This window comes from Haematobia irritans, chromosome 4 (genome assembly GCF_050003625.1).
Source record: "Haematobia irritans isolate KBUSLIRL chromosome 4, ASM5000362v1, whole genome shotgun sequence".
NCBI classification, from domain to species: Eukaryota; Metazoa; Arthropoda; class Insecta; order Diptera; family Muscidae; genus Haematobia; species Haematobia irritans.
In genome coordinates, this window is record NC_134400.1 from 202,857,647 (window position 1) to 203,001,825 (window position 144,179).

The window sequence follows — 144,179 nt, forward strand, 5'->3', positions numbered from 1 at the left end:
GCGTGGTACAACTTCTCAATAGTGACGGCGCTTTTCCGACGAGTTTTTGATATCGTAGTGTGTAAATATAACCATAGCGATAGGCGGTAGGCGAAACATTTTTTCCGCAACGGCAAATAAAGGGTGATTTGTTAAGAGCTTGATAACTTTTTTTTTAAAAAAAACGCATAAAATTTGCAAAATCTCATCGGTTCTTTATTTGAAACGTTAGATTGGTCCATGACATTTACTTTTTGAAGATAATTTCATTTAAATGTTGACCGCGGCTGCGTCTTAGGTGGTCCATTCGGAAAGTCCAATTTTGGGCAACTTTTTCGAGCATTTCGGCCGGAATAGCCCGAATTTCTTCGGAAATGTTGTCTTCCAAAGCTGGAATAGTTGCTGGCTTATTTCTGTAGACTTTAGACTTGACGTAGCCCCACAAAAAATAGTCTAAAGGCGTCAAATCGCATGATCTTGGTGGCCAACTTACCGGTCCATTTCTTGAGATGAATTGTTCTCCGAAGTTTTCCCTCAAAATGGCCATAGAATCGCGAGCTGTGTGGCATGTAGCGCCATCTTGTTGAAACCACATGTCAACCAAGTTCAGTTCTTCCATTTTTGGCAACAAAAAGTTTGTTAGCATCGAACGATAGCGATCGCCATTCACCGTAACGTTGCGTCCAACAGCATCTTTGAAAAAATACGGTCCAATGATTCCACCAGCGTACAAACCACACCAAACAGTGCATTTTTCGGGATGCATGGGCAGTTCTTGAACGGCTTCTGGTTGCTCTTCACTCCAAATGCGGCAATTTTGCTTATTTACGTAGCCATTCAACCAGAAATGAGCCTCATCGCTGAACAAAATTTGTCGATAAAAAAGCGGATTTTCTGCCAACTTTTCTAGGGCCCATTCACTGAAAATTCGACGTTGTGGCTCGTTAGTAAGTCTATTCATGATGAAATGTCAAAGCATACTGAGCATCTTTCTCTTTGACACCATGTCTGAAATCCCACGTGATCTGTCAAATACTAATGCATGAAAATCCTAACCTCAAAAGAATCACCCTTTACAATAAGCTTGACGGCGAATAATTCCCTTTTTTACGTTTCCTAGCCTTTTTGTTGTCAATACAGCACGCTTTGACAATATTAAACAATGAAGTTGAATAAAAACATACAATGGCTTGTTATTTGTTGAGTTATTTCAAGAAAAAATAATCTACACGTGTCCAGGCAACAGATATTCCTAGTGGTGAGTTAAAAAAATTGATAAGCGATGGCAACACTATACCAGTTTTCGCCAAGGAGTTAGAATAAGTTTTAATTTAGCGACACGCCGCTAGCCGTCACGGTATTCCGTCGCGGATTTTGGGCTTCCCATAAGAAATACACGTAAATAAGTGTTCGCCTACCGCCTATCGCTATGGTTATATTTACACACGTATATGATTGTTTTCAACGTACTGGGGATTCTCAGAAGCGCCCCCAAATTCAAAAAATGTTGGCAGGGTAATGACGGCGCTTTTCCGACGAGTTTTTGATGTCGTATATGATTGTTTTCGACGTAGTGGGGATTCTCAGAAGCGCCCCCAAATTCGAAAAATGCTGGTAGGGATATCATAGTCTTGTGAACGACACATTGCAAATCATTGCCTAAGTGCTCTATAAGTGGCAACGTTCCCTTACTCTATGTTTCTTTGTGTTATCACACCATTGTGAATGTTATGTGAAGAAGAAAAAATAAACAATGCTATACATTGCCATATCGCTTAGTTTTTCTCTTGCCAAGCCCCATTTCCTACCGAACTAAAAGTCGTTCGAAATCACATTGTTATTGATAGAAACACTGCGGCTTTGAACTCTAATTAGCAGCAACGACGAGCACAATAAGAAGTCGAATAGTCCAATTTTGTATTTCGGGTGAGAGAGTTGTTGTTTCGGTCCGTTCGCGGTGGGATGCAAGGACTTTGCTTGCTGCATTTGAAGTGTTCGTGTGTGTGTATGCGATAGTTTTCCAAGTGAAAAAAAGAGTAAAAACCTAATTAACAAAAAAAAAAAAAAAAAACAAATTTTATTTAAAGAAAAAATGTAAGCAATACAAAAATCAATGTGCTCCAAATAATGTTACCTTTTTAACACATATTAAGAAAACCAGCATAACTAAAAATCTGCAAAATTTTCAGTAACAAAAAATAAAAAATCCTAACCCCCAGACAAAAGGAGAAAAAAAATACAGCTTTATCTGATCTTAGAATTGATACAGAATCATTCCATATAGATGAGAAAAAATCAGCTGGAAATAACCAAGTGCCTTATAGTTTAAAACATAATCCATTAGACGTTTTATTTTATTACTATATACACAAAAACTTTAATTTTTGTTCCCAATTCCGTGTAGAAAAAGTTTTATGGGTTTGTATGTTGCTGCTTTTCCCGTGTCCATGGATGTATAGTGTTGTTTTTTTTATTCAACATTACACACATCTCACCTCCCACTGCGCACAAATAATGTTCGCGAGAACATACATCCGTTCAGAACGTGTAGCACGACAACGACGACTCTCACTTAATTCACAGTCTCAGCTTACGAGTCTCGAGCTTGATTTCTTTTGTTTATTATTGTCAAGCAGAAGAAGAAATCGAGATAGACGACTTATAAGCAAAGACTATTAATAAAGAAGACATGAGATCAGCTTGCTCTTCCTCTTTTTCTTGAAAAAACAGAGATTAATATCATACATGTTCCATGAGACGTTGCAACTTTTTTTCGGTTTCTCTTTTCATTTTGCATTCGTAACAAAACTTAATTCGCTTATTTTAGCAATTTTTTTAACTCTTAAACGAACAAAAACACTTTATGAAACATTTTATTAATAATTTAGTGCAACCGACACAGAAATTTGCGTGAAATGTTGGAGAAAATAGCTAAATAAAAATTGTCTGCATCAAACCAGTAAGTTCGGAGTGCTTTTCCAACAAGTATGATATTAATCTCTGTTTTCTAGTACTAACACTATCAAAGCCCATTTCATGTCTTCTTTATTAATAGTCTTTGCTTATAAGAAACAGTGTTTATAATGATTTTTTTTTCTTCTTTGGATTTCTTCTCTTCCACAGTGTCTTTTGTGGTGGTTTCTCATAAATGAAGAAAACATAAAAGAACATGGATAAGTGTAGAATGTGTGCATGTATGTTTTATGTTAGTTTATGTTGAATGGGTTCTTTTTATATATAAGGTGAAAGAGGAACTATTGAAGTACACAATAATAATTGTAATAATAATATGAACACTTGACAAAAAGAAGTACCTAGCATGTGTGTGCTTAAGTATTTGTTGATGTGTGTGCTGCTTATGCTTCTTCTTCGTATTCCATACAGAACACAGCCCCAACATCCTCTCAAGTAGGGATTGTCGTACTATACAAAAAATTAGGTGGTGTATCCTGTGTTTTAGTTTAAATATTTTATGGCATCGAATTATTTTTGAATTGTCATAAAAAATTATTTTTTCATTCTTGATTGATTTTAATTCAATAAATAAAGACACATTAATTGGCGACGAGATTAAAAAATATATAATGGAACAAGCGTTTGAACAAATTTTGGAACGTCAGCAAGCTTGGGCACAGTAAATGCTGACACAGCAGCAGGAATTCTTTGCAAGTGTATTGAACCAGCCTATAGCTAGTCCAGCTGTTAGGTCCGAAATTTCATCACTTTGAAGAAGAAGTGACCGAATTTTATTCCTATAAGAGACAACTAGAGGAACGTTTTAAAGCTTATGGAGTTGATGATGACGGTCGCAAAAGATCACCACCGTAGAATGGTGGCGGGGGTATAATAAATTTGTCATTCCGTTTGTAACACATCAAAATATCGATTTCCGACTATATAAAGTATATATATATATTCTTGATCAGGGAGAAATTCTAAGACGATATAACCATGTCCGTCTGTCTGTTGTAATCACGCTACAGTCTTCAATAATGAAGCAATCGTGCTGAAATTTTGCACAAAATCGATTTCCGACTATATAAAGTATATATATATTCTTGATCAGGGAGAAATTCTAAGACGATATAACCATGTCCGTCTGTCTGTTGTAATCACGCTACGGTCTTCAATAATGAAGCAATCGTGCTGAAATTTTGCACAAACTCGTCTTTTGTCTGCAGGCTGGTCAAGTTCGAAGATGGGCTATATCGGTCCATATAAACCGACCTCCCGATATGGGGTCTTGGGCTTATAGCAATCGTAGTTTTTATCCAATTTGCCTGAATTTTGAAATCTAGAAGTATGTTATGACAATTAAGAGGTGTGCCAAAAATTGTGAGTATCGGTCCATATTTTGGTATAGCCCCTATATAGACCGAACTCTCGATTTTACTTCTTGTGCTTATAGAAACCGTAGTTTTTAACCAATTTGCCTAAAATTGGTAATCTGGAGTTATTTTCGAACCATAAATAGGTGTGCCAAAGAATGTGAGTATCGGGTCATGTTTTGGTATAGCCCCCATATAGACCGATCTCCCGATTTTACTTCTTGGGCTTATAGAAACCGCAGTTTTTATTCAATTTACATGAAATTTGAAATCTAAAGGTATTGTTGGACCACAAATACGTGTGCCAAAAATTGTGAGTATCAGTCCATATTTTGGTATAGCCCCCATATCGACCGATCTCCCGATTTTACTTCTTGGGCTTATAGAAATCGTAGTTTTTATCCAATTTGCCTGAAATTTTAAATCTAGAGGTATTTTATGACCATAAAGAGGTGTGCCAAAAATGGTGAGTATAGATCCATGTTTTGGTATAGCCCCCATATAGACCGATCTCCCAATTTTTCTTCTTGGGCTTCTACAATCCGCAGTTTTTATTCAATTTACCTAGAAATCGAAATCTAGAAGTATTTTAGAACCATAAAGAGATGTGCGATAATGGTGAGCATCGGTCCATGTTTTGGTATGGTCCCCATACCTACCGATTTGGGGTCTTGGTCTTATAGAAACCGTAGTTTTTATCCAATTTGCCTGAAATTGGAAATCTAGAGATATTTTTGGGCCATAAAGAGGTGTGCTGAAAACAGTGAGTATAGGTCCATATCTTAGTGTAGCCCCCATAAGAACGATCTCCCGAATTAACTCCTTGAGTTTTTAGAAACCGTAGTTTTTATCCGATTTGCCTGAAATTGTAAATATTCTGGTATTTTAGGCTCACAAAAACGTGTATCGGATTAAGTTTTTATCGGTCCATTTGATATTGCCTCCATATAGACCGATTTCACTTCTTGAGGGTATAGAAGGCGCACTGATCATGAAAATTGCTTGAAACTCAATGTAAAATTTCCACATTTTACTTTTCGGGTGAAAATCTACAGATTTAAGATTTCAAATCAAGACGTTATTTTATAATTTTCTTGCACACTTACAAGAGATGTTAATGATTCCTCTAAAACTCAAACATAAATGGTTCTTATAAATCGAGAATCTGATATAGTCTTCATAGGTAAAATCTTTGAATTTATCTTCAGGAAGTGTAATGGTTGAACTGCTCTGTTTGATCTGTCCTCAAACCACCCTGAAATTTCAAAGGAAACCCTAATATTTGTGGTGGTGGTTATTTAAGATTCGGCCAGGCCGTACTTACTGCTGTATATACTTGTTATTATCTTGAATTGGGGAGACCAACAAGAGAGTTCATTTCAAGAATTGAAAATACAGCTAGTAGAAATAGCAGAACTAGTACATTATGATGGGTATTGTTTTAGCAACTGATGCTTCGTCGTATGGATTGGGTGCTGTAATATCACACAAATTCCCTGATGGACCAGAACGACCGATTGCCTATGCCTCAAAAACCCTATCAGATAGCCAGATAGAAAAAGAAGCTCTATCTATTATCTTTGGTGTTCGAAAATTCCATGGGTATTTATATGGACGGGAATTCATATTAGTGAAAGATAATAAACCGCTGGTCACTATCTTTGGTCCAACGAAAGGAATTTCAACAACCACGGCGAATCGACTACAGAGGTAGGCCGTGATCCTTTCTGGATATAATTATACAATAAAGTATAAAGGAACTATACACCACGGAAATGCTAATGCATTGTCCAGATTACCTTACAAAGAGGATAAAAAATTTGATGAGGCAGTAGAGGGAAATGAGGATCATGTTATAGCAAGTTTAGAAAATTTCCCCGTTAATGCAAAACAAGTCGCAGAGCACTCTAAAAAAGATCCAATATTACGAATAGTTTTAAACTGGGTACTAGATGGGTGGCCCGAAAAAGTGACTGACAAAGACTTCATGCCGTATTTGCATAATCAATATAACCTTACACATCGCGATGGAGTCTTGATTATGCAGACAGACTATAACCGGCCTACGTGAATTTGATCAACCACAGAAGCGGTACACGACTAGTCCTGGTGTGTATGGACCAGTTCGAGGTCTGGTCAAAACTTATGGAAGGGACCGGTCAATTTAACATGGTTTTCCCATTGACGGGGTAAATTTACATTTTAGGACGCGTCTTGGACTCATCCCAAAGGACACGTCCTGGGACAATTTAGCAGGAGCACCTCATACACAGGTCCTCAGTAACCAGTCTCGGATAAACTCTTAGAAATCTGTTTCAATTTGGGCATCCCAATCGAACCCGAAATGAAAAAAAAAAACTTTTGAAATATGTCGAACAATAGGTTATTCTGATAATTCTATTTTTACTAATTGTGAAAATGCTTGATATTAAAATCTTAATGGATCTAAGATTTTATTATTAAGCGAGTGTGGAAATAAATAAATTGCGGCTATTTACAAATTGCTACTAACAGGAGCACAGTTACCAGTTCTGTGATAGGTCCGTCAATGGCAATTTTCACCAATTTCCCATAGGTCGTATAGTTATTCCAAAGCAGTTACGTTCTAGAGATGATGCATGAAGGTCATTGTGGTATTGTTCGCATGAAACAGATAAGTAGACTTTTTTGTTGGTGAATGAATAAAGGTGAATGACTTGAATAAATGAAAATTTAATAATTTGCCTATTTTATACAAAAAAAAAATACATTGCATAATAAGGAATACACGTAAATGTTGTTTGCGTTTTACATTTGCCCTATTTCTTTGATTTTTTCTACCTGTTTATATGAAATTTTTCTAATTTGCTGGCAGCATTCTTAAAATGTACTTTCTGTACATACTCTTGTATATATATATTTTTAATACATCACATTTGCCTTTTATTCGATTCGATTTGGTCCTTTAGTGTATTTTGTCTTCATTTCAATTATCCTTCAAGTAGACTTATTTTGTTATCATCAAACGTTCAAATACGGCATCTCTATTTACATCCTCTCATGAAATAAATTGACATCCCATAGTACGATTATGCTGAGATGCGAAAAGAGATTGCGTATGCGTGAGAGAAAGAGAGAGAGTAAAAAAATGTGTCAAGCAATGATGGAAAGAAAACCAGCATTAAAATAATTCAGATGTTCGCTCCATCATACGAAAACAAACTAAATTTTTGAACTATATTTAACGGTATTCCTCCCCTTTGCTATGGTACAATCCAACTTACACAAAATATTTATTTGAATGCATGTATCAAAGTGTGTGTGGGGGGCTGTATGTGGACGCGTTTGTAAATAAAATACAAATCTCAAGCTAACGGTCAGAATCAGCAATAGTGAGTGAGTGACAAGACAAGCAGCCACCAGCTAGTAGCATTCGGCGACATTCGGTAGTAACGACCAACAGAACATAAAAAAATAGAATAACAACAACAAAATATTGGGAGCTAGCAGCAACACCAAAGAACATATTGTGGTGTTTCGCCACAGCTAATTGGATTTGTGTGTATAACAACAATATACAAAAACAACAACAACAACGAAACGACAATAATATTGTATATATTTATATAGACGCATAGATATGATGTACTTATTTTACACATCTATGTACATCATCATCATCATCAGTGGATTAAACTTTTAACTAAATGATTTGTGTATCTCAAGTGGATGTTTGTGTGTGTGTTTGTATATGAGCGTGTGATATCAATCTGTGCTAATATGAACTTCATTCATATGTCGTTGGTCGCGCTCCCATTTGGTTGTTGGTAAATATGTTTGAATGTATCATATGTATGTATTTATGTATGTACTTTCATCCAAAAAGGGCAAATTGTTCTTTTCATTTTTAGTTGTTATGTTGCGGTAGTGCTTTTTCTTATTTCTCAACTATGCAATGTCATCATTTACACTTCTATAGATAATGTGCTCCAATTCCAAATAAACAGACAATCGCAGCAACACAATTTTCTTCATACCTATTTCTCTACTTACATTTATACATCGTACATACATACATCAGCCGCAGTGGTTAAACCTCTAACCTCAAACTGTGTACAAGTGATTTGTTCTTTTGTATAGGTGGTATGTTTATTGGTGTTTGTTGTTGTTGTGGCTACCTCCTTTCCTTCGTAAAATGGGTAAATTTCTCTTTCTCAATAAATACCTGAGTGTGTTTGTGTGTATGCTGTGTTAATCATGAATGTAATCGAAGGTAAACTGGATATATGTATTTACCACATGTTGAAAATACCCAATCTCACAGCTGCCCACCCCTTAAAAAAACAAGTATTTGCACTTTCATTTCTTCGATTGTAGTACCATGACAAAAAAGGCTGATTTATTATTTTCTCCTTTTTTATAAGAATGATGAATTTACATTAAACTCCGAGATTCAAATTAAAAAAAAACATAGTTTTGCAAATAATTCATTGCATAGAATGTTACCAACGACAGCATGTTTTTTTTGGAGGGGACTGTACAATGTGCAATGTATAGTGCAGTTGATACAAAGTTTTACCAACTTTATAATCTTTGCTTCAAAATTTGGTTTTATTAAATTTAGGACACATAGTTTGGAAATTTGCGTCGCTTTGTTAAAGTCAAATGTCTTTGAACTAAGGTAAATTTTCCTTAAAGGAAAGAAACACATTTCCTAAAATTAGCTGAAATATTGAACCTTTAGATTTAAGACAGAAATGCTTCAAATATAGGCTAAGACTTATTTTGAAGATTTTGCATTTTTTGTTAATTTTTTTTTTTTTTGGAATTAAGAAAACATTTTTTACTATGAAGTAACCGTTATAATTTGAATTTTTAAACTGGCATTTGTTTTTACGTGAATAGCTTAATCAAATAACAGATTGGCTGATAAGTCCCCGGTCTAACAAAGAAAAACACATTTTTTTTTTCAAAATTCGATACAACGATTATAACGACCTTCCAATTTTTTGATACCATTTTGGTAGTACTCCTTCGGGTTTGCCTCAAAATAGGCCTCAGTTTTGGCGATCACCTCTTCGTTGCAGCCAAATTTTTTTCTTGCGAGCATCCTTTTGAGGTCTGGGAATACGGTGAGTGGGGAAGCAATTCGAAGCCCAATTCATGAATTTTTGCCATCGTTCTCAATGACTTGTGGCACGGTGCGTTGTCTTGGTGAAACAACACTTTTTTCTTCTTCATATGGGGCCATTTTGCCGCGATTTCGACCTTCAAACGCTCCATATAATAGTCACTGTTGATGGTTTTTCCCTTCTCAAGATAATCGATAAAAATTATTCCATGCGCATCCCAAAAAACAGAGGCCATTACTTTGCCATCGGACTTTTGAGTCTTTCCACGCTTCGGAGAAGGTTCACCGGTCGCTGTCCACACAGCCGACTGTCGATTAGACTCAGGAGTGTAGTGATGGCGCCATCATCCATTGTCACATATCGACGGAAAAACTCGGGTGTATTACGAGTTAACAGCTACAAACACCGCTCAGAATCATCAACACGTAATTTTTATCGATTATCTTGAGAAGGGAAAAACCATCAACAGTGACTATTATATGGCGTTATTGGAGCGTTTGAAGGTCGAAATCGCCGCAAAACGGCCCCATATGAAGAAGAAAAAAGTGTTGTTCCACCAAGACAACGCACCGTGCCACAAGTCATTGAGAACGATGGCAAAAATTCATGAATTGGGCTTCGAATTGCTTCCCCACCCACCGTATTCTCCAGATCTGGCCCCCAGCGACTTTTTCTTGTTCTCAGACCTCAAAAGGATGCTCGCAGGGAAAAAATTTGGCTGCAATGAAGAGGTGATCACCGAAACTGAGTCATATTTTGAGGCAAAACCGAAGGAGTACTACCAAAATGGTTTCAAAAAATTGGAAGGTCGTTATAATCGTTGTATCGCTCTATGTTGAATAATAAAAACGAATTTTGACGAAAAAATGTGTTTTTCTTTGTTAGACCGGGGACTTATCAGCCAACCTGTTAGTCATGGGCAAAATTCGGACTCATCGTTCCTTTTGTACAAAGGAACTAGTTCCTTCAAATCGTTCCATCGTTCCTTTTCGTTCAGGATTTTTATAATTGTCATCACTGTCATCTACTAAAGGCAGACATGACATTGTTTGTTTACTTTGTGTAACGAAGTTCGTGGTCAATTGAAAGATACAAAAATATGGAAAATTTAGTGAAATTACTTCAAATAGTTTATAGTAAGAAAAAATAATGAAAGGAATGGAAAATTTAAGGAAGTAACTAAACTCAGGAAGCCAAACTCTTTGGATGGATTTTTGGATTTAATAATACTATACTCTGTGCAAAATTATTCATTGCAAGTAATTACAATTTTTTTTGTCGTTTTCGAAGAGCCTGAGATGGAATTAATGATTCTATTAAATAGCAGCATATCAATCAATGATTTAAATACATACGCGCCAAAAATGAATGAATTGGGAAATAGCTCAAACAAAAGTAAAAAAATCAAACTGCGATCCGCGTAACGATGGAGCGTAAATTGAAAATAAAACTAAATGACAAAAGGAACGATGAGAACGAAAGAGATGGAACTAGTGACAGTCGTTCCTTTTAGTGAACCGTTCATTGGAACTAGTTCGTTCCGGAACGACACAAGACTATTGAGTAATGATCAAATTAAAAGTTGGTTATATCGAGTAGAATTTAATTCATTCTGAAATTAAGTTTACTTCCATGCATTTTTGTGATGTGGATAAGTAAACCTGTGAAACTGTAAATTGAGGCTTGTTTCCAAGTCATTAGACTTATGGCGATTTCGATTGGAAAAAAAGGTGCAACATTCTCGAAATTGATTGCCAAAAAAAGGACACTGTCATAGATTTTGGATCCTGTATCCCTCCCAATATTATGAATTAACAATGACTTTGGAATGACACTATTATTTGAGCGAAAATACAATGAGGGAAAAAGTAGTGTAACACCAGGGCAACATATTTTTTGCGAAACGAAACGGCCTTAGATTAAAGCCACCAAACTTTTGCTAGGGATCGAAAACATTGTTATTAAAGTACCCTTATACAACGGCGAAATTTAGAACTTCAATTTCCTTAAATTTTATAAGATTTTTTTTTTTAATTAGAATTATGTCTAACATAGTTTAGTTAAATATTTTTTAATATAGTTTAGTAAAAAATAATTCTAAAATTAATCTTCATTTTCCTTCTTGATGATTTCACATTTTTTTTTTGAGTGTAAGTAAATTGATATTTATGCATAGGGGTCGTATTGTAATTATCCAACAAGACCTTCAAAATGACATTAATAAAAAGATAACATTGAACTAAAAATTGCAACGAATATTCTTTTTGGTGTGCTGTAATCAGTTGGGTGATGTAAGATTATTTTTTTTTTGTTATTTGCATTTCATATTGCTGAGATTTAAATTTTATTGTGCTGTTGCAATTGTTAACAGTTAAACATTTCGATAATTATCGTATGACTTCGCGTGTAAGGGTGACTAGCTTCTATATAGAACTCTATGTAAATAAAGCGCCAAAAATATTGCAGAGCTTTGTCTACAGAGCATCATTCAAGTTCGAGAGATAGCAATGTACAGTGGGCCACAGCACACAACTTCAACTAATGATTATAGCAGTGTTGCCAATTTGGTGCTTTTAGCACCAACTTAGTGCTTTTTGATTTCTAAAAAGATCCAAATTGCCTTTTTGGTGCCTTTTCAAAAAAAGCACCAACTTGGTGCTTTCTGGCATTTTCATTTAGTGCTTTTGGTGCTTTTTTATTTTGAACAGTATTAAGTTTAATTGATACAAAAATGTTGATTAGACTTTCAAGAGCCGAAGAAACTCAAATTTATTGCCAAATATAGAATTTGATTGTTATGAAGTTGGTATTGATTATTTTTTAATTAATATTGTTATTTAGGGTATTCTGTAGGAAAGTCGAACGATGAGTGGCCGAATTTTTGAATTTGGTAAAGATGTCATTAAAAACGTTGTATTAAATTCACAAAAGCACGCAGAATTGGAATAAGCAATAGACTTCTTCCATATATTAATATTTTGAAAGTTGAAAAACATGACTGATCAAAATGAATTGGACGAAAGCATTAAAACTGATCAAAGTGTATACTTAAATAGCGGTTCATAATGGTGAGTACTAAGTTCGAGTTTTGCCGCTGAAGTGAAAACGATATCAGTAAAAACGGTATAAAATTATGCATATTTGCCGCAAATTTTATTATAATGGGGAATAGCCAAAAGCAAATTTTCACAAAGTTTGTATTGCTTAAAATGATCTTAATACCCACCTTAACTTCTTAAAATTCAATTCATAATACATCTTCGGAAGATTTTTTTTTTTTTTTTTTTTTTTTTTTTTTTAGTAGAGCATTTCATTAATTTTCGATTTTGTGGTGGAAGGTGGTATGTTAGAATTTATAATATATTTTTGGTGCTTTTTGGCCTTGGGGAGTTGGCAACACTGGATTATAGTATGTGTATAAAATTTGATAGTTTAAATGAATGACTTTTGGCATCATTGTCAAAGGAATACGAAAATTTTAAACCAAATGTCGATCTAACAATAGCATTGATAAACATTTTTCACCAAGTTTGCGCTAAACCGAAACGAACAAACTTTCCATTTTACTTTTACAATACTTAAATTTTATAAAAAACAAGTAAGGAAAGTCTAAAGTCGGGCGGGGTCGACTATATTATACCCGGCACCACTTTGTAGATCTAAATTTTCGATACCATATCACATCCGTCAAATGTGTTGGGGGCTATATAAAAAAGTTTGTCCCAAATACATACATTTAAATATCACTCGATCTGGACTGAATTTGATAGACTTTTACATTTGATAGACTTTTACAAAATCTATAGACTCAAAATTTAAGTCGGCTAATGCACTAGGGTGGAACACAATGTTAGTGAAAAAAATATGAGAAACATTTAAATCTGAAGCTATTTTAAGGAAACTTCGCAAAAGTTTATTTATGATTTATCGCCCGATATATATGTATTAGAAGTTTAGGAAAATCATTTTTAAAACTTTTCGATTTTACCAGGAAAATGTTGGTATTTTGACCATTTTTGTCGAAATTAGAAAAACATATATATGGGAGCTATATCTAAATCTGAACCGATTTCAACCAAATTTGGCACGCATAGCAACAATGCTAATTCTAATCCCTGTGCAAAATTTCAACTAAATTAGGTTAAAACTCTGGCTTCCGGGACCGTATTAGTCCATATCGAGCGAAAGATATATATGGGAGCTACATCTAAATCTGAACCGATTTCAATAAAATTTAGCACTATTGACTATAGTACTATTTGTTCTTCTTGTGCAAAATTTTAAGCAAATTAGGGTAAAACTCTGGCTTCTGGGGCCATATAAGTCCATATCGGGCGAAATATATATATGGGAGCTATATCTAAATCTGAACCGATTTCTCCGTTCGTCCGTCCGTCTGTTGAAATCACGCTAACTTCCGAACGAAACAAGCTATCGACTTGAAACTTGGCACAAGTAGTTGTTATTGATGTAGGTCGGATGGTATTAAAAATGGGCCATATCGGTCCACTTTTACGTATAGCCCCCATATAAACGGACCCCCAAATTTGGCTTGCGATTGCTCTTAGAGAAGCAGATCCGATCCGGCTGAAATTCGGTACATGGTGTTAGTATATGGTCTCTAACAACCATGCAAGAATTGGTCCATATCGGTCCATAATTATATATAGCCCTCATATAAACCGTTCCCCAGATTTGATCTCCGGAGCCTCTTAGAGGAGCAAAATTCATCCGATCCGGTTGAAATTTGCAACGTGGTGTTAGTATAAGGCCGCTAATAACCATGCCAAAATTGGTCCATATCGGTCTATAGTTATATATAGGCGATCCCCAATCACACAAAAATTGGCCCTTATCGGTTCATAATCATGGTTGCCACTCGAGCCAAAAATAATCTACCAAAATTTTATTTTTATAGAAAACATTGTCAAAGTGTTATTTCTATAAAAATTTTATTTCTATAAAAAATTTTGTAAAAATTTTATTTCTATAGAACATTTTGTCAAAATTTTATTTCTATAGAAAATTTTGTCTAAATTTTATTTCTATAGAAAATTTTGTCAGAATTTTACATCTGTAGAAAATCTTATCCAAATTTTATTTCTATAGAAAATTTTTTCCAAATTTTACTTCTATAGAAAATGTTGTCAAAATTTTATTTTGTCAAAATTTTATTTCTATAGAAACTTTAATCTTAATTATATACGTATTTAATCGGCCTTTTTTAGTTTAATATATACCACGTATGGACTATGTGGTATATATTACGGTGTTAGGAAGTTTTAAGATACCTTGCCATCGGCAAGTGTTACCGCAACCCAAGTAATTCGATTTTGGATGACAGTCTTTAGTAGAAGTTTCTACGCAATCCATGGTGGAGGGTACATAAGCTTCGGCCTGGCCGAACTTACGGCCGTATATACTTGTTATAGTCTAGGAACATTTTTTTTGGCGCAAGTTTGCCATAAATGCTAGTATTACATTTACGAACATAAAAGTCTTATTAATTTTCACCTTATACAGGGTGGTTGGAATGTATTTCAACCAACATCAGATTACTTGCTAAAAATCTCATCTGACAATTGACTGATAATGCTATTGTTTACAAGCTTACAAAAGTATTTTGATATATTGCATTCAGAAATAAAGTTATTCGTGAAGGAATTCTAACGTGATACTGTTTCATATTTGGCTGAAAACCCACAAGTGAATCTCGTTAGAGCCCTGCTGCATTTACATGTAGATAATTCGTTTGTTTCTCGTGACAATGCTCATAACCGTGATAATGGCAGTGTTGCATCCATGGTTGCCACAGTTGTTAGAATTCTACCAAAAATGGTAGATTCTTTACTGTTTGGTAGATTGGTGGAATTCTTAATGTTTTTGTAGATTCTGCAAATTCTTACTCTCCAACCAAGGGTACATCACAAATTTTCTATGGAAATAAAATTTTGACCAAATTTTCTATAGAAATAAAATTGTGACTAAATTTTTCTATTGAAATAAAATTTCTATAAAAATTACTATAGAAATAAAATTTTGCAACAATTTTCTATAGAAATTAAATTTTGACAAAATATTCTATAGAAATAAAATTTTGACAACATTTTCTATAGGAATAAAATTTTGACAACATTTTCTATAGAAATAAAATTTTAACAAAATTTTTGTGTAGAAATAAAATTTTCTACAGAAAGAAAATGTTTACAAAATTTTCTACGGAAATAAAATTTTAATTATACTCGTATTTGTTTAGTTCGGCTTGAGGTCATATGAATAAAAACAAATGTTGTTGTTTTTGTTGAGTTGTATTTTTATTTAAAATTATCCAATATTTCGAAACATCTCCGATGTTCGTCTTCAGGGAAATTTCTTTAAACAAATAACAGAACACATTTCACACATTAATAAACAAAAATATATCAAAATCCAAAAATATTGATAATTACTTTTAGAAGTAAAGAACAATGAACTTATTCGCAAACGAGTAAATTTACAACTAAAGTCTAATTAGATAATTTTATATTTTTGTACAATATTTCTATAAATATGTGCACAATGGTCTGTATCAGTCTTAAAATTCATCCGTCTTTCTGTAGCTACATTTATAATATATAACATCTCCAGTGTAAATCTCCTCTTATAGTTGGTTTCTTGCGTCCTTAAGGTTCGGCGTACGCCCTGTTACAGTGCAATGCAAAATTTTCTATAGAAATAAAATGTTGACAAAATTTTCTATAGAAATAAAATTTCGAAAAAAAAAATTTATAGAAATAAAATGTTGCAATTTTCTATTCAAATAACATTTTGACAAAATTTTCTATAGAAATAAAATATTGCAAAAATTTTCTATAGCAATAAAATTTTGACAAAATTTTCTATAGAAATAAAATGTTGACAATATTTTCTATAGAAATAAAATTTGGACAAAATTTTCTATAGAAATAAAAGTTGGACAAAATTTTCTATGTGAAGCATTTTGTACTAAATTAAATTGGAAAGTTATTTTCAAGACATGGTGACAAATATTTTTAATAAAGGGTGATTCTTTTGAGGTTAGGATTTTCATGCATTAGTATTTGACAGATCACGTGGGATTTCAGACATGGTGTCAAAGAGAAAGATGCTCAGTATGCTTTGACATTTCATCATGAATAGACTTACGATCTGCCACAACGTCGAATTTTCAGTGAATGGGCCCTAGAAAAGTTGGCAGAAAATCCGCTTTTTTATCGACAAATTTTGTTCAGCGATGAGGCTCATTTCTGGTTGAATGGCTACGTAAATAAGCAAAATTGCCGCATTTGGAGTGAAGAGCAACCAGAAGCCGTTCAAGAACTGCCCATGCATTCCGAAAAATGCACTGTTTGGTGTGGTTTGTACGCTGGTGGAATCATTGGACCGTATTTTTTCAAAGATGCTGTTGGACGCAACGTTACGGTGAATGGCGATCGCTATCGTTCGATGCTAACAAACTTTTTGTAGCCAAAAATGGAAGAACTGAACTTGGTTGACATGTGGTTTCAACAAGATGGCGCTACATGCCACACAGCTCGCGATTCTATGGCCATTTTGAGGGAAAACTTCGGAGAACAATTCATCTCAAGAAATGGACCGGTAAGTTGGCCACCAAGATCATGCGATTTGACGCCTTTAGACTATTTTTTGTGGGGCTACGTCAAGTCTAAAGTCTACAGAAATAAGCCAGCAACTATTCCAGCTTTGGAAGACAACATTTCCGAAGAAATTCGGGCTATTCCGGCCGAAATGCTCGAAAAAGTTGCCCAAAATTGGACTTTCCGAATGGACCACCTAAGACGCAGCCGCGGTCAACATTTAAATGAAATTATCTTCAAAAAGTAAATGTCATGGACCAATCTAACGTTTCAAATAAAGAACCGATGAGATTTTGCAAATTTTATGCGTTTTTTTTTTAAAAAAAGTTATCAAGCTCTTAACAAATCACCCTTTATAAAATGTGATTCATCTCATTTCGCACAACTTTAGCTTTAATTCCCTCCATCATAGGAAGAGGGTTATACACTCGAAAAAGGGAACCCTATATTTCATGGAATTATTATATTTTGCGAAAGATTTCTTTTCTATAGAAATAAAATTTCGACAAATTTTCTATAGAAATAAAATTTCGACAAATTTTCTATAGAAATAAAATTTCGACAAAATTTTCTATAGAAATACAATTTTGACAAAATTTTCTATAGAAATAAAATGTTGACAACATTTTCTATAGAAATACAATTTTGACTAAATTTTCTATAGAAATAAAATTTTGACAAAATTTTCTATAGAAATAAAATTTTGACAAAATTTTCTATAGAAATAAAATTTTGACAAAATTATCTATAGAAATAAAATTTTGACAAAATTTTCTATTGAAACAAAATTTTTCAACAATTTTCTATAGAAATAAAATTTTCTCAAAATTTTCTATTGAAACAAAATTTTTCAAAAATTTTCTATAGAAATAAAATTTTGCAAAATTTTCTATAGAAATACAATTTTGACTAAATATAGAAATAAAATTTTGCAAAATTTTCTATTGAAATTTTGCAAAAATTTTCTATAAAAATAAAATTGTCCCAAAATTTTCTATAGAAGTAAAATTTTGCTAAAATTTTTTCAAAAATTTCTATACAAATAAAATTTTGCAAAAACTTTCTATAGAAATAAAATTTTGCAAAAATTTTCTATAGAAATAAAATTTTGACAAAATTTTCTATTGAAATAAATTTTTTCAAAAATGTGCTATAAAATAAAATTTTGCAAAAATTTTCTATAGAAATAAAATTTTGACCAAATTTTCTATAAAAATAAAATGTTCCCAAAATTTTCTATAGAAATAAAATATTGACAAAATTTTCTATAGAAATAAAATTTTGACAAAATTTTCTATAGAAATACAATTTTGACAACATTTTCTATAGAAATAAAATGTTGACAACATTTTCTATAGAAATAGAATTTTGACTAAATTTTCTATAGAAATAAAATTTTGACAAAATTTTCTATAGAAATAAAATTTTGACAAAATTTTCTACAGAAATAAAATTTTGACAACATTTTCTATAGAAATACAATTTTGACAAAATTTTCTATAGAAATAAAATGTTGACAACATTTTCTATAGAAATAGAATTTTGACTAAATTTTCTATAGAAATAAAATTTTGACAAAATTTTCTGTAGAAATTAAATTTTGACAAAATTTTCTATAGAAATAAACTTTTGATAACATTTTCTATAGAAATAAAATTTTGACAAAATTTTCTATAGAAATAAAATTTTGACAAAATTGTCTATAGAAATAAAATTTTTCAAAAATTTTCTATAGAAATAAAATTTTCTCAAAATTTTCTATAGAAATAAAATTTTGGTAAAATTTTCTATAGAAATAAAATGTTGACAACATTTTCTATAGAAATAAAATTTTGACAAAATTTTCTGTAGAAATAAAATTTTGACAAAATTTTCTATAGAAATAAAATTTTGATAACATTTTCTATAGAAATAAATTTTTGACAAAATTTTCTATAGAAATAAAATGTTGACAACATTTTCTATAGAAATACAATTTTAACTAAATTTTCTATAGAAATAAAATTTTGACAAAATTTTCTTTAGAAATTACATTTTGACAAAATTTTCTATAGAAATAAAATTTTGACAAAATTTTCGATAGAAATAAAATTTTGACAAAATTTTCTATAGAAATAAAATTTTGACAAAATTTTCTATAGAATTTTGCTAAAATTTTCTATAGAAATAAAATGTTGCCAACATTTTCTATAGAAATACAATTTTGACTAAATTTTCTATAGAAATAAAATGTTGACAAAATTTTCTATAAAAATAAAATGTTCCCAAAATTTTCTATAAAAATAAAATGTTCCCAAAATTTTCTATAAAAATAAAATGTTCCCAAAATTTTCAATAGAAATAAAATTTTGCAAAAATGTGCTATAAAAAAAAAAAATTCCTATAAAAATAAAATTTTCGCAAAATTTTCTATAGAAATACAATTTTGCAAAAATTTTCTATAGAAATTAAATTTTGACATTTTAGAAAAATATTAACTTTTTTTGTGAGAACTGCAAATTTGTTAAAATTGTATAAGTATTAGCAAATTTTACTACAATCAATTGATTTTTATGAACTAAAGTAATGTTAAGTCTTTGCGAAGCTAATTGAGGAACTTAATTTATTTTAATCCAAAGCAATTAATTTTTATGAATTAAAATAATATTAAACTGGCTGTAGAAATTTTCATTGAATTTTTCTTTGAGGGTATTTCCATTGATGAAATTTAACACGTTTTGTTTTTCTAAAGTCTTGCTCCCACATCACATTGCCAGAAATAACAATGTAATGAATAATTTAAAAATGTGTTAACATTTTTCTAAAATATTCAAATCCCTTCATAATTTTAAATATACATTTCAATTAAATATCACGTTTACTCGTGTTTACATACAAAAACCAGCAAACATTTCACCTTCACTCTCGTATTAAATAGTGTAATTGTGATTGGCTATATAAAATCCATAATTACTCATCTAAATACAAATGATTAAGGTCTATACATTACTGTGGATATTACTTATTAGCAATACTCGTACAACAAAATGCGCTACGACTACACCAAGTATAATTAAATTGGAAAAAAGTGTTAAATTAATTTGCAAGCTTTGTGAAAAAATAACTATAACTGTAGGTCAGAAGGGTACTGATCTCATTTAACAAAAGTTCGATTTTATTTTTGAGAGATTTAATGAATAGAGTTTTGTCGATTTAAAAAAAATCAAATTGTAATAGAAACTTAAAAAACAATAATAATAAATACAACCTTTCTCATCTAAACATTTCAGTATATTCAAAATATAACAATAACAGTCAATTTAACCCAAAAACACTTTTATTTAATAGTTTAAATGTTTATTAGAGTCAAGTGGTGTATGCCAATTCAAAACAAAAAAATTGCAATCTTTTGGTTGTAATGATGATAACCGGTCATATTAAAGTTCAAAATATTCAAGGGCGTTAGCGTTTTTATGCGTTTCTGGGTGTTATAAAGTTTATATCATCCATGAACCACAACTTTAATGTATACAAATATGGATAATAATACACACTCATACAAAAAATGTTAATAATGATTTCTTCTAAGTCGTTTTTAGACTATTGACTATTTTTAGACTATTCTCTTTTGTTGTTAAATGTTAAATTTAAGTGTTGTCGTTAAAGTGTGAATAAAACCAAGTATTTGCACAGTTTTTTTTCTTCTACCTAAATTATTTTTATTTTGCTTTATAGAAAGAATTTTAAAGGAACACTAAAATTTAGTTTGGAAAAAGCGAAATTATTTTAAATGGTTTAAGTTATACAATTATCTAATTATACAATTATTTTTCGAGCTTTATGGACAGATATAGATTAAGGAACATGGTTAATAGAGCCATTGAAAAGAAAACGCCAGATACAAATCTATACACGCCTGGACTGTACATGTTTCGGTTCGGGCGAATGAACCTTTCCACAGCCTTTAGTATAGATCTGGCTGGGAGAGATAACTCAATTTTGGACCCTTTTATGCTAACTCCTTATGGAGAAAACATTTGGGAAATTTCCTCTTACAAATTGAATAATCTTTTCTCCCACTGTACATCATCTTTTCCTATAACTTACAAGTCCCTTAATTTTATTTTTATTTCGTTTTGTTACATAGTAATGCAACAACACGAAATTTATTTTTAGAAAGCTAATTTGTTAGAATTCACCTAAGTGGTGAACAGTCGAACAATGCTTATTGTTTCTACAGTCAACTACAACATGTGACAACTTACAGAAACTGGTTTCCAGGATACAACAACAATTCTAACGCGTACATTAGTCGTGTTTTTCCTAGTTTTACGACGGGCTCATCGTTGCTTATTATATTTCATGTTAGCCTGATACCGAAACAGGCAATTGACGTCCAAATGCATTATATCTAATTATACAATTATGGACAGATATAGATTAAGGTTAACCATGTTCTATTAACCATGTTCCTTAATCTATATCTGTCCATAAAGCTCGAAAAATAATTGTATAATTAGATATAATGCATTTGGACGTCAATTGCCTGTTTCGGTATCAGGCTAACATGAAATGTTATACAATTATGACAAAAAAAATGGTGTTGTAAAGCATTTTGTACTAAATTAAATTGGCAAGTTATTTTCAAGACATTGTGACAAATATTTTTAATATTAAATGTGATTCAGCGCACTTCGCGTAACTTTAGCTTTTATTCCCTCCCTCATAGGAAGAGGGTTATACACTCGAAAATGTGAACCCTATAGTTCATGGAAATATTACATTTTGAGAAAGTTTTCTTTTCTATAGAAATAAAATTTTGACAAAATTTTATTTCTATAGAAATAAAATTTTATTTCTATGGAAATATTATTTCTATGCAAAAATTTTCTGTAGAAATAAAATTTTGCAAACATTTTTTTATACAAATAAAATTTTGACAAAATTTGCTATAGAAATAAAATTTTGCAAAAATTTTCTATAGAAATAAAATTTTGCAAAAATTTTCTATAGAAATAAAATTTTGACAAAATTTTCTATAGAAATAAAATTTTGACAAAATTTTCTATAGAAATAAAAGTTGACAAAATTTTCTATAGAAATAAAATTTGACAAAATTTTCTATAGAAATAAAATTTGACAAAATTTTCTAGACAGATAAAATTTGACAAAATTTTCTAGAGATATAAAATTTTGCAAAAATTTTTGTCTAGAAATAAAATTTTGACAAATTTTTTGTCTAGAAATAAAATTTTGACAAAAATTTTTTTTACAGAAATAAAATTTTGCAAAAATTTTTTATAGAAATAAAATTTTGCAAAAATTTTCTTTAGAAATAAAATTTTGCAAACATTTTCTTTAGAAATAAAATTTTGACAAAACTTTCTATAGAAATAAAATTTTGACAAAATTTTCTATAGAAATAAAATTTGACAAAATTTTCTATAGAAATAAAATTTGACAAAATTTTCTAGACAGATAAAATTTGACAAAATTTTCTAGAGATATAAAATTTTGCAAAAATTTTTGTCTAGAAATAAAATTTTGACAAAATTTTTTTTTATAGAAATAAAATTTTGCAAAAATTTTTTTATAGAAATAAAATTTTGCAAAAATTTTCTTTAGAAATAAAATTTTGCAAACATTTTCTTTAGAAATAAAATTTTGACAAAATTTTCTATAGAAATAAAATTTTGCAAAAATTTTTTTATAGAAATAAAATTTTGACAAAATTTTCTATAGAAATAAAATTTGACAAAATTTTCTATAGAAATAAAATTTGACAAAATTTTCTAGAGAAATAAAATTTGACAAAATTGTTGTCTAGAAATAAAATTTGACAAAATGTTTGTCTAGAAATAAAATTTTGCAAAAATTTTCTATAGAAATAAAATTTTGCAAAAATTTTCTATAGAAATAAAATTTTGACAAAATTTTCTACAGAAATAAAATTTTGACAACATTTTCTACAGAAATAAAATTTTGACAAAATTTTCTATAGAAATAAAATTTTGCAAAAATTTTCTATAGAAATAAAATTTTGCAAAAATTTTCTTTTGAAATAAAATTTTGCAAACATTTTCTATAGAAATAAAATTTTGCAAAAATTTTCTATAGAAATAAAATTTTGCAAAAATTTTCTTTTGAAATAAAATTTTGACAAAATTTTCTATAGAAATAAAATTTGACAAAATTTTCTATAGAAATAAAATTTGACAAAATTTTCTAGAGAAATAAAATTTGACAAAATTGTTGTCTAGAAATAAAATTTGACAAAATGTTTGTCTAGAAATAAAATTTTGCAAAAATTTTCTATAGAAATAAAATTTTGCAAAAATTTTCTATAGAAATAAAATTTTGACAAAATTTTCTACAGAAATAAAATTTTGACAACATTTTCTACAGAAATAAAATTTTGACAAAATTTTCTATAGAAATAAAATTTTGCAAAAATTTTCTATAGAAATAAAATTTTGCAAAAATTTTCTTTTGAAATAAAATTTTGCAAACATTTTCTATAGAAATAAAATTTTGACAAAATTTTCTATAGAAATAAAATTTTGCAAACATTTTTTTATACAAATCACATTTTGACAAAATTTGCTATAGAAACAAAATTTTGCAAAAATTTTCTATAGAAATACAATTTTACAAAAATTTTTCTATAGAAATGAAATTTTGACAAAATTTTCTCTAAAATAAAATTTTGAAAAATATTTTTATAGAACTAAAATTTTAAAAAAAAATTTCTATAGAAATAGAATTTTGAAAAATATTTTTATAGAAATAGAATTTTGAAAAAAAAAATGCTATAGAAATACAATTTTGACAAAATGTACTATAGCAATAAAATGTTGACAAGATTTTCTACAGAAATAAAATTTTGACAAAATATTTTATAGAAATACAATTTTTTTTTGTTTTTTTTTGTTTTGTTATTGTTGGTTTTGTTCTTTAAGCATTGTTGTTGTTTTTTTATTGCAGCTTAAAACCATACATTGACTAAACTACAAATGTAGCTTAACCAACAGAGGAAAATAAATTTGACAAAATTTTCTATAGAAATAAAATGTTGACAAAATTTTCTATAGAAATAAAATTTTGACAAAATTTTCTATATTTGTTGTTTTGATTGTTTGATGGTTTTAAACTGAGGTCAAAAACAACAAAATTACTGAAGAATAAACCAACAAAAACAAAACGAATGAAGTAAGAGGAAGCTCGCTCAAAATAAACCCAGCCAACTGAACCCAAATCGATGATTTGACGGTGGCAAAGGAAAATAGATATGTTTGTACGAATTTATTTCGGCATAAGCCGTCTATCGTGTAAACCCTTTTTCGGAAGGTTCAAGTGTGGTTCACTTTTGGGTTTAGTGAACTGCCTGAATTTATTCTGATAATTGGTTGATAGTTTTGCTGCAAGTAGAGGATGCTGTTGAGAAGTGTGGTAATTCCGAAACGTGCGTCCATCCAACCACCCTGCAGTCTATAGGGCTTTGCCCAAATAAATTTGACAAACATTGTTTTTCTCTGTTGGTTAAGCTACACTTGTAGTGTAGTAAATGCATGGTTTTAAGCTGAAATCAAAAACAAGAAAATTATTGCAGAATAAACCAACAATATCAAAACAAAACGAAATAAAATTTTGACAAACTTTTCTATAGAAATAAAATTTTGTAAAAATTTTCTATAAAAATAAAGTTTTGACAAACTTTTCTATAGAAATAAACTTTTGCAAAAATTTTCTATAGAAATAAAATATTAAAAAAATTGTCTATACAAATACGCTTTTACAAAAATTTTCTATGGAAATAAAAATTTGATTAAATTTGATAAATAAAATGTTGACAACATTTTCTATTGAAATAAAATTTTGGCAAAATGTTCAATAGAAATAAAATTTTGAAAAATGTTCTATAGAAATAAAATTTTCCAAAAATTTTTTTTTTCTATAGAAATAAAATGTTGACAAAATTTTTTATAGAAATAAAATTATGCAATAATTGTCAATAGAAATAAAATTTTTCAAAAATTTCTATAGAAATAAAATTTTTTAAAAGTTTTCTATAAAAATAAAATATTGCCAAAATTTTCTATAGAAATGAAAAAAATTTCTATAGAAATACAATTTTGCAAAAATTTTTTATAGAAATAAAATTTTGCAAAAATTTTCTATAGAAATAAGAATTTGATTAAATTTGATAAATAAAATTTTGACAACATTTTCTATGGAAATAAAATTTTGACAAAATTTGCAATAGAAATAAAATTTTGACAAAATTTTCTATAGAAATAAAATTTTGACAAAATTTTCTATAGAAATAAAAATTTGATTAAATTTGATAAAATTTTGACAAAATCTTCTATAGAAATAAAATTTTGAGTTTTTTCTCAAAAAGTTTATGGAAATAAAATTTTTATAGAAAAAAAAAATTTTTGAAAAATTTTTCTATAGAAATAAAATTGTGAATTTTTTTTCAAAAAGTTTACAGGGACCTTATCACAAGACGGAGGTTAAGTCTTTAATTTAATATTAAAATTCCATTTCAAATGAGGGACAAAAAATGGGAATGTGGATAAAAATTTGTTGATGTATTCTGCATGTTATACCTATAACCTCTTAATTTTTTTTTTGTCAAAAATAACAATCATCATAAACATGTCCAGAATATCCATATATCTCACCATGCCTTGCAATAGAATCTACCATCTATGTAATCTGATGTATATAAAAATTAATTTACATAAGGAAAAAATGGTAACTAAAAGCCATTGACTTAATAATAATAAAGGACATTTAATGTCATTTCATGTCAAGCTAAACTTTTTTTTAAATCCCTATGACATTAATTCATAAAGAACAGCCAACTGGTAGTCGGATGAGAAAAAAATGGTCTTTTATTGCTCGGAGGCTGTTCCATAAAATGCACACTGAACTAACGAACACACTCACGCACATAGGTGTGTCACACAAACATTTAATAATCGGTGGGGGAGTGGGGATGTTGGTGCTATATAAACACACGAATTTCCTGAAAATGTAAAACATGCGCAATGTAGCAAACATTATCAGCCGCTAACCGTCTTCCTGTCATTTGCGTGTTATACACCGCCTAAACTAAACTGAACTAAGAGGAAAAAGGAATATGAAAAAAAATTCCAAACAGCCAAATGTTCACTGACCCTTCTTCATGTACTGTAGATTGGATAGACGAATGGATGCTGCGAAGTGTAGTGAACCCTCTATTGGAGCACATATAAAATGCTTTAATTTTTTTTTTTTTTTTTTTTTTTTTAATAACATTCCAAGGCGGTAGTGATGGCGACGTCAGCAACGTCAATCGTGTTTGCTGTTAATTTTTTTGTTGAAGTAGTTAATGTGACCACTTTATAGAGTGACCTCTTAATGAGTATGCTTTCATGTGCCTAACCATGGTGGATTTTATTTAGTTTGTTAAGGGAAGGTACGATGTTGTGTGTTTCACATAAATCGATAAATTAGAAATTTGTTTTCACAGTGGTCTAAATTGAAATTTTTGAAACAAAAAGGTTTAAAATTGTAAATTTCCTAAATTTCGAGAAAGTCGTTAGCTCAAAAAATCGACTTCTCGATATTTTCAAAAAGTCGAAAGGACGAAAAGCCTACGTTTCGAAATTTGGCTTATCCAAAATTTTGAAAAGTTGAAACTAGAGGTGTGCACGTGACACGCAATAGTCGTGACTCACGAACATGTTCGTGATTCGTGCGTGAGTCGTGAGTCACGCTCATGACAACAGCGTGAGTGTGATTAACAAACCAAAATGTCGTGCGTGAGCATGAGTCACGAAAATAATATCTTCGTGAGTGTGCGTGAGTAAAGAATTACACTGACGAAAATATTCCTGCTCTCCAACATAAAGAATTACACTCACGAAAATATTCCTGCTCTCCAACATAAAACGCTTAAGAGTTAAATTCAATCACAATTTTAGTGACACCTGGGATGTTAAGAGTTTAATAACACTCTCGATTTTAATAGTGCTTATGTTTTCAGACACTTCGGTAAGGCAAATTAATCATAAAATTATTCGTGAGTCACAATATTTTTCGTGAGTCACGATATTTTTCGTGAGTCACGATATTTTTCGTGAGTCACGACGTTTTCGTGCGTGAGTACAAATTTTCTTTTCGTGAGTGTACGTGAGTCCTACCAAAAAATATCGTGCGTGAGTATGATTTTTCAGTCGTGAGTGTGAGTAAACTATTACTCACGTGCACACCTCTAGTTGAAACCACGAAAAATCGACTTTTCCAAATTTTAAATAAGTGAAAAATAAGACGAAAAGCCTACGTTTCGAAATTTGGCTTTTCTAAATTTTGAAAAAGTCGAAAACACGAAAAGTCCACTTTTCCAAATTTTAAATAAGTGGAAAAGCCGACTTTTCCAAAATTAGAAAAAGTTGACTTTTTCAAGCTTTAAAAACAGGATGAAAGTCGAAAATGTAAAAATTAAAAAAAGTCTAAAGTTTAAAAAATTTTAAAAATGTTGAAGATTGGTAAAGTCGACTTTTTCAAATTAAAAAAAATCGAAATTTCAAAAAGTAGACTTTTGTACAATTAAAAAAAATCAAAAAGTATAATTTTTTGATTCTGATATTACAATCCATAATTTTTACTTTTCGGATGTCAAAGAATAAAACTTCAGAAAATTAAAGTTGTTTTCGATTTTTTTTATAAAAAATTTAATCCAATATTCAAAAAAGTTTACGTCGACCCTAATACTACTTCTACCGTACAAGCTTCGTCGGTAAATTTTTTTGAATATGGTTATTAAATTTTATATTCTATTTTTCCTAAATTTTGCTTCATGAAATCTAAATTATATACAAATAAATTTTGCTAAATTGGAAAAAACATTTAGCATTAATTTTCCCATGTAAATATTATCAAAGCTTTTAACACTGATTTTCCATCTTGTTTTTTTCTTGTCGTAATACAAAATGTTAATTTTGACATTGATGAATTCCACCCACATTAGCTTATAATTCCCTGTGCCTGTGTTTTTGTTTTCTTTGGTGTTGTCGTTGTTGTTGCAAAACATAAAAGTTTAATTTCGAAACTTTTTGTTATTTTAGACACAATGGGACTTCTTTCATTTAAGACCATTTCAAGAGAAATTTTTCTGGTTAGGTTGACCCAATATGTGTGTGCAATGTGTGTTTGTGTTTGTTTATGACATGCAAATGTTGAAATGAGTAAAAAAACAACAAAAACAAAAAATGAATAATCATTGCATGCACACCCGCAACGACAAACTCTACAAACCGGCAAAGTAGCAATTGAACTACTATGTTGAAATTATTTATGAGTCAAAAGAGAAAATCCAATATTTATTATTAAAAATAATAAAAAAAATCTATAAATATCGATTGGTGTTGGCATATTGAGAGCAAGTTTATATTTTATTAATTCTATTATAGTGTTGTCCCATATTCATCCAAGAGGATAATAGACTTTTTGTTGAATTAGTCAATATCGATTTTTCGTAATACGAGGGCAGCACCTTATTCTCCTGATTTAGCTACCAGTGACTTTTACTTGTTCGCAAAACTAAAAAAATTCCTTGCTGGCAAGCGTTTTACCTCAAATGAAGATGCAATTACAGTTGTAAACCACTATTTTGAAGACCTTGAGAACTATTTTAATCAAGGGATAGAATTGCTAGAAAAGCGTTGGACTAAGTGTATTGAAGTTTCAGGAGATTAAATTGAAAAGGAAAAATATTTTTTGAAAAACTAACTATTCTCTTTCATTGATAGGCTAAGAAGTTTCCGAACCGCACTCGTATATATTAATAGTAGACTAATCTACATTGTAAATTAAATTAAAATAAAATTAATTTAAGTTTAAATAAATTGAATTGAAATGAAAAACAAGTCTATACGGCCATAAGTTCGGCCAGGTCGAAGCTTATGTACCCTCCACCATGGATTGCGTAGAAACTTCTACTGAAGACTGTCATCTACAATCGAATTACTTGGGTTGCGGTAACACTTGCCGATGACAAGGTATCTTAAAACTTCCTAACACCGTAATATATACCACATAGTCCATATATATATATATATTAAACTAAAAAAGGCCGATTAAATACGTATATAATTAAGTTTAAAGTTTCTATAGATATAGAAATTTTGTCAAACTAAAATTTTGACAACATTTTCTGTAGAAGTAAAATTTGGAAAAAATTTTCTATAGAAATAAAATTTGGTAAAAATTTTCTATAGAAATACAATTTTGAGAAAATTTTCTTTAGAAATAAAATTTTGAGAAAATTTTCTATAGAAATAAAATTTTGACAAAATTTTCTATAGAAATAAAATTTTGACAAAATTTTCTATAGAAATAAAATTTTGGTAGATTATTTTTGGCTCGTGTGGCAACCATGAATATGAACCGATATGGACCTATTTTTGTGTGATTGGGGATCGGCTATATATAACTATAGACCGATATGGACCAATTTTGGCATGGATATTAGCGGCCTTATACTAACACCACGTTGCAAATTTCAACCGGATCGGATGAATTTTGCTCCTCCAAGAGGCTCCGGAGATCAAATCTGGGGAACGGTTTATATGGGGTCTATATATAATTATGGACCGATATGGACCAATTCTAGTGTGTTTGTTAGAGACCACATTCTAACACCATGTTCCAGATTTCAACCGGATCGGATGAATCTTGCTCTTCCAAGAGGCTCCGGAGGACAAATCGATTTATATGGGGGATATATGTAATTATGGACCAATTTTTGCATGGTCATTAGAGAACATATACCAACACCATGTACCAAATTTCACCCGGATCGGATGAAATTTTCGTTTCTTAGAGGCTCCGCAAGCCAAATCGGGGGATCGGTTTATATGGGGGCTATATATAATTATGGACCGATATGGACCAATTTTTGCATGGTCATTAGAGAACATATACCAATACCATGTACCAAATTTCAGCCGGATCGGATGAAATTTGCTTCTCTTAGAGGCTCCGCAAGCCAAATCGGGGGATCGATTTATATGGGGGCTATATATAATTATGGACCGATGTGGACCAATTTTTGCATGGTTGTTAGAGAACATATACTAACACCATGTACCAAATTTCAGCCGGATCGGATGAAATTTGGTTCTCTTAGAGGCTCCGAAAGCCAAATCGGGGGATCGGTTTATATGGGGGCTATATGTAATTATGGACCTATATGAATCAATTTTTGCATGGTTGTTAGAGACCATATACTAACACCATGTACCAAATTTCAGCCGGATCGGATGCTTGCTTCTTTTAGAGCAATCGCAATCCAAATTTGGGGGTCCGTTTATATGGGGGCTATACGTAAAAGTAGACCGATATGGCCCTTTTGCAATACCATCCGACCTACATCAATAACAACTACTTGTGCCAAGCTTCAAGTCGATAGCTTGTTTCATTCGGAAGTTAGCGTGATTTCAACAGACGGACGGACATGCTCAGATCGTCTCAGAATTTCACCACGACCCAGAATATATATACTTTATGGGGTCTTAGAGCAATATTTCTATGTGTTACAAACGGAATGACAAAGTTAATATACCCCCATCCTATGGTGGAGGGTATAATATGGACACTAATGTTAAATTAAATTTAAATTAAATTAATACAAATGCAATTCAATTCAATTACAATTAACCTAGATTGGATAATCATCGGGTGTAGTGTATAATTCCTTTGGTCTACGTAACTTCTTCAAAAAATTTTGTCAAAATTTTATTTCTATCGAAAATTTTGTAAAAATTTTATTTCTATCGAAAATTTTGTCAAAATTTTATTTCTATCGAAAATTTTGTCAAAATTTTATTTCTCTAGAAAATTTTGTCAAAATTTTATTTCTATCGAAAATTTTGTCGAAATTTTATATCTACAGAAAACTTTGTCGAAATTTTATATGTACAGAAAACTTTGTCAAAAATTTATTTCTATAGAAAATTTTGTCAAAATTCTATGTCTATATTTTGAAAAATTACCGATTTGACGAAAATGGACCACAATCAACCAAATTTCAAAATGGCAACCCCGTCCACAACATTATTGCACAGAAGTTCTCTCCAGAACTTATCATAAATGCAAATCTCTCTAAGTTGAAGTGACGTTTTTATTCACAATAGCTTTTTATTGTGATTAATTTGTAGATGAGTATGATAACCATTTCACCACAGTGACTTCCATTAGCACAAGGTCATCAACATTGATCACCGGATACAATGGGAGGTCTCTAATTTTATTAATACATTCGAAACGAGATGCAGGTAAACCAAATCAAAATCTAACCCATATTAAATGTGTGGGTGTAGAAACAAAACAAAGATCTGGCCAAATTCAAATTGGTATTTGAATCAAATTAAATTGATTCAAATACCAATGGCTTGTGGTTATTTCATTCGTTCAACTAAATACTAATTTAGACTATAAACCAATTAAAAGTAATCCATTTAATATTCCTTTTATTGAGGTAGTAATTCAAATATATATACCGTTAAGGGGCTTTACTTGGTTTGAGTTACCTTTAACTATGCTTGTCTAATTGGCCGCAATAACCTGTAGGTTGGTGTGTTGCTCTATCTTGCTCTGGCAAGTGTTGAATTTGTCTGCAGTTAGATCCCTGCAAGCATTTGGGTGATTGTTTTATCGTCTTTCGCTAAAATGTCACTACTTCGGATCGCCTGGAAATTTTGTGGTAGTAAAATCTCAAGCACAAAAAAATAACTATCGCGTGGGGTGTTTCCGTTTCGAAACAAATTCGACTCGAACAGCGATCAAAAATCTAAATATAGACTCCATACATCGACATAGCGAATTTTTCAATAACACCTCTTTGAGAGTATATGTGTGTAAAAAGTAACTATCAACCCACGAGCGTGGGCAGCACAGAGAGAGAGCCTCTGACTTGAAAACGAAAGGTTCCGAGTTCAACGCTTGGAACTTTTTATTTTTTAAAAAATAGTTATTGCTTTTTTGACTTCTTTTAGCCACTGGTTCGATTCCCCGAGAATACCAGCGTGTAGTGGGACATTTGTTCCCGGACGGGGACACTAATTTGATAAGAAGATGATATCGCCTATGAAAGTTTTATCTTCCATGGCGAAATTACTTCGATACACTTTCGATAGAAAATGTTTGCCGGGAGATGATACATATGTTCACCATGAGCTCAGTGCATATGTATGTGCATATGTGTGTGTAAAATGTCTTTTATGTCAATTGATTCAGTTCTCACAATCTTTGTAGACAATGGAAAAAAAACGAAAAGAAAATAATTTTCTAAGAAATTTGCAATCATTTGCGATGTCCACAACTGGAGAATATGGCACACAATGACAATGTCTAAAGAAAAATGTTTATTTAATTAACCGTTACTCTCGTTTCGTGTAGTATCTCTCACCTTAGAAGATACACCCATAACCTACCTACCTACCTATGTTACCATAAAGTGCTTATTTACACAAGTACTCGAGAGAAATAGAGAGCTGACATAAGCAAATAAAGAGCATGGATGCATGCAAGAATGCGTCATTGGAGACTTTTTTGTTTCGTTTTTTTTGCTTTGTTTATTAACAAAAGACGCGGAAATATCGGGTATAGCAGTGGCTCAAAAATTAAAACTTTGTCTGAAAATCAGAGGCATTACAAAAAAAAATAGCTTTTCCCTTAAAAATTTAAATAAGTAAATACACAAAGAAAAAATACAATTAAATTTGGCGAATGCCAAATTCTACACACAAAGAAAAAATGCCTTCCTCCATTATGAAGTTTTATACAAACCAAATTTCCTTTTGTTCAAAGTATTTTCTGTAAAGGCAAATAAACCGGAGTTTATGACAAGCCCTGCAACAATTTTCCCAATTTTTTTCTATTTGCTTTATATTGTTTAGCTTCAAACTGAATCTTCTTTTGTGTAGCTAAAATCTGTAAAAAAAATATATTAAGAAAATTTCCCTCCATCTTTTTATTAAAAATTAGCACACGGAGGACACTTTTTATGCGGCCCACTCTATTTTTTTGCCGAAGTTATGCTTAAAATACTTCGCATTTCATGCTTAAATTTCATTTAGCTTAGAGAATTAATGGAATCATTTTTTTTTAAATTGCTCATAACAACACGGGATTTCTTTCTTCGTTCGCCATCTAATCAATCCCCCTCCCTCCCCCATCTATTCAAAAGTCAATCATATTATGCCTGAACACACCCTAACTAATAATGATTAATTAAAAATTCCGGTTTGTTTTTTTCATTTGGGTGAAGGTTGTGCTAAAAATGTAAAGAATCCTGAAAGGAAACCCAACCCTTAAGGAAAGCTATTGGTCGCTGGTGATTGTCCTTATTTAATTTTTCAATAATAATTTCTATAAAGATAATTAGAATTGAAGAGCCAACTAAAGGAGAACCCTGCAAAGAAATAAAAAAAAAAAAACAAGACTACAATAATTCTCAGCTAACCAAGCAAGGGCTTTGTGGTGAGTAGGTAGGTATCTCCCTCATTCATGTAATTTTTTTATGCAAAGCTAAATGTTTGAATACTTAGTGTTTTGTTGTTGTTGTTGTCGTCGTTGGTGGAATTGCTTTAGTACATGACATATTAATTAACCCTCTCCCACACCCGGAGAGAAACTTTTGTTTTGTTGGCCTCCCATTCATAAATACCGAAAAGACAAGACTATCCCTTTCCATACATGCATACTCATCAATCTCTCCTCCACCCTAGGGCCAGACCATTAGTTTTTATGGTCATACATATATTTAAATGTTGGACAATGCGTAGAGTAGAGTCAATTAAATTTATTGCTAATCTTATTGGGCTTGTTCGTTGTTGTTGTTGGTGATGTTTCGACAACCAGCTGGAATGGAATTTACAATGTTTGTTATTGCATTTTATCTCTATGCTGTTGAACAGCATCTCTCTTTTTTTCTCTTCGAGTTTATTTTAGACATTTGTATCGTAAAGATCTGGCAACACCAAAAATCAATTAACAAGAGAGCAACATGTAAGCAGCTTTCACAGTAGTATAAACGATTATGATTTTTATATATTAATTATTATTAATTTAAAGGGTTGGTTTTAATTTGATTTAATAAAATTAACATACTTTATATTGTGTACAGTTTAAATTAAGTGAATCTAATTTAATAAAATAATAAAAGTAATAAAACAGATAAAATCTTGTTTTTTGGTTAATTATGTTGACTTGTGTTGTGTTAAATTTCTTTTGTTGAAGTTCATTTCCATGAGAACGGAACTGTACTGACCTAATGTCAAGGCAGTTCTTTGATTCACAGAAAAATATCAACAAGATTTGTTTAAATGAAATTCTAATAGAATTTGAAAAATATTGTCGTCTTCGCTTTTGTTGTCGCTTTTTAACGTCCTCCACTATTCCGTTGTCGACGAAAAGCGATGACGACTATAGGAATAATTTAATTAATCACAAAAAATGTTTGAATCAGTTAAATTTTTAACCGAATCAACTAATTTTTTAATTGGCGCCGGTGCTTAAAATGATCAATTCCTTGATTGGAATCTCAATTAAAAATTGGTCCATTGAAATTCGTGATCGGAACTCAAAAATATTTATATTGTTATGTCTATGTTCCCAATGTTTTCTGTTTTTAATTTAGTAACCTGTAATTTGATTTGAAGAAATCAAAATGAACAATTGACTATATAAAAAATATATAACCAATCACGATGATTAATAATAAAGCAGAAAAGACATAATCTGAAATTCTATCAACCGGAAATATATTTTCTTTCGTTTGCCCATACACAAATAATCAAACTTAAATAGCACAAGTGTTTCTAACATTTTCTTAAACAAATAAAATACAATCTCTTTCCCTAACCACTTTAGATAGTAATTAATTGTATTGTATACAGGGTTGCCACTCATTCCAAAAATAATCTACAAAAAGTTAAAGAAAATTTTACCACTAAACTACCAAATGAAACAATCTTATTTTGCAGTTCTTGATTTCATCATATTTTATCCAAATTTTATTCCTATGGAAAATTTTGTCAAAATTTTATTCTTATAGAAAATTTAGTTAAAATTTTATTTTTATAGAAAATTTTGTCAAACTTTTATTTTTATAGACAATTGTGCTAAAATTTTATTTTCTATAGAAAATTTTGTCAAAATTTTATTTCTATAAAAATTTTTCTCATAATTTTATTTCTATAGAAAATTTTGTCAAAATTTTATTGTCTATAGAAAATTTTGTCAAAATTTTATTGTCTATAGAAAATTTTGTCAAAATTTTATTTCTATAGAAATTTTTTTAAAAATTTTATTTCTATAGAAAATTTTGTCAAAATGTTATTTCAATAGAAAATTTTGTCAAAATTTTATTGTCTATAGAAAATTTTGTCAAAATTTTATTGTCTATGTAAAATTTTGTCAAGATTTTATTTCCTATAAAAAATTTTGTCAAAATTGTATTTTCTATAAAAAATTTTGTCAAAATTTTATTTCTATAGAAAATTTTGTCAAAATTTTATTTCTATGGAAAATCTTGCCAAAATTTTATTTCTATGGAAAATCTTGCCAAAATTTTATTACTATGGAAGATTTTGTCCAAATTTTGTTGTCTATAGAAAATTTTGTCAAAATTTTATTTTCTATAGAAAATCTTACCAAAATTTTATTTCTATGGAAGATTTTGTCAAAATTTTATTTCTATAGAAAATTTTGTCACAATTTAATTTTTATAGAAAATTTTGTCAAAATTTAATTTTTATAGAAAATTTTCTCATAATTTTATTGTCTATAGAAAATTTTCTCATAATTTTATTGTCTATAGAAAATTTTGTCAAAATTTTATTGTCTATAGCAAATTTTGTCAAAATTTTATTGTCTATATAAAATTTTGTCAACATTTTATTTGCTATAAAAAAATTTGTCAAAATTTTATTTTCTCTAAAAAATTTTGTCAAAATTTTATTTCTATAGAAAATTTTGTCAAAATTTTATTGTCTATAGAAAATTTTGTCAAAATTTTATTGTCTATGTAAAATTTTGTCAAGATTTTATTTTCTATAAAAAATTTTGTCAAAATTTTATTTTCTATATAAAATTTTGTCAAAATTTTATTTCTATAGAAAATTTTGTCAAAATTTTATTTCTATGGAAAATCTTGCCAAAATTTTATTTCTATGGAAGATTTTGTCACAATTTTATTTCTATAGACAATTTTGTCAAAATTTTATTTATATAGAAAATTTTGTCAAAATTTTATTTTTATAGAAATTTTTGTCAAAATTTTATTGTCTATAGAAAATTTTGTCAAAATTTTATTGTCTATAGAAAATTTTGTCAAAATTTTATTTTCTATAAAAAATTTTGTCAAAATTTTATTTCTATCGAAAATTTTTTCACAATTTTATTTCTATAGAAAATTTTTTCAAAATTTTATTTCTATAGAAAATTTTGTCACAATTTTATTTCTATAGAAAATTTTCTCATAATTTTATTGTCTATAGAAAATTTTGTCAAAACTTTATTGTCTATAGAAAATTTTGTCAAAATTTTATTTCTATAGAAAATTTTGTCAAAATTTTATTGTCTATATAAAATTTTGTCAAAATTTTATTTCTATAGAAAATTTTGTCAAAATTTTATTTCTATAGAAAATTTTGTCAAAATTTTATTTCTATAGAAAATTTTGTCAAAATTTTATTTCTATAGAAAATTTTGTCAAAATTTTATTTCTATAGAAAATTTTGTCAAAATTTTATTGTCTATAGAAATTTTTGTCAAAATTTTATTTTCTATAGAACATCTTCCAAAATTTTATTTCTATGGAACATTTTGTCAAAATTTTATTTCTATAGAAAATTTTGTCACAATTTGATTTTTATAGAAAATTTTGTCAAAATTTAATTTTTATAGAAAATTTTCTCATAATTTTATTGTCTATAGAAAATTTTGTCAAAATTTTATTGTCTATAGCAAATTTTGTCAAAATTTTATTGTCTATATAAAATTTTGTCAACATCTTATTTTCTATAAAAAATTTGTCAAAATTTTATTTTCTCTAAAAAATTTTGTCAAAATTTTATTTCTATAGAAAATTTTGTCAAAATGTTATTTCTATAGAAAATTTTGTCAACATTTTATTGTCTATAGAAAATTTTGTCAAAATTTTATTGTCTATGTAAAATTTTGTCAAGATTTTATTTTCTATAAAAAATTTTGTCAAAATTTTATTTTCTATAAAAAATTTTGTCAAAATTTTATTTCTATAGAAAACTTTGTCAAAATTTTATTTCTATGGAAAATCTTGCCAAAATTTTATTTCTATGGAAGATTTTGTCACAATTTTATTTCTATAGACAATTTTGTCAAAATTTTATTTATATAGAAAATTTTGTCAAAATTTAATTTTTATAGAAAATTTTCTCATAATTTTATTGTCTATAGAAAATTTTTTCAAAATTTTATTGTCTATAGAAAATTTTGTCAAAAATTTATTGTCTATAGAAGATTTTGTCCAAATTTTCTTGTCTATAGAAAATTTTGTCAAAATTTTATTTTCTATAAAAAATGTTGTCAAAATTTTATTTCTATAGAAAGTTTTTTCAAAATTTTATTTCTATAGAAAATTTTGTCAAAATTTTATTCCTATAGAAAATTTTGTTAAAATATTATTCCTATAGGAAATTTTGTTAAAATATTATTCCTATAGGAAATGTTGTCAAAATATTATTCCTACAGGAAATTTTGTCAAAATATTATTCCTATAGGAAATTTTGTCAAAATTTTATTTCTATAGAAAGTTTTTTCAAAATTTTATTTCTATCGAAAATGTTCTCAAAAGTTTTTTTATCTAGAAAATTTTGTCAAAATTTTAATTTCTCTAGAAAATTTTGTCAAAATTTTATTTCTATAGAAAATTTTCACAAAATTTTATTTCTATAGAAAATTTGTGAAGAGCATCTCAAAATCTACAAACACATTAAGAATTTTACCAATCTACCAAATAGTAAAAAATATATCATTTTTGGTAGAATTCTACCCACTGTGGCAACCGTGATTGTGTATAGCTAACCAAAGACCAATTGATCAAATCACAATCTCCGTTTTTTATTTAGAAATCTAACTTTAATTGTACTACATAAGACTAATTTCACTTTTATAAATGATTAAGTATTTTATTATGCCACTTGAGCCAATCGTATAAACCAATTAAAAAGCTTCTATGTAATGAAAAACTGTATATAACAAAGATAATTTTTCTTAGCCTTCGGTTCGATTAATATGTTTGCAATGGAAAGTGCTTTGACAATAAAATTCGAAAGACATGGGATCTAATGATCCCCAAAGATCACCCAATGTCCTCGGGAGTCATTGAAATTATTTGATAATTTCGGTACTGAAACCAAAAACTATTTTTTTCTTTATTTAGTACCCCTAGCAGGTCTAAAACTTTCATTACTCTCAAACATACGACAGTATTTATATCCAACTACATGCCCAGTTTTTGATAAAGGACAATTTTTTGTACTGCCATCCTAAAGGGTATAGCTAAAAAAGTATGAGTTTTGTTTTTCAAAAAATATACGAAATTACAATATTTCCCCTCCTTGCCATTTTGTTTTTGGCATTCGTAAATGATGGTTATCTACCGTAAAGATAAAAAACTGAAATCACTGTTATCATTTGGCCAATATACAACCTGAGTTCATTAGAAGTCACGCGGATCTATAGCTAAACTGCCGAGTTTATCTATGACATTTCACTTTGTAAACATCTGTTGATGATCTGCCTATTACTAAGGTGAAAGAAGAGATAGCAAAGATTTATAAAAATGCAAAAATAAAAATCCCAATACACAAGAAATACCCTTTCTTATTATCTTTAAAAATTAAAATCCTATTGTTTATTTTCCGAAAACGTGTACTATTCACCTTTTTGGCGAATGATGAGAGTATAAGTGGATTTATAAAAGGCGGGGGGTATTTACATTTGCTTTGTCTCTTCACCTTCTAGAGCATCCGTTAATTGTTGTTGGTGTTGTTCAAACACTGAATATCATGTATCTCGTATGTCGTATCTCACATATAACGGTGTGTGTGTAGTTTGTATTCGTTTGACACTGACACATCACATTTTTTGTGCTCTCCAATTTTATTGTTTGGTTTTTTATTAGGCTTCTTGATTTTTTTTTTGGTGCTGCTCTTTTCATTGTTTATTTTCTTCTTATGGATGATAACAAATAAAAACTTCGTCTACATTACTCTCATGCAGGGATGGTTGTATAGACGCACAATGGGCGATATGCATATGTTTTTAAACGAAGTATTGGGAGCACAAAAATAAAAATGCGGGCTTTTATCGAAATGTTTGAGAATTTATTCCACTTCTTTTTCTCTTCTTTCTGGTAATATAGGGATACGTCGACGAAAAAAGACTTGTCTTTTGACACAATCCACGAATCGTCGCCACTTTTGCTCTACTCATAAAAACGAGAATGGTGATCAGCCAAGTCATGGGTCATTGATCGGAAAAAGTGGTAATCAAAAGTGGTAATATATTCGGTGTAATCGAAGCGATTCAGCGTTTCTTTCTCCAAATAATAGAAGTAAATCAAAACTCACAAATGCTGTTTTTCGGGCACAAAGCTTAATATACATATAAAACAAGTAAGGAAAGTCTAAAGTCGGACGGGGCCGATTATATTATATCCTTCACTACGATGTATATCAATATTTTAGATACCATCTTAACACCTACAAATTTGTTAGGAACTATATAAAAGTTTATATTCGCATATACAAATATTTAAATATGAACCGATTTGGACAAAATTTTTTAAACTTTCACAAAATGTCTAGATTCAAAATTTAAATTAGTTGACGACCGGGACGGACCAATGTTTTAATATATATTGGAAATATTGCATAAAATTGCATACAATTTCGCAAATCTGCATTTATGATTTATATACTAATTAGAGTATAGGTAAATTTGAATCATTTTTGCAAGTTTTCGACTTAACAGTGACGATTTTACAAGGAACATATGGGTATTTTGGCCATATTTGCTAAAATCGGAAGAACATATATATGGGGGCTTTGTCTAATTCTGTGCTGACTTTGATAAAATTTGGCACACATTGCCAAAATTTTAAATGAACTCTCAATGCAAAACTTCAAAATTTTCTGGGTATTCATTTAATTTGAAGCATGTTTAATTTTATTTATACAATTGTACTGCTTTATAATTGCTGCTGCCTATTTTACTTTCTTTCATTTTGACATTAAATTATGTTTTTTTTTCAGAGGAGAAAATAAATGTGTTTAATTGTCAAAAGAATACTCTAATTAACAATATTGATTAAAAACAGAATCAATACCACCTTCATAACAATCAAATTCTATTTTTGGTTGAGTTTCTTAAGGTTTTAGTTGAGTTTCTTAAGCTTTTGACAGTCTAATTAGAATTTTTGTATTAAAAGTTGTCGTCAATTAAACTCAATATTGTTCAAATCAAAAAAAAAAACACCAAAAGCTCTAAAAGAAAACGCCAGAAAGCACCAAGTTAGCGCTTTTTTTTTTTTGAAAATACACTAAAAAGGCAATTTGATGCTTTTTGGAAATCAAAAAGCACAAAATTGGTGCCAAAAGCACCAAATTGGTATCACTGCTTGCTATTTCTCTATCTCATCACTGTCAAATGTAGTCTCTCTCTCTGGCTCTCTTTTGCTGACTTTTTGGCTGGCGAACGACTTCCAGTAAAAATATTGTGATAATTATCAAAACGGAGCCATTTTTTTAGTAAACATTGCTTACAATTTAATATACGAATATACATCCCTCCCACTGTGGCCCTTTAGTTTTCTATTTATCTCTCCCATTAAAAACTCTTTTTTGCTGATTACTCTCTTTTTACTCGATTGTTGTTGATGAGTGGTGTTCGTAGGGTTTAGTTAAAGAATCTCTGTTATGCTTGGTCTGTCGATATTATCAGAAGATAGAGTAAACTCTCAAGAGCGTCTGACAATTGAATATTTGTATATGTCGTATATGTATGAGTGGTGTATCTTAGATGTGTTTTTCGTTTCTTATATTGTCCGTTTCTAAATATACGGGTTGTGTTTGCATTGTCGTCTTTTCAGTCTGGTCTTGTCGATTGTCTCGTTTTTTTCCAACCGGCAAGTTATAGTTTTGTTTTATTTTTTCATATCTCTCAATCAATTTCTCATAGTCTCGCTTAGAACTGTCAACTAAGACTTATTAGAGCTTGATATCCCTCGGGCGTTGTATAAGAAAAGAACAATTAATTAATAGCAATTTAACAATTCATATTAATTCTTATGGTACAGACATAGATTTTTATTAATTTTAAACTCTGTGTGTATGTGTGTGTTAATGCGTCATATTAGTGTGTGTGTGTCTGATCGTTTTCAACAAAATGCCAATAACCGCTTAAATTGTGCCTGGCAAAAGAAATCACCATTTAAAAAAAAAAAGTAGTGAAAGGAAAATTGCTTGCTGGCCGTGTTGTTGTCCACCAATGACTTGAAATGCTAGACAGACATTGTTGTTGGTATTGGGATTTTTGTAGTTGTTGCTGGTACTCTTGCTGTTGCTGCTGACTCATTGAAAAACTTGTACCAAGAGTCACAGTCAATCGTCTACCATTCTTTATGTACAAACAACTCCACTGGTGGATCAAGTTTTGTAAATAAATAAATAAAGAAAAAATCAAATTAAAAAAGATTTACTCATACATAATTTTGCTATCATATACAGTGGCTCAAAGTGAATATCTAAATAGAAAATATGACAAAACTAAAAGGAGAATCAAGGGATTTTTTTGTTTATTAATTACCCCCGTTTCATTTTTTATTTAGCTATCAAAAATTATTCAAAGTTTAAAAATTATGTTTAAGTTGAAAATTTGTGATATGTAACTGAACTCTTAAAATGTAGTTATTAAATTCTTTTGTAAAAGGAATGTATTCAAACAATAAAAAATAAACAATAAAAAAAAAAAACAATCAAACAATAAAAAATAAACAATAAATATAGTATATAAGAAATGTATAAAAGGAGAATATTTGAACGTTTAAAAAAATCGGGAAAAATGTCAACCGCCCGGGAAGAAAATGTTGGTTAATTTTGAAAATTTTTCACTAATTATATTACAGCAACCGATGTAATAAAATTAATTAAATATTTTTCGTCAAATTATAGAAAATTTTGTATATACAACAAAAAAAAAAATCTTTTAAAAAATTTCGTATTTTGAAGAAGAATAGAAATTTTTAACTAAATTATAAAACAAAAACCGATGTGATAAAAATAGGTAAATATTTTTCGACAAATTCAAGAATGTTTATTATATTTTTTATTATACATATGTTAATTAACAAAAAATTATTTTTAGAGAAAATTTCGTCAATTTAAGAAAAATTTGGGGTTAGCAAAAATGTCCTTACCAACATATGAAGTTCAAATTTTTTCTTTGAGTGTAGTTTTGTTAAATTTATATTTATAAGTGTTTTTCCCAACTGGTTTATTGGCCACGAAATAAACTGCAGATTTTTCTTTGTTACCATCAACCTCATGAAGGTGATTCATAAGCGATTTCTGCAGAACTGATATGTTATGGATAAAATTGTGATATTGAAAAGTAGTTTGTTAGCAATAATTTACAAAAACAAAAACAAAACAAATATAGGTGTATAATTTTGTAATAATGAACAGTTACACTACAAATTAGATTTTTTTAATAAAAATTTAATTTTTTTATCTTTGTTTTCTTTTTTGGTAATATTGAAAATGAATTGATTTAATTAAAAAAATTATTTTGTATTATTGATTTGCGTTTTAACTAACTTTTAGTTTAGTACACGTGTTCCAAAAACAAAAATAATTATAAAATTAAAAAAAAAAGAAAAAACAAGTAAGGAATGTCTAAAGTCGGGCGGGGCCGACAATATTATACCCTGCACCACTTTGTAGATCTAAATTTTCGATACCATTTCACATCCGTCAAATGTGTTGGGTGCTATATATAAATGTTTGTCCCAAATACATACATTTAAATATCACTCGATCTTGATAGACTTTTACAAAATCTATAGACTCAAAATTTAAGTTGGCTAATGCACTAGGGTGGAACACAATTTTAGTAAAAAAATATGGGAAACATTTGAATCTGAAGCAATTTTAAGGAAACTCCGCAAAAGTTTATTTATGATTTATCGCTCGATATATATGTATTAGAAGTTTAGGAAAATTAGAGTAATTTTTACAATTTTTGGACTAAGCAGTGGCGATTTAACAAGGAAAATGTTGGTATTTTGACCATTTTTATCGAAAACAAAAAAAAAAAAAAACATATATATGGGAGCTATATCTAAATCTGAACCGATTTCAATCAAATTTGGCACACATGACTATATTACTAATTGTACTCCTAGTGCAAAATTTCAAACAAATTGGGCCAAAAATCTGGCTTCTGGGGCCATATAAGTCCATATCGGGCGAAAAATATATATGGAAGCTATATCTAAATCTGAACCGATTTCAATCAAATTTGGCACACATGACTATACTACCAATTGTACTCCTTGTGCAAAATTTCAAGCTAATCGCGATAAAACTCTGGCTTCTGGGTCCATATAAGTGTATATCGGGCGAAAGATATATATGGGAGCTATATCTAAATCTGAATCGATTTCAACCAAATTTGGCACGCATAGCTACTATGCAAAATCTACTCCCTGTGCAAAATTTCAACAAAATTGGGCCAAAACTCTGGCATTTAGGACCATATTAGTCCATATCGAACGAAAGATATATATGGGAGCTATATCTAAATCTGAACCGATTTCAATCAAATTTTGCACACTTGACTATACTACTAATTGTACTCCTAGTGAAAACTTCCAACCAAATTCAGCCAAAAATCTGGCTTCTGGGGCCATATAAGTCCATATCGGGCGAAATATATATATATGGGAGCTATATGTAAATCTGAACCGATTTCAATCAAATTTTGCACACTTGACTATACGACTAAGTGTTATGTTTGTACAAAATTTGAAGCAAATCGGTATAAAACTCTGGCTGCTTATTACAGTCGAAGCTCGGTTTTACGAACGATATATTGTCGGGCCTTTTCGTTATTTAAAAAAATTCATTAAATCGAACGGTAATTTAAAATGTTAACTTTTATTGAAAATCGTAATTTTTTACCATATGAGAAAAATTTATAAGCATTTGGCAAAATAAAAGTACTACAGAGGCGCTTAAAAAAACATACTGTCGAATTTGATATATCTGATATATTGATAGGTTGAAAAGAGGACGCAAGTTTCGCTGTCTCATAAGGGGCTATATACACCCATGTCAATATTCGCCTTGATGTGTGCCCGGTTTCAAGCTGGGCTAAGCATAGCCAGAGTTCATAGTAACATCCTAGATCGTCCTACATACACCATTGTTCACTGAATCCTGTTCGGCATATATGTAACAGGTTGGCTGATAAGTCCCCGGTCTGACAAATAGATGGCGTCTCTAGTATTAAATGCATAAAGGGTGATACGGTCAAAATTTGGTCAATATAAACTTGACGTATTTCTTTCAATTTTGCATTTAAAAAACCTGAACATCCCTCATTTTGAAGGTGTGTGTGTGTAGAATGTTGCTCCTATTTTAATTTTGTCAAAATGCCGTCCAAGCAAGAAGAGCAGCATATCAAAATTTTGCTCGCGCATCGCGAAAATCCGAGCTACTCGCACGCAAAACTGGCAAAATCGCTAAAAGTTACCAAATCAACCGTTACAAATGTAATTAAAGTGTTTGGGGAACGTTTGTCGACAGCCAGGAAGTCTGGATCGGGGGGAAATCGAAAACCGCAAGCCGCTGAGACGACAAAGAGAGTTGCCGGTAGTTTCAAGCGAAACCCTAACCTCTCTCTCCGAGATGCCGCAAATAAGCTGGGTGTATCGTCTACAACCGTGCATCGAGCCAAAAAACGAGCCGGACTATCGACTTACAAGAAGGTAGTGACTCCAAATCGCGATGATAAACAAAATACGACGGCCAAAGCGCGATCCCGACGATGCTGACGAAGTTTGACTGCGTGGTAATGGACGACGAAACCTACGTCAAAGCCGACTACAAGCAGCTTCCGGTACAGGAGTTTTATACGGCAAAAGGAAGGGGAAAGGTAGCAGATATTTTCAAGCACATAAAACTGTCAAAGTTCGCAAAGAAATATCTGGTTTGGCAAGCCATCTGTACATGTGGCTTGAAAAGCAGCATTTTCATAACTTCCGGGACTGTCAACCAAGAAATTTACGTGAAAGAGTGTTTGAATAAACGTCTGCTGCCTTTCCTGAAGAAACACGGTTGTTCCGTACTGTTTTGGCCGGATTTGGCATCTTGCCATTACGGTAAAAGGCCATGGAGTGGTACGCCGCCAACAACGTGCAGGTGGTTCCCAAGGACAAGAACCCTCCCAACACGCCAGAGCTCCGCCCAATTGAGAAATACTGGGCTATTGTCAAGCGGAACCAAAAAAACTGCTAAGGACGAGCAGCAGTTCAAGGCAAACTGGCTTTCTGTGGCGAAGAAGGTGGACAAGGTGGCTGTACAAAATCTGATGGCAGGTGTCAAGCGTGAGGCCCGGCAATTCGGATTTGGAAAAGCGAAAGCGACCTTCAAACGCTCCAATAACGTCATATATTTAATAGTCACTGTTGGTGGTTTTCCCCTTCTCAAGATAATCGATAAAAATTATTCCATGCGCATCCCAAAAAACAGAGGCCATTACTTTGCCAGCGGACTTTTGAGTCTTTCCACGCTTCGGAGACAGTTCACCGGTCGCTGTCCACTCAGCCGACTGTCGATTGGACTCAGGAGTGTAGTGATGGAGCCATGTTTCATCCATTCTCACATATCGACGGAAAAACTCGGGTGTATTACGAGTTAACAGCTGCAAACACCGCTCAGAATCATCAACACGTTGTTGTTTTTGGTCAAATGTGAGCTCGCGCGGCACCCATTTTGCACAGAGCTTCCGCATATCCAAATATAGATGAATGATATGACCAACACGTTTCTTTGATATCTTTAAGGCCTCTGCTATCTCGATCAACTTCATTTTACGGTCATTCAAAATCATTTTGTGGATTTTTTTTGATGTTTTCGTCGCTAACCACCTCTTTCGGGCGTCCACTGCGTTCACCGTCCTCCGAGCTCATTTCAGCACGCTTGAATTTTGCATACTAAATAATCAATTATTGTTGATTTCCCTGGGGCAGAGTCCGGAAACTCATTATCAAGCCAAGTTTTTGGTTCCACCGTATTTTTCCCCTTCAGAAAACAGTATTTTATCAAAACACGAAATTCCTTTTTTTCCATTTTTTTTTCACAATAACAAAAGTTGATTCACAAAAGACGCTCTATCTCACAAACTAATTGATTTACAGACGTCAAATTTTGACACGAATCATTTGGTACTATATAAAAATAATAATGCATTTAATACTAGCGACGCCATCTATGTGTCAAACCGGGGACTTATCAGCCAACCTGTTATTTTGTTGTTTATTTTATTAAGATTAGAAGCATTTTCGTTAAATCGAAAGTAAATTTTGTTCAAACGTAATGGAGTATTCGTCAAACACAGAGCTTCGACTGTTTTTAAATTTTTTTTTTTGTATATGAACAACCTCCAGGCCAAATAAAATTGGCCCATGCAAAATGTCATGATCGATTTATATATATTTTGGCAAAATTTTATTTCCACAAAAAATTGCGATCGTCAATTTAATCACCAAATTAAAAAGAGAATTCTGAATTTATTAGGAATAATAATAATAAAAATATAAATAAATGCACATTTCCCTATGATATCGAGGGAACATGTCAATCATTCTATCATAAATGATTGGCTTTCGTATATGAAAAACTCTATGGTATTTCCTCTGTATGTAGATAAAGCATGAACAAAAACAAAAAATATTACAATGCATAAATAAAATATTAATAGAGTCTTATCTATATCATACCCTTATATAAATGATAGACCAAATAAAACTTATTAAAATATTTGAAATAATTATTTGAAGTGCTTCTCTTTATCATTTATTGGAAAAACAAATGTTGACATTTTTTTTTTCATATACTGAATGATTGCAAAACTCATTACGACGAGTAGATACATTCATGTGAACAATACCATTGAGTGGCAATTATGATTCTTTTTTGGCGATGATTGCGCATAGATAATTAGATTTTCGCTTTTTTACATTGACAAAATTATAATAAGGCAAATTACAATAAATTATTAAGATTTTAATAATTTAATTAGAAATATTTGTATTTCCCACAAAATAGTTCAGATATTCTTAAAATTAGTAAATTCTACCACAAATGCGACAATCTTGAACTTCGTATGGTGTTAAAGGCATTCTTGTAATTTTGAACTCCATTTTTTCCTTCAAACTACAAAAAACATAATTATTTATATCTAGTAAAAGTTCTGAAATTTGTCGGAAAAATATTTACATATTTTTATGATATTGGTTTTTGTACGTTTTAGTTAAAAATTTCTAAAAATATAAACATCTTTGATTAATTTTTTTCTGTATTTTTATACCCTCCACCATAGGATGGGGGGTATATTAACTTTGTCATTCCGTTTGTAACACATCGAAATATTGCTCTAAGACCCCATAAAGTATATATATTCTGGGTCGTGGTGAAATTCTGAGTTGATCTGAGCATGTCCGTCTGTCTGTTGAAATCACGCTAACATCCGAACGAAACAAGCTTGAAACTTTGTACAAGTAGTTGTTATTGATGTAGGTCGGATGGTATTGCAAATGGGCCATATTGGTCCACTTTTACGTATAGCCCCCATATAAACGGACCCCCAAATTTGGCTTGCGATTGGTCTAAGAGAAGCAAATTTCATCCGATCCGGCTGAAATTTGGTACATGGTGTTAGTATATGGTCTCTAACAACCATGCAAAAATTGGTCCACATCGGTTCATAATTATATATAGCCCCCATATAAACCGATCCCCCGATTTGGCTTGCAGAGCCTCTAAGAGAAACAATTTTCATCCGATCCGGCTGAAATTTGGTACATGGTATTAGTATATGGTCTCTAACAACCATGCAAAAATTGGTCCACATCGGTTCATAATTATATATAGCCCCCATATAAACCGATCCTCCGATTTGGCTTGCATAGCCCCTAAGAGAAACAATTTTCATCCGATCCGGCTGAAATTTGGTACATGGTATTAGTATATGGTCTCTAACAACCATGCAAAAATTGGTCCACATCGGTTCATAATTATATATAGCCCCCATATAAACCGATCCTCGAATTTGGCTTGCATAGCCCCTAAGAGAAACAATTTTCATCCGATCCGGCTGAAATTTGGTACATGGTTGTACAAATCCGTGAGAGATTTCTGAAATTGTGGACTGTATTATTGTTGACTCACAGTTTGTAAAAGCAAATTTCCCAAATATGAAAAGAAAAAAAACGAAAAAAAAGGAAGCAAAGGTTTTGGTTTTAAAATTGAGTTCACATTTATTTTCCTTCTCCTTTTCTGCTTCTTACCACTTCGATTTACAATGCTTAAGTAAGTGATGGTTACATGACAAAAAAATTGGAAAGCAATTGTAATGGATATTCAGCAACAAATAATTGCAACAATAAATATAAACTCAAACATGTAAGCATTTTATCCGTTTGAGCGAAAGCTTTTCAACATAGAGTGGGTAAAGAATTCAATTCTGATTAATAATAGAAATTCATATTAATTTTAAGTACTTTATAAATTCATTGTATGATTCAAATTAGGTATAGAACATAAATTCTCTGTATATGTAATAGTATCAACTAAAACTAGGTATTTGTTAAACACAGTTGAACATGCCGCACCCTCTTGCGATATCGCAACCTTAATAATATCGGGCGCCTGAAATAACCCAACCAAAAACTGTGCTTTGGGCGATTGGCATTTGGCTAGCTGTTTGAATTAACCCGGCTTTTAGAATCTTCGGCATTTCATCATTTCCTATCATAATATCAATATTAACGGGATGGTAGAAATGTGGGTCTGCCAAATCTGGTAAGTGACTATAGGTATCTTCCAAAATTTTGTCTTTGACTTTTTCAGGCAGTGTTGTGTTAAGTTTCTCACGTACCACTGCATGAATTTGTACTTTGAATGCTTTATCGTGAAATGACTGGAGGTTTATGGTACAAAATTCGTCACTACCTCTCTTTGTTGTTTGGAGTTGATGTCTCACAACAAACGATCTTAAAATGGCAGATTCCGTAGTACCAGAGTTAAGAATTAAACGTGTCTTATTCGTACCAGATTTAGTAATGGCTCTGGCTAGAGCCGTTGGTAAAAAAACATGTTTTCTGGATTTCCCTCCGAGGCGGTCTTGTATGTTTGATTTTGATTCTCGTACTGAATGTTTCGTTAAGAATACTCTATTTCGCTTCGGTTGTGCTTTGAAAGTCGACATATTGGTATCGTTTAAGGATGCACGTGATGTGGATTTACTAGTATCAGATGTGTTTTTCCGTCTCTCCGTCTTTGGTTTTATAAATCCCCTCGGGCGGTCAACGTGCAATTTGGTATGGTGGTTGCGATTGCAAACTGCACAAGTATTTCGGGAACGACACCATTCTCTCGTATGGTGTCGTTCCCGTTGAAACAATATCCATTTTCCTTGGCCACATTTACTCTCTCCAATACCGTCAGTTTGTTAAATTGCCGACAGAATCGCAAGTGATGTTTTTCGTGACAAATTTTGCATTTTTGGCTGTATAAATGGTATAAGTTAAGATTATTATGCAAGATAGGGATTTAGTGTGAGTTATTTATTATTTGGCAAGATACATAATTTTATAAGAGGGCGAGTAAGTGTACCATCTCGAGTTCGTATATCAGCTACTCGAACCTTGGAATCGGTTCCTGTATATACTTTAACTACCCGCCCCAGCCTCCACTCCGTTGGAGGGAGGTTATCATCCTTTATGACAACTAGATCATTTTCGTTCAAATTCTGTTGAGTATTCTTCCACTTATATCTCTTTTGTAATTCCGAAATATACTCATTTTTCCAACGTTTGGCAAAATGTAACTGTAATACCTTTAGCCGCTGCCATCTATTTATAAGAGAAATGTCGTCCGAATATTCTTCAGGTATCGCGAGTAATGGTGATCCTTTTATGAAATGGCCTGGGGTTAAAGCAATAATCTCCGAAGCGGTTTCACTTATAGGCGAAATAGGTCGTGAATTTAGAATGCTTTCAATACGCACCAAAAGTGTTGAAAACTCTTCAAAGGTAAATTTAAGATTCCCAGCAACTTTCTTCAAATGCAACTTCATACTTTTTACTCCCGCCTCCCATATCCCGCCCATGTGAGGTGCCTGGGGGGGAATAAAATGCCACGAAAATCCATGAATATTGTATTTATCTACCAAAGCCTTTTCTGCTGTTCCTAAGAACTTCTTATACTCATTCAAAAGTATTCGATTAGCGCCAACAAAATTGGTACCATTGTCGGAAAACACTTTGGATGGATAACCCCTTCTACCTACAAACCGGTCAAATGCTGCCAAAAATGCTTCTGATGTGAGAGACGAAAAGGTTTCCAAATGAATAGCTCGAGTAGATAGACAAACAAATACAACTGCATATCCTTTTTCTAGCTTAGCATTTCGAAGTCTTGATGTCTTAATATCAAATGGCCCAGCGAAGTCTATTCCCGTGTTTGTAAAGGGCGGTGAGTAGTTACACCTCTCTGGCGGTAAAGAAGCCATAATTTGGTTACGTATTCTATGTTTGTAAATAGTACAAATTTTGCAAGTTCTTATGCATTGCTTTATCATATTCTTCAAACGAATGACATAAAACTCCTGACGTATGCATCTAAGCATATTTTGATGTTCTGCATGCATCAAAATCTTGTGAGTGAAATCTACCAATAACTTGCACAGTCTCGATTTTTCCGGAAGTATTATTGGGTAACGTTCATTGAACGGTAAATCAGAATTGCTTAACCTACCATTGACTCGAAGAAGTCCATTACTATCCATGAAAGGATTCACCGTCAATAGGCGACTCTTTGAATGAATTGGTAAATTTTTTGAAAGGCAATTGTATTCTGAAGGGAAAAATGCACGTTGTGCCATCATTATCGCTCTGTATTTCACAAAGGAAATCTCTTCTGAAATTATCAGATCATCAGGAGAATTGATATTGGGTAATCGGCGACATTTCCGAATAAACCGAAACATTAAAGCTAGAACCCGTAAGGCTCTTTGATATGAAGAAAATCTGTCCAATATATCAGTATTTTCCGTTAGAGTCTGAAAACTATTGGTATTTTTCTTTTCCATAGCGTGCTGATTGATAGCGGGTTGTTGCGGCCAAGCTGTTCTATCGCTTTTAAGCCATTGTGGCCCATGCCACCATAATTTATTTACCCCAAGATCTGCCGCTGTGCAACCTCTGGTCCCTAAATCGGCAGGGTTATCTTCACTTTGTACATGAAGCCAGTTGGAATTTCCTACGTGGTCAAGAACTCTAGACACCCGATTTGCAACGTAAGTTTTCCACTGATATGGTGGCTTGCTGAGCCAAGCTAACGTAATTGTGGAGTCAGACCATAAATACAAATTTTGAGGTTCAAAATCAAGATGGTCACATGTAGACTTTGTGAGACGAGCAAGTAGTACCGCCGCGCAAAGTTCTAATCTCGGTAAACTGATTGTTTTCAATGGAGCCACTTTAGTTTTAGATACAAGTAAATTGCATGAAATGTCACTTCCAGATTGCTGAACCCGAATATAGAGGCATGCGCAATACGCCTTTTCGGACGCATCACAAAACCCATGAATTTGAATTTCCTTGTTAGGTTCGTATCCTATCCACCGAGGTATCCTAATGCTTGGAATTTCAGAAAAACTCTCAACAAATGCTATCCACTTTTCCAAAGAATGTGGTTTCACTTTTTCGTCCCAGTCGGTGCCATCCATCCAAAGTTGCTGTATCAATATTTTCGCTGTAACAACAATGGGTGCTAACCAGCCCGCCGGGTCGAATAGTTTCGCAACGACGGATAATATTGTTCGCTTTGTAACATGGTCAAACGGAATTTTAATGTCGTAAACATTATAGTAAAAAACATCCATCATGGCATTCCATCGTATTCCCAAGGTTTTTGTCTCACTGGAATCTTCTAGCTTAAGAAAATCTTCATCTAACAAATCTTCCTGCGGAACAGTTTGTAGAATCTTGGAGTGATTCGCAGTAATTTTCCTCAAAGGAAATCCTGCGGAAGATAGCAAATCCACCAATTCAGCTAAGTTCTGTTTCGCGGCTGATATGGTATGACACCCAGATAATACGTCATATACGTAAATGTCCTTTTTAAGTATGGCAGAAGCATTTGGATGACTTTTTTCCCCGTCTTTGCTGAGTTGCAGCAATGTCCTTATCGCAAGGTACGGCGCACAATTGATTCCAAACGTTACAGTATTTAAGGCGAAGTCTTGTACATTTTCGGTAGGTGATTTTCGAAATAAACATCTTTGATACTGCCAATCTTTTTCGTCTACTAATATTTGACGATACATTTTTTGAATATCGCCATTAAAGACGTATTGAAAGAATCGCCATCGTAGAATGACGTTCATTAAATCGTTTTGAAGTGCAGGCCCCGTATAAAGAACATCATTTAATGATAGACCGCTTGTGGTCTTTTTAGATGCATTAAAAACCACTCGTACTTTGGTCGACGTTCTCTCAGGTTTCACAACCGCATGATGTGGCAAGTAAAACGATCGATAATTTAAATTCTCACATATTTCGTAACCTGAAACCGCAGTCATGTGATTCAGGGTCAAATATTCCTGCAGCACCCTAGAATATTCCTCTGAAAGCTCTGGAGAGTTTTTTAAGGTTTTTTCCATTCGGAAAAATTGACCCAATGCTGTTCTTCTGGAAGAACCTAATGATAATTCCCGAGGAAATTCTTTCCTGAAAGGTAGTCGGACGACATATCTTCCATCACTTCGGCGTATAGTAGTTTCCATGAAGATTCGCTCACATTCCTTATCTTCTTCGGACTGTTGTGGTTCCTCAGGAATTTCCTCCGCTTCCCAGAATTTTCGGACCTCATCGTTCAATGAGGTAGAGTGGTGCGTTGCCCAAGCTGCGAAAGTAGTGACACATCGTGTATTTTGTGGACCACTAATATACCATCCAAATTCGGAATCCTGTGCCAATAAACCTCCGGAAATATTTCGATGAACACCGGGCTTTAATATACAAGGAAGAACATTGCTGCCAATTAGCATATCTATACGCGCAGTTTTATAGAATTGTGGATCCGCCAAATCAAGCTGATTCAATTTCTCCCAATCATCTATTTCATGCGTTGAGGATGGCATCAGGTGATTCAAGCTAGAAATAACTATTGCCGTAGTTCTCAATGCAAAATTTGATTTCCTGGATCTCAATTTTACGCTACATATCATCGAAGAAGTCTCTAACACCGCACCCCCGAGACCCGAAATTTTCGTGAACGATTTTTCTGTAGGAATATGTAACTGATTCACAATTCTTTTTGCTACAAAAGTTTCTTGTGAACCTTGATCCAAAAACGCGCGAATCGTAAAATGATTACCTAAATGTTCCAAATCAACTAAGACGGTAGGAAGAATGGTTCCACGCAGAGATTCAGAAAAATTCAACTGCACTTCTTGCGGCTCATTATCCAAATGGAGAGGTTCTTCCTCATCTTGTGTTGCAAGATGGAACGAAGTATTATTTGTCGGAGAAGAACGGCTTCCATGTGGTCTAGAATTCTGGGATTTGTATTGACCTGTCCCAGAATGCAATAGGGTGTGATGTGCCTGATTACATTCCTGACACTTCTTTTCGCCTCTACAACTAGAGATTGTATGTCCGTAACACAAACAATTCTCACAAATTTTATTCTCAACTACAAACTTCTTTTTCTCGTTAAGAGACATAGATTTGAATTTCGAACACAGCCGTAAAGCATGGTTCTGATGGCAAATTTTGCAATTCCGATACGTAGTATCAGATTTCATATGGAAAGCCTGTGTTTTCTGGGATGTTGATGCGTTGTTGGATACTGGTTTCCTTATATCATTAATCGATTCTAAAAAATCCAGACGATTTGTAATAAATTCATTCAAGTTATCCCAACTTGGCATTTCTTTGTGGTTGCGAATAGAACTTTCCCAAGCAGCTAATGTTTCTTGTGGTAATTTAGACGAAATCCAAAAAACCAATATCGGGTCCCATCCAATTACAGTTATATTGTATGATTTTAAAATGGACAAACAATTGTTAACTGTGTACTGTAAATTCCTCAAACTTTTAACTTTTTCCGTAGGAATTGCTTCAATATCGAATATCTTCCGAAGCTGCTGATTAATCAGAATTCTTTTATTTTCGTATCGTTCGCACAAAGCCTTCCATGCCAATTCATAATTCGAATCAGTTAGAGCAAATCCCTTAACTATTTGATTTGCCTCCCCACGAGTTTTGGCCCTTAAATGATACAACTTTTGTGCGGGAGATAGTTTCGGATGTTTACCATATATTGCAGAAAACATATCCCTAAAGCTTGGCCACTTATCGTACCCACTACTGAAAATCTCTGTATCACATGGTGGTACTTTTAAGGAACAACTCGAAGCATCAGCCAAAATTACATCATGTTTGCTGTTGGAATCTGCCTGAGCATCCACAAGTTTCTGCCTTTCTATTGAAAGGAGATCTAAAATCGACGCTTTGCAATCCTTATATGAGCCATAGGATGCTGCGAATTTGGATTGTGTTGACTCTCGCTCCTCTTCACTAATATCGGAGCTCCCAGTTATCATCAAAGATTCGTATTCTCTCACCAATTTTTCATATCGGCGCTCAAGTTCCTCCAATTCCACCTCCAGCTCAGACTTCGTCCGAACTTCCCTGGAGTTTGCGAACACAGCACAATAAGTCACAACTTGATCGGATAGAAATATGAATTTTTTCGAACCCATATTTTAGTTAAGGAGTTGGCAAATGCGTCAAAGAAAAGAAACCCTTTTCCAAATTAGTATTTCTATCAACACTTGTAACTCAGTGAACTAGTAATTTCCTGTGTCAAGTACACAGAAAATCTCGAGACAATATTCCTAAATATTCCAACGAAAAATTATCCGCAGAAAAAATTTAAATTTTCACAAACGCCGATATCACAAAATAAGTAAATGTTCTCCAACAAATTCAAGAAACTTTATTATATATAATTAATTTTTCTGTTTTCATTCGTTATGAAAAAGATCGTAGTTCCTAAGAAATTAACGTGTAGTCCAGAAATGCAAGAATGTTTTTAGTGCCATAAGATATTTTTATTCGTAGTAAATTTTACAAATTTAAAGTAATAATAAACTTTTTTGTGAGAAGTACAAATTTAGTAAATCTCTATGCTTTATTTGTGTATAATGTTTTCCAGTTTCCTAGTTTACTTAACTAACGTATGCAACCAAAATATTACAGTAAACGAAACTTCTTTCAACCATAACAATTCCATGAACTGGAATAAAGTCAAATCGCTTTCAGATTTTTCTTTTTTCTTTCGAGTGTATAACAAGCCCAGAATTGTATAACAGACTTGAGTACACTTGTAATTTTTTTTTTTTTTTTTTTTTTTTTTTTAATCTCTAATAAAAGAGATTACTCGTGTCTGTATATTAGAAATTCCGATTATCCCTCTTTATCCTTTCGTTTCCTTTCCAATACTTCATACTTTAACTAAGCACATCAGACTACACCAAATTTCCTCAATGGGCGTTCCAAAATGAAAACAAATGTTTCAGTTTAGAAATAAATCGTAAATCATGCATATATGAAAACTTCAATGAACATAATTACATGAATTCAAATTTCTATCGTAAAAATTTAATAAGGTCAAACTATGTCTCTTGAATCCGATTTGAATTTGAAAATTTCCTGATAATTTGAAAATTTCCGTCGAATTATTTTGGAACGAGAAGACCTTTTATCTCGTTAAACATGGGTCTCCGAATATCTCAATCCTTTCCCTTTCTGGACCAGAATTAAAAGAACATATACAGGTCGTCTATCGCCTTATTTTCAAATTAATTCTTCCGATACGCTGTATTCCACAGAGTAACATTTTCCACATATATCATTGCCTATATCTAATTCGGACTCCAACAAATTTTCTCGGCACACTGTTCCTTGTAAATTAAAAGTCAATGGTATGACTAGAAGAGATCTTTCGATATACCGCAAAGTAATGACTTGGAAAGAATATTCACAATTTTTGCCGGGACAGTCTTGTCTCACATTCGATAAACCAACATCTCATCAATATAACTCAGTTAATTGAAAGAACAATACAACTAGTCACAAACTATATAAAATGTAGTGCCCAATTGTGACACATTGTAATAGCAAGAATCGAATAATTCACTACGAACATACACAACAATTTACCTTAATGCGTATTATGACTGTCCAAGACTTTATATCATGGTAATAATGATGATCCACGAAAGTTAATTAAATATCGAATTCACTAAAGCGCATTCACTCAAGCCGATCCCAAACAGTAATCAAATCGAATCGATATGCTTTTATACCACATGAAGAATGTAAAACAAATCACACTCTCATTCACTAGAGTATCAGCACGCACATTTGTTCATTTGCCGATTTTGGTTCAAACCGATGTCTCCAAATCGTTATCGAACTGAAACGATTATATTGTTATGCCAAATCAAGACGAATATAATAGGAAGTCAATCTCATACACGTGTACGTCAAACGTTAATAGAAAAAATGTTGAACCCGTTTCATTAAGAAAATCGCTATATTCACAATATTCTATCATATTAATCATAATATATGATATAATTTCACGATTACCAATACGTTTCGTGGCAGAAAACTCCCGAAAACTTCATCCATATCATAACACGATCACTCTATCTATGGCAAGCACAATTACAATTTCTTGACAAGGTAAATTTAATATACCTCCAATATCCCACTTGGGAGCTATCACGCGTTTCACGGCCAAACTTAATGTAGAAACTAAATCCAATTGCGAACTCACAATTTCCAAAAGCAGTGTATAGAAAACAAGTTTGACAACATACGGCAAATGCAAGGAGGTAATTGTTCTTAAGGTAAAATTAACAGGGAGAATTCTTCTCCCACAGTATTGACATTTGTGCTCACGTGTGGTATATCAGTGTCATACTCTTTTATGATTCATACTCTCTTACAACACTCTATACCTATACCGTAGAGAAACTGATCATGTTCCGCTTTGTTATTCCAATTTAGAGAAACGTATTTATCTTCGATGCTCTTAGAAATGTCTACAGTATATGTCTCTATGTGACGGTTCTAAAGCCGAAGTAATTTTATGTATACTACTGAAAATTAAAGTCATAAGATAAGCAAACATAAATAAGCCAAGAGTGCACATGCAAAGTTAATCGAATAATGGGGAATTAAGTAAATGAATTAGTTTGCGGCATGTGTTTGTGATTATGTTATGAAAAACTTTCCTCAAATTTTACTTAACGTTATTATCACAAAACAGATGAACCGAAATTTTAAACAGTCATGTAAGTATTAGCGTTAACACCAAGCGACATGACTTCTGTTAACTCCAATTACAATGTGGTACGGTAACATAACCAACTATATATGTCTCTAAGATTATGTTACTATCATAATTAACATACAAATGACTACGTGTCTAATTCCTCGTGTCGCAGGCAAGAACTTTCGATCACAAATTTTAATAGCGAGTATCAGAATAAAATGATATCAATCGGGTTGCCGTAGAACAACCTATATTCAATCCCAAGTTATTATAATCTAATCGCCAAATATTGAACTCACACCAAACCCGAAATGCTTGATAATAAATCTTAGCTTACCTTTGGTTATGGCTCATTATTCTTCCGCAACAACGGTGAATTTGGAAATTGTCTCTATTATTAATTTAATCGCTTTGTTCCTTGTTAAGGTTCGTAAGGACCATGTACAAATCCGTGAGAGATTTCTGAAATTGTGGACTGTATTATTGTTGACTCACAGTTTGTAAAAGCAAATTTCCCAAATATGAAAAGAAAAAAAACGAAAAAAAAGGAAGCAAAGGTTTTGGTTTTAAAATTGAGTTCACATTTATTTTCCTTCTCCTTTTCTGCTTCTTACCACTTCGATTTACAATGCTTAAGTAAGTGATGGTTACATGACAAAAAAATTGGAAAGCAATTGTAATGGATATTCAGCAACAAATAATTGCAACAATAAATATAAACTCAAACATGTAAGCATTTTATCCGTTTGAGCGAAAGCTTTTCAACATAGAGTGGGTAAAGAATTCAATTCTGATTAATAATAGAAATTCATATTAATTTTAAGTACTTTATAAATTCATTGTATGATTCAAATTAGGTATAGAACATAAATTCTCTGTATATGTAATAGTATCAACTAAAACTAGGTATTTGTTAAACACAGTTGAACAATGGTATTAGTATATGGTCTCTAACAACCATGCAAAAATTGGTCCACATCGGTTCATAATTATATATAGCCCCCATATAAACCGATCCTCGAATTTGGCTTGCATAGCCCCTAAGAGAAACAATTTTCATCCGATCCGGCTGAAATTTGGTACATGGTATTAGTGTATGGTCTCTAACAACCATGCAAAAATTGGTCCACATCGGTTCATAATTATATATAGCCCCCATATAAACCGATCCTCCGATTTGACTTGCGGGAGCCTCTAAGAGAAACAATTTTCATCCGATCCGGCTGAAATTTGGTACATGGTATTAGTATATGGTCTCTAACAACCATGCAAAAATTGGTCCACATCGGTTTATAATTATATATAGCCCCCATATAAACCGATCCCCCCATTTGGCTTGCGGGAGCCTCTAAGAGAAGCAAATTTCATCCGATCCGGTTGAAATTTGGTACATGGTGTTAATATATAATGACCATGCAAAAATTTGTCCACATCGGTCCATAATTATATATAGCCCCCATATAAACCGATCACCAGATTTGACCTCCGGAGCCTCTTGGAAGGCCAAAATTCATCTGATTCAGTTGAAATTTGGTACGTCATGTTAATATGTGGCCTCAAACACCCATGCAAAAATTGGTCGAAATCGGTCCATAATTATATATAGGCCCTATATAAACCGATCCCCAGATTTGACCTCCGGAGACTCTTGGAAGAGCAAAATTCATCCGATTCGGTTGAAATTTGGTAGCTGAAGTTAGTATATGGTATCCAACAACAATGCCGGAATTGGTTCATATCAGTCCATAATTATATATAGCCCCCATATAAACCTATCCCCAGATTTGACCTCCGGTGCCTTTTGGAGAAGCAAAATTCATTCGATCTGGTTGAAATTTGGTACGTGGTGGTAGTATATGATATTTAAAGCCTCTTGGAGGAGCAAATTTCATCTGAGTCAGTTGAAATTTTGTACATTGTGCTAGTATATGGCCGTTAACAACCATGCCTAACTAGGTCCATATCGGTCTATAGTTATATATAGCCATCAGATAAATCGATCCCCAATCAAACAAAAATTGGTCCATATCAAGTTCATAATTGTATATAGCCCCCATATTTCAATTCTGGCTCTCTACGTATTGTTTAATACATACCACGTATGGACTAACTCCCAATTTAGAAAACGATGTTAAGAAGTTTTAAGATACCACAACCCAAGTAATTTGATTGTCGATGGCAGTCTTTCGTAGAAGTTTCTACGCAATCCATGGTGGAGGGTACATAAGATTCGGCCTGGCCGAACTTACGGCCGTATATACTTGTTCTTTTTTACTCCAACACATATTATCATTTATCAATAGTCATTGTTGAGAATCATCACAAATACCGGCAACGTAAATAATAGTAGACATGTTCTAATTAAAGTTATTAATAATTGTTTCTTATCATTGACATTTCTTATCAATCACACATTTATCATTTGTTTCCACTTTTCTTAAATAAATAAAATTTGCAAATGATTTGTCAATTTATCAAAAGTACTTAATACCGAGATTGTTAATTGGAATTGTTAATTATTTTTATTAACAGATACACTAAAAAAAGCATGCCCGATTCCAAAGATTTTGTCAAAGAAGCGGAGAATAAAAGTAAGGATATTTTTAGGACACACTTCTCTTTTAAATTTGGGTTTTGTGTACTTGCTTCTGGGAAGCAAATTTTAATTTTTCGCTTTTTCACATTTTTTTTCTTCATATGCTATCAAAGTCCTTTAAAAACGAGTTAACGACAACTTTATTTTCAAAATTAAGACTCAACTTCCAGTAGAGATTATGCTATGTTTCAAGTAAAAAACGTCTTTAAAATAAAATGTTGAAAAACGTGTCCTATATTTGAACGATTTTTTGCTTTGTAAACAAGATGCAAAAAGACAACAAATTTAAAGACAATTTCATTAAATTTAAAGATTTTTTTCTAAATTACTAAAGTCAAGTTGACCTTAGGCCAAACATATTTTCTTTCATGTTATGATACCCATTTATAAGTCAAATCACTTAATTATAAGGACATTGACAAGTTTATCGACTTTTGGACAAGGAAAAAAAACTTTATATTAGAGAAATGCGCCTTCTATGCAAAATTTGCATTTGTATTTTAAAGACATGAACTCTTTGACTTCAGGACAATATTTTTTCAGTGTAGATAAATGCGGAATTTTTATTATATATATTTCTAGTCACTACACAGAAAATAAAATATTACCAATATTCATGTTATTAATGTCGTCTTAACTATGCTTTAATAAATGTTCCGTCAAATAATTTATTAATTTAATTTTCATTCAAAATTAACTAACTCTCCTGATAAAGCTGAAAACCCACACCAGCGAAACGTTCAGAAAAATAAAATTAAAAACAAGTATATACGGTCGTAAGTTCGGCCAGGCCGAATCTTATGTACCCTCCACCATTGATTGCGTATAAACTTCTACGAAAGACTGCCATCGAGAATCGAATTACTGTGGTATCTTAAAACTTCTTAACATCGTTTTCTAAATTGTGAGTTAGTCCATACGTGGTATATATTAGACAAAAAAGTTATGTATAGGTAAGTTTACAAATAATTACGAATCGACATGGACTTTTGCACGGTACGTAGAGAGCCAGAAAATTTGCTCCTCCAAGAGGCTCCAAAACCAAATCTCGGGATCGGTTTATATGGGGACTATATATGATTATGATTCTCAACCACTTTTGGCATGGTTGTTAAATGCCAAAAGCCACCACGTACCAAATTTCAACCAGATCGGTTGAATTTTCCTTCTCCAAAAGGCTTGACCTCCGGTGCTTGGGGATCGGTTTATATGGGGGCTATATGTAATTATGGACTGATATGAACCAATTCCTACATAGTTGGTGGATACCATATACTAACATCACGTACCAAATTTCAACCGAATCGGATGAATTTTGCTCTTTCAAGGGGCTCCGGAGGTCAAATCTGGGGATCGGTTTATATGGGGCCTATATATAATTATTGACCGATTTCGACAGGTTTTTGCATGGGCGTTTGAGGCCATATACTAACACCACGTACCAAATTTCACCTGCATCAGATGAATTTTGGTCTTCCAAGAGGTTCCGGAGGTCAACTCTGGTGATCGGTTTATATGGGGGCTATATATAATTATGGACCGATGTGGACCAATTTTTGCATGGTTATTAGAGACCATATACTAACACCATATACCAAATTTCAGCCGCATCGGATGAAATTTGCTTCTCTTAGAGGCTCCACAAGCCAAATCTGGGGATCGGTTTATATGGGGGGTATATCTTATTATGAACCGATGTGGACCAATTTTTGCATGGCTGTTAGAGACTAACACCATGTACCAAATTTCAGCCGGATCGGATGAAATTTGCTTCTCTTAGAGGATCCGCAAATCGGGGGATCGGTTTATATGGGGGCTATATGTAAATATGAACCGATGTGGACTAATTTTTGCATGGTTGTTAGAGACCACACACCAACACCATGTACCAAATTTCAGCCGGATCGGACGAAATTTGGTTCTCTTAGAGCAATCGCAAACAAAATTTGGGGGATCGTTTATATGGGGGCTATACGTAAAAGTGGACCAATATGGTCCATTTGCAATACCATCCGACCTACATCAATAACAACTACTTGTGCCAAGTTTCAAGTCGATAGCTTGTTTCGTTCGGAAGTTAGCGTGATTTCAACAGACGGACGGACATGCTCAGATCGACTCAGAATTTCACCACGACCTAGAATATATATACTTTATGGGGTCTTAGAGCAATATTTCGATGTGTTACAAACGGAATGACAAAGTTAATATACCCCCATTCTGGTGGAGGGTATAATAACTGACCAAAAAGTCTAATAAAAAAAATTCGAAACTTAAACAAATTCATTGTATATAAAAAAAAATATAATAATAAAAAAACATTTTTTATTTATTTATTAATGAATTTAAAATCATAATAAATTATGATATTAAATGTAAAACATTTTAGATTTAAAGAAACTGAGACATTGATTCTTTGGATTAATGACCACAAAAAGACAAAATTTTCTATAAAGAAAAAACTTTGACAAAATTTTCTATAGAAATACAATTTTGACAAAATTTTCTATAGAAATGAATTTTTGGCAAATTTTCTATAAAAATAAATTTTTGACAAAATTTTCTATAAATATAAAATTTTGACCAAATTTATATAGAATTAAAATTTTGACAAAATTTTGTAATAGAAATAAAAGTTTGACAAAATTTTCTATAAATATAAAATTTTGACAAAATTTTATATAGAATTAAAATTTTGACAAAATTTTGTAATAGAAGTAAAAGTTTGACAAAATTTTCTATAGAATTAAAATTTTGACAACATTTTCTATAAAAATAAAATTTTGACAACATTTTCTATAAAAATAAAATTTTGACAACATTTTCTATAGAAATAAAATTTTGACAAAATTTTCTATAGAGATACAATTTTGACAAAATTTTCTATAGAAATAAAATTTTGACAACATTTTCTATAAAAATAAAATTTTGACAAAATTTTCTATAGAAATAAAATTGTGACAAAATTTTCAATAAAGATAAAATGTTGACAAAATTTTCTATAGAATTAAAATTTTGACAACATTTTCTATAAAAATAAAATTTTGACAACATTTTCTATAAAAATAAAATTTTGACAACATTTTCTATAGAAATAAAATTTTGACAAAATTTTCTATAGAGATAAAATTTTGACAAAATTTTCTATAGAAATAAAATTTTGACAACTTTTTCTATAAAAATAAAATTTTGACAAAATTTTCTATAGAAATAAAATTTTGACAACATTTTCTATAAAAATAAAATTTTGACAAAGTTTTCTATAGAGATAACATTTTGACAAAAATTTTCTATAGAGATACAAATTTTGACAAAATTTTCAATAGAAATAAAATTGTGACAACAATTTCTATAGAGATACAAATTTGACAAAATTTTCTCCAACTATAAAATTTTGACAAAATTTTCAATAGAAATAAAATTTTTGTAAGATTTTCTATACAGATAAATTTTGACAAAATTTTCTATAGAAATAAAATTTTGACACAATTTTCTATAGAAATAAAATTTTGACAAAATTTTCAACAGAAATAAAATTGTGACAAAATTTTCTATAGAAATAAAATTGTGACAAAATTTTCTATAAAGATAAAATGTTCACAACATTTTCTATAAAGATAACATTTTGACCAAATTTTTTATAGGAATAAAATTTTTTCAACATTTTCTATATAAATAAAATTTTGTCAACATTTTCTATATAAATAAAATTTTGACAAAATTTTCTATAGAGATAAAATTTTGACAAAATTTTCTATAGAGATACAAATTTGACAAAATTTTCCATAGAAATAAAATTTTTGTAAGATTTTCTATAGAGATAAAATTTTGACAAAATTTTCAATAGAAATAAAATTGTGACAAAATTTTCTATAGAAATAAAAAAAAAATAAAATTGTGACAAAATTTTCTATAAAGATAAAATGTTGACAACATTTTCTATAAAGGTAAAATTTTTACCAAATTTGCTATAGGAATAAAATTTTGACAACATTTTCTATATAAATAAAATTTTCTATAGAAATAAAATGTTGACAAAATTTTCTATAAAAATAAAATTTTTACAAAATTTTCCATAGAAATAAAATTTTTGTAAGATTTTCTATAGAAATAAAATTTTGACAAAATTTTCTATAGAAATGAAAATTTGATAAAATTTTCTATCGAATAAAAATTTGACAAAATGTTGTATACGGTTGTTTACATTTCCTTTGTTCTGTGAACCGCCGTTCATAATTTTATGAATTTTTGGTGATTTTGCTCTTAATTTTAATTGAAAAAAAATGTTTGAAGCAAAGATTGTAAACTTTATTTTAATTAAAATTTGTCCTTAACATTTTGTAAATTGCGCATCGTAAAATATAGGATGCGTTATCTTTAATCTCCCGTAAATATTTTTTTTCAGTTATTTTCGGAAATCCTTTTACCATTCTAACATTGAACTACCTCAATTGCTTTACCATAAAAAATAGGAGCTTTTCATTTCCTGACCTATTAACCTATACTCCTATTTTGTTTTTATTACACCATCAATTTTATGATTTAATTTGCCACGCGACACGTGACAATTTAAACAACACTTGTTGGTAAGGAATGCACAAAAACAAAAACCACGATTAAAAGGTGTCGAAAGAAGTCTAGGTCAATCACCTTAACTATTGCCGATATCTTCAGGTCACACATTTTCCTATTATCAAAACACCCACAATTTAGCCATCGATATTACATGGATAAATCACCAGTGTGGTGAGCCATTAAAGACACTTTAAAGGATAGTACATAATAAAAAAAGTCGCCTCAGGCTTTTTGGTACTAACTATGTATGTCACTTGGACAAAATAGGATACTTGATAACCACACAAAACGCCATAAAAATCCTTGTAATTGATGGCAAGTAACTTGGCAGCTTTGTAGTCGTAGTGTGTGTAAATATGTACCACCAGTTTATTGGTTTGGAAATGTGGCACACCAAGACATGACGGACGACAACGACGATGAAAATCATATGTAATGTGTTGCACTCATGCGATGCGAAAAATGAAACAGCAATTTATTTGAAATCGAAAAAATGAACGAGAAACCGAAAACCTATCGACGAGAATATAGCCTCAGGTTACAAGTATAACTCAGATACTGGGGATACTCTTAAAAGGCGTCTACTAGTTTGAATTGAGCCCCTCCCCCTCATATGCGAACGATGGTTTATGTAGATGATTGGATGACATTAGCTAATATATGTTGTATTGCTTTAATGTTTATACTATATATCGTTTATTTATTGCAATAGCATGTAGTATATATACTCCTTTTAATATGGAACTATGGCAACCTCCAGGTATGGCAATGGAAATGAACTCAATTATACTTCATAACATCATGGGGTAATGGGAAAACGAGGGAGATATAATAAGTGCAGATTTAAGGTTAGTCAGTTTAGGTTATTGAGGTACCAACAACACATCAAGAAATAAAATTTTGAAAAAAAATTCCATAGAATAAAAATTCTGACAAAATATTCTATAGATATAAAAATTTTGACAAAATTTTCTATACAAATAAAATTGTGACAAATTTTTCTATAGAAATAAAATTTTGACAAAATTGTCTATAGCAATAAAATTTTGACAAAATTTTCTATAGTAATAAAATTGTGACAAAATTTTCTAGAGAAATAAAATTTTGACAAAATTTTCTATAGAAATAAAATTTTGACAAAATTGTCATAATAAAATATTGACACAATTTTTTATAGAAATAAATTTTGGAAAAATTTTTCAAAAGTAATAAAATTTTGACAAAATTTTCTATAGAGATAAAATTTTGACAACATTTTCTATAGAAATAAAATTTTAACAAAATTTTCTATATAAATAAAATTTTGACAACATTTTTCTATAGAGATAACATTTTGACAAAACTTTTCTATAGAGATAATATTTTGACAAAATTTTCTATATAGAGATAACATTTTGACAAGATTTTCTATACGAATAAAATTTTGACAAAATTTTCTATAGTAATAAAATTATGACAAAATTTTCTAGAGAAATAAAATTTTGACAAAATTGTCATAGAAATAAAATATTGACACAATTTTTCTATAGTAATAAAATTTTGACAAAATTTTCTATAGAAATAAAATTTTGATAAAATTTGAAAAATTTTCTATAGAAATAAAAAATTGACAAAATTTTCTATACAAATAAAATTTGTACAAAAGTTTCTATAAAAATAAAATTTTGACAAAATTTTTCTATAGAGATAACATTTTGACAAAATTTTTGTATAGAGATAACATTTTGACAAAATTTTCTATAGAGATAACATTTTGACAAAATTTTCTATAGAAATAAAATTTTGCACAAATTTTCTATAGTAATAAAATATTGACAAAATTTTCTATAATAATAAAACTTTGACAAACTTTTCTATAGAAATAAAGTTTTTACAACATTTCCTACAGCAATAAAATTTTGACAAAATTTTCTATAGAATTAAAATTGTGATAAACAACAAATTTGCTATAGTAATAAAATATTGACAAAATTTTCAAATAAAATTTTGACAAAATTTTCTATAAAAATAAAATGTTGACAACATTTCATAGAGCAATAAAATTTGACAAAATTTTCTATAGAAATAAAATGTTGACAAAATTTTCTATAGAAATAAAATTTTGAAAAAATTTGACAAAATTTTCTATAGAAATAAAAATTTGACAAAATTTTTCTATAGAAATAAAATTTTGACAAAATTTTTCTATAGAAATAAAATTTTGACAAAATTTTCTATACAAATAAAATTTGTACAAAAGTTTCTATAAAAAAAAATTTTTTGGCAAAATTTTTCTATAGAGATAACTTTTTGACAAAAATTTTCTATAGAGATAACATTTTGACATAATTTTCTTTAGAGATAACATTTTGACAAAATTTTCTATACGAATAAAATGTTCACGAAATTTTCTATACAAATAAAATTTAAACAAAATTTTCTATAGAAATAAAATTTTGCAACAATTTTCTATAGTAATAAAATGTTGACAAAATTTTCTATAGTAATAAAATTTTGACAAAAATTTCTATAGAAATAAAGTTTTTACAACATTTCCTACAGCAATAAAATTTTGATAAAATTTTCTATCGAAATAAAATATTGAAAAAAATTTCAATAGAAATAAAATGTTGACAATTTTTTTTATAGAAATAAAATTTTACAACATTTTGTATAGAAATAAAATTTTACAACATTTTGTATAGAAATAAAAATTAGAATAAAATTTTCTATACACATAAAAATTTTGACAAAAATTTCTATAGAAATAACATTATGAGAAATTTTCTATAGAAATAACATGTTGACAAAATTTTCTATATAATTAAAATTTTGACAAAATTTTCTATAAAAATAAAATTTTGACAAAATTTTTTATAGAAATAAAATTTTGACAAAATTTTTCTATAGAAATAAAATTTTGACAATATTTTCTATAGAAATATATTGTCAACATTTCCTAGAGCAATAAAATTTTGACAAAATTTTCTATAGAAGTAAAATTCTGAGAAAATATTCTATAGAGATAAAAGTTTTGACAAAAAGTTTTATACAAATAACACTTTGACTATATTTTCTATAAAAGTAAAATTTTGACAAAATTTTCTATAGAAATAAAATTTTGACAAAATTTTTTATAGAAATAAAATTTTGACAATATTTTCTATACAAATAAAATTTTGACAAAATTTTCTATAAAAATAAAATTTTGAGCAATAAAATTTGACAAAATTTTCTATAGAAATAAAATGTTGACAAAATTTTCTATAGAGATTAAAATTTTGAAAAAAATTTTCTATAGAAATCAAATTTTTATAAAATTTACTATATAGATAAAATTTTGCCAAAATTTTCTATAGAGATAAAATTTTTATAAACTTTTCTATACGGTTCTTTACAATTCCTTTGTTTTGTGAACAGCCGTTCACAATTTTATGCATTTTTGGTGATTTTTTTTTTCTGTGTAAGGACAGCTTCAAACCCAATGGCTATTTGTCCATATACACTTTTTTGGGTTTTTGTACATTGTAGTCCTTTGTAATACCTAGCTTCTACAAAATTTTAAAAAAATATTGAGTTAACAGAATTTTGAATATATTTATGCTGGTTTTTCGCACTCGCAAATATTCTTTAATATTTTTCTCATCCTCTTTGAATTTCTATACTAACTTTCTATGTTTTTTCTCTCTTTCAGAAGATCTCACTCAGCTCATTACGAGACTCAATCCCTACACCCATTAACTCAAACGTTGATTTCCCGCGAAAGAAATCGTTAGGGTTCAAATATGACGACCAAATGATTTGAATTCATCCCATAAAATCGGAGAACCTTCCATTTCTCAATACATTCCTTCACTAAGAAAAACTAGAAGAAGCAATCGAAGACGCGGCCATAAAAACAACACAAAACTAATAACACAATAGACCTCACGTACACTCAGTCCAATAAAGATGGCAGGTGTACGCAAAAGTAGCCCCTATGGCACATTGAGGTTTTGCAAATCATCTAACACTACTGCCACTATACCCCCTAAAACACTGTGCAATATGCTCATTATGATGTCAATCTCATTTGTGGTAGTTGGTATTACCATGTGTGCTTCAACCACAACAGCCTTCGAATTGAATACTGAATTAAAGTTAATGCCCACGAAATACACAGAATGGTCCAAGAATGTAACATATCTCAGTAGAACCACTTACAATGCAAGGGGCATGAAGCCCTTGTATGAAATTAGTCACAAAGTGATGTGGTTTTTAATAGGAGGTGAAGATCCTCTGCCAGATGGTAGGTCTTAGAGTTTAGATTACACTCCATGGAATTGGTATATAATATGTTTTTATATTTTTTTTCTTCTTTGTAGGATATTTTGAACTTAAAGATGGTGGTGTTTACAAAGGCCCCAAAGCCGAACGTAATGAATGGGGTGATTTGGTCTTACATTACTGGCCCATATTGTTGATAGTGCTTTTGGTGGCCATATTGGTGGCTTCCATGCCAATTATAGGGTATGTATAAAATAAAAATAGTATTTAATTAAGGCTTTCTATAGGAAACCTCTAATTCAGCCTGGCTGAATAAGGGTATCTGAAAGAAAGTTTCAATTCAGTTTGGCTAAATATGGTTTTCCATGGAAAAACTTTAATTCAGCCTGGCTGAATAAGGTTTTCTATAGGAAAACATTAATTCAGCCAGGCTGAATAAGGGTTTCTATAGGAAAACTTTAATTCAGCCTGGCTGAATAAGGTTTTCAATAGGGAAACTTTAATTCAGCCTGGCTGAATAAGGTTTTCTATAGGAAAACTTTAATTCAGCCAGGCTGAATAAGGTTTTCTATAGGAAAACTTTAATTCAGCCATGCTGAATAAGGTTTTCTATAGGAAAACTTTAATTCAGCCAGGCTGAATAATGTTTTCTATAGGAAAACTTTAATTCAGCCAGGCTGAATAAGGTTTTCTATAGGAAAACTTTAATTCAGCCAGGCTGAATAAGGTTTTCTATAGGAAAACTTTAATTCAGCCAGGCTCAATAAGGTTTTCTATAGGAAAACTTTAATTCAGCCAGGCTGAATAAGGTTTTCTGTTGGAAAACTTTAATTCAGCCAGGCTGAATAAGGATTTCCATAGGAAAACTTTAATTCAGCCAGGCTGAATAAAGTTTTGATTCAGCTCAAATGCTTTTAAAAACTTATTGTTTTCATATTAATTCTTGTCATCTTTATTTTATTTCATTAGATTATGCTTTTGTTGTTGTCGCTGTGCTGGTGCCTGTGGTGGTCGCTCTGAACCATTTGATAAGAAACACGATACCTGCCGACGAGTTTTTCTTGGTTTCCTATTAATAATACTGGCGACGGGTATTCTGTATGTATAGAAATGGAATACATGTGGACGAAGTTTTCCCTTCATATGTATTTTTGTTTTCGTTTCCGTTTTAGATTTGGAGTTATTGTGGCATTTGCCACCAACAGTTATATGCAATATGGCATTGATGAAGGCACTGATGCTGTACGAGCCGGTAGCAATGATACACAAAAGTTTTTGGCCGTTACATCAGAACAACTGGAACATGTTTTGGTTACCAATTATAAACAGCTTTCGGATCAATTGGAACTTGTATTGCGAAGTAAGTTTTCTAATTTAATTAAATCAAGCGGGGATCAGAAATAAAATTTTGTATAGTAATAAAATTTTAACAAAATTTTGTATAGAAATAAAATTGTGACAAAATTTTTTATAGAAATAAAATTTTGAAAAAAATTTCTATAGAAATAAAATTTTGTCAAAATTGTCTATGGGAATAAAATATTTGACAAAGTTTTCTGTATAAATAAAATTTTGACAAAATTTCCAATAGAAATAAAATTTTGCAAAAATTTTCTATAGAAATAAAATTTTAACAAAATTTTCTATAGAAACAAAATTTTAACAAAATTTTCTATAGAAATAAAATTTTAACAAAATGTTCTGATAAAGTAAAATTTCGACAAAATCTTCTATAGAAATAATATTTTGACAAAAAATTCTATGGAAATAAAATTTTAACAAAATTTCCTATAGAAATAAAATTTTCTATAGAAATAAAATTTTAACAAAATTTTCTGATAGAAGTAAAATTTCGACAAAACTCTCTGATAGAAATAAAATTTTGAGAAAATGTTCTATAGAAATGAAATTGTGACAAAATTTTCTATAGAAATAAAATTTTGAGAAAAAAATTTTGTATAGAAATAAAATTGTGACAAAATTTTTTATAGAAATAAAATTTTGACAAAATTTTCTTTAGAAATAAATTTTGTTAGAAATTTTGATTTTATTCGATCTTTCTTTTTTCCAATAGAAAATAATTAATCAAGCTTGAGATCGTTTTTTGTATGTATTGGTTTCTTTATTTTTCAATATTTCGCAATTACATTGAATTGCTTCATCAGGAGTCGATCTATAATAAAAGTGGTTTGATAATTTTTAATCATGACATGTAAAATTCTTTCTCAAAATTGTTTTTCAAATCGCAAATAATTTTAGTGGTTTATGCTAATAACAGCTATTGGTTTTAGTTTACAAATTTTTTATAAATAATTAAAGATTTTAATAATTGTAATTAACAAGTATCAGGATACCAGGAAAAACAAAAGGAATTACATTATACACTTACGTATGCAAAACATTTAAGTGTAACACAACATCAACACATAAAGCTTAAAACTAGAGTAGTATCACTACGTTCGTCTATTACTTTTATTGCACTGATTTCCCTCTTGCTTTCTCTGATGCTGAGTACTTGCATATCTAGTTGTCTTGTCTATGATGTGTCTGTATATGTGAGCAATGTTATCTGTATCTGATTTGTAGTTCAAAACCAATAGCTGTTATTAGCATAAACCACTAAAATTATTTGCGATTTGAAAAACAATTTTGAGAAAGAATTTTACATGTCATGATTAAAAATTATCAAACCACTTTTATTATAGATCGACTCCTGATGAAGCAATTCAATGTAATTGCGAAATATTGAAAAATAAAGAAACCAATACATACAAAAAACGATCTCAAGCTTGATTAATTATTTTCTATTGGAAAAAAGAAAGATCGAATAAAATCAAAATTTCTAATTAAACACGGAAAGCACGCCGAGAATAAAACAATGATCTATAATAAAATAAAGAATAATGACAAAACTCTAAGACGCAATATAAACAGACACAAAAATTTGAAAGTGAAAACCGAAAAGATTCACTCTTCAATAACATTTCTAATCAGATGTCGTAATCATGGAATTATACCTGAATTCATAAAAAATTCGATGAAAAACATCTACAATATTTTGGAAAATAAAGAAAAATCTAAAATTGACTTACAGCCCACACTCTTGCAATACATTGAGCATTTTCAAATAAAAATTCTGAATATTTTAATTAAGCACAGACATAATCTCCAGAAAAGTTACAAAGAAGAAGAGGAAAAGATAAAAAAATGGCTTAATGATCACCTCTCACAAGACGAAAACGAAACACTTGTTTCCTATCAAAACACATATATCAGGAAAATTAAAGAAAGAACAAATGAAATACAAAAAGGAAAATTCAATAAACTTTTAGAAAAACAACGAACTGAACTAAACATACGGGTTAATGAAAAATGGTTTGTCAACAAAACCAAAACGGAATTTCCATACGATATAAAATGGCTTCTATCTCTAGGACAAAAGCACGGTCTCCCAACTCAAAGAACAATATTCCCTTTGTTCAAATATATCGCTGATGGAGAAAATTTAATCCAGATGAACAATGACAAGGAAGAGCAAGAAAAGGCTAGGACAAAATTCGCAACATCGGTAGAGAATCACATTAACAAAATGTCCCATAGTGGAATAGAAAAATATATTATAAACACAGTGGAACGAACTAAAAAATTTTTAAATGCCAACAAGAATATTTACATACTAAACGCAGACAAAGGAAACGTTACAATGGCCATGGAGAAGGAAGAATATAAAGAGAGGATGTTAAAAATTGTAGGAGATATGATGACATATCAAAGAATAAATAAAGACCCCACACAAGCCCTACAAAAGAGAAATAATGAGTTAGTTGAAGAACTTTTCAATAATAATATCATATCGGAAGCGGAAAAGAAGAACCTTAAGGCAGATAATGTGATAGCACCAATGCTGTACGGACTACCAAAAATCCATAAAGAAGGATACCCATTGAGACCAATATGCTCTTCGGTTAAATCCCCGTCCTCGGAGATGTGTAAATATGTGGCAGATATTCTGAAATGCTTGACAGTTAAATCTAGATATAATGTTCGGGATTCAGTGCAATTTAGAGATAGGATAAAACACTTGACGATCCAAAAGGATGAGAAATTAATTTCGTTTGACGTAGTATCGCTTTTCCCAAGTGTACCAGTTGACGCAGCACTCCAAATAATAGAAGAAAGGTGGAATGAAATAACTGTGCACACGAATATGACAAAGCATCTGTTTATGAAAATACTACGTTTCTGTATAGTGGACAATCGATATTTTAAATACGACGGAAAAATATACAGGCAGAAAAAAGGCTTACCCATGGGATCACCAGCATCTCCGGTCATAGCAGACATTTTAATGGAAAAATTGTTAGACACATCTATGGACAAGTTAAAAGAAAAACCCAAAATTATGACTAAGTACGTTGACGACCTATTTGCGATATTAAAAGAGGACGAAATAGATAACACATTAAAATGCCTTAATGAATTTCATAAAAGCATAAGTTTTACGATGGAAATAGAAACGGATAATAAACTGCCTTACTTGGACATACTACTAATAAAAGAAAATGGAAAACTTATTACAGACTGGTATCAGAAAGATACAGCATCAGGAAGAATAATGAACTTCTTTTCTAATCACCCAAGGTCTATGCTAATAAATACGGCCAAAAACTTAGTAAACAGAGTACTGACAATAAGCGATAATAAATTCCATAAAAACAACAGAAAAAAGCTGCAAAATATACTTCAGGAAAATAATTTTCCACCAAAACTAATAAAAGAACTAATTTCATCTTACAAACCCTACTTGGACAAAGAAAATATAGAGAAAGAACCCAAAATTTACAGATCCTTATCCTATGTAAAAGGAATTTCGGAAAGGATAACAAACTCTAACATAGTAGACAAAAATAAAGTCAATATTGCCCATAAAAATTACAATACACTAAAAAACATTTTCACAAAAACTAAAGACAAGACGCCTATTATGGAAACATCTAATGTTATCTATCAAATAACATGTAATGGAGATAACAAAGAACCATGTGACAAAATGTATATTGGAACTACGAAAAATAAATTAAAAACAAGACTGTCGGGACACAAATCAGACATAAAACTCCGCAATAACAACAAACTCCAAAAAACCGCGCTTGCAACACACTGTGCGACAACGAAACATCACCCGAACTTTGACGATGTGAGAGTATTGGAGAGAGAGAGTAGCAACAGCAAAAGATTAACATTAGAAATGTTGTACATTAACAATGTACCCACAGAGAAGAGAATGAACTACAAATCAGATACAGATAACATTGCTCACATATACAGACACATCATAGACAAGACAACTAGATATGCAAGTACTCAGCATCAGAGAAAGCAAGAGGGAAATCAGTGCAATAAAAGTAATAGACGAACGTAGTGATACTACTCTAGTTTTAAGCTTTATGTGTTGATGTTGTGTTACACTTAAATGTTTTGCATACGTAAGTGTATAATGTAATTCCTTTTGTTTTTCCTGGTATCCTGATACTTGTTAATTACAATTATTAAAATCTTTAATTATTTATAAAAAATTTGTAAACTAAAACCAATAGCTGTTATTAGCATAAACCACTAAAATTATTTGCGATTTGAAAAACAATTTTGAGAAAGAATTTTACATGTCATGATTAAAAATTATCAAACCACTTTTATTATAGATCGACTCCTGATGAAGCAATTCAATGTAATTGCGAAATATTGAAAAATAAAGAAACCAATACATACAAAAAACGATCTCAAGCTTGATTAATTATTTTCTATTGAAATAAATTTTGACAAAATTTTCTATGGGAATAAAATATTTGACAAAGTTTTCTATATAAATAAAATTTTGCAAAAATTTTCTATAGAAATAAAATTTTGACAAAAACTTCTATAGAAATAAAATTTTCTATAGAAATAAAATTTTAACAAAATTTTCTATAGAAATAAAATTTTAACAAAATTTTCTGATAGAAATAAAATTTCGACAAAATTCTCTGATAGAAATAAAATTTCGACAAAATTCTCTGATAGAAATAAAATTTTGACAAAAAATTCTATAGAAATAATATTTTAACAAAATTTCCTATAGAAATAAAATTTTTACAAAATGTTCTGTAGATATAAAATTTTAACAAAATTTTCTGATAGAAGTAAAATTTCGACAAAATTCTCTGATAGAAATAAAATTTTGAGAAAATGTTCTATAGAAATGAAATTGTGACAAAATTTTCTATAGAAATGAAATTTTGACAAAATTTTCCATAGAAATAAAATTTTGACAAAATTTTCTATAGGAATAAAATTTTGACAAAATTTTCTATAGAAATAAAATTTTGACAAAAATTTTCTATAGAAATAAAATTTTGACAAAATATTCTTTAGGAATAAAATTTTGACAAAATATTCTATAGGAATAAAATTTTGACAAAATTTTCCATAGAAATAACATTTTTACAAAATTTCCTATAGAAATAAAATTTTGACAAAATTTTCCATAGAAATAAAATGTTGACAAAATTTTCGATAGATTTAAAATTTGAAAAAATTTTCTACAGAAGCAAAATTTTGACAAAATTTTCTCTAGGAATAAAATTTTGACAAAATATTCTATAGAAATAAAATGTTGACAAAATATTTTATAGAAATAAAATTTTGACAAAATTTTCTATAGAAATAAAATTTTGACAAATTTTTCTATAGAAATAAAATGTTGACAAAATTTTCCATAGATTTAAAATTTGAACAAATTTTCTATAGAAGCAAAATTTTGACAAAATTTTCTCTAGGAATAAAATTTTGACAAAATATTCTATAGAAATAAAATGTTGACAAAATATTCTATAGAAATAAAATTTTAACAAAATTTTCTCTAGAAATAAAATTTTGACAAAATTTTCTCTAGAAATAAAATTTTGACAAAATTTTCTATAGAAATAAACTTTTGACAAAATTTTCTATAGAAATAAAATTTTGACAAAATTTTCTATAGAAATAAAATTTTGACAAAATTTTCTATATAAAATTGTGACAAAATTTTCTATAGAAATAAAATTTTAACAAAATTTTCTATAGAAATAAAATTTTAACAAAATTTTCTATAGAAATAAAATTTTGACAAAATTTTCTATAGAAATTAACTTTTGACAAAATTTTCTATAGAAATAAAATTTTGACAAAATTTTCTATAGAAATAAAATTTTGACAAAATTTTCTATAGAAATAAAATTTTGACAAAATTTTCTATTGAAATAAAATTTTGACAAAATATTCTATAGAAATAAAATTTTGACAAAATTTTCTATAGAAATAAAATTTTGACAAATTTTTCTATAGAAATAAAATTTTGAAAAAAAAATTTCTATAAAAATAAAATTTTAACTAAATTTCCTATAGAAATAAAATTTCAACAAAATTTTCTATAGAAATAAAATTTTAACAAAATTTTCTGATAGAATTAAAATTTCGAAAAAATTCTGTGATAGAAATAAAATTTTGAGAAAATGTTCTATAGAAATGAAATTGTGAAAAAATTTTCTATAGAAATAAAATTTTGAGAAAATTTTCTATAGAAATAAAATGTTGAGAACATTTTCTATAGAAATAAAATTTTGGAAAAATTTTCTATAGAAATAAAATTTTGCAAACATTTTTGCAAACATTTTCTATAGAAATAAATAGCGATCTATTCACATTGAACTCGTTCTATCATTAATTTGAGGGGCCAAAAATTGGCACCTCCAACTTTATTATTTATAATAATATTTAACTTTATTCTGGTTTCTTTTTCTCTAGCAACATCGGATTACATTATAACCAATCTGGAACAACAATCCAAGGCCGTCTCTGTAAGTCGGCTCATGGAATTCCTAAAGAAATTGCCCAGTCTAAAGGAAAAATTACAACAAATGAAAACAATAACCAATGATTTAAGAGTATATGCTTCACAGTTGAGTGACGGTATGTATAGTATTGAGGATTCTTCAATAGTCTAATTATGGTTAATATATGAGTGTGCTTACTTGTCTGTTTATAGGTTTACGTGGTGTTAAACGTGATTTGTTGGTTATGCTTAACAAATGTTCGGTGCAATCGTGTAAAGATGTATTGAATAGATATGAAATTGGTAAACTAGATGCAAATGGAATACACTATGATCAGGTATGATCATTTTTTTATTGATATTAGCAAGAAAGGGATGAATAAATTGGGAGGGTGGAAAGTAATTATTCATTATTGTTTGTAAATTAATGAAATGTTTCATGGTAGGTAGAAATATTTTTCGAAGAAGGTCTTTTAATATTCCTAATTGTTTAAGAATGTTAAGTGGCTTTTCCAATTCTGAAATTATTTACAAATTTCAAAAAAGAGGAAGTCGTGTTGTTTTATTTTGGGGCTATAGAGAAAATACACCGAATAGCCCATCCATTTAATTAGACGAAAAAGAAATCTGCGCCAAATTTCAGCACAATAGCTTTATTGTTGAAGGCAACAGTATGATTAAAACAGACGGACGGGCACCTAAGAATTTTACTCTACTTTATATGACGGAAAAACTTATGGGGAAATCGTAGTATATGATTTAAAAATTTTGGTAAAATTATTTTATTGTAAAATATATGAAAATATTTTATTATACCCCTTGCTGCTTTTTATGGAAAAATTAGATGGTGGATCGTTATTTCCCCAAGGTATGCGGAATAGTTTGATTTTGTTAAAATCGTATAAATAAACAATTATCAATTAATTTTCCAAAATTATTCATTCTCCATATTAATCTTTATTTCATTCCTAAACAGCTCCCTGATGTCACGATAATTATTGATAATTTGGATCAGCTGATTGGTGAAAACATTGCCTCTGCTGGTGAAAGAGGCAGTAATGCTTTGAAAGAAATGCGAACCCATTTAAATAATACAATAGCCAATTATACACCACAAATTATTGATGCCATTACTAAAGCCGGTAGATTTTGCTAGATTTTTGAGAAGTTCCATTGTACTAATATTTTTGCTTTTCTTTTTTTCTCCAGGAAATGGCTTGCAAAAGGTTTCGAATGATATTAAAGGTGAATTGGATAAGGTTTCAAGGACCATTGGATCAAATACTAAAAAATATACAAATATTGCCGATAACTATTTAGCTGAATATGGTCCATATCGATTTTATATGGGCATAGGAGTTTGTTCAATATTGTTATTGGTGAGTTTATTTTATGGGTAAAACTAAAAAAAAAAACTAAATATAAAACCGATTTGAGCGGGGAGCTTCATTTCAACTATTGTTCGGTATTCTGACATTTACATAAGAATTTGGTTTCAACAGGGAGTATGTATGACAGTGATAAATACTTAACCTACAACTACTTATCTAGACAGTTTTCAGTTATTTTAACATTTCTGAGTGTTTCGGAGCATTTCTAAGTGGCGATGAAATAAAACATTCATTTGTTGCCTTTGGTATAGCTATTTGCAAGATTCCCACAAATGTCGTTTTGTGGCCACAAAACTTGACATATTGAGTACCAAACAGGAACTGTGTTGTTAACATTCCGGGCAAATGATAAATACTCAAAAATGAAATGAGCCAATAATTTCTCAAATTATCTGGTTTTCGACAATTCGATGATGATTTCTATTGTCTTTTTGCAACAATATCGTATTAAAATATTTTCTTTGTTTTCTATTTTCAGATTCTAGTCTGCTTGGTAGCAGCTCTATTATGTGGCATTTGTGGCAAACGTCCCGATGGTTATGGCGATGATTGTTGCAATAAAGGATCTGGCTCTAGATTCCTTATGTTGTAAGTTATAAAAGTGTAAAAGTTAATATTGAGTACATATTAATATTGAGTACATATTAACTCTAATATGTCCCTCTCTCTCTCTCTTTCCAGTGCTGTTGCAATAATATTCTTGACCATATCTGGCATCACCATTATAGCTTTAGTACATTTCCTAATCGGTATTGTAGCATACAGAGGTGTTTGTGTACCTTTAAGGTAAGATTTCATATGGAAATATTGAATTTTTAATATGTTTGAGAAATCGTACTTTCGGGGCAGAATTTTCTAGTTATTAAGTTTTTTTCTGGAATGTTTTTGGAAAATTGTGAAAAATTTGACATTTGTGGCAATTGAAAAGATCATAGATGTTTTGATATTTCCATTATGTATTCATAGCCGATTAATCGATCAACGGCCACGGTTGCCACTCGCGCCAAAAATAACCTACCACAATTTGAAAAAAAATTGCAAATTTTAAAATAATCTTATTTTGAAGTTTTTGATTAAAATTAATATAAAAAAAATTTTTCTTCGAAATAAATATTTTTTTTTATTTTAGAAGTTTGTTTTTCAGTATTTGTAATATTATTTATTATGATTTCTCCTATTAGAAAGAAGTAGTAGAAAGTTACTACTTGTACAAAATTGACTTTGATATTATGACCTAATACGAAAATTAAAATTTTTAAAGATATTGACTTTATAGACCATTTTCTCAAAAATTTTATTTCTATAGAAAATTTTATTCAAATTTTAATTCTGAAATTTTGTCAAATTTTTATTTCTATAGAATTTGTCAAAATTTTATTACTATTGAAAATGTTGTCAAAATTTTATTTCTAAAGAAAATTTTGTCAGAAGTTTATTTCTATAGAAAATTTTAAATCTATCGAAAATTTTGTCAAAATTTTATTTCTATAGAAAATTTTGTCATAATTTTATTTCTATAGAAAATTTTGTCAACATTTTATTTCTATAGAAAATTTTGTCAAAATTTTATTTCTACAGAAAATTTTGTCAAAATTTTATTTCTATAGAAAATTTTGTCAACATTTTATTTCTATAGAAAATTTTGTCAAAATTTTATTTCTACAGAAAATTTTGTCCAAATTTTATTTCTATAGAAAATTTTGTCAACATTTTATTTCTATAGAAAATTTTGTCAAAATTTTATTTCTACAGAAAATGTTGTCAAAATTTTATTACTATAGAAAATTTTGTCAAAATTTTATTTCTATAGAAAATTTTGTCAAAAGTTTATTTCTATAGAAAATTTTGTCAAAATTTTATTTCTATAGAAAATTTTGTCAAAATTTTATTTCTATAGAATAGTTTGTAAAAATTTTATTCCTATAGAAAATTTTGTCAAAATTTTATTTCTATAGAAAATTTTGTCAAAATTTTATTTCTATAGAATATTTTGTCAAAATTTTATTCCTATAGAAAATTTTGTCAAAATTTTGTTTCTACAGAAAATTTTGTCAAAATTTTAGTTCTATAGAAAATTTTGTCAAAATTTTATTTCTATAGAAAATTTTGTCAAAATTATATTCCTATAGAAAATTTTGTCAAAATTTTATTTCTATAGAAAATTTTGTCAAAATTTTATTTCTATAGAAAATTTTGTCAAAATTTTATTTATATAGAAAATTTCGTCAAAATTTTATTTCTATAGAAAATTTTGTCAAAATTTTATTTCTATAGAAAATTTTGTCTAAATTTTATTTCTAAAGAAAATTTTGTCTAAATTTTATTTCTATAGAAAATTTTGTCAAAATTTTATTTCTATAGAAAATTTTGTCAAAATTTTATTTCTATAGAAAATTTTGTCAAAATTTTATTTCTATAGAAAATTTTGTCAAAATTTTATTTCTATGGAAAATTTTGTCAAAATTTCATTACTATACAAAAATTTTGTCAAAATTTTATTTCTATAAAAAATTTTGTCAAAATTTCAGAAAGCCAGTTTGCCTTGAACTGCTGCTCGTCCTTAGCAGTTTTTTTGGTCTTCTTTAGGTTCCGCTTGACAATAGCCCAGTATTTCTCAATTGGGCGGAGCTCTGGCGTGTTGGGAGGGTTCCTGACCTTGGGAATCACCTGCACGTTGTTGGCGGCGTACGACTCCATGGCCTTTTTACCGTAATGGCAAGATACCAAATCCGGCCAAAACAGTACGGAACAACCGTGTTTCTTCAGGAAAGGCAGCAGACGTTTATTCAAACACTCTTCCACGTAAATTTCTTGGCAGTCCCGGAAGCTATGAAAATGCTGCTTTTCAAGCCACAGGTACAGATGGCTTGCCAAACCAGATATTTCTTTGCGAACATTGACAGTTTTGTGTGCTTGAAAATATCTGCTACCTTTCCCCTTCCTTTTGCCGTATAAAACTCCTGTCCCGGAAGCTGCTTGTAGTCGGCTTTGACGTAGGTTTCGTCGTCCATTACCACGCAGTCAAACTTCGTCAGCATCGTCGTGTACATCCTCCGGGATCGCGCTTTGGCCGTCGTATTTGTTTATCATCGCGATTTGGAGCCACTACCTTCTTGTAAGTCGATAGTCCGGCTCGTTTTTTGGCTCGATGCACGCTTGTAGACGATACACCTTATTTGCGGCATCTCGGAGAGAGAGGTTTGGGTTTCGCTTGAAACTACCGGCAACTCTCTTTGTCGTCTCAGCGGCTTCCGGTTTTCGATTTCCCCCCGATCCAGACTTCCTGGCTGTCGAGAAACGTTCCCCAAACACTTTAATTACATTTGTAACGGTTGATTTGGCAACTTTTAGCGATTTTGCCAGCTTTGCGTGCGAGTAGCTCGGATTTTCGCGATGCGCGAGCAAAATTTGATTCGCTGCTCTTCTTGCTTGGACGGCATTTTGACAACTGAAGAGTGAATTCCAAAATCAAAATAGGAGCAACATTCTACATACACACACCTTCAAAATGAGGGGTGTTCAGGTTTTTTAAATGCAAAATTGAAAGAAATACGTCAAGTTTGTATTGACCAAATTTTGACCGGATCACCCTTTATTTCTATAGAAAAAACAATTTGTCACATTTTTATTTCTATAAAAAATGTTATCACAATTTTATTTCTATAGAAAATTTTGTCAAAATTTAATTTCTATAGAAAATTTTGTCAAAATTTCATTTCTATGGAAAATTTTTGTCAAAATTTTATTTCTATAAAAATTTTTTGCAAAACTTCATTTCTATAGAAAAATTTTGTCAAAATTTTTTTTCTATAGAAAATTTTGTCGAAACTTGATTGGTATTGAAATTTTAAAAAATTTTATATCTATAGAAAATTTTTCCAAAATTTTATTTGAATCGAAATTTTTTCCAAAATGTTATATCTATATAAAATTTTTTCAAAATTTCATTTCTGTAGAAAAATTTTTCAAAATTTTATTTCTATAGAAAAATTTTGCAAAATTTTATTTCTATAGAATATTTTGTCAAAATTTTATATCTATAGAATATTTTGTCAAAACTTTATTTCTAGAGGAAATTTTGTGAATATTTTAAAAAACCTACCAAAACATCAAGAGTTCTACCAAACAGTAAAAAATCTACCATTTTCGGTAGAATTCTACCAACTGTGGCAAATGTACCTTTTGGCTTTTTTATTCTTTCCAAACTAACACAAAACTATTATGGAATTCTGCCTATCTAATCCTATTTTGTACTATTTCCATGCTACTATTATAATTAATTTCTTCGTTTTTCCTTCCCCCTTTCGTAGAAATCCACAAAACGATGCCATATTTGCTGAATTTGATAATCTCTATGATTTGAATGAAGTCTTATATCCCTCGAAAATTAAGGGTCAAGCTGCTTCGGGTTCGTTGCCACCATTCCATATATCACATGTCATTGATTCTTGCCAGAAAAATCATACCATCTACGAAGTCTTACACATTAACAATATGGTCGATATTAATGCCATCAAAGACTATCCAGCTGAGTATAGGATCAATAAAACCCTAGAGGATCTAGTGAATGGCATTGATTTCAATGACAGCAATGTAGATATACTCTCACCCGCCGATAAACAACGCATTTTAGAATTGGGAAAATCTGCCCTTAAAGACTTTGATTCGGGACAATTTGTCGATAATCTTAATGATACCATAACGAAACATTCACTCAAAGAAATTGCCGATGAATTAAGTAAAACTGTCAATAAGATAACAAGTTCAGATATGAAAGATGTTCAAATATCGTTGCGTAATCAGGCCTTACACCTGGAGACATACGAGCAAAATCTTGTGATACCCATGAAAACACAATCGGCCGAACTAATAAGATTGGCCCAAGAACTGGATCGCACTTTAATCTATAAGGAACAAAAATTCCAACAATCCATACCATTATTGGTTAATGAAATCGAACAGGCTCAAACTTTTATACGCAAAGATGGTAGGAATTTCGTTAAGACTTCGGCTGAGGCATTCACAAATCATTTTGCTGCTGAAATCGATGGTTATTTGAATATGGTGGTGAATGCAGTGGAGACCAAAATAGGTATTTGCTATCCCATGGCAAATGTATATGAGGCAGGCATTGTGGCCTCCTGCAACAGTATCATAGATCCATTGGTATGTACGGTTAATGAAATCCCCTAAAAAAAAAAAAAACAAAATAACCATCCGTTTTTTCTTTCCTATTTACAGAATGGTTTCTGGGCTGGAGTCTTTTGGTGTGTCCTTCTCTTTTTGCCCACATTAATAGTGGCTGTAAAATTATCCAGTTTATATCAAAAATCCGATCCCTATCCTGGCCCCTTGGTCGAATCGTAAGTGTATTTTAATATTGGCATTCATCCCTATAGACAAAAACATTTTTCCATATCACAAAAACAATGAGAAGATTATTATGCGTTATGCTCCTTAGCTACGCTGGCCTTTGTGCATCAAAAATCAAAAAACCAAAAAAAGTTCTTAGTGAATGAATGCAGTTTTAGCTTGTTTTGTGTTTGGCATCATTCTTTGTTATTCCGTTTTAGTTTAGATTTGTTTTTTTTTTCTTGGTAGACTGTTTTTTCCTCTCCTTTATTTTTATTTCGTTTGTTTATCTACATTAACATTGTTCAAATATTGTTTTGTTTCTTGTGAAAATCAATAATGGACCACTTTTCAGGGAGTATTTGTATGATGCATACAGTGAACGTGATCACATTCCATTGTCAAAGTAAGTTACATTTGTTGTTGTTTGTTTTTAGATCATAGATCATATGCACATTTATTAGATTTTTGGTTTTTTTTGTTTTAAAGAGGAAGATATATGCTTTGGAGAATGTGTTTAAGGCAAGAAAAAAAATTGATGTACCAATGGAGGTAGTACACTTAGTCACTTTCTTCTTCTGAACGACGATTACAGTGAATCGTTATGTTCCACCAGCTGATGGAATAAATAAAAAATTGGCCTGAGACACCAGGTCTGCTTTACTAAGTCACTTTAATTTATAGAAATATTTTTTTCAAAATTTTATTTCTATAGAATTTTTTTTCAAAATTTTATTTCTATAGAAAATTTTTTCAAAATTTTATTTCTATAGAAAATTTTGTCTAAATTTTATTTCTATAGAAAATTTTTGCAAAATTTTATTCCTATAAAGAATTTTTGCAAAATTTTATTTCTATACAAAATTTTTGCAAAATTTTATTTCTATAGAAATTTTTTTCAAAATTTTATTTCTATAGAGAATATTTTAAAAATTTTGTTTCTGTAGAAAATTTTTGCCCGATTTTATTTCTATGGAAATTTTTGCAAAATGTCATTTCTTTAAAAAATTTTGTCAATTTTATTTCTATAGAAAATTTTTTCAAAACTTTATTTCTACAGAAAATTTTGTCAAAATTTTATTTCTATAGAGAATATTTTCAAAATTTTATTTCTATAGAACATTTTTGCCAAATTTTATTTCTATAGAAAATTTTGTCAAAATTTTATTTCTATAAAAAATTTTGTCAAAATTTTATTTCTATAAAAAATTTTGTCATAATTTTATTTTTATAGAAAATTTTTTCAAAATTTTATTTCTATAAAAAATTTTGTCACAATTTTATTTCTATAGAAAATTTTTTAAAATTTTATTTCTATAGAAAAATTTTTAAAAATTTTATTTCTATAGAAAATTTTGTCAAAATGTTATTTCTATAGAAAATTTTGTCAAATTTTTATTTCTATAGAAAATTTTGTCACAATTTTATTTCTATAGAAAATTTTGTCAAAATCTTATTTCTATAAAAAATTTTGTCAAAATTTTATTTCTATAGAAAATTTTGTCAAAATTGTATTTCTATAGAAAATTTTGTCAAAATTGTATTTCTATGGAATATTTTGTCAAAATTGTATTTCTATGGAGTATTTTGTCAAAATTTTATTTCTATAGAAAAAAAATTTTGTCACATTTTTATTTCTATAAAAAATTTTGTCACAATTTTATTTCTATAGAAAATTTTGTCACAATTTTAGTTATATAGAAAATTTGGTCAAAATTTTATTTCAATAGAAAATTTTAGCATAATTTTATTTCTATAAAAAATTTGGTCAAAATTTTATTTCTACAGAAAATTTTTTTAACTTTATAATTAAAAAACAAGTAAGGAAAGTCTAAAGTCGGGCGGGGCCGACTATATTATACCCACCACTTTGTAGATCTAAATTTTCGAAACCATATCACATCCGTCAAATGTGTTGGGGGCTATATATAAAAGTTTGTCCCAAATACATACATTTAAATATCACTCGATCTGGACAGACTTCTACAAATCTATAGACTCAAAATTTAAGTCGGCTAATGCACTAGAGTGGAACACAATATTAGTAAAAAAAATATGTGAAACATTTAAATCTGAAGCAATTTTAAGGAAACTTCGCAAAAGTTTATTTATGATTTATCGCTCGATATGTATGTATTAGAAGTTTAGGAAAATTAGAGTCAGTTTTACAACTTTTCGACTAAGCAGTGGCGATTTTACAAGGAAAATGTTGGTATTTTGACCATTTTTGTCGAAATCAGAAAAACATATATATGGGAGCTATATCGAAATCTGAACCGATTTCAACCAAATTTGGCACGCATAGCAACAATGCTAATTCTACTCCCTGTGCAAAATTTCAACTAAATCGGAGCAAAAAATTGGCCTCTGTGGTCATATGAGTGTAAATCGGGCGAAAGCTATATATGGGAGATATATCCAAATCTGGACCGATTTCACCCAAATTTGGCACGCATAGTTACAATGCTAATTCTACTCCCTGTGCAAAATTTCAACTAAATCGGAGTTAAAAATTGGCCTCTGTGGTCATATGAGTGTAAATCGGGCGAAAGCTATATATGGGATATATATCCAAATCTGAACCGATTTCAACCACATTTGGCACGCATAGTTACAATGCTAATTCTACTTCCTGTACAAAATTTCAACTAAATCGGAGTTAAAAATTGGCCTCTGTGGGCAAATGAGTGTAAATCGGACGAAAGCTATATATGGGAGCTATATCTAAATCTGAACCGATTTGGCTGATATTTTGCGTTTTTCGAGACCCATAAAATATTCGGATGTACGGAATTTGAGGAAGATTGGTTGATATACACGCCAATTATGACCAGATCGGTGAAAAATATATATGGCAGCTATATCTAAATCTGAACCGATTTTTTCCAAAATCAATAGGGATCGTCTTTGAGCCGAAACAGGACCCTATACCAAATTTTAGGACAATCGGACTAAAACTGCGAGCTGTACTTTGTACACAAAAATACATCAACAGACAGACAGACGGACAGACAGACAGACGGACATCGCTAAATCGACTCAGAATTTAATTCTAAGCCGATCCGTATACTAAAAAGTTGGTCTATGATTACTCCTTCTTGGCGTTACATACAAATGCACAAACTTATTATACCCTGTACCACAGTAGTGGTGAAGGGTATAATTAAGTGATAAAATTAACTTTTTAATCAAACTCGGAAGACTAAGTCAGTTAACTATAGTTATGGAAAATTTTTCAATATTTAATTAATTTTTTTTCAAACAATAAATTTTTTAGTTTAAGTCTGCTAGTCATTAAGTCAGCTACGAAAGTAATTGAAAATACGTTTTTAATTAACACATTAATTGAATTTTGCAATCCGCATCAATTAATTTTTTAATTGAATCAATGAAAAAAATTAATTTAATTTTGATAATGAAATCAATTAAATTTTTAATCAAGTGTTTTATGCCCAATTACTGATATTATCATATTCGTGATTGAAGACATTTCAATTAAAATATTGATTGGACCAATTAATTTCGTGATTGGGCTTATCAAAATAATGGAATTCAACTCTAGCTAGGATTTTTTGAGTACGAAAATCAATCATACTCTAGATATCGCTTATGTATGATAATATATTTAAAAATTATAAGCGTAGTTTTTTCTTGCCTTTAACCTTAAACACAAAGCACATCTACCTTTGAAGCAAAAGAAAAAACACGATTTTTCAAAATTTTTAAATTGGCACTAATTTTTATTGGAAATGGTTCTTTATTTAAAATTTTCTTTTATTATATTTTTGTTTGCATAGATTTTGGCCTAAATTGCCTTACAAAATTATTCACGTTCTTGTTAATTTTTTACATGCTGTTAAGTTCTACATTCACTCAATACTCATCATCATAATTTTGTATTATATCTACCATTAATCTTCCTTTTAATCATCTTGAATATTTATTTATTTATATTTCATTGCATATATTTTTTTCTGTGTTGTGTTTTTATGTCCTTCTTCTACTTCTACTACTACTACTATATACATATGTATGGTATTTGTGGGATGTGTCGTGTATCCATGTGTGATATTCATTCGTTTTGATCGTACGTAGTGGTCCTAAGAATAAACGACGCAAAAATAAAGATCGCCGACGTCGCGATTATTATGAAGATCCTGTAGTTTCAACATCGCATGGAATCTCACCGGCAGCAGCTGGTGTACGGGATACACGTTACAGTGATATGGCTCCCAAGTAAGTAGTGTATTATATAGTAATCCCCTCCATTCATGCCCACCAACCCCTTCGCCATTAAAAAATGCATTTTATTGAAACGATTCATAAAAATGCGACATCTCAACGAAAAAAAAAACGCATTGGCGTCATATAATTTATTTTTTAACTATATTTAATAGAATTTGTATTTTAATATTTAATAGCTATTGGTTTTTTGTTTAACTTTTAAATAAATTTGGAATGTTTTTATTGATTGGTTTATATGTTGATATTAACAAGCTTGATGCCATGGCTTTTAATCTCTGTTGTTTGTTTTATCCCATTGAGTTAAATGTATTTTTTTTAATGTTTTAATATTCTCCACCATACGAAGAATGGGATACTAACTTTTTCATTGTTTATTTGTAACGTATCAAAATATTGATCAGAGACCTTATTAGGTATAGATATCATTGTTTAGAGATTGAAAAATTGACCACCACCAAGACGTTTGGCATAGCTCCCAGCATCATTAAAACGATTTATGCACACGGTTGCCACTCGAGCCAAAAATAATCTACCAACATTTGGAGCAAATTTTACAAAAAAACTACCAAATAAAAATATTTTATTTCGTCAAAATTTTTTTTCTATAAAAAAAAATTGTCATTATTTTATTTCTATAGCAAATTTGGAAAACTGCTATTTCTATGGCAAATTTTATTTTTATAAAAATTATATTTTTATAGAAAAATGTATCAACATTTTTGTCTATAGAAAATTTTATTTCTATAGAAAATTTTGTAAAAATTTTTTTCCTATAGAAAATTATGTCAAAATTTTATTTCTATAGAAAATATTGTCAAAATGTTATTTCTATAGAATAATTTGTCAAAACTTTATTTCTAAAGAAAATTTTGTCTAAATTTTATTTCTAAAGAAAATTTTGTCTAAATTTTATTTCTATAGAAAATTTTGTAAAAATTTTATTTCTATTTGAAAATTTTGACAAAATTTTATTTCTATAGAAAATTTTGTCAAAAATTTTATTTCTATAGAAAATTTTGTCAAAATTTTATTTCTATAGAAAATTTTGTCAAAATTTTATTTCTATAGAAAATGTTGTCTAAATTTTATTTCTATAGAAAATTTTGTCAAAATTTTATATCTAAAATTTTGTCAAAATTTTATATCTAAAATTTTGTCAAAATTTTATTTCTATAGAAAATTTTGTCAAAATTTTATTTCTATAGAAAATTTTGTCAAAATTTTATTTCTATGGAAAATTTTGTCAAAATTTTATTTCTATAGAAAATTTTGTAAAAATTTTATTTCTATAGAAAATTTTGTAAAAATTTTATTTCTATAGAAAATTTTGTCAAAATAGAAAATTTTGTCAAAATTTTATTTCTATAGAAAATTTTGTCAAAATTTTATTTCTATAGAAAATTTTTTAAAAAATTTATTTCTATAGAAAATTTTGTAAAAATTTTATTTCTATAGAAAATTTTGTCTAAATTTTATTTCTATAGAAAATTTTGTCAAAATTTTATTTCTATAGAAAAGTTTGTCAAAATTTTATTTCTATAGAAAATTTTGTCAAAATTTTATTTCTATAGAAAATTTTGTCAAAATTTTTCTTCTAAAGAAAATTTTGTCAAAATTTTATTTCTATAGAAAATTTTGTCAAAATTTTATTTCTATAGAATAATTTGTCAAAACTTTATTTCTAAAGAAAATTTTGTCTAAATTTTATTTCTATAGAAAATTTTGTAAAAATTTTATTTCTATTTGAAAATTTTGACAAAATTTTATTTCTATAGAAAATTTTGTAAAAAATTTTATTTCTATAGAAAATTTTGTCAAAATTTTATTTCTATAGAAAATTTTATTTCTATAGAAAATTTTGTCTAAATTTTATTTCTATAGAAAATTTTGTCAGAATTTTATTTCTATAGAAAATTTTGTCTAAATTTTATTTCTATAGAAAATTTTGTCAGAATTTTATTTCTATAGAAAATTTTGTCATAATTTTATTTCTATAGAAAATGTTGTCTAAATTTTATTTCTATAGAAAATTTTGTCAAAATTTTATTTCTATAGAAAATTTTGTCTAAATTTTATTTCTATGGAAAATTTTGTCAAAATTTTATTTCTATAGAAAATTTTGTCAAAATTTTATTTCTATAGAAAATTTTGTCAAAATTTTATTTCTATAGAAAATTTTGTCTAAATTTTATTCCTATAGAAAATTTTGTCAAAATTTTATTTCTATAGAATATATTGTCAAAATATTATTTCTATAGAAAATATTGTCAAAATATTATTTCTATAGAAAATTTTCTCAAAATTGTATTTCTATAGAAAAAAATTTTGTCAATTTTCTTTCTTAAGAAAATTTTGTCAAAATTTTATTTCTATAGAAAATTTTGTGTAAATTTTATTTCTATATAAAATTTTGTCAAAATTTTATTTCTATAGAAAATTTTGTCAAACTTTTATTTATATAGAAAAAAATTTTGTCAATTTTCTTTCGAAAGAAAATTTTGTAAATATTTTATTTCTATAGAAAATATTGTAAAAATTTTATTTCTATAGAAAATTTTGTCTAAATTTTATTTCTATAGAAAATTGTATAAAAATTTTATTTCTATAGAAAATTTGGCCAAAGTCTTATTTCTACAGAAAATTTTGTGAAAATTTTTTTTCTAAAGAAAATATTGTTAAAATTTTATTTCTAAAGAAAATTTTGTTGTAAACAATAAAATGAACTGTCGCTGATTTTGCTCTGGTGATCATATTTCTTCAATGCCTGTGTCGGAAGAGTGGTTTAGAAATGATAACAACCTGAAATTGGTTGCAATAGATGTCAGTCAACCTCTATACAGTCTAGTCTAGGAAAATCGCAAGTATTCGATGTATGGTGGAGGGTATATCGTAAATCTTACTTCGATCGATCTATGGCTTATAGATGGTTTTGATATATGTATATGGATTTAAAAAAAAAAACAAAGCCATTTTTCTATAAAAGCTTTTCCATATTTAGAAATTTCGAATATTTATTACCCATGTTTTAATTCTCGATAAATTGATCTAATTAGCTGTTTTTCATTAAAAACTAAATATACTGTATTTTGTTTTATTATTTTAACTAACTTGTTTTTTGATTTTTCTAAAATATAGAAGTATGATTGGGGCTATTGACACAAGGCCAAAAGCATTGACGGCGGATGGTTTCTTTTAGGTATTAATTGAATCACTAAAATCCTTCGTGGCCCAAGCACATCATCTAATGTTGTGGTGTATGTGTGTCTTATTCGTCCATTTTTCTCTATGCAATATGTTTTGTGATGTGTGTGTGACACTAACACTAATAAAATGTGTGATTTATAGCATTTTCGTTTGAAACCTTTTTTCAATTGAAATGTAAAATCTAAAAAAGTTTCATTTGATGTGAAAATGCTATAAATTAATTATCAATCAACCATTAACATTTTGTTATAACATATCATTCATGCCGTTGAGCTTTTCATTTTTTTTTTTGCTGTGATAATATTGCGTTTATGACTCATATAATATCGCATACAGTAATGTTTTCGTAAATATCACAATGGACTGAATAGTCTGTCTATAAATCGGACTACCACTTTAATCTTTTAACCTAATATTTTTTGTAATAATCATGTAACACGATGAGCATATATTTAGTCCCTCCCAAAACATACTTTTAGAGAGACAATTTCTATAGTATCATATTGTTGTGATAAATAAGTAGTTTATTTGTGCTTTGTTGTTTGGTTCATCAAAAATTGTTAAACATACAAATACTTATAAACTCTCATCGGTCGAATTACTTACACCGTTTTATTTTAAGGCAACTAACTTTATGGTGTCCATTATTTGTATTTTCATAATTCATTTATTTTTTTTATTTGGTTAATAAAATTTATTTTGATTCAATCAATTCGGCTTATTTTCATTTAGTTGCTATCTTGTGTTTAGAAAAAAAAAAATAAATAAATATCTAATTCAATAAAATCAAATATTGGATGTAGTAAAAATAAATTTATTATTTAAGCAATATATGTCTTATTTATATGTATCTCGCGTTGTATAAGCAGCTTGGTTAAAAAAAAAAAAAACTATGAAATTTAATTTCTCTTCGATTATTAACGGCCAATTAAAGTCTTAATTGAGTTTTAAACAAGTATATACATCACTAAGTTCGGCCGGGCCGAATCTTAAATACCCACCACCATGAACCCAATATTAGGGTTTCCTTTGAAATTTCAGGAGGGCTTGAGGTCTGGAGGACACTTCCCGAAGAAAAATTTAAAGATTTCACCTATGAGGACTATATCAGATTCTGGATTTATAAGAACCATGCTTTTAAAGTTGTGCCTTTAGAAGTACTTCCAAATTTTTTTGCTGGGATGTGTACCGAATCACATCATATTCGGCACACTTATTTATCGTCTTAGAATTTCTCCCTGATCAAGAATATATATACTTTATATAGTCGGAAATCGATATTTCGATGTGTTACAAACGGAATGACAAACTTATTATACCCCCGTCACCATTCTATGGTGGTATAAAAATATTAAAAATTTAATTGATTCAACAATAAATTTTTTTAATTGAAACAAAAATCAATCACAAATATTAATTTTTTTTTAATTTTTAATTTTTTTTTTTTAGTTTTTATTTTTTTTTTTTAATTTTTATTTTTTTTTTATTGTATTTCAATTAATTTTTTAATTGATACTACCATTTCTTCGATTGAAGACATTTCAATTAAAAATTAATTAGATCAATTAATTTCGTGATTGAAGACAACAAATATTTTTTTCTGTGATATTGTCATATTTGATGGTATTTTTTTATACCCACCACCATAGATGGGTGATGGGGATATAATAAGTTTGTCATTCCGTTTGTAACACATCGAAATATCGATTTCCGACTATATAAAGTATATATATTCTTGATCAGGGAGAAATTCCAAGAGAATATAACCATGTTCGTCTCTCGATCTGTCTGTCTGTCTGTTGTAATCACGTTGCAGTCTTCAATAATGAAGTTATCGTGCTGAAATTTTGCATAAACTTTTATCGTTTGTCTGCAAACAGGTCAAGTTACAAAATGGGCTATATCGGTCTAAATGATCTAGAGATATTTTGGGTGCATAAATAAGTGTGTCGAATATGGTGTGATTCAGTACACATCCCAGCAAAAAAAAATTTGGAAGTACTTCTAAAGGCACAACTTTAAAAGCACTTCCAAAAATGACCTTCCAGAGATGTTCTTTATTTTAACTATTCAGGAAGTACTTTTAATTCAATTTTTTCTTACTCGGTTTTTTTTCATACTTGTAAAGGGAAATTTTAACATTTTTTGTTTCAAATATGTTAAAACAGGGTAAGGATTAATAAAATGGTTGTTGTTGTTGTTGTTGTTGTAACAGTTTATTGTGATCTCATCCATTTCATGTTATACGCTTGGTACATCAGCTTGTTGGCAGATCAAGGAACTCTGCGACTAAGATGGGGTGTGTCCAGAGTGATCTGGTGGTAAGTCGGGTTGGTTTGGCTGGGCAAGAGAAAAGATGACGCGTGTCGTGTGGCCCTTGGTTGCAAATTGGACAAACGTCAGCTACGCTGCTACCAATCACCGATAAGTAGGAATTGAGGCGGCTGCACTTGCCTGATCTTAATTGGGCCAAAACTACCCTAGTCTGCCGTGGGAGGTCTCTTTCCTCCGGTGCTATGGGCGGTGGTCGGACTCCAAGAACAGGATTAACCTTGTAGCTTCTCACCGCTTCAGCTACAGTATCCTCATGAATCCTGTTCAAACCTGCCTGGTACGCTGCTTGATCTAGAGGCTCTCTTTTATAGCGCTGGATCTCGCGCTCTAGATTATGTATATCAACCCTTACGTTCCTGGGTGGTGGTTGTGTATCCATAAGATGGTGGTTTGGATGATTACTACGATAACAACCCAGGAGATACTGCTTTGACAACATGTAGTTGTGTCTTCGCACAGGGATGATCTTTGTCTCCACATAAAGGTGATCCAGGGGTGTGCTGCGGAGACACCCAGTCGCAGTTCTAAGAGCAGCGTTCTGGCAGGTTTGTATGTTATTCCACTGCGTATCACTGGTCTGCGGTGTCCACACTGGCGCTGCATAGTTTACCACTGACCGGCCAATTGCCTTATAAGTAGTTAGCAAGGTTTCTTTGTCCGCACCCCAAGTACTGCCGGCTAGTGACTTGAGGACCTTGTTTCTACCACGGAGCTTATTACAAATTGCAGTGGCATGGGCAGATGACCTAAAAAGGCTGTCGAATGTGACCCCAAGAATCTTGGGGTAATTTGTGGTCGGAATTATTACTCCATCGACTCTGATATTCAACTGCCTGCGCACTTCTGCCGTCCATGTAGTAAATAGTGTGGCTGAGGATTTGGTGGGGGATATCCTCAAGTTTCTCGCAATGAAACAACTGGTAAGATTAGCTATGTAGACGTTCAACCGATCGCAAATGTCATCAACATTGGGCCCAGATGCCAAGATTGTACAGTCATCCGCATATGATACAATCTCGACGCCGTCAGGAGGGGGTGGAATCGAGGACATGTAGAGGTTAAACAGTGCCGGAGATATCACCCCACCTTGGGGAACTCCCTGTTTAACTCTACGCGGTCTTGACTTTCTGTCCCTGAATTCCACGTACGACTGGCGTCCACACATATAATTCAGCACCCAACGCTTCGCTCCTGCCGGTAGGGACGTATTCTCGATGTCCTCAAATAATGTGGCATGGTTGACCGTATCGAATGCTTTCGATAGGTCAAGCGCCACGAGGACCGTCCTGTGACACGGCCTGGGCTGGTTAAGTCCCTTATTAATATGTGTCGAAATGGCATGTAAGGCTGTTGTCGTACTATGTACCTTACGGAATCCATGTTGATGGTGGGCAGCTGGAAAATTCTCCACAAGGCTGGGGAGGAGTAATGCCTCAAGTGTCTTGGCTACTGGCGAAAGAAGGGATATCGGTCTGTACGATTCACCTTTACTCGAATCTTTGCCCGGTTTCAGTAGTGGAATCACCCTTCCCATTTTCCAGACATCGGGTATAATGTGTGATACCAAAGACAAATTGAGGAGTCTGGTCAGGTACTCAACTCCCAGTATTCCCAGATGCTTCAGCATTAGCATTGAAATTCCGTCAGGGCCCAGCGCCTTAGATGGTTTCGCGCTGTTGATGACATTGGTAACTTCGGCTGCAGTAAATTGTGGTGTGTCATCGGCTCGGAGACCACGTACACGACGGGTGGCTCTCCTTTTCGCTCTATCACTCTCGGGATGCTCGACAAACTGTCGGTTGAAGTATTTGGCGCACCTCTTCGGATCAGTCACAGTCACGTCGCCAAATGTGACTGAAATCCCATCATCCCTTGTGGAGGGGTTCGAGAGGGCTCTAACTGTTGACCACAATTTACCAGTTCCTGTTCCTAAGTTACATTGCTTCAGGTGCTCTAACCAAGTGTTCCGCTTGTGCTCGTCGACTATCTTACTAATCTCTAGATTTAGTTCTCTGACTCTAGGATCAGCAGGGTTAGCACGACGGCGTTCATCACGCTCGTCTGCGAGTCCCGCCGCTTCGGCTGGGAAGTTGGGCCTCACCTGGGCAATTCGACCAGCGGGTATGAAGCGAGCGGCTGCTGCGTTGATGATGTCCCGGAACTCCCTCTGGGCAACATGAACATGTGAGGGGGACGGGAGCTCACTGAAGCGGCGATCGGTGTATTCTCTGAAGCCTTCCCAGTTGGCTTTCTTTTGATTAATAAACGTCCGGCGTTCAGAGGTTATGAAATCGGAGGGTCGGTTGATGGTGAGAATTATGGGGAGGTGGTCCGAACCCAATGAAATGACGGGTTGCCAGGAGACGTCATTTATCAGACCAGGCGATGCTAACGATAAATCTGGCGAACTGCTGCAGTCACCCATAATTCTCGTGGGGGCCTCTTCGTTCACCGTGCAAAATGTGGAGTCGTCTATCTGCTCTGCCAAAGCTATGCCCCTCTGGTCATTACCCAGGAGAGAATGCCAAAGTTCATGGTGGGCATTAAAATCTCCTAGAACCAATCGGTTATGCCCGCTCAACAACCACTCAATGTTTGGGCTATAACCAGGAGCACAGCTACCAACCGGCGGTATGTACACATTGTATAGCTCTATCTCGGCAGCCCCACACTTAACTGCTACCCCCATACATTCCATGTACGGGTCATTAGTGTCTAGCACAAGCGTGATAGGTCTATACTGCACGGAACGGTGTAATATGAAAGCCAGGCCACCACCTCCATTTCTTGTGCGATCCTTCCGTAGGACATTGTACCCATCACAATGTCGTAGGCTGCAGGTGGGATTCAGCTTTGTTTCCTGGATCGCCGCGACCCTTATCCTTTTCCGATTCATAAAGTCTACGATCTCACTAATCTTACCACGGAGCCCGTTGCAATTAAATTGCAAAAATGATGCACTCTCCGGAACTGGTACAACAATATTCGGTGTAAGATGCTGCGGCGGAGAATATTGTTGTGCGGGAGAAGTCGGTGGGGTCACATAATCAGATGACCCACTGCTGCTGTCATTGGCACAGCATCCTGCCACGAAGTCAGTTTGACTATACTCCCGCAGCGATGTTAGGCCGGAGCAGTTCCGGAAGTGCACCCATTCCATGCACCGGTTACACCTCACCGAAACCGAGCGATGGTGAATTCGATTTCGGCAGACGGCACAGTACCATGGTCCGGGATTTTCCTCTATCCCGGCTCGGACCAAAAGCAGGCGGAGAAGGCTCCCCGGGATGCACCTTCTCCAACACGAAAAAACGGACGAGACAACACGTACACTGAGGTGGCAGCCGCTGGCAGATAGCTGGTATCCATCGGGTCAATCCGGTGCGTAGAACCCGCCGCCGTGGGATTGGTAAAATGGTATAACAGGTTGGCTGATAAGTCCCCGGTCTAACAAAGAAAAACTCATTTTTTTGTCAAAAATTCGTTTTTATTATTCAACATAGTTCCCTTCAAGAGCGATACAACGATTATAACGACCTTCCAATTTTTTGATACCATTTTGGTAGTACTCCTTCGGTTTTGCCTCAAAATAGGCCTCAGTTTCGGCGATCACCTCTTCATTGCAGCCAAATTTTTTCCCTGCGAGCATCCTTTTGAGGTCTGAGAACAAGAAAAAGGTGCTGGGGGCCAGATCTGGAGAATAGGGTGGGTGGGGAAGCAATTCGAAGCCCAATTCATGAATTTTTGCCATCTCAATGACTTGTGGCACGGTGCGTTGTCTTTGTGGAACAACACTTTTTTCTTCTTCATATGGGGCCGTTTTGCTGCGATTTCGACCTTCAAACGCTCCAATAACGCCATATAATAGTCACTGTTGATGGGTTTTCCCCTTCTCAAGATAATCGATAAAAATTATTCCATGCGCATCCCAAAAAACAGAGGCCATTACTTTGCCAGAGGACTTTTGAGTCTTTCCACGCTTCGGAGACGGTTTACCGGTCGCTGTCCACTCAGCCGACTGTCGATTGGACTCAGGAGTGTAGTGATGGAGCAATGTTTCATCCATTGTCCCATATCGACGGAAAAACTCGGGTGTATTCCGAGTTAACACCTGTAAACACCGCTCAGAATCATCAACACGTTGTTGTTTTTGGTCAAATGTGAGCTCGCGAGGCACCCATTTTGCACAGAGCTTCCACATATCCAAATATTGATGAATGATATGACCAACACGTTCCTTTGATATCTTTAAGGCCTCTATCTCGATCAACTTCATTTTACGGTCATCCAAAATCATTTTGTGGATTTTTTTTGATGTTTTCGTCGGTAACCACCTCTTTCGGGCGTTCACTGCGTTCACCGTCCTCCGTGCTCTCTTCACCGCGCTTGAATTTTGCATACCAATTAATTATTGTCGATTTCCCTGGGGCAGAGTCCGGAAACTCATTATCAAGCCAAGTTTTTGCTTCCACCGCATTTTTCCCTTCAGAAAACAGTATTTTATCAAAACACGAAATTCCTTTTTTCCATTTTTTTCACAATAACAAAAGTTATTTCACAAAAGACGCTCTATCTCACAAACTAATTGACTTACAGACGTCAAATTTTGACACGAATCATTTGAAGGTTGGTACTATATAAAAATAATATGCATTTAATACTATGCATTTAGTACGGGGACTTATCAGCCAACCTGCACGCAAAAAAATAATTCTTTCCTCCCAAAAGAAATTTTAGACAAACAAAGTTCGTTTCTCATTTGCTTTTCGCTGTAAGGAAGTGTATTTGGAAGAAAAGTATATACTTTTTGTGATAAACGTTTATTCTTTTCCAGGGTGTAAAAAAAAATTCATAAAGACAAACTAAAAAAAAAAAAACTTTGTTTTCTTGCTAATTGCATTTTCTCTCACATCTTTCTCACATCCCCGAGATTTTTTAGTTCTTAACACCTTTTCCTGTAATACCAACAATGTAGAAGAAATTATACGATTTTATAAATTTTTAAAATTTTTTTACCTTTCGCCTGGACGGAGAATCGAACCGCACTTTGTAAGCCAACACACTAACCACTGAGCTATGTACCTGTTATGATCATCAATAGATAAATATCCATATAAGTTATATTTATATAGCATAGCTTGCGGCGCCCACGAACCGAATAAACAAAGTTTATTTAACAGAAATAAACATTTAGTTTGGCACCGTGGAGCAGTGGTTGCTACGCCCGACTTGCATGCCAAGGGTCGTGGGTTCGATCCCTGCTTCGACCAAAGTTTTTTTTTTTTTGTTTTTTTTTTACATATATACCAGATATGTTCGGAAGATTCCGAAAAAATGTTCAACATTACATTGTAGTATATTAAATTTTGAACTGTAAAATGTGTCTTATTAAAGACCTAAATTCAGAAAATAACAGTGTTTGATATAAACGAAATGGACTGTGTTGTTGTTTCAAAAATAACTTTTTTTTATTGAAAAAATAAAAATTTTGTAACAAACGAATTTTTTTGGTGATAAAAGTTTAAAATTTTCGAAGCAATTCAAAAAACTCTAACAAAAGAAAAACGTTTTCGATACACGTTTTCCAGACGTTTTTATACCCTCCATCATAGGATGGGGGTATATTAACTTTGTCATTCCGTTTGTAACACATCGAAATATTGCTCTAAGACCCCATAAAGTATATATATTCTGGGTCGTGGTGAAATTCTGAGTCGATCTAAGCATGTCCGTCCGTCTGTTGAAATCACGCTAACTTCCGAACGAAACAAGCTATCGACTTGAAACTTGGCACAAGTAGTTGTTATCGATGTAGGTCAGATGGTATTGAAAATGGGCCATATCGGTCCACTTTTACGTATAGCCCCCATATAAAGGGACCCTCAGATTTGGCTAGTGGAGCCTCTAACAGAAGCATATTTCATCCGATCCGGCTGAAATTTGGTATATGGTGTTGGTATATGGTCTCTAACAACCATGCAAAAATTGGTCCACATCGGTCCATAATTATATATAGCCCCCATATAAACCGATCCCCAGATTTGGCTTGCGGAGCCTAAAAGAGAAGCAAATTTCATCCGATCCGGCTGAAATTTGGTACATGGTGTTGGTATATGGTCTCTAACAACCGTGCAAAAATTGGTTCATATCGGTCCATAATTATATATAGCCCCCATATAAACCGATCCCCAGATTTGGCTTGCGGAGCCTCAAAGAGAAGAAAATTTCATCCGATCCGGCTGAAATTTGGTACATGATGTTGGTATATGGTCTCTAACAACCATGCAAAAATTGGTCCATATCGGTCCTTAATTATATATAGCCCCCATATAAACCGATCCCCAGATTTGGCTTGTAGAGCCTCTAAGAGAAGCAAATTTCATCCGATCCGGCTGAAATTTGGTACATGGTGTTGGTATATGGTCTCTAACAATCATGCAAAGATTGGTCCACATCGGTCCATAATTATATATAGACCCCATATAAACCGATCTCCAGATTTGGCTTGCGAAGCCTCAAAGAGAAGCAAATTTCATCCGATCCGGCTGAAATTTGGTACATGATGTTGGTATATGGTCTCTAACAACCATGCAAAAATTGGTCCACATTGGTCCATAATTATATATAGACCCCATATAAACCGATCTCCAGATTTGGCTTGCGAAGCCTCAAAGAGAAGCAAATTGCATCCGATCCGGCTGAAATTTGGTACATGGTATTGGTATATGGTCTCTAACAACCGTGCAAAAATTGGTCCACATCGGTCCATAATTATATATAGCGCCCATATAAACCGATCCCCAGATTTGGGTTGCGGAGCCTCAAAGAGAAGCAAATTTCATCCGATCCGCCTGAAATTTGGTACATGATATTGGTATATGGTCTCTAACAACCATGCAAAAATTGGTCCACATCGGTCCATAATTATATATAGCCCCCAATAAACCGATCCCCAGATTTGGCTTGCGGAGCCTCAAAGAGAAGCAAATTTCATCCGATCCGGTTGTAATTTGGAACATGCACTGAAAAAACAGTGAACCCACCAGGAAGAAAACTTTTGATTAATTTTAGAAAATTTTGAATAGTTTTAGAAATTTTTAACTAAACAGTATTACAAGCGCTGGCATCACGCCGATATCACAAAAATAAGTAAATATTTTTCGACAAATTCAAGAAAATTTATTAGACATAAATAATTTTTTTCACTTTTTAAAGAAAATTTTGTAGTTTGAAGGAAAAAGTTGGAGTTCAAAATTGCAAGAATGTCTTTAGTGACATACGAAGTTCATGATGGACGCTGTTGTAGTAAAATTTACAAATTTAAAGAAATAATGAACTATTTTGTGAGAAGTACGAATTTAGTAAAACTTTTTACTTCATTTGTGTATAATTTTTTCCAGTCTTTTAGTTCATTTAACTAACGTACGCAAAAAATTATTAGAATAAACGAAACTTTCTCCAAATATAATAATTTCATGAACTAAAATATAGTTAAATTGGCTTTAGTGAAATAGTGAGTTCATTTTTTTTTGAGTGTGGCGTTAGTATATGATTTTTAACAACCGTGGCAGAATAGGTCCATATCGGTCCATAATTATATATAGCCCCTATATAAAACGTTCTCCAGATTTGACCTCCGGAGCGTCTTGGAGGAGCAAAATTCATCCGATCCGGTTAAAATTAGGAACGTGGTGTTAGTATATGGTCGCTAACAACCATACCAAAATTGGTCCAATCACACAAAAATTGGTCCATATCGGTTCATAATCATGGTTGCCACTAGAGCCAAAAATAATCTACCAAAATTTTATTTCTATAGAAAATTTTGTCAAAATTTTATTTCTAGAGAAAATTTTGTTAAAATTTTATTCGGTTCATAATAAAATTTTCATCATTGTCAAAATTTTATTTCTATAGAAAATTTTGTCAAAAGTTTATTTCTATAGAAAATTTTGTTAAAATTTTATTTCTGTAGAAATTTTTGTCAAAATTTTCTTTCTATAGAAAATTTTGTCAAAATTTTTATTTCTATAGACAATTTTGTGAAAATTTTATTTCTGTAGAAAATTTTATGTCTACTTTGTCAAACTGAATTATATACGTATTGGATCGATCTTTTTTGATTTAATATATACCACGTATGGACTTACATACAATTTAGAAGATGGTGTTAGGAGGTTTTAAGATACCTTGCCATCGGCAAGCGTTACCGCAACTTAAGTAATTCGATTCTGGATGGCAGCGTTTAGAAGAAGTTTCTACGCAATCCATGATGGAGGGTACATAAGCTTCGGCCTGGCCGAACTTACGGCCGTATATACTTGTTTTTCTTTGCGTGTGTTATTTTTGAGAAGTGTACGAAAAAATTCTTCAGCCTTAGTTAGCATGAACTTATTTGACGGTCATTGAAATTTATATCCACGCTTAAATAGTTCATACAATTTTTGAGATATACTTGATTTAAAGAAAATTTCATTGGGATGTGGAAAATTTCTTTAAAAATAAAAAAAAACTCAAAGTTTTTTTTTGTTGTAATAAACATAAGTAACATTTGGCATCAGTTTAAGAACAGACTTTGGTTTTGAAGCGTAAGTACTTCCTAAATTCGTATTTCCCACAGTTCAGAAATAACCATCCGTTGTCAATGCAACGCTTTAAATCTTTAAACGTCTTTCAATATTTCCGATTTCATTGTAAAAAATAAAGAAAATTAAAATAAACAATAAACCTATTCGATTTGTATCTCTTTATAAAGACGTTTTCAATAATAATAGCAAATGATTTATGATTTATCACAAATTCTACGTCTGCCGAGAAATTAATCGGCATATTTTTCAAAAAAAAATTTTTTTGAAAAGTTTATTTTGAAGAGCATTTTTAAATGCCTATTATAATAATAATGACATAGGCGGAACTTCCAATATATATAGTTTTTAATAGGATAATAATGCAAAAAAATTTTTGCATTTGTATTTGCTTTAGCCTCCTGATGTTGTGTGATAATTTGTTACTACCTTTGTCATCAGGGAACCTATCGTCCATACAAAACCCCATTTAAAAGGCTAAGTCAAGTGCTGCTATTTTGTACTATTGCCCATCATTTCCATCCATTAAATGCATTTGGTGACACCATGCTTTTCTGTTTTAATTTGCCGTAATAATAATGTATTTTGCGAATTACCACCACCATATAAGCATAGCTTGTTCCATTCCATACTAATCAATGACGCTTAAAATAACTTCAACCCATCTAACATAGTTGTCAAGTGCACGAGTATGTTATGGATGAGCACACCATGTGTACATATGATATTCCTATCGATAATCAATGATGCGAAAAACGTGTCATGGTCAATCTATGGATTAGTGTTAAAATCGAAATAGAATTAAAAAAAAAAAAAAAAAAAACACAAAACCACTCTATTAAACTTGAAAATTAATTATTTAGCAGTTTTTTATTATTTTATATACCATGGAACAGGTTTAGCACATAATACAAGTATATAAAGAAGCTAGTGTTAAAAGCCCTGAATAAGAAGTTAATTAATATAAGTTAAGTTGTGATATATCAAGTAAATTTATACGGTTTGTCACCACCGTGTGATGCAAAATAATCCCTTTTGGTGGCAAACCATACACTCAAAAAAAGAGGCGCATGGTTTTAAGCTGAAATCAAACAATAATAAAAAATAAAAATTTTTACAAACATTTCCATAGAGACAAAATTTTCTATAGAAATAAAATTTTGACAAAATTTTTTATAAAAATAAAATTTTAACAAAATTTTCTATAGAAATAAAATGTTGACAAAATGTTACTATAGAAATAAAATTTTTCAAAAATTTTCTATAGAAATAAAATTCTTCAACAATTTTCTATAGAAATAAAATTTTTCAAAAATTTTCTATTGAATAAAAATTTTAAAAAATTTTTCTATTGAATAAAAATGTTGACAAAATTTTTTCTATAGAAATAAAATTTTGACAAAATTTTCTATAGAAATAAAATTTTGACAAAATTTTCTATAGAAATAAAATTTTTCAAAAATTTTCTATAGAAATAAAATTTTTCAACAATTTTCTGTAGAAATAAAATTTTTCAACAATTTTCTATAGAAATACAATTTTTTAACAATTTTCTATAGAAATTTTATTTTTCAACAATTTTCTATAGAAGTTAAATTTTTCAACAATTTTCTATAGAAATACAATTTTTCAACAATTTTCTAAAGAAATAAAATTTTTGACAAAGTTTTCTATTGAATAAAAATGTTGACAAAGTATTCAATTGAATAAAAATTTTGACAAAATTTTCTATAGAAATAAAATTTTTCAACAATTTTCTATTGAATAAAAATTTTGACAAAGTTTTCTATTGAATACAAATGTTGACAACATTTTTTCTATAGAAATAAAATTTTGGCAAAATTTTCAATAGAAATAAAATTTTGACAAAATTGTCTATAGAAATAAAATTTTTCAAAAATTTTCTATTGAATAAAAATTTTTACAAAGTTTTCTATTGAATAAAAATGTTGACAAAATTTTTTCTATAGAAATAAAATTTTGACAAAATTTTCTATAGAAATAAAATTTTGACAAAATTTTCTATAGAAATAAAATTTTGACAAAATTTTCTATAGAAATAAAATTTTTCAAAAATTTTCTATAGAAATAAAATTTTTCAACAATTTTCTGTAGAAATAAAATTTTTCAACAATTTTCTATAGAAATACAATTTTTTAACAATTTTCTATAGAAATTTTATTTTTCAACAATTTTCTATAGAAGTTAAATTTTTCAACAATTTTCTATAGAAATACAATTTTTCAACAATTTTCTAAAGAAATAAAATTTTTGACAAAGTTTTCTATTGAATAAAAATGTTGACAAAGTTTTCTATTGAATAAAAATGTTGACAAAGTATTCAATTGAATAAAAATTTTGACAAAGTTTTCTATAGAAATAAAATTTTTCAACAATTTTCTATTGAATAAAAATTTTGACAAAGTTTTCTATTGAATACAAATGTTGACAACATTTTTTCTATAGAAATAAAATTTTGGCAAAATTTTCAATAGAAATAAAATTTTGACAAAATTGTCTATAGAAATAAAATTTTTCAAAAATTTTCTATTGAATAAAAATTTTTACAAAGTTTTCTATTGAATAAAAATGTTGACAAAATTTTTTCTATAGAAATAAAATTTTGACAAAATTTTCTATAGAAATAAAATTTTGACAAAATTTTCTATAGAAATAAAATTTTGACAAAATTTTCTATAGAAATAAAATTTTGACAAAATTTTCTATAGAAATAAAATTTTTCAAAAATTTTCTATAGAAATAAAATTTTTCAACAATTTTCTGTAGAAATAAAATTTTTCAACAATTTTCTATAGAAATACAATTTTTTAACAATTTTCTATAGAAATTTTATTTTTCAACAATTTTCTATAGAAGTTAAATTTTTCAACAATTTTCTATAGAAATACAATTTTTCAACAATTTTCTAAAGAAATAAAATTTTTGACAAAGTTTTCTATTGAATAAAAATGTTGACAAAGTTTTCTATTGAATAAAAATTTTGACAAAGTATTCAATTGAATAAAAATTTTGACAAAATTTTCTATAGAAATAAAATTTTTCAACAATTTTCTATTGAATAAAAATTTTGACAAAGTTTTCTATTGAATACAAATGTGGACAACATTTTTTCTATAGAAATAAAATTTTGGCAAAATTTTCTATAGAAATAAAATTTTGACAAAATTGTCTATAGAAATAAAATTTTTCAAAAATTTTCTATAAAAATAAAATTTGTCAACAATTTTCTGTAGAAATAAAATTTTTCAACAATTTTCTATAGAAATACAATTTTTCAACAATTTTCTATAGAAATACAATTTTTCAACAATTTTCTATAGAAATAAAATTTTTGACAAAGTTTTCTATTGAATAACAATTTTGACAAAGTTTTCTATTGAATAAAAATTTTGACAAAGTTTTCTATTGAATAAAAATTTTGACAAAGTTTTCTATTGAATAAAAATTTTGACAAAATTTTCTATAGAAATAAAATTTTTCAAAAATTTTTTATAGAAATAAAATTGTTCAACAATTTTCTATTGAAATAAAATTGTTCAACAATTTTCTATTGAATAAAAATTTTGACAAAATTTTTTCTATAGAAATAAAATTTTGACAAAATTTTCTATAGAAAAAAAAATTTTTCAAAAATTTTCTATAGAAACAAAATTTTTCAAAAATTTTCTATAGAAATAAAATTTTGAGAAAATTTTCTATAGAAATAAAATTTTGAAAAGATGTTGCTTTAGAAATAAAATTATTCAAAAATTTTCTATAGAAATACAATTTTTCAAAAATTTTCTACAGAAATAAAATTTTGAGAAAATTTTCTATAGAAATAAAATTTCGAAAAGATGTCGCTATAGAAATAAAATTATTCAAAAATTTTCTATAGAAATAAAATTTTGACAAAATGTTCCCAGCAAAAACTAGGTAACCACATCTCATTACAATTTACATTACCAGAAGTAAAGCTGTCACTACACATTGCATTACATTGCGGTGAGTTATAATGACTAACTTGTAATGACAATAATAAATACTTCTAGGTAATTTTCGAATTGGTATTCTCAAAATGTAATGCATTTGGCTGTTAATGACGTAATAAAATAGAATAAATGACGGTAACATTAGGTATAATTATTCACATAATTGAGCATTTACTTAAAAAAAAAACTCAAAAGAATATGTTATGTAACGATTATTCTGAAGATTTTTCCGTTAAGGAATATGCTTCACGAATATTTCATAATAATTGTGTTTTTAATTAATGACATTACCATACTATGTTTTAAATAAATGCTTTATTATACCTCATTCAAATTACACTTTCAAAACTTCACCAGATTTCACTTCACCAGATTTCAACTGTCATTTGCCTTATAAAAAGGGATATATGAAATCCACTTTTAGTATATTTCGAACATAATGTGAATCTAACTCCCTCAAACAACAACATTATTTTAACTGTGAAATTAATTTGCCTGTAATCTTAATTAAATGATTTGTTACATTTTTGTTTATTTCTACAATATTCGTTTCTATTCAAGTAATGTTCCCCAGCAAAAAAATTTGGAAGTTCTTCCAAAGGCACAACTTTAAAAGCACTTCCAGAAGATGCACTCCCAATGATGTTCCTTATTTTATCTACCCAGGAAGTTCTTTAAATTCAATTTTTTATAACTTGGTTTTTTCCTACTTTTAATGGGTAGTTTTAACTTTTTTGTTTCAAATAGGTTAAAACCAGAGGAAGAATTCATAAAATGGTACATATCACTTAAATTTTGTTAAAAAATGCTAAATCCAATCTGAAAAAATTGTGCATTTTTTGAAAATATTTAAGGTCAAACGTTTCCGACCAGCGTTAGAATCCATTAAAAATTATAAAAATTATTTATTTGACAAAATATCACAATTTTTTTTTAATTTACATCCAAAATATTGAATTCGGATCACACCTAAAGAAGTGATGCAAATTCAAGAAGTGTTGATGCTGTTGAAATGGAGGACTACCGTCCTATGATAAGCCCATGTTAAATTCATCGCTTCTGCGTCAATTTTACACCACTTCCGGATCCAAAAAGAACATTTTCATTACTTTTTTGGCGACACTTTTTTTGCTGGGTTCATATTACAGCATTCTTCGCCATATTTTGATCCATTGTAATCGACTAGAAAAGTCAATATTTTCGAGATTTGGTTGCCTGAGACAATAAGTGGCTATTTTGCAAACTTTGGTATATCTACGAGTAAATGATTACATATTAGGTGATTACATGCTTTAAAAGCACTAATTATTTCATGGCCAAAGGTATGCCTGGGGAGAATTACTTTCCTCCTAGGACATGCGTATGTAAATGTAATCCAGAGCGATGCCAATTAATAAGTTGTTATTAATTTTTACACAGGCTTACCTGCAAGATTACCGGGTAATGAGAGTTTTTGCTGGAAATATAGAAATAAAATTTTTCAAAAATTTTCTATAGAAATAAAATTTTTCAAAAATTTTCTATAGAAATAAAAATTTTCAAAATTTTTCTATTGAAATAAAATTGTTCAAAAATTTTCTATAGAAATAAAATTTTTCAAAAATTTTCTATAGAAATAAAATTTTGACAACATTTTCTATAGAAATAAAATTTTGACAACATTTTCTATAGAAATAAAATTTTGACAAAATTTTCTATAGAAATAAAATTTTGACAAAATGTTGCTATAGAAATTTTAACAAAATTTGCTATAGAGATAAAATTTTGATAAAATTTTCTATAGAAATAAAATTTTGACAAAAATGTTCTATAGAAATAAATTTTCTATAGAAATAGAATTTTGACTAAATTTTCTATAGAAATAAAATGTTGACAAAATATTACTAAAGAAATAAAATTTTGACAAAATTTTCTATAGAAATAAAATTTTGACAAAATGTTACTGTTTTTCAAAAATTGTCTATAGAAATAAAATTTTTCAAAAATCTTCTATAGAAATAAAATTTTGACAAAATTTTCTATAGAAATAAAATTTTGACAAAATTTTCTATAGAAATAAAATTTTTACAAAATTTTCTATAGAAATAAAATTTTTCAAAAATTTTCTATAGAAATAAAATGTTTCAAAAATTTTCTATAGAAATAAAATTTTGACAACATTTTCTATAGAAATAAAATTTTGACAAAATTTTCTATAGAAATAAAATTTTGACAAAATTTTCTATAGAAATAAAATTTTTTTATAGAAATAAAATTTTGCCAAATTTTTTATAGAAATAAAATTTTGCCAAAATATTCTATAGAAATAAAATTTTTCAGAAATTTTCTATAGAAATAAAATTTTGACAAAATGTTGCTATAGAAATAAAATTTTTCAAAAATTTTCTATAGAAATAAAATTTTGCCAAAATTTTCTATAGAAATAAAATTTTGTCAAAATTTTCTATAGAAATAAAATTTTTCAAAAATTTTCTATAGAAATAACATTTTGACAAAAATTTTCTATAGAAATAAAATTTTGACAAAATTTTCTATAGAAATAAAATTTTGAGAAAATTTTCTATGGAAATAAAATTTTGACTAAATGTTGCTATAGAAATTTTAACAAAATTTTCTATAGAGATAAAATTTTGACAAAATTTTCTATAGAAATAAAATTTTGACAAAAATTTTCTATAGAGATAAAATTTTGACAAAATTTTCTATAGAAATAAAATTTTGACAAAAATTTTCTATAGAAATAAATTTTCTATAGAAATAGAATTTTGACAAAATGTTCTATAGAAATAGAATTTTGACTAAATTTTCTATAGAAATAAAATGTTGACAAAATTTTCTATAGAAATAAAATTTTGACAAAATTTTCTATAGAAATAAAATTTTGCCAAAATTTTTTATAGAAATAAAATTTTGCCAAAATATTCTATAGAAATAAAATTTTTCAGAAATTTTCTATAGAAATAAAATTTTGACAAAATGTTGCTATAGAAATAAAATTTTTCAAAAATTTTCTATAGAAATAACATCTTGACAAAAATTTTCTATAGAAATAAAATTTTGCCAAAATTTTCTATAGAAATAAAATTTTGCCAAAATTTTCTATAGAAATAAAATTTTGTCAAAATTTTCTATAGAAATAAAATTTTTCGAAAATTTTCTATAGAAATAACATTTTGACAAAAATTTTCTATAGAAATAAATTTTTGACAAAATTTTGTATAGAAATAAAAATTTTACAAAATGATGCTATAGAAATAAAATTTTGACAAAATTTTCTATAGAAAAAACTGTTTGACAAAATGTTACTATAGAAATAAAATTTTTCAAAAATTTTTTTATAGAAATAAAATTTTTCAAAAATTTTGTATAGAAATAAAATTTTTCAAAAATTTTCTATAGAAATAAAATTTTTCTAAACATTTCTATAGAAATATTGACAAAATTTTCTAGAAAAGTAATATTTTTAATTTTTTTTTGAGAAATTTGTAATTTCATTATTCATATATTATAGTAAAGAACAGAACAATTGTCTTATTATATTGTATAAAAAATCTATGTCTATTTTGTGACTAACGTTCACTCGTATTCGTTTAAATTACATACACTCTCTGGATATGGAAATATTTAAAATAAAACAACTAATGTATATAATGTATAAATTTGATATGCATTATTCTATAATAAATATTTTCTTAATAAAATATTTTTTGTTTGTTTTTCTTTTTCCTCTTTACCCTTAGACACTGGGATGGAGGACCACCACGTTACCAAAACCCACCAATGGCACCACCTGCATCTGAATACGAACGCCCACCACCATATTACTATCCGGGCGCTTCGGATCAGGACTAAGTGATCTATATTGAAATTCAGTTTTAAGCTGATGCATTCTCATGAAACGACATTAACGTAAAAGAAATCAGAAGATGGCAATCGATGTTATGATGATGATATGGATGTTTTAAAATGTTGATGAAGAGACAACGATAAGGACCGTGACGATGATGAAGATGGAAATAGCAAAAATAAAGAAGAACTCATAATTCATACATTTTGTTTCATAATAGTGTTCAATGAGAATCCAAGAAGGAGAAGAAGAAGAAGAAAACAACAACAAATCTTATAAAACAAACCAAATCGAAGTCCGTAAATAATGTTAACAGTAACAACAACAGCCTATAGTGCAGCAGTCATCAAAACAAGTCCTTTTACAATACATACATATTTACACACATATATAAATACTATCTCTAGTATTATTATGAATCATTTGTTTAGTTTTTTTTTTCATTCATTATTATTATTATTTTTTTTTTGTGATTGTTTGTTAGACTTTGTTCATAATAATCTGGTTGTTTTAAAGATTCATAATGAAAGAATCATTTAACAGGCAGAAGATAATGTAGATGATATAATACAGGTTTTCAAAATTCTGTTGATTTTTTTTCGATGTTTTTGTTTTGAAACCATGAGGATTTAGAGAATTTGATAATTATTATTATTAAGTTATAATGAATTTATGTATCATATATATATTTTTAAAATTATTATTACTATTAGAAACCTTTTCGAAAATCGAATTTTCTTTTTAACGAAAAATGTAATACATTTTGAAAAATACTATACATTTGGAATTTTCCTTGGCTGGAAAAAGATTATTTTCTAATGTATTAAAAAATCACATTAATTGAATCTTAATTTTTTAGCTATGTTATTGCTAACACAAAATTCCAATTCCACATTATTGGCCACATAAAAGTAAATATAATTAAGGCATCTTAAAGTTTACTTGCAACTTTTGAAAAGCTTTACAACAAAATTGACATTCGACTAATTGACTTTTTCGAGAATAAAAATATCATATAGGCCACAATTGAGTGTTTCTGTCATCCAAGATAGACAAATTGATTTTTATAATTGGCTACAATCGTATAATTGAATTTTCATGTTGGCCAATCAATTGACTAATCGATATTTTACGTTGGCAATACTATAGCAATCGCCTTTACATTTGACCAATGAAAATTTTTTCCCCCAAAATCGACTCAACCCGATTGGGTTTTTCATGATGGTCAAAATCAAATAATTGATTTCTTTCATGTTAATCAAAATCCATTTTTTTCGTGTAATCGACTTTCCATTCATGTTGGCTAAAATCGTTTCATCGATTTTACTTGAATTTTATAAAAATAGTCTTAAATCGACTAATCGATTCAATGATTGTTTCTAATTATTTTTGCTGATAAGGAAAACGTGGTTAGAGTTAGAGTCAAAAGAAAACTTTGTCTAAAACTTTTTTCCTCAGAAAAGAAAACTGTTCTTTGAGTGTTGATATCCTAAAATTGACTTTTTTGAGAATAAAAAGATTTTTTATTCTCGATTTTTTAGAATCTTTAAAATCGACTAAACCTCTAAACTACTTCTCGATATTGGCCACAATCGAGTTTTTATGTCAACCAAAATTGACTAAATGTTTTTTATAATTGGCTACAATCGTATAATTGAATTTTCATGTTGGTCAATCAATTGACTAATCGATTTTTTTATGTTGGCAATAATCTAGCAATCGACATTACATTTGACCAATGAAAATTTTTCCCCCAAAATCGACTCAAACCTATTGGGTTTTTCATGATGGTCAAAATCAAATAATGGATTTCTTTTATGTTAATCAAAATCCATTTTTTGTTTGTTTTTTTTCATGTAATCGACTTTTAATTCATGTTGATAAAAAACGTTTTATCGATTTTATTATAATTTTAGCAAAGAATTTTAGACAAATCGACTTTTGGCCAAAAACTACTAATCGATTTTTTGGTTGCCTAAAATCGACTCTAGTCGAATAAAGGTAATCGACTTTTTATTTATGTGGAAAAAATCGTTTTATCGATTTTACTTTAATTTTTAGCAAAGACTTTTCGACAAATCGACTTTTGGCCAAAAACTACTAATCGATTTTTAGGTTGGCTAAAATCGACTTTAGTCGAATAAATCAATAAAACGTCATTGCCATGTGAAAAATTTGTTTTACGAAAAGTTCATTTATATTATCTGGAAATTCGACTAATCGATTTTATGGGAAATTTTCGACTAATCGGATTTTCAGTATTTATCGATTTAAATTATTTTACTTATTTCTAAAATAAAACCATAATAAAATAAGCAAAAAAATAAATTATGATATTAAAAATGTTCAGCCTCGATTTAAATCCTTGCCTACCCAATTTCGAAAAAAAAATCGATTAGTCGAGTTTTTAAAATCCGTTTTTTAATGAAAAAAGTCCATTGACTTCGAAGGATGTGAATTACATAGCTTTTGGACACTAGTTTTGATTTTCAAATTAACTTAAGACTTTTTATTTGGGGCCCCTTGGAGTTGTTTCATTAAATAAACTAACTACAATTTTTTTAATAAAAAATAGTCTATAGAAAGAATAAAATCTCCATAATAGCATTGATTACTATGAAGTAAAAATAATTTTTTTAGGGTTCAAGCAAAAACAAATAAACAGAATTTTGGAAACCTGCATAGTTAGGCTCTGTAGCAGCTCTATTAGATATACTCACGCATATATATATACAAAAACATAAAAACATGCATACATACATATAACATATATTTCCATTTTTTGAATCGATTATGTAAGTAAAAATATGATAATTGTATGTAAATGGATATAGCCATAGTCAAAGGCTCGGATCATTATATTCCAAAAACGAAAACAAACAGCTAAATACAAAAATTGATAAGGATCAAAAGGATAACGACAACACGACGAAAATTTGTAATTTCTTAGTAGCCCTCAAATCCAATGAATCTTTAGCATGTTTTACAAGACCATTTACTATTCTCTCAAATTCTTCACTTTTCCGACATTTGGATATTGAACGAAACATACATACAATTGTTACAACATAAATACATATATGCATACATATAAGTTAGTGTTTGTTTATTGTGAAGACAACAGCTTTAAAATTGAAATTTCAATTCTCAATTTAAATTTTAGTACCAACTACTTTTAGATAGACCCAAAATGTTTTATGAGATATACCTACCAACACAAATACACACACAGCCAGACACAATTCCCTACACTGTAATCCTGGGGAAACAGATTTTTTTTATATACTTCTTGGATTATAGTTTTGGGGAATTTTTGTCAAACTCTTATTCTAATTATACAAGATTATTTTTTTTATTATCTTTATTATTAATTAATTATTATTATTAATCAGTGAGACTGTAACTTTTTTATGAGTTAGAATTTCTTTTTAAAATACAATTGAAAAAAAAACGAAGAAAATATAAATTCAAAGAAAACAAAAAACAAAAATGTTTTAAAATACCAAAACGATAATGAAGATAATATGCATTTAATTATTTATGAAAACAAAAGAAAATTGTTAAACTAAATCAAAAATAAAAAACAAACTATAATACAAATAAAAGAAAACCAAAACAAACAAAAACTAAACCATAGAATTTTATGATTTCTGCAAAAAAAAAAAAACCAAGAAAACAAAAACAAACAAAACAGTGAAAACTCGTAACCGAAAAAGATCAAATCAATTTCCCCCTCATCTTCCCTTTATAATATATAAAGAAATGTATTTTTTTTTACTTATTGTGTGTTTTTATGAATTAGCCATAGTTGTATTTAATATTAGATATAAATACATGATGTATATTTAAGATGTTCCAAAGGAATAGGCATATATAAAATAAAACAAAAAGATGTGTAGAAAACAAACGCAAATAAAAAGAAAAACAAATGATTTAGGACAAACTATTTCTCCCACTCTACCCAGCCCAACTATATAATTGAAATTGAAGATAATGACGAAAGGCATTTGAATCTATTTCAAATTTTCCTTTCTCTGTAAGCAATTTGTTCACATGTCCTCAATTATGAAATTAAAATTAATAAAAAAAATAATAATAAAAATAAAAACGTTTTTATCTAAAAAAAAAAAAAATAAAAACAAAATATATATGTTCCCCCAAATAGGGCTTGATTCATATATAAATGGATGTATAATAATTGGTGGTGGTATTCCAAATGCGTATAATAGCTTGTATTATGTGATAATTAAATGTTTGTGTGTGATATGATCATCATAACATAATTAATAATGATATTAAAAAAAAAGTTAAAATATGGGTTGTGTATGATTGAAAGGGGAAAAGTTGTTTTTTTTTTTCTAAATAGGCCAATGTTCCTTTTTTCTTGTAAGGAACTTTCTTTTGATGAAGTTAAGTAATTTCCAAATTGTTTTTGGGTAATGAAAATAATGGTAGGGATCCATCCCAGCAAAAAATTGGATGCGATATAATATCAGTACTGCGTTTACTATCGGCAATAGCGTAAGCTAGAGTCTAAATATTGTGGTCATGCAGATATTCTGCCTTACGATTCCCACAAAATCGGCAGCAGGGCAGGCAGTGTTCTCTTGGTAAAAATGAATTTAGTTGATTTCATTCCTTCGAAAATTGTTTTTTTATTTTTTGCTGAAATAAGTCGATATACGACTTATTTCGAGTACGTTCAACGGGTTTGAATTGGACATCGACACTGATTTAGAAATCTTATTTTGCAAAATTGTATGTATACAGAAACTTTTATAACAAAATTTATATCTATAGACAATTTTATCAAAATTTTATTTCTATAGAAAATTCTGTCAAAATTTTATTTCTATAAAAAATTTTGTCAAAATTTTATTTCTATAAAAAATTTTGTCAAAATTTTATTTCTATAAAAAATTTTGTCAAAATTTTATTTCTATAAAAAATTTATCAAAATTTCATATCTATAGAAAATTTTGTCACAATTTTATTTCTTTTTTTATTTCTATAGAATATTTTGTCAAAATTATATTTCTAGAGAAAATTTTGTCAAAATTTTATTTCTAGATAAAATATTTTATTGTTAATATTTTCTATAGAAAATTTTGTAAATATTTTATTTTTATAGAAAATTTTGTTAAAATTTTATTTCTATAGAAAATTTTGTCAAAATTTTATTTCTATAGAAAATTTTGTCAAAATATAGAAATGTTTTTCAAAACTTTTTTGTTGATTTCTATAGAATATTTTGTCAAAATTTGATTTCTATAGAAAATATTGTCAAAGTTTTATTTCTACAGAAAACTTTGTCAAAATTTTATTTCTATAGAAAATTTTGTCAAAATTTTATTTCTATAGAAAATATTGTAAAAACGTTTTATAAAAATCTTTTTCTATAGAAAATATTGTCAAAATTGTAAAAATTTTATTTTTGACAATATTTTCTATAGAAAAAAATTTTGACAAACATTTTTTTTGAAAAAAATTTGTGACAAAATTTTTTTATAGAAATAAAATTTTGACAAAATTTTCTATAGAAATAAAATTTTGACAATATTTTCTATAGAAATAAAATTTTGACAATATTTTATATAGAAATAAAGTTTTGACAAAATATTCTATAGAAATAAAATTTTGACAAATTTTTCGATAGAAATAAAATGTTGACAAAATTGTCGATAGAAATAAAATTTTGACAAGATGTTGCTATAGAAATAAATGTTATCAAAATTTCACATCTATAGAAAAATTTGTCACAATTTTATTTTTTTTTTATTTCTATAGAATATTTTGTCAAAATTTTATTTCAAGAGAAAATTTTTTCAAAATTTTATTTCTAGAGAAAATATTTTATTTTTTTTTTTAATAATTTATTGTTAATATTTTCTATAGAAAATTTTGTAAATATTTTATTTTTATAGAAAATTTTGTCAAAATTTTATTTCTATAGAAAATTTTGTCAAAATTTTATTTTTACAGAAATGTTTTTCAAAAGTTTATTTTGATTTCTATAGAATATTTTGTCAAACTTTGATTTCTATGGAAAATATTGTCAAAATTTTATTTCTACAGAAAACTGTCAAAATTTTATTTCTATAGAAAATTTTCTCAAAATTTTATTTCTATAGAAAATATTGTCAAAATTGTAAACATTTTATTTTTGACAATATTTTCTATAGAAAATAAAACTTGACAAACATTTTTATTGAAATAAATTTGTGACAAAATTTTTTATAGAAATAAAATTTTGACAAAATTTTCTATAGAAATAAAATTTTGACAATATTCTCTATAGAAATAAAATTTTGACAATATTTTATATAGAAATAAAGTTTCGACAAAATATTCTATAGAAATAAAATTTTGACAAATTTTTCGATAGAAATCAAATTTTGACAAGATGTTGCTATAGAAATAACATTTTGACAAAAATTTTCTATAGAAATAAAATTTTGACAAGATGTTGCTATAGAAATAACATTTTGACAAGACTTTTCTATAGAAATAACATTTTGACAAAATTATCTATAGAATTACAATTTTTACAAAATTATCTATAGAAATAAAATGTTGACAAAATTTCCTATAGAAATAAAATTTTGAAAAAAATTCCTATAGAAATAAAAGTTTGACAAAATTTCCTATAGAAATAAAAGTTTGACAAAATTATCTATAGAAATAAAATTTTGACAAAATGTTGCTATAGAAATAAATTTTTGACAAAATGTTGCTATGGAAATAAAATTTTGACAAAATTTCCTATAGAAATGAAATTTTTACAAAATTTCCTATAGATATAAAAGTTTGACAAAATTTCCTATATAAATAAAAGTTTGACAAAATTATCTATAGAAATAAAATGTTGCTATAGAAATAAAATGTTGACAAAATGATGCTATAGAAATAAAATTTTCTATAGAAATAACATTTTGACAAAATTTCCTATAGAAATAAAAGTTTAACAAAATTATCTATAGAAATAAAATTTTGACAAAATTTTCTATAGAAATAACATTTTGACAAAATTTTCTATAGAAATAAAATTTTGGCAAAATGTTACTATAGAAATAAATTTTGACAAAATGTTACTATAGAAATAAAAGTTTAACAAAATTATCTATAGAAATAAAATTTTGACAAAATTTTCTGCAGAAATAACATTTTGACAAAATTTTCTATAGAAATAAAATTTTGACAAAATGTTACTATAGAAATAAATGTTGACAAAATGTTACTATAGAAATAAAAGTTTAACAAAATTATCTATAGAAATAAAATTTTGACAAATATTTCTGTAGAAATAACATTTTGACAAAATTTTCTATAGAAATAAAATTTTGACAAAATGTTACTATAGAAATATTTTTTTCAAAAATTTTCTATAGAAATAAAATTTTGACAAAATGTTACTATAGAAATATTTTTTTCAAAAATTTTCTATAGAAATAAAATTTTGACAAAATTTTCTATAGAAATAAAATTTTGACAAAATTTTCTATAGAAATAAACTTTTTCAAATATTTTCTATAGAAATAAAATTTTGACAAATTTTTCTATAGAAATAAAAATTTTACAAAATTTTTTATAGAAATAAAATTTTGACAAAATTTTCTATAGAAATAAAATTTTAACAAAATTTTCTATAGAAATAAATTTTTACAAAATTTTCTAAAGTTACAAAATGTTGACAAAATCGTCTATAGTTATAAAACTTTCACAAAAAAAAAAGATTTTTTGTTTGGTAGTTTTATGGTAAAATTTTCTATAGAAATAAAATTTTGACAAGATGTTGCTATAGAAATAACATTTTGACAAGACTTTTCTATAGAAATAAAATTTTGACAAAATTATCTATAGAAATAAAATTTTGACAAAATTTCCTATAGAAATAAAAGTTTGACAAAATTTCCTATAGAAATAAAAGTTTGACAAAATTATCTATAGAAATAAAATGTTGACAAAATGTTGCTATAGAAATAAAATGTTGACAAAATGTTGCTATAGAAATAAAATGTTGACAAAATGTTGCTATAGAAATAAAATTTTAACAAAATTTTCTATAGAAATAACATTTTGACAAAATTTTCTAAAGAAATAAAATTTTGACAAAATGTTACTATAGAAATAAATTTTTTCAAAAATTTTCTATAGAAATAAAATTTTTCAAAAATTTTCTATAGAAATAAAAATTTTAGAAAATTTTTTATAGAAATAAAATTTTGACAAAATTTTCTATAGAAATAAATTTTTACAAAATTTTCTATAGTTACAAAATGTTGACAAAATCGTCTATAGTTATAAAACTTTGACAAAAAAAAAAGATTTTTTGTTTGGTAGTTTTATGGTAAAATTTTCTCCAAGTATTGGTAGATTATTTTTGGCTCGAGTGGTAACCGTGGTGGGATAGCAATCTTTGGAGAAGGAGACACTCATGTATGTACGACTTGGGTTGGTGTAGGGTACACTAAAATCAGCCGGAATTCAACTTGTTTTCAATTTCAAAAATATCGATTTATAAACTGTTGGATCCCCACAACGTGGCTCGATTTTAACAATTAATATTCACAAAAAAAAAATCTTACATCTGAAACGAAATTTTAAAACGGGCTTTTTTGTTCTTAAAGATGCTTTTTTAAAGGAATTATTTTGGTTTATGGAAACCGTGGCCACGTTTTCCCCAACGGACCTTATTTGACCTTAAAAAAATCTTTAAAAACAAAACAAGAGCTTTGTGAGTTTAAAATTTCGTTTCCGAGAAAATAAATTAAATTTTTATTTCTATCTTCATCATTTTTTTATCTATAATTTCTTATGAAAACAAAACATATTCCCCTGGCAATACAAAATCTTCATTGCTAAAGAAAAGCTTTAAACGCAAACTACTGGTCACAAAATATTCCTCTGACCTAACTCAAAATAGGTGAGGAATTAAAATTATTTTTATGCGATAATGAACAGAGATAGGAATCGCTTCTCTCATCATCCATCCACACGACCTTCAGGGGAACATATATAGGTAGTATTAGTATAATGTTAAAAAAGGAAATGCAATTTTGACAAAAACAAAAATAATAATAATTATTAAAAACGATAATAGAAAGTATTAGAAATAAAAACAATAAAATCTCATGATAAGAATTAATTGCAAGCGAAAACTGTATTTGAAATGTAAAGTAAAGAAGAAACGAAATAAAAAAAATATAAATTTTTGAATTAAGAATTTTTCTCCCATTTTTATTGGATAAGATACAACATAAGTTATTCATTCATTCGATATTTGAGCACCTTATTCATTATAAAAATGAAAATAACATTCTCCCAACCCCAAAACAAAACAAAAAAAAAATTAATTATAAAAAAAAACAAATACAAAAACAAATAATACGACAACAAAAAAGTTTTCTTTTTTTTATAACACAGGTAAAAATGTGGTTGCCAAAGTTATATATTATTATATAAAGATTATTATTAAAAGCAAATAAAAAAAACGAAAACAAAAGTATAAGTAAAATGAGAATCATATAAAAGAAGTAAAAAAAATATATAAAACCCGAAACATTTTACTAGAAACTAAAAATGCATTTAAAACAAAAGAAAACATATTTAATCCGTAACAGTAACAACAATTAACAACAACAAAAACAATAACAACCAAAAATACTCAACTTTTTTTCTTTTTAATAATTGCTCCTTGTCCTTAGTGAAACACTTCCAAATTTATCACTTTTCGAAATGACTTTTAAATTAAACAATGTTTTCTCAATCTTCGATTAATGTTTATCGATATCTGCCATATTAAAAAAAAGAAACTATGAATTTTGCATACCCTGAAAAAACAGCAAACCCACCAGGAAGAAAAATTTTGGTTAATTTTAGAAAATTTTAACTAAACATTACCGATATCACAAAAATAAGTAAATATTTTCCGACAAATTCAAGAAAATTTATTAAACATAAATATTTTTTTTTTCATTTCATTTTCATGGTTTAAATCGAACTATTTTAATAAAGTAGCAGCGAATAATTCTTGGCGATCGCTAACAGAAATTGAGAAAAGCATTCGATTGAGAAACAGTTTTCATGAATTAAAATTACAAAACATATTATAACAACAACTACAACATTAAATAGAATGTTATTGTTATAAATTAATAATATATACCAGCTATAACATAATACTCCTTCTTTACACAGCAACAATAATTCAACTAATTACACACTTACACTCAAAACATAGAAAATAAAAATAAAAAAACTTGTATTGCCATATACAATGAGGAAAAAACAGTCTACATATAATTCTAATAACAAAAAACAACACAGATAATGAGTTTCGATCCGAAGAAGTATATAGTAAATAAATGATAATATACAAAAGTGAAAAGAAATAAATAAAAAAAATTAATTTGTTTTATTTTATTATAGGAAGCAAATTTCATGGTAAATTTTCATAAATAAAAACTATTATATGCTATAGGATAGCTGGAATAATAGAAATAAAAAAGAAATAAATTTGTGATAATTTTTTCCATAGAAATAAAATTTTGAAAAATTTTTCCTATAGAAATAAAATGTTGACAATATTTTCTATAGAAATTAAATTTTGCAAAATTTGCTATAGAAATACAATTTTGACATAATTTTCTATGGAAATAAAATGCCGAAAAATTTTGTATAGAAATAAAATTTTGACAAAATTTCCTATAGAAATAAAAGTTCGAAAAAATTTTCTATAGAAATACAATTTTGACAAAATTTTCTATAGAAATAAAATTGTGACAAAATATTCTATAGATATAAACTTCTGACACAATTTTCTACTGAAATAAAATTTTGACAAAATTTCTTGTAGAAATAAAATTTCAACAAAATATTCTATAGACATAAAATTAAAAAAAAAAACTATAGAAATAATATTGTTGACCTATTTTATTACAATATTTTCTATAGAAATTAAATTTTGACATAATTTTCTATAGAAATAAAATGCCGAAAAAAAATTCTATAGAAATAAAATTTTGACAAAATATTGTATAGAAATCAACTTTTGACATAATTTTCTACAGAAATAAAATTTTAACAAAATTTCCTATGGAAATAAAATGCCGAAAAAAATGTTCTATAGAAATAAAATTTTGACAAAATTTGTATAGAAATAAAAGTTCGAAAAAAATTTTCTATAGAAATACAATTTTGACAAAATTTTCTATAGAAATAAAATTTTGACAAAATATTCTATAGAAATAAAATTTTGTAAAATTTTCTATAGAAATAAAAGTTCGAAAAATTTTCTATAGAAATACAATTTTGACAAAATTTTCTATAGAAATAAAATTTTGACAAAATATTGTATAGAAACAAACTTTTGACACAATTTTCTACAGAAATAAAATTTTGACAAAATTTCTTGTAGAAATAAAATTTCGACAAAATATTCTATAGACATAAAATTTAAAAAAAAAATTATAGAAATAAAATTTTTATTTATTTTTGAGTATTGTTGACCTATTTTATTACAATATTTTCTATAGAATATAAATTTTGCAAAATTTTCTATAGAAATAAAATGCCGAAAAAAAAATTCTATAGAAATAAATTTTTGACAAAATATTCTATAGAAATAAACTTTTGACATAATTTTCTACAGAAATAAAATTTTGACAAAATTTCCTATAGAAATAAAAATTCTATAGAAATACAATTTTGACATAATTTTCTATAGAAATAAAATGCCGACAAAATTTTCTATAGAAATTAAATTTTGACAAAATTTCCTATAGAAATAAAAGTTCGAAAAAATTTTCTATAGAAATACAATTTTGACAAAATTTTCTATAGAAATTAAATTTTGACAAATAACATTTCGACAAAATATTCTATAGACATAAAATTAAAAAAAAAATTATAGAAATAAAATTTTTATGTATTTTTGAGTATTGTTGACCTATTTTATTACAATATTTTCTATAGAAAATAAATTTTGCAAAATTTTCTATAGAAATAAAATTTTGACATAATTTTCTATAGAAAAAAAATGCCAAAAAAAATTTCTATAGAAACAAAATTTTGACAAAATATTCTATAGAAATAAAATTTTGACAAAATATTCTATAGAAATAAACTTTTGACATAGTTTTCTATAGAAATAAAATGCCAAAAAAATTTTCTATAGAAATTAAATTTTGACAAAATTTCCTATAGAAATAAAAGTTCGAAAAAATTTCTATAAAAATACAATTTTGACAAAATTTTCTATAGAAATAAAATTTTGACAAATAACATTTCGACAAAATATTCTATAGACATAAAATTAAAAAAAAATCTATAAAAATAGAATTTTTATGTATTTTTGAGTATTGTTGACCTATTACAATATTTTCTATATAAATTAAATTTTGCAAAATTATCTGTTGAAATAAAATTTTGACATAATTTTCTATAGAAATAAAATGCCGAAAAAAATTTCTATAAAAACAAAATTTTGACAAAATATTCTATAGAAATAAACTTTTGACATAATTTTCTACAGAAATAAAATTTTGACAAAATTTCCTATAGAAATAAAATTTCGACAAAATTTTCTGTAGACATAAAATTTTGCAAAATTTTCTATAGTAATAAAAGTTCGAAAAAATTTTCTATAGGAATACAAATTTGACAAAATTTTCTATAGAAACAAAATTTTGACAAAATATTCTATAGAAATTAACATTTGACACAATTTTCTACAGAAATAAAATTTTGACAAAATTTATTGCAGAAATAAAATTTCGACAAAATATTCTATAGACATAAAATTTAAAAACAAAATTTCTATAGAAATAAAATTTGTATGTATTTTGTGAGTATTCTTGACCTATTTTATGATTATTCCGATTATTAATTTTGTTCGGATTGAGGTCATAGAAACAATCGATTATTGATCGAATATTTCGGTAAGTGCCACTAACCATCTTCTGGGATTTTGTATTTAAGTTCGTGTGCTGTTGTTTGTTTCGCAAGTCACCATACACGAAACGAACAGCAGCACACGAACTCAAATACAAAATCCCAGAAGATGGTAAGTGGCACGAACAGAAATATTGGAAATAAATATTAAAACACATCAATAATCGATTGTTTCTATGACCTCAAGCCGAACAAAATTAATACTCGAAATAAAATTTTGACAAAATTTTATATAGAAATAAAAGTTCGAAAAAATTTTCTATAGAAATACAATTCTGACAAAATTTTCTATAGAAATAAAATATTAACAATATTTTATTTCTATAAAAATAAAAATTTGACAAAATTTTCTATAGAAATAAAAAAATGAAATAAAATATTGACAACATTTTCTATAGAAATAATATTGACAAAATTTTTTATAGAAATAAAATTTTGCAAAATTTTCTAAAGAAATAAAATTTTCACATAATTTTCTATAGAAATAAAATTTTGACAACATTTTCTATAGAAATAAAATTTGACAAAATTTTCCATAGAAATAAAATTTTGACATAATTTTCTATAGAAATAAAATTTTGAAAAAATTTTGCAAAATTGTCTGTAGAAATAAAATTTTAACAAAATTTGCTATAGAAATAAAATGTTGACAAAATTTTTTATAGAAATAAAATTTTGCAAAATTTTCTATAGAAATAAAATTTTGACACAATTTTCTATAGAAATAAGATTTTGACAACATTTTCTATAGAAATAAAATTTTGAAAAAATTTTCCATAGAAATAAAATTTTGACTAAATTTTCTAAAAATAAAATTTGTACAAAATTTTTAAAAATAAAATTTTGAATTTAGAAATAAAATTTTGACAAACTTTTCCATAGAAATAAAATTTTGACAAAATTTTCTAAAAATAAAATTTGTACAAAATTTTTAAAAATAATATTTTGAATTTAGAAATAAAATTTTGACAAAATTGTCTATAGAAATAAAATTTTGACAAAATTTTCCATAGAAATAAAATTTTGACAAAATTTTCTAAAAATAAAATTTGTACAAATTTTTTAAAAATAAAATTTTGACAAAATTTTCTATAGAAATAAAATTTTGACAAAATTTTCTATAGAAATAAAATTTTAACAAGATTTTCTATAAAAATAAAATTTTGACAAAATTTTCTATAGAAATAAAATTCTGACAAAATTCTCTATAGAAATAACATTTTGTCAAAATTTTCTAGAGAAATAAAATTTTATATAGAAATAAAATTTTGACATAATTTTCTATTGAAAAAAAAGTAACAAAATTTTGATACAACTTTCTGTAGAAATAAAATTTTCTATAGAAATAAAATTTTGACAGAATTTTCCATAAAAATAAAATTTTTACAAAAATTTCTTTAAATTATTCTTGCCAAAGGTTTTGTAGATTTTCCCCTCTCAAATAAATTAATTTTTTATATTGGTAATAATTATCTTTATTTTTTATTTGTATATCGATTATCAATTTTTATATATATAACACTATAATACAGTTTTTTGTTGATTTTTTTTTCATTTTGTTCGGGTAGTAAAAAAATTACAAATATTTATAATTTGTAAAAAATAATTTTTGTTAACAAGTGTGCATGAGAATAGAAATAAAATGTGGATTACAAAGAAAAAAGAGCAATTTTTATAAAAATAAAAATAGACAAAGAGAATCACTAGGATAAATAGACAGGCAGAAGTGAGAGTAGGAATTATCACAGTTTTATATACAAAAGAATTTTGTTTTCAATAATTTCTTGAATCAAGGTTTGATCATTTGATATATGTTTGTATAGAGAAAGTAGAAATGGAAAAAAAATATTTTTGTTTAGATTGTTATTCGTTGTTGTGTTTGTTTTATTCATATTTTCACTGAGTTGTCTTAAAATTAATTCAAAAAGTTCAATAATAAAAAAATAATAAAATATTTTTTTGTTTTTTGTGAGAATCAAATGTAGGTAGAATAAGGCAAGTGCGGTTTTTCAAAAATTAACAAAACATGAAGAATATATATATATATATATATATTTTTTTTAACAAAATAAAATGTAATAAAATTATAAAGAGGGAATAGGGGAAAGAATAAAGAGTGAAGTAAATAAAAAAATATTAATTAAACTAATTAAAACAATATCAAGTAATACAAGCTTACTTTTTAATTGTTGGTGTTGTATTTTTTTTACAAAAAATCTTTACTTGCTAGCCATATTACTACAATGCAACTCCGTATTGAATTTGTGAGTTGGCTGGGAGAGAAAGAGAGAGAGAGAAAGAGAGTAGTAACATTTATGATTTATAACATAGTGATAGTTCTAAATTTTATTACATATGTACAAACATATGTTGGCGTTACCATCGGCAGAGCAAAGACAAACAATGAGTTATTTAAAACGTAACGTAAAGTTTGATAGCATAACGTAAGCCATTTTACATCTTAACCATATTACGATGGTTGAGTGTTTTTTGTTCGTTTTGAGTATTTTTTGTTTTGTTCAATAAGCAAGGCAGTTATCTCAAGGCAGTGTTAGTTGCAGCGTTGCCATTTGGTCCAAAAAATTCTTAATTTTTAAATTTGGTCCGACGGCCGGACCATATGGAATTTGGTCCATTTTCGTCAAATCGGTATTTTTTTCAAAATTTTTAATACAAATAAAATTTTGACACAATTTTCTATAGAAATAAAATTTTGCCAAAAATTTCTATAAAAATAAAATGTTAACAATATTTTCTATAGAAATAACATTTTTCCAAACATTTCTATAAAAATAAAATGTTAACAATATTTTCTATAGAAATAAAATTTTCCCAAAATTTTGTACAGAAATAAACTTAAAAAAAAATTAAACTTAATAATAATCAGTTAAAGTTTAATTTTAGATACATTTTTTTTCATTAGAAGCGATAACTATCTATAGAAATAAAAGTTTGACAAAAATGTCTATAGAAATAAAATTTTACAAAAAAAAAAATGTTGACAAAATTTTCTATAGAAATAAAATTTTGACAAAATTTTCTATAGAAATAAATTTTTGACAAAATTTTCTATAGAAATAAAATTTTGACAATATTTTCTATCGAAATAAAATTTTGACAAAATTTTCTATAGAAATAAAATTTTGACAAAATTTTCTATAGAAATAAAATTTTGACAATATTTTCTATCGAAATAAAATTTTGACAAAATTTTCTATAGAAATAAAATGTTGACAAAATTTTTCATAGATTTTTCTATAGTAGTAAAATTTTTACAAACTTTTCTATAGAAATAACATTTTGACAAAATTTTGTTAAAACTTTCTTTAGAAATAAAATTTTGACAAACAACACAAAATTTTCTATAGTAATAACATTTTGACACAAATTTCTAATGAACTAAAATTTTACTAGATTTTTCTACAGAAATAAAATTTTGATAAAATTTTCTATAGAAGTAAAATTGTGACAAAATGTTTTATAGAAATAAAATTGTGACAATTTTTTTTTTTAGAAATAAATTTTTGACAAAATTTTCTATAGAAATAAAAATTTGACAAAATTTTGTATCGAAGTAAAATTTTGGAAAAATTTTAAATGATATTAATTTTATTTGGAAAAAAGGTCCGCTGGTAAGAATTTTGATCCAATGAATAACAATTCATTGCGGCAACGCTGGTTAGGTGTCGATAGGATTGCTTTTGCTATAAGCATTATAAGATTCATTCATTAGGATGTCAAAGACAATAAGAAATAGCTTGGAGGGAACAAAACACTTGGTACGCCTTTTGGAAAATTCATACAAATATTTTTAAATGAATATCGCAAATTTAATCCTAATCTTCAAAATTTCGTTTATATAAATGTAATTTTGTTTTGTGTGAGTGTGTGTCTGTTTACAATGTAAATTGAACCCGATGCAGGAGTTTCAAATTAGGCTGGTGCCTCAGTGGGCTCATGGCAACCTTCAACATTTTCTGGCCAATCGCATACATTTTCCTGAAGATTGAAAACTAAATTGGCAGGACATGGCATATGATGTTTACGTTCACCTTCACACATATAATAATGAGTACAATCATTCCAATCTTTGTGATAGCTAATGTGGCCATCCTCTTCGGCACAGGTAACTTCGTGAGCTGAAAAATTTTTCATTTCGATTTTTTAATGACAATCTATAGCAATTTATTTGGGGGAAATTTCTTACGATCTTTTGTTGTATAGGCCCCTCTAGGTCCCCTTGTCTCATAGGGTCCTTCGAATTCTAGATTTACTTTATAGCCTTTAAGCTCATCATTTAAAGCATTCAATAGGGGATATTTGCCATTACCGCAACGTCCCGAAAAATCATCCATATCAATGGACCACACCATAATGCCACCAAAACCTTGCTCCTTCAACCATTCCATCTAGAATATGAGTAAGATATAAAAATAGTTTCCTTAGTCAAAAAAGTCAATTCAGAGGAAAGAATTATTTGCGTAGGTTTTTGTTTACAGTCCTTATCCAACCTACCTTAGTTTTCAATGAACGTTCATCATCAAAGCCAACCCATTGATCGCCACGATAGGCGAATGGCACTTGCTGCTCCGAATCCCATACAAGTGTTGTGTTATCCGCTGCCAGGAATGTACACACCTCATAGTAACTCAAGAAACCAGATTCATTGGTGAATTTACCCGAACGACCACCACCAGAGGCAGGAGCTCCAATATCGAATTGGGTCTCATTGACTAACTCAAATGTTCGGCCATAAGTGGGCATACCAATTAAAAGTTTCTCTTTGGGAGCACCTTGTTTGACCCATTCGCGAGCACTGAAATCCACAGTTAATTTTTTCTGATAACCTGTAGCCGATTCCAGAGGGAAGAGTGGTGAATTATGACCCACCGTACGTTCCCATTGACCATGGAAATCATAGGTCATCACATTAATGAAATCCAAATATTTGGAAATTTCAGGAACATCATAACCAGCAGCAATGGCTTCAAATGAGGCGGGAACAGCTGCCGTTAGCAAAAGGCGAGGTAGACCCGATGATTTGGCTTCACCCTCAAAGGCCACACGTAATTCCCTCAACAAATTCACATAGGCAGCACGATCCTCAGAGCCACGAGGATATTCCCAATCAACATCGAGGCCATTGAATTTGTAGTCACGTAAAAAGTCAATGGCTTCATACACGAATTGATTCATACGGAATACATTCGAGGTGAGATCTTTGAAAGGTGTAGAACCAAAAGCCCAACCACCAATGGCCAAAAGGATTTGTAAGTCAGGATTGCTATCACGTAGAGCTATAATTTCTTCATAATTATCGGGATCCTCATCACTGTTCTCAGCCAATTTATGATCTTTCAGTGTGGCAAAAGCATAGACAATATGGGTACAGAGTTTTGGCTCAATGTTGCTGGGTACAAATTTACCAGCTCCAGGACGTTTGGCTGACCAACTGGTGAGATAACAAAAAACTTGGGCGGGACGAGCTGAAGTTGTACAGAAAAATGAGGCAAAGAGAAAAATATTACATATCAAGAAGATGCTCCAGTAATGTTATTTCATTTCATTATTAATAATTTAAAGAAATTTTTAGTAAAATTATTTTTGGAGCAAAACAAATATATTTCGGACCAAATTTCTAATATTTGTAGTAAATATATGTTAATCATAGCAATGATATTTGTTTCCACTACCACCAAAAGAATTTTTACGAAACATTTTTCATTAACTATTCTTCGTATAATCTTCATTATAGCTCGAAAGTTCTTCATAAAAGCTATGAAAAGTTTCATTAAAAGAACCTAATATTTCGTACTTTTAATGAAACGTTTCTTTACTTGTAAAACAAAGCATCCGGTTTAGAATTTACTTACAATTCTTTTCCACAGCCAAAGCACCACCCTTGATGCGATGTTTCTTGGATGGTTTGCGAACCTTCGATAGTAATTCTTCCACATCAATTTTAATGGGTTCTGGTTTTTCAACCTGGAAGAGAGAGAGAAAGAAAATAAAAGTCTCAATAATAAAAAAAAATTTGGTTGAATAATCAAAAAAGTATTTTGTATTTGTTAAAAATATTTTAATATATATGTGTAAAAGATTTATACATTTATGCACAGAAAAATATATTGACCTAATACGAAAGATTATACCACCTAAATTGTAGTATACACAATTTACACTTAATGTTGTGTATTTTTTGGACAATTTTTTTTTTTTTTAATAAAGAAATTATAATTAAAAGAAAGGTCAAAAAAATCATAAAATCTAGGGTTTCGAGGGCCCGATCGTTTGTATTTTAAGTAAGCCTAATCTTATTAAATGTGAAGACGAAAATTTTTGATTTAAAGAAATAATGTTTAAATTCATTGAGATATTGAATATTTCAATTAAATATAAAAATCTTTTAATATAGGTTAATACTAATTTGGAGTTTTATTTTACATTTTAGATTTGAAGTTTTTTAACAAAATTTTTCTATAGAAATAAAATTTTGACAAAATTTTCTATAGAAATAAAATTTTAACAAAATTTTCTATAGAAATAAAATTTTAACAAAATTTTCTATAGAAATAAAATTTTGACAAAATTTTCTATAGAAATAAAATATTCACAAAATTTTCAATAGAAGTCAAATTTTGATAACATTTTCTATAGAAGTAAAATTTTGACAAAATTTTCTAAAGAAATAAATTTTTGACAAAAGATTCTAAAGAAATAAAATTTTAACAAAAATTTCGACAGAAAAAAAATGGAGAAAATTTTCTACAAAAACTTTAAGGAAATTTTCTACAGAAATTGTGACAAATTTTTCTAAAGAAAATAAATTTTATTTGTTGTTTTCATCTCAGCTTTAAAACCATTGTGTTGACTAAACTACAAGAGTAGCTTAACCAACAGAGGAAAAGAATGTTTGTCAAATTTATTTGGGCAAAGCCCTATAGACTGCATGCAAAACTAGTTGCAGCAAAACTATCAACCAATTATCAGAATAAATTCAGGCAGTTCACTAAACCTATGGTGAACCACACTTGAACCTTCCGAAAAACGGTTTATGATAGCCGGCTTATGCCGAAATTAATTCATATCATATCATAAACGTTTTTTCGGAAGGTTCAAGTGTGGTTCACCATGGGTTTAGTGAACTGCCTGAATTTATTCTGATAATTGGTTGATTGTTTTGCTGCAAGTAGAGGATGCTGATGAGGAATGTGGTAATTCCGAAACGTGCGTCCATCCAACAATCATGCAGTCTATAGGGCTTTGCCCAAATAAATTTGACAAACATTCTTTTCCTCTGTTGGTTAAGCTACTCTTGTAGTTTAGTCAACACAATGGTTTTAAAGCTGAGATCAACACAACAAATAAAATTTTTCTAAAGAAATTAAATTTTGACAAAAATTTCTATAGTAATTTTTGACAAAATTTTCTGTAGAAATGAATTTTTGACAAAAATTTTCCTAGAAAAATTTGGAGGAAATTTTCTATAGAAATAAAATGTTGATAACATTTTTTAAAGAAATAAAATTTTGACAAAAATTTCTATAGAAATAAAATTTTGACAAAATTTTCATAAAAATAAAATTTTGATAAAATTTTCTAAAGAAATAAAATTTTGGCAAACTTTTCTATAGAAATAACATTTTGAGAAAATTTTCGATAGAAATAAAATTTTGATAAAATTTTCTAAAGAAATAAAATTTTGACAAAATTTTCTTTGAAAAAAAAAATTGATAAAATTTTGACAAAATTTCCCAAAGAAATAAAATTTTGACAAAAATGTCTATGGAACTAACATTTTGACAAAATTCTATTTCTTTAGGAAATTTTGTCAAAATTTTATCAAAACTTTATTTCTATAGAGAATTTTGTCAAAATTTTATTTCTATAAAATTTTTTGTTAAAATTTTATATCTTTTAAACATTTTATGAACATTTTATTTCTATAGACAATTTTTTCCACATTTTTTTAGGAAAAATTTTGTCAAAATTTAATTTTCAATTTCCTTAAGAAATAAAATTTTGGCAAAATTTTCGATAGAAATAAAATTTTGACAAAATTTTCTATAGAAATAATAAAAATTTCTATGGAAATAAAATTTTTACAAAATTTTCTAAAGAACTAAAATTTTGATAAAAATTTCTAGAGAAAGAAAATTTTGACAAAATTTTCTATAGAAATAACATTTTGAAAAAATTTTCGATAGAAGTAAAATTTTCTATAGACATAAAACTTTGACAATATTTTCGATAGCAATAAAATTTTGTGAAAATTTTCTATAGAAATAAAATTTTGACAAAATTTTCTATAGAAATAAAATTTTGATAAAATTTCCTAAAGAAATAAAATTTTGTCCAAATTTTCTATAGAAGTAACATTTTGAGAAAATTTTCGATAGAAATAAAATTTTGATAAAATTTCTATAGAAATAAAATTTTGACACAAATTTCTATATAAATAAAAATTTGACAACATTTTCTATAGAAATAGAATTTTGATAAAATTTTCTATAGAAATAAAATTTTGACAAAATTTTCTATAGAAATAAAATTTTGACAAAATTTTCTATAGGAATAAAATTTTGACAAAATTTTCTATAGAAATAAAATTTTGACAAAATTTTCTATAGAAATAAAATTTTGACAAAATTTTCTATAGAAATAAAATTTTGACAAAATTTTCTATAGAAATAATATTTTGTGAAAATTTTCTATAGAAATAAAATTTTGACAAAATTTTCTATAGAAATAAAATTTTGACAAAATTTTCTATAGAAATAAAATATAGACAAAATTTTGAATAGAAATAAAATTTTGATAAAATTTTCTATAGAAATGAAATTTTGAAAATTTTTCTATAGAAATGATATTTTGACAAAATTTTCTATAGAAATGAAATTTTGGCAAAATTTTCGATAGAAATAAATTTTTGACAAAATTTGCTATAGAAATACAATTTTGATAAAATTATCTAAAGAAATACAATTTTGACAAAAATTTCTATGGAAATAAAATTTTTACAAAATTTCCTATAGAAATAAAATTTTGATAAAATTTTCTAAAGAAATAAAATTTTGACAAAATTTTCTATAGAAATAAAATTTTCTATAGACATAAAATTTTGACAAAATTTTCTATAGAAATAAAATTTTGACAAAATTTTCTATAGAACTAAAATTTTGAAAAAAAAATTCCTACAGAAATAAATTTTGAGGAAATTTTCTATAGAAATAAAATTTTGAGAAAATTTTCTATGGAAATATAATTGTGATAACATTTCTATACACACAAAGAAAATTTCATTAAAAAGTCAGCCAACGAAAATGTTTCATTGATATAATGAAACATTTTCGTTAATACAATGAAAATATTCGTTAATAGTACGAAACGTTGCGTTGATTAACAGAAAATTCGTTATAATAACGAATATTTTGTTGTATTAACGAATTTGTTTCATTGGTTGACTTTTAACGATACATTTCGTTAATATAACGAAACTTTTTCTATTAGTGTAGGAAATTTTTTTTTCTACAAAAATAAAATTTTGACAATATAGAAATACAATTTTAACAAAATTTTCTATAGATTCAAAATTTTTAAATTTTGTAGATTTGTGGTAAAATTTTCTTGAAATGTTGGTAGATTATTTTTGGCACGAGTGGCAACCGTGATTTTGGTCCATTTTCGGCGACGCACCGTCTGAGATGAAAATACCCCGCGAGCCAAAAGCCAATGAATTGAGATCTGAAGATTTTGGTGTTCATTGTGCGGTAGAAATGGGGCGAGCCGAAAGTGGCTCCCCTGTGTTTGGGTCCATTCATGACGGCGCGCTGTTTTGGGATGATCGATACCTTGATATATTTTAGTGCCAAGCTTACTCTCTAAAATACCACAGGCGGAAAAATCTAACGGATTGAGAACCGAAGGTTTTGGTGATCATTTTGCAGTAGGAATTAAGCGAGCCATCACATGCTGCAAGAAAGTGGCTCCGGTGTATTTGGGTCCATTCATGGCGACGTGCAGTCTTAGGATGATCAACACTTTCATATATTTTGGTGCCAAACTTACTCTCTAAAATGCCCCAGACGTAAAAGCCTAACACATTAAGATCGGTAGATTTTGGTGGTCATTGTGCTATACACTAATAGAAAAAGTTTCGTTATATTAACGAAATGTATCGTTAAAAGTCAACCAATGAAACAAATTCGTTAATACAACGAAATTTTTCGTTATTATAACGAATTTTCTGTTAATCAACGCAACGTTTCGTACTATTAACGAATATTTTCATTGTATTAACGAAAATGTTTCATTATATCAATGAAACATTTTCGTTGGCTGACTTTTTAATGAAATTTTCTTTGTGTGTAGAAATGAAGCAAGCCACGGTGCTGAGTGCTATTGGTATGTCCATAGTATGCGACCGAAATTTTTGTCTGCCTACACACAAAACAATATTTTTGTCTTCAATCAACAAATTAGTTGATCCAATTAATTTTTAATTGAAATGTCTTCAATCACAGAAATGATAGTACCAATTAAAAAATTAATTGAAAGTCAATTAAAAAATTTATTGATCCAATTAAAAAATTAATTGACACTATTAATTTTTGTGATTGATTTTTGTTTAAATTAAAAAAATTTTTGAATCCATTAAATTTTAATTGAATATTTTTAAAACTCAATTAAGACTTTAATTGGAAAAATGTTCACAATTTTTTTTTTTCTGTGTAGGGCTTCAATACTGTCACTTTCCCGATAATTTCCAGCGTTCATTTTTACCTCACGCCATCATGAATACGAGCGGGGAGCCACCATTGGTCGTTACGGTGGCTCATACCATTACAATTGACGCATGAGTTCTTGTGGCCAATCGGCAATTTTCAGCTGACCTCTTTGGCAAGTAGGCCCGATTATTTTGTTTGTTCACAAATTGCTCAATTTGAAAATTTGGCTTCTCCTAGAAGAAAACCTAATTCAGTAACTGGACACTTTTCTCCTCCTTGGCTCTTTATAATCTTTTGGGCATTGGTGAACTCTTGCACTTTTTTGTACTTCAACTTTTTAATAAAATTTTAAATTTAATTTTGAATCTGAATATAATTTTAATTCTGACTGAACCTCTGTCGTTCTACAAGATAAAATCAAAGCGGACATATGGACAAAATGAACTAGGTCAACTCTAGAGATAATACTGAGTCAACCCGTTTATTCTTAGATATCTCACACTTACCTCATCTTCCAAATCTTCAAATGTGGCTGCAACCTCCGACCAATTAACATCCTTGGCATCCTTACCACGGGATATACCCAAAAGTTCTTCACGCATGGCACCAATCAAAGGATATTTCACTTGTCCTCCACACACATCACCTTTAAAGTCATCCATATCAATGGTCCAGACCATGGCACCACCATAACCATTCGTTTTAATCCATTGCATTTTATGACGTATGGAACGTTCATCATCAAATCCAACCCATTGATCGCCATCCACCAAATAGGGTACCTTCATTTCATCATCCCACACATAAACGGCACCATTCAAAAGCATTTCACAGATTTCATAATAGGCCAAGAATCCACCTTCCTTGGTGTAAATACCCTCTTTACCACCACCAGTGGCGGGGGCATTGGGACCATGTTTAGCAGTACTGGCCAGAGTAAAGGAACGACCATAGGTAGGCATACCGATAATCAATTTCTCTTTGGGAGCACCCATTTTAACCCACATGGTGGCAGCATTATCCACGGACAATTGTTTACGCCATTCGGAATCTGTGGAAGGAGCATAGAGGGGAGCATTGTGCCCGGTTTCACGTTCCCATTTGCCATGGAAATCGTAGGCCATGACATTAATGAAATCCAAATAACTGGCCACAGCGGGAACATCATAACCTCCACGAATATTATCGGGGCCTACTGGAACAGCAGCAGTCAAAAGCAAACGTTGTCTCTTCAACTCTTGGGCCTCAGCTTCGAAGGCTTCACGTAATTCCTTCAGCAATAAAACAAAGTTCTTTTTGTCATCCGAGCCCTTGGGATATTCCCAATCCAAATCTAAACCATCAAAGCCTCGTTTACGTAAGAAGGGTATGGCAGAATAGATAAAGGTTTGGCGAGTATAACGGGTGGAAGACATATCCTTGAATTTCTGAGTACCAAAGGACCAACCTCCCAAGGCCAAAAGAATCTGAAAACAAAATCCAAAAGAGAGATTAAGAAATTCTACCTTTTTCCAGATCCAACTCACCTTCAATTTAGGATTAACTTTTTTCAAAGTCATTATGCGATCATATAAACCTGGTACTGTATCCTTGGTCTCATCATTGGACTCATAAGAGCTTAGTTTATTTTTCTTCAACCAACCAAAGGCAAAGATGATGTGAGTACACAAATCGGCTGGAATATCTTCGGGTACGAATTTACCAATCTTGGGCCTATACTGTGACCAATTGGTGTAGTAGCAAACAACCTTTTTGCCTCCATCATCGGCTTTTGTCTTTTTACCCTTGAGGGCGGAACCACTGGCCACAAGACTGCCGCTTATAGCATCGGAATTGCCACTGCGTAATTTTGATTTGCCACGAAGTCGACTACGTACCGATGTCGAAGGTGCTGGATCTTGATCGGTGCGTTTTTGAGCAACATCGGTACCCTCTAGAGTTTTCTTAGATGAAACACGAGTACTGCGTGCTGAGACCACCGTTTCGGCAGGCTCATCTGGGGCACTGGTGGGTCTTCGTAATCTTCTTCGTGTTTTTGCTGCAATTGGAGGAGAAATCGAATTAAAAATGTGATAGGGAATTCCTTAGCCATTTGCCTACACACTAAGCTATTCGGTAAAAAGCTCAATGAATGACCTCTTCGTATATGTCGTACCCTTAATGCCATATTGTATCTATTTTTTTTATGAAATGTCATTAGCATATCGAAAGATCAATCAAGAAAATATTTTAGCCATAGTAAAAAAAATTCTAGCGCCCCTGGAAACTACGAAAAACTTTATAATTCATCTGCTTCCTATTTCCCTCGCAGATCCATGTATGTGTCGTAACTTTTTGCAATAGAGATCTTTTAATGCCATATTACATCTATACATTTGGGTGTATGAAATTTCATTAAAATGTCGAAAAGTCAGTTAACAAAATTCTTTAGTCATTGTAAAACATTCTAGTGCCCCTGGAAATGACGAAACACTTCCCACAATTCGTCTGCTTCCCATTTCCCTCGCAGGTCGATGTATCCATTACTCACTATACTGAGACTCATCACCTTCGATTGCTACCGCCAAAATTTAGTTTAAAGAGTTAGAAAAAAGTCCCACATCATTTATTAATGAACCACATTCTCTTGCCCAGCAAATGGCTACCATGGACCTAACCTCGGTTGTCACAGTTGGTACAATTCTACCAAAAATGGTAGATTTCTTATGTTTGGTAGATTGGTACAATTCGTAATGTTTTGGTAGATTTTGCAAAATATTCCTCTCCAACTAAGGGTACTTCAGAAATTTTCATCTAGAAATAAAATGTTGACAAAATTTTCAATAGAAATAAAATTTTGACAAAATGAAATTTTGACAAAATTTCAATAGAAATGTGACAAAATTTTCTATAGAAAATTTTATTCTATAGGAATAAAATTTTGTCAAAATTTTATATAGAAATAAAATTTTGACAAAATTTTCAATAGAAATAAAATTTTAACAAAATTTTCTATAGAAATAAAATTTTGGTAAAATTTTCTATAGAAATAAAATTCTGACAAATTTTTTTTATAGAAATAAAATTTTGACAAAATTTTCTATAGAAATAAAATTTTGACAAATTTTTTTTATAGAAATAAAATTTTGACAAAAGTTGCTATAGAAATAAAATTTTACCAAAACTTGACAAAATTTTCTGTAGGAAATTTTATTCTATAGGAATAAAATTTTGGCAAAATTTTATATAGAAATAAAGTTTTGCCAAATTTTATAAAGGAATATAATATTGGCAAAATTTTTTATAGAAATAAAATTTTGACAAAATTTTCTACAGAAATAAAATTTTTACAATATTTTCTATAGAAATAAAATTTTTATAAATTTTTCATAGGAATAAAATTTTGACAAAATTTTCTATAGAAATAAAATTTTGACAAAAGTTTCTATAGAAATAAAATGTTTGACAAAATTTGCAATAGGAATATAATTTTGGCAAAATTTTTTGTAGAAATAAAATTTTGAGAACATTTTCTACAGAAACAACATTTTGAGAAATTTTTTTTAGAAATGAAATTTTGACAAAAGTTGCTATAGAAATAAAATTTTTCCAAAATTTGACAAAATTTTCTATAGGAAATTTTATTCTATAGGAATAAAATTTTGGCAAAATTGTATATAGAAATAAAGTTTTGACAATAAAGTTTTATAAAGGAATATAATTTTGGCAAAATTTTTTATAGAAATAAAATTTTGAGAAAATTGTCTATAGAAATAAAATTTTGAGAAATTTTGTTATAGAAATAAAATTTTGACAAAAGTTGCTATAGAAATAAAACTTTTGAAAAAATTTTCAATAGAAACAAAATTTTGACAAAATTTTCTATAGGAATAACATTTTGACAAAATTTTTTACAGGAATACAATTAAAAAAAATCCTATAGAAATAAAATTTTGACAAAAATTTCTATAGGAATAAGATTTGGAAAAAAATTTCTATAGAAGTAAAATTTTGACAACATTTTCTATACAAATAAAATTTTGACAAAATGTTGTTATAGAATTAAAATTTTTGACAAACTTTTCTATAGAAAAAAATTTGGACACAATTTTCTCTAGTAATAAAATAATGACAAAATTTTCTATAGAAATAAAATTTTGACAAAATCGTCTATAGGAATAAAATTTTTCTATAGAAATAAAATTTTGAGAAATTTTTTTATAGAAACAAAATTTTGACAGAAGTTGCTATAGAAATAAAATTTTGACAAAAGTTTCTATAGAAATAAAATTTTTAGCAAAATTTTTTACAGGAATAAAAGTTTACCAAAATTTTCTATAGGAATAAAATATGGCAAAATTTTCTTTAAGAATAAAATTGTTATAGAAATAAAATTTTGAGAAAATTTTCTATAGAAATAAAATTTTGAGAAATTTTGTTATAGAAATAAAATTTTGACAAAAGTTGCTATAGAAATAAAACTTTTGAAAAAAAATTTCAAAAGAAACAACATTTTGACAAAATTTTCTATAGGAATAACATTTTGACAAAATTTTTTACAGGAATACAATTAAAAAAATCCTATAGAAATAAAATTTTGACAAAAATTTCTATAGAAAAAAATTTGGACAACATTTTCTATAGTAATAAAATAATGACAAAATTTTCTATAAAAATAAAATTTTTCTATAGAAATAAAATTTTGAGAAATTTTTTTATAGAAACAAAATTTTGACAGAAGTTGCTATAGAAATAAAATATTGACAAAAGTTTCTATAGAAATAAAATTTTTAGCAAAATTTTTTACAGGAATAAAAGTTTACCAAAATTTTTAATAGGAATAAAATTTGGCAAAATTTTCTTTAAGAATAAAATTTTTGAGAAAATTTTCTATATAAATAAAATTTGGACAACATTTTCATTCTTTTATTCTTATTTCTATAAGAATAAAACTTTGACAATATTTTTTACAGGATTAATATTTTAACAAAATTTTCAATAGTAATAAAATTTTTGACAAAATTTCCTATAGGAGTAAAAGTTTGACAAAAGTTTTTATAGAAATAAATTTTTGACAAAATTTTCTATAGGAATAAAATTTTGACAAAATTTTCTACAGGAGTAAAATTTTGACAACATTTTCTATAGGAATACAATTTTGACAAAATCTTCTATAGGAATAAAATTTTGACAAAATGTTTTACAGGAATAAAATTTTAACAAAATTTTCTACAGGAATAATTTTTTTGTTTTTAAATTTTTTATAGGAATACAATTTTTGAGAAAATTTTCTATATAAATAAAATTTGGACAAAATTTTCAATTGGAATAAAAGTTTGACAAAAGTTTTTATAGGAATAAAATTTTGACAAAATTTTCTATAGGAGTAAAATTTTGACAACATTTTCTATAGGAATAAAATTTTAACAAAATTTTTTACAGGAATAAAATTTTAACAAAATGTTTTACAGGAAAAAAATTTTGACAAAATTTTTTTACAGGAATAAATTTTTAACAAAATTTTTTATAGGAATAAAATTTTACAAAATTTTTTATAGGAATAAAATTTTTACAAAATTTCCTATAGGAGTAAAAGTTTGACAAAAGTTTTTATAGAAATAAATTTTTCACAACATTTTCTATAGGAATAAAATTTTGACAAAATTTTCTACAGGAGTAAAATTTTGACAACATTTTCTATAGGAATACAATTTTGACAAAATCTTCTATAGGAATAAAATTTTGACAAAATGTTTTACAGGAATAAAATTTTAACAAAATTTTCTACAGGAATAATTTTTTTTTTTTTAATTTTTTATAGGAATACAATTTTTGAGAAAATTTTCTATATAAATAAAATTTGGACAAAATTTTCAATTGGAATAAAAGTTTGACAAAAGTTTTTATAGGAATAAAATTTTGACAAAATTTTCTATAGGAGTAAAATTTTGACAACATTTTCTATAGGAATAAAATTTTAACAAAATTTTTTACAGGAATAAAATTTTAACAAAATGTTTTACAGGAAAAAAATTTTGACAAAATTTTTTACAGGAATAAATTTTTAACAAAATTTTTTATAGGAATAAAATTTTACAAAATTTTCTATAGGAATAAAATGTTGACAAAATTTTCTATAGGAATAAAATTTTTACAAAATTTCCTATAGGAATATAGTTATGACAAATTTTTCTACAAAATAATATTTTAACAAAATTTTCAATAGGTATAAAATTTAAGCAAAATTTTTTATAGGTATAAAATTTTGACAAAATTTTCAATATTTTTGACAATTAAATACCTTCCCTCAAGTTACTTTGAACTGGGTTGTTTTGGGAGGCATGACATTTTATCTGTTTTCAATAAATTGATTATATCTCTTCATATATCTTAGAGCAAAAAGGAGCTTAATTAGTGATCACCCCCCAAAAAAATCCAAAATTCTACCAAAGCCATTAAAAACTAAATTTTTATATGAAAAATATATTTTGCTCATATCTCGACATTTGTATGTTTTCTTACTTTTTAATTATTTTATAAAAAACTTGTCGACAATTCTTATTACACAAACCAATGAGGTGGACAGAAATATATAAAAAAAAAAGATTTTTAGTTTTGACGACGAAATAATTAATGCAGCTAATGTTTTATTGAAATTGCATCATTCACGAAATTGATAACGCCAAGAAACCAATTAAACAATTAATTGGCCCAATTAAAAAATTAATTGATCCAATTTAAAATTATAATTGATTCATATAATTAATGAAAATGTGTTTTTTCCGTAGAATCAATTAAACTTTTAATAGATTTTTTTTTTGCAAATTCAATTAAAATTAAAATATAAAATATTGTTGATATTTTTTCTGATAATAAGGAAAAATCTCACTCAACATCTACTAGGTTTTCATACTTACTTTGTGCACTGTCTGTAGTCTGTGACAAAAGTACTATTATTAGACATACCGCAAACAACAACTTCAATATTCGAGGAGGAAACTGTAAAATAAAAAATAAAAGAAAAGGAAAGGAAACTCAATTAAAAAATTAAGGTCAATATTGTAAAATTAAATAAAATCTCAATGACTCATAGTAATTTTACTAAGCTTAATTATAATCTCATTACAACATTTAGATCTTAAAGAATTGAAAATAAAATATATTTTTAACCTTTTGCTGCTCATTTCCTTCTACTCTACCTACAAAACTAACTCCAGATTCACAACACTATAGTTTATATGGTTATACGTGTATTTTTTGTTTTAAATCTGTTTATTCTGTTTAAGTCTATTCACCTTTTGTAAATCAAATACAGAAAACTACAGCTTATCATGTTCAAAATTTATTTTGTAAATTTTGTGGTCAAAAATCACTTGACATGTTTGCTGCCACATGCTTGTTTTTTTTTTTTGACTTGGTGATTTTCATTTTTGTGTGTGAATATCTTGACATTGACCCAGTTCACGACCACGGCTCATTATACTTGAGCTCTATACCAAATAAAAAAAATATTTATTGTATACAAGAGCATTTAATCATAATCATCAAAATAAATTTTTAAATTAACTCTAAACAAATCATAGACTCAAATATCAAGTCTCACCAAAAACTTTGTGTCTGGTCACTTTGTTTTGAATAGCAAAGAGAATAACACAGTTATTAAAATTAATGAAACTAATTAAATTTGTTTTTATGCTTGGAAACTGACACAAGATAATAAACGCATTATTGGTCTATGATTTGTTTTCTTGCAAAATATTTTTTTTTATATAAATAATTGATTAACACATATTTGCTATTATGAATTTTTATTTTTAATTATTTTTTGTAAGCATCAAATAAATAAATCACAATTTGGCATTTAGGAATAGAGAATTCGACGAAAATTCGACTAATCAATTTTATTTTTTCAAAAACAAACAAATTGAAAAACCCCATGAAAGTAGTATTTAAAAAAAAACTAATTTTCACATATATTTAATTTAAAGTAAATATTTGTAAACATTATTATTGGAGTTTATGGCCTTTTTTGTTTACTTAGTTAAAATATAATATTTATAAATTGATTTATTTCGCTTGTATTGCAAATATGAAAAAGAACTGTTTTTTATATTTAATTTTATTGTTAATTAATAGATATATACATGTTGACATTTCTATAAAAACTATGTATAGTTGTGTATTTTAATTTTAGAACTAAAAAGTTGAATGGCTACATAACTTCCTCGGCAAGTTTTTATTTGAAAAGGGTTTGTGTCTTAAGTCTTTTGTTTGGTTAGTAAATCATGTTTACTATATTATTATTACTCTAAATATAACATAACGCAAAGTCTAGTTTTCTAATTTTTTTAAGTCAAAAGGTCTGTCGGTAGGCTTTTCAAAATTATTAAAAAGTAAAACACTCGAAAAGTTGACTTTGGAAAGGCTCACAAGTCGACTTTTTGATTCTAATTACAATCCCTTTTAGCAATATTCATTTGTAATAAATAAATATGTGTGCATTATTGCCGTGCGGATATTGGTGTATATGGCCTTTTTGTATTTGCCTAGTTAAAATGTAATATTTATATTTTTCAAATTGATTTATTACTCTTGAATTGCAAATATGAAAAAGAGCCGGTTTTGATTAATTATTATGTGGAATTTTATTGCCAATTAATAGTTATACACATGTTGACATTTCTTTAAGAATATTTGGTATATAAAACTACGGATAGTTTTGTATATTAATTTTAGTACTAAAAACGTTGAATGGCTATATAACTTCCTCGACAAGGTTTTATTCGCAAAGCGTTTGTGTCTTAAGTCTTTTGTTTGGTTAGCAAATCATTTTCATTATGTGATTATTGCTCCAAATATAACAAAAAATAAAAACAAGTTTATAAGGCTGATAGTTCGGCCATGTACACTCCACGAGGGATTGCAGAATAAGTTCGTCTAACGGCTGTCATCGGCCTGGCCAAATCTTATGTACCCTTCACCAGGTATTGCAGACCAAGTTCATCTCGTGAATGTCATCCCCCAAAGGATGAATTTCATGCATGGTTATTAGAGGGCATATACTGATATAGCGTACCGTATTATATGGTACCTAAACCGATATGGAACAATTTTTGCACGGGGGGTTATACCATAAAGATGGTAATACACTACACTAATAAAAACTTTTTGCCCCAAGTTACAAGCACGGTTGCCACAGTTGGTAGAATTCTACCAAAAATGGTAGATTTTTTACTGTTTGGTAGATAACTTTTTGACAAAATTTTCTATAAATATAAAATTTTGACAACATTTTCTATAAATAGAATTTCGCCAACATTTTCTATAAAAACAATATTTTGACAAAATTTTCTATAAAAATAGAATTTTGACAAAATTTTCTATAAAAATAAAATTTGGACAACATTTTCTATAAAAATAAAATTTTGACAAAATTTTCTATAAAAATAAAATAAAATTTTGACAAAATTTTCTATAAAAATAAAATTTGAACAAAATATTTATAATTCTATAAAAATAGAATTTCGACAAAATTTTCTATAAAAACAATATTTTGACAAAATTTTCTATCAAATTAAAAATTTGAAAAAATTTTCTGTAAAAATAAAATTTTGACAAAATCTTCGTTCCATAAAAAAAATTGACAAAATTTTCTGTAAAAATATAATTTTGACAAAATTTTCTATAAAAGTAAAATTTTGTATAAAAATAAAAATCAAATTTTGACATTTTCTATAGAATTAAAATTTTAGAAAAAAAAATTATAGAAATAATATCAGGACTAAAAAATTTATAGAAAATATGTTAAGATTGTTTTGTTTGGTAAAATTTGCTCCAAATTTTGGCAGATTAATTTTGGCTCAAGTGGCAACCGTGGTTACAAGCAGATACCTTGTTTCGTTTGTAAGTTAGTGTGATTTAGATAAACAGACGGACGGACGGAAATTGAAAACTTGATATAGAATTTCGCCGTGACCAGGAATGTATACATTATGGGGATTGAGGCCAATATTTCTATTCATTACAAATTGAATGGCAAAATTTAGTATAGCCCCCATTATATGGGTACGGCTATGACTAGCAAGGCTAAAATAACTAAAACCTGCAATTCGGCCTACACCAGCTGATACTGAGACAACTTAAATTGGGAAATCGTTCCAATTGGCTGTAGATACGTTTTCTAGCTAGTTGATCAGATATGTTTATAGTCTTCAAACCTGATGGAAGATCAATTTATTGTCATCTAGTACATTCCAGGAAGTTTGTTTTTTTCAAAATAATTTATTTGTCTTAAATTGCCAAGAATATGAAACAAGAGCCAGTTTTATTTAATTATGGTATTGGATGTTATTTTCAATTAATAGTTATACATATATTGACATTTCTTTACGAATATTAAGTATATCGATATGGATAGATTCTTATATGAAATTTAGTATTAAAAAAGTTGAATGGCCACAAAACTTCTTTGACAAGTTTTTAGTCACATGGCGTTTGGGTCTTAAGTCTTTTGTTTAATTGATTCCAAAAACTTTTATATTCACATTAACTG

General features: G+C 28.8%; 2 protein-coding genes across 6 annotated transcripts in view; one reads left to right on the forward strand and one right to left on the reverse strand.

Moving 5' to 3' along the window:
- Positions 1–1,879: 1,879 nt before the first annotated feature.
- On the forward strand, positions 1,880–114,283 carry promL (prominin-like). 5 transcript variants are annotated; one of them, XM_075307921.1, is made up of 17 exons: positions 1,880–2,073; positions 68,600–69,193; positions 69,270–69,414; positions 70,141–70,269; positions 70,344–70,531; positions 76,993–77,157; positions 77,234–77,358; positions 77,997–78,162; positions 78,230–78,399; positions 78,890–78,999; positions 79,093–79,197; positions 82,722–83,577; positions 83,653–83,774; positions 84,119–84,169; positions 87,859–87,999; positions 91,144–91,204; positions 109,864–114,283. In XM_075307921.1, exons 2-16 carry the CDS (start codon positions 68,857–68,859, stop codon positions 91,202–91,204), a joined length of 2,871 nt encoding a protein of 956 aa, XP_075164036.1. In that variant the 5' UTR covers positions 1,880–2,073; positions 68,600–68,856; the 3' UTR covers positions 109,864–114,283. The 5 variants fall into 5 exon arrangements, with proteins under 5 accessions (XP_075164036.1, XP_075164035.1, XP_075164037.1 ...); XM_075307920.1 differs by lacking the exon at positions 91,144–91,204 and having other exon boundaries at positions 1,881–2,073; XM_075307922.1 differs by lacking the exons at positions 84,119–84,169; positions 91,144–91,204 and having other exon boundaries at positions 1,881–2,073.
- A 12,446-nt stretch (positions 114,284–126,729) lies between these two features.
- Positions 126,730–144,179, reverse strand: part of Cht7 (chitinase 7) — a 108,329-nt gene continuing 90,879 nt past the window's right edge. The window contains exons 3-9 of the mRNA XM_075304511.1: positions 140,545–140,626; positions 135,175–135,686; positions 134,155–135,114; positions 128,795–128,906; positions 127,437–128,407; positions 127,129–127,330; positions 126,730–127,060 (exon numbers count right to left, since the gene is read on the reverse strand). Of these exons, the coding sequence (XP_075160626.1) occupies positions 126,855–127,060; positions 127,129–127,330; positions 127,437–128,407; positions 128,795–128,906; positions 134,155–135,114; positions 135,175–135,686; positions 140,545–140,626 (3,045 nt within the window). The 3' untranslated portion in view covers positions 126,730–126,854. The remainder of the gene's footprint in view (positions 127,061–127,128; positions 127,331–127,436; positions 128,408–128,794; positions 128,907–134,154; positions 135,115–135,174; positions 135,687–140,544; positions 140,627–144,179) is intronic.

Coding starts and splice junctions, on each gene's coding strand:
- promL (XM_075307920.1), top strand. CDS start 68,857: ATGGCAGGTGTACGCAAAAGTAGCCCCTATGGCACATTGAGGTTTTGC. Junction 79,000..79,092: donor GGCTCTAGATTCCTTATGTT/GTAAGTTATAAA, acceptor CTCTCTTTCCAG/TGCTGTTGCAATAATATTCT. Junction 83,775..84,118: donor CCTGGCCCCTTGGTCGAATC/GTAAGTGTATTT, acceptor ACCACTTTTCAG/GGAGTATTTGTATGATGCAT.